At 54.9% G+C, this 133,545-nt stretch overlaps 12 protein-coding genes and 1 pseudogene across 25 annotated transcripts in view; 5 read left to right on the top strand and 8 right to left on the bottom strand.

The window, feature by feature from the left end:
* The first annotated feature begins 6,428 nt into the window (after window positions 1–6,428).
* Window positions 6,429–12,668, top strand: BICDL2 (BICD family like cargo adaptor 2). The gene is made up of 9 exons (XM_081089269.1): window positions 6,429–6,717; window positions 8,947–9,162; window positions 9,292–9,408; window positions 9,513–9,659; window positions 10,515–10,712; window positions 10,817–10,966; window positions 11,654–11,784; window positions 11,963–12,083; window positions 12,169–12,668. Exons 1-9 carry the CDS (start codon window positions 6,436–6,438, stop codon window positions 12,328–12,330), a joined length of 1,524 nt encoding a protein of 507 aa, XP_080945395.1. The 5' UTR covers window positions 6,429–6,435; the 3' UTR covers window positions 12,331–12,668.
* Window positions 12,669–12,696: 28 nt separating this feature from the next.
* Window positions 12,697–16,511, bottom strand: THOC6 (THO complex subunit 6). 2 transcript variants are annotated; one of them, XM_081089284.1, is made up of 14 exons: window positions 16,135–16,507; window positions 15,700–15,818; window positions 14,732–14,847; window positions 14,561–14,625; window positions 14,366–14,469; window positions 14,238–14,275; window positions 14,106–14,154; window positions 13,913–13,984; window positions 13,731–13,833; window positions 13,592–13,641; window positions 13,436–13,498; window positions 13,228–13,338; window positions 13,005–13,139; window positions 12,697–12,926 (listed from the first exon to the last, which is right to left on the bottom strand). In XM_081089284.1, the coding sequence occupies exons 2-14, from the start codon at window positions 15,796–15,798 to the stop codon at window positions 12,846–12,848; spliced, it is 1,086 nt and encodes a 361-aa protein (XP_080945410.1). In that variant the 5' UTR covers window positions 15,799–15,818; window positions 16,135–16,507; the 3' UTR covers window positions 12,697–12,845. The 2 variants fall into 2 exon arrangements, with proteins under 2 accessions (XP_080945410.1, XP_080945411.1); XM_081089285.1 differs by lacking the exon at window positions 15,700–15,818 and having other exon boundaries at window positions 16,135–16,511.
* Window positions 16,512–16,532: 21 nt separating this feature from the next.
* On the top strand, window positions 16,533–18,152 carry HCFC1R1 (host cell factor C1 regulator 1). Of its 2 annotated transcripts, XM_081089314.1 has the most exons (4): window positions 16,540–16,666; window positions 16,943–16,999; window positions 17,113–17,241; window positions 17,489–18,152. In XM_081089314.1, the coding sequence occupies exons 1-4, from the start codon at window positions 16,584–16,586 to the stop codon at window positions 17,622–17,624; spliced, it is 405 nt and encodes a 134-aa protein (XP_080945440.1). In that variant the 5' UTR covers window positions 16,540–16,583; the 3' UTR covers window positions 17,625–18,152. The 2 variants fall into 2 exon arrangements, with proteins under 2 accessions (XP_080945441.1, XP_080945440.1); XM_081089315.1 differs by lacking the exon at window positions 16,943–16,999 and having other exon boundaries at window positions 16,533–16,666.
* Window positions 18,092–20,087, bottom strand: TNFRSF12A (TNF receptor superfamily member 12A). Its single transcript, XM_081089318.1, has 4 exons — window positions 19,956–20,087; window positions 19,142–19,246; window positions 18,794–18,928; window positions 18,092–18,711 (listed from the first exon to the last, which is right to left on the bottom strand). Exons 1-4 carry the CDS (start codon window positions 20,047–20,049, stop codon window positions 18,656–18,658), a joined length of 390 nt encoding a protein of 129 aa, XP_080945444.1. The 5' UTR covers window positions 20,050–20,087; the 3' UTR covers window positions 18,092–18,655.
* On the top strand, window positions 19,385–23,620 carry CLDN6 (claudin 6). The gene is made up of 2 exons (XM_081089296.1): window positions 19,385–20,748; window positions 22,265–23,620. The coding sequence occupies exon 2, from the start codon at window positions 22,293–22,295 to the stop codon at window positions 22,956–22,958; it is 666 nt and encodes a 221-aa protein (XP_080945422.1). The 5' UTR covers window positions 19,385–20,748; window positions 22,265–22,292; the 3' UTR covers window positions 22,959–23,620.
* A 626-nt stretch (window positions 23,621–24,246) lies between these two features.
* On the bottom strand, window positions 24,247–24,959 carry CLDN9 (claudin 9; the record flags this gene model as incomplete). The annotated part of the gene is made up of 1 exon (XM_081089297.1): window positions 24,247–24,959. The coding sequence occupies one exon, from the start codon at window positions 24,957–24,959 to the stop codon at window positions 24,306–24,308; it is 654 nt and encodes a 217-aa protein (XP_080945423.1). The 3' UTR covers window positions 24,247–24,305.
* Window positions 24,960–39,656: 14,697 nt separating this feature from the next.
* GREP1 (glycine rich extracellular protein 1) lies at window positions 39,657–57,555 on the bottom strand. Of its 3 annotated transcripts, XM_081089250.1 has the most exons (49): window positions 57,346–57,555; window positions 56,813–56,845; window positions 55,985–56,014; window positions 55,416–55,451; window positions 55,030–55,062; window positions 54,878–54,937; window positions 54,569–54,601; window positions 54,411–54,464; window positions 54,242–54,274; window positions 53,945–53,977; window positions 53,729–53,761; window positions 53,597–53,629; window positions 53,450–53,491; window positions 52,356–52,388; window positions 52,227–52,268; window positions 52,067–52,096; window positions 51,521–51,550; window positions 51,412–51,444; window positions 50,762–50,900; window positions 50,381–50,410; window positions 50,268–50,300; window positions 49,851–49,886; window positions 49,422–49,451; window positions 49,312–49,344; window positions 48,943–48,972; window positions 48,830–48,862; window positions 47,108–47,143; window positions 46,557–46,621; window positions 46,189–46,218; window positions 46,077–46,109; window positions 45,661–45,696; window positions 45,225–45,254; window positions 45,115–45,147; window positions 44,279–44,311; window positions 43,014–43,046; window positions 42,898–42,927; window positions 42,775–42,807; window positions 42,638–42,673; window positions 42,283–42,387; window positions 41,972–42,016; window positions 41,674–41,715; window positions 41,517–41,549; window positions 41,033–41,095; window positions 40,922–40,951; window positions 40,772–40,831; window positions 40,514–40,627; window positions 40,191–40,235; window positions 40,047–40,100; window positions 39,657–39,815 (listed from the first exon to the last, which is right to left on the bottom strand). In XM_081089250.1, exons 9-49 carry the CDS (start codon window positions 54,258–54,260, stop codon window positions 39,790–39,792), a joined length of 1,737 nt encoding a protein of 578 aa, XP_080945376.1. In that variant the 5' UTR covers window positions 54,261–54,274; window positions 54,411–54,464; window positions 54,569–54,601; window positions 54,878–54,937; window positions 55,030–55,062; window positions 55,416–55,451; window positions 55,985–56,014; window positions 56,813–56,845; window positions 57,346–57,555; the 3' UTR covers window positions 39,657–39,789. The 3 variants fall into 3 exon arrangements, with proteins under 3 accessions (XP_080945376.1, XP_080945377.1, XP_080945378.1); XM_081089252.1 differs by lacking the exons at window positions 40,191–40,235; window positions 53,945–53,977; window positions 54,242–54,274; ... (6 more) ...; window positions 56,813–56,845; window positions 57,346–57,555 and adding exons at window positions 46,667–46,696; window positions 53,280–53,312 and having other exon boundaries at window positions 39,659–39,815; window positions 46,557–46,589; window positions 53,729–53,756; XM_081089251.1 differs by lacking the exons at window positions 53,450–53,491; window positions 53,597–53,629; window positions 53,729–53,761; ... (8 more) ...; window positions 56,813–56,845; window positions 57,346–57,555 and adding an exon at window positions 46,667–46,696 and having other exon boundaries at window positions 39,658–39,815; window positions 46,557–46,589.
* Window positions 57,556–63,324: 5,769 nt separating this feature from the next.
* On the top strand, window positions 63,325–74,650 carry PKMYT1 (protein kinase, membrane associated tyrosine/threonine 1). 4 transcript variants are annotated; one of them, XM_081089266.1, is made up of 8 exons: window positions 63,325–63,614; window positions 69,896–70,398; window positions 71,319–71,812; window positions 72,524–72,630; window positions 72,764–72,936; window positions 73,018–73,175; window positions 74,214–74,294; window positions 74,379–74,650. In XM_081089266.1, exons 2-8 carry the CDS (start codon window positions 70,051–70,053, stop codon window positions 74,488–74,490), a joined length of 1,473 nt encoding a protein of 490 aa, XP_080945392.1. In that variant the 5' UTR covers window positions 63,325–63,614; window positions 69,896–70,050; the 3' UTR covers window positions 74,491–74,650. The 4 variants fall into 4 exon arrangements, with proteins under 4 accessions (XP_080945392.1, XP_080945390.1, XP_080945391.1 ...); XM_081089264.1 differs by having other exon boundaries at window positions 72,764–73,175; XM_081089267.1 differs by lacking the exon at window positions 63,325–63,614 and having other exon boundaries at window positions 70,330–70,398; window positions 71,335–71,812.
* On the bottom strand, window positions 64,445–78,080 carry PAQR4 (progestin and adipoQ receptor family member 4). Of its 2 annotated transcripts, XM_081089293.1 has the most exons (5): window positions 77,608–77,909; window positions 76,032–76,253; window positions 75,808–75,891; window positions 65,189–65,315; window positions 64,445–64,626 (listed from the first exon to the last, which is right to left on the bottom strand). In XM_081089293.1, exons 1-5 carry the CDS (start codon window positions 77,771–77,773, stop codon window positions 64,455–64,457), a joined length of 771 nt encoding a protein of 256 aa, XP_080945419.1. In that variant the 5' UTR covers window positions 77,774–77,909; the 3' UTR covers window positions 64,445–64,454. The 2 variants fall into 2 exon arrangements, with proteins under 2 accessions (XP_080945419.1, XP_080945418.1); XM_081089292.1 differs by lacking the exons at window positions 64,445–64,626; window positions 65,189–65,315 and having other exon boundaries at window positions 74,616–75,891; window positions 77,608–78,080.
* Window positions 78,081–79,040: 960 nt separating this feature from the next.
* KREMEN2 (kringle containing transmembrane protein 2) lies at window positions 79,041–82,988 on the bottom strand (the record flags this gene model as incomplete). Its single annotated transcript, XM_081089321.1, has 9 exons — window positions 79,041–79,643; window positions 79,925–80,021; window positions 80,106–80,231; window positions 80,299–80,631; window positions 81,073–81,226; window positions 81,429–81,553; window positions 81,649–81,740; window positions 82,428–82,602; window positions 82,853–82,988. The coding sequence occupies 9 exons, from the start codon at window positions 82,986–82,988 to the stop codon at window positions 79,433–79,435; spliced, it is 1,449 nt and encodes a 482-aa protein (XP_080945447.1). The 3' UTR covers window positions 79,041–79,432.
* Window positions 82,989–86,347: 3,359 nt separating this feature from the next.
* Window positions 86,348–119,716, bottom strand: FLYWCH1 (FLYWCH-type zinc finger 1). 2 transcript variants are annotated; one of them, XM_081089242.1, is made up of 11 exons: window positions 119,525–119,716; window positions 117,234–117,349; window positions 100,941–101,042; window positions 99,755–100,189; window positions 99,056–99,505; window positions 97,624–98,052; window positions 97,229–97,492; window positions 93,565–93,828; window positions 92,384–92,656; window positions 91,430–91,502; window positions 86,348–88,118 (listed from the first exon to the last, which is right to left on the bottom strand). In XM_081089242.1, exons 4-11 carry the CDS (start codon window positions 100,086–100,088, stop codon window positions 88,106–88,108), a joined length of 2,100 nt encoding a protein of 699 aa, XP_080945368.1. In that variant the 5' UTR covers window positions 100,089–100,189; window positions 100,941–101,042; window positions 117,234–117,349; window positions 119,525–119,716; the 3' UTR covers window positions 86,348–88,105. The 2 variants fall into 2 exon arrangements, with proteins under 2 accessions (XP_080945368.1, XP_080945367.1); XM_081089241.1 differs by lacking the exons at window positions 100,941–101,042; window positions 117,234–117,349; window positions 119,525–119,716 and having other exon boundaries at window positions 99,056–99,502; window positions 99,755–100,139.
* On the top strand, window positions 108,772–109,882 carry LOC308517825 (actin-related protein 2/3 complex subunit 1A-like; annotated as a pseudogene). The gene has a single exon. The product of its transcript is annotated as an actin-related protein 2/3 complex subunit 1A-like (transcript).
* A 7,105-nt stretch (window positions 119,717–126,821) lies between the features above and the next one.
* Window positions 126,822–133,545, bottom strand: part of FLYWCH2 (FLYWCH family member 2) — an 11,301-nt gene continuing 4,577 nt past the window's right edge. For 3 of the 4 annotated variants that reach the window (XM_081089312.1, XM_081089311.1, XM_081089310.1), the window contains 2 exons: window positions 129,003–129,441; window positions 126,822–127,096 (listed from right to left, as the gene is read on the bottom strand). In XM_081089312.1, the coding sequence (XP_080945438.1) occupies window positions 127,002–127,096; window positions 129,003–129,339 (432 nt within the window). In that variant the 5' untranslated portion in view covers window positions 129,340–129,441 and the 3' untranslated portion in view covers window positions 126,822–127,001. Of the gene's footprint in view, window positions 127,097–129,002; window positions 130,285–133,545 lie in introns of all 4 variants that reach the window. The other variant, XM_081089313.1, reaches the window with a different exon arrangement.

Genomic DNA, 133,545 nt, shown 5'->3' on the forward strand with positions numbered 1-133,545 from the left:
CTGTGGTGATGAAAGCGCTCTGTATCTCTTTGAGGAAGACGCCGCGGCCACGGCAGCGAGCTGGGGTCCTCCGCCCACTCCCGTTCCTGACTCACCGCTGTTTGCTCTCACAGAACAAGTGGGTCAGCGAGCTGCACCGCAGCCACGGCTTTTAAAGAGGCTGAAAGACACCCACGGAACCAGAGGTGGCGATTCACCGAATTAGAATTACCCTCACCAGCCGCAGTGTACAATCTTGGGAGGGGTGTGCTGACTTGATCAGGGGCGAGAAGGAAAAGAATCTCAAACTGTAAGGACCAGTCCGGATGTCTGTCTGCCAAGACCCTGGGAATCACTACAAGAAAAACTCCCTGTGGGGAAGATTCTAACACTTGGGGTTGTTTTCAGATGAGGATCCACAAGTGGATCATTGACTGACAGTCCCTCTGAGATTGCTATCAGGTTACTTCCACCAGCATTCAGCCAGGAGGCAATCACCTTTGCAGATGTTCAAATCAACCTTTTAAATAAATTGACTATTAGCTGTTTTTTTAAAATATATATATATATATTTTTTATCCATTTCAGAGAAGAAGGGAGAGGGAAAGAGAGATAGAAACATCAATGATGAGAGAGAATCATTGATCGGCTGCTTCCTGCACACCCCCCACTGGGGATCGAGCCCGCAACTCGGGCATGTGCCCTTGACCAGAATCGAACCCAGGACCTTTCAGTCCACAGGCTGACGCTCTATCCACTAAGCCAAACCGACCAGGGCTATCAGGGCTGTTTTTTTAAAAAATGTGTTCCATATCATGATTGTGGTGGCAGTTACGTAACTGCATATACTTCTCAAAAGCTCAACAAACGAAACACTTAAAATTGCTTAACTTTATTATATAAAAATGATTCATTGGATTAGGTTGAATTGTGTCTCCAAAAAATACAAGTCCAAGTCCTAACCTCCAGTTCCCGAGAATGTGACGTTATTTAAAAAGAGGGTCTTTGTGCCGAAACCGGTTTGGCTCAGTGGATGGAGCGTCGGCCTGTGAACTGAGGGGTCCCGGGTTCGATTCCGGTCAAGGGCGTGTGCCTTGGTTGCGGGCACATCCCCAGTGGGAGATGTGCAGGAGGCAGCTGATCGATGTTTCTCTCTCATCGATGTTTCTGGCTCTCTGTCTCTCTCCCTTCCTCTCTGTGAAAAATCAATAAAATATATTTTTAAAAAAATAAAAAAATAAAAAATAAAAAGAGGGTCTTTGCCTTGGCGTCATCCCATGCACTGAAAGGTCGCCAGTTTGATTCTGGGTCAGGGCACATGCCAAGGTTGCAAGCTCGATCCCCAGTATGGGGCATGTAAGAGGCAGCCGATGGAAGTCTCACTCTCATATTGATGTTTCTCTTTCTCCCTCTCCCTTCCTCTCCCTCTAAAAAGAAAAAAAATCAATAAAAAATACTTTTTATAAAAGCAGTGGTCTTTCCCAGCCAGGTGTGGCTCAGGGGTTGAGTGTGGGCCCAGGAACTAGGAGGTCTCTGGTTCGATTCTGGTCAGGGCATATGCCCAGGTTGTGGTTGTGGGCTGGATCCCCAGTAGGGCCTGTGCGGGAGGCAGCCGATCAATGATTCTCTCTTATCATTGATGTTTCTGTTTCTCTCTCCCTCTCCCTTCTTCTCTGAAATCAATAAATATATTTTTTTTAAAAAGGGTGGGAGTGTCTTTGCAGATGTAAGTTAAGTCTCCAGATGACATCATCCTGGATTTAGGATGGGCCCTAAATCTAATCACTGTGTCCTTATAAGAGAAAGTAGGGAGCCATATGCGACCCAGGGACACCGAGAAGACCAAGGGGAAGTGAAAGCGGAGGCAGAGATTGGGGTGATGTGTCTACAAGCCAAGAAATGTCCGGGGTTGCTGGCAGCCCCAGGCACTGGGAGAGAGGCACAGAAAAGACTTCATCTGAGGAGCATCTGTAAGGAACCAACCCTGCCCACACCTTAATTTCGGTTTGGCCTCCGGAACGAAGAAACAGCAAATTTTTGTTGTTTACTAATTTGTTACAGCAGCTCTAGAAAACAAATACCCACCTTAATAAAGCTGATTTTTCTTTTTAAGTTGAGAAAAAACAACAACTTGGAAACATCAGGTTAAATGGATAAGGAGCCACGTAAGGGTCTACCATGTAGGCACAGGCCAACCACTCCACCTCCCCGAGCTGGTTTCCTGCTTGAAGGGTATGAACACATCAAAGTGTTATGAGGATAAAAGACATCATAATGTGCGTGGTGAGTCACCGTCGCGGCGAGGCTGAGGATCACTAGCACGGCCTAAGTGCTTGTACTTCAACCTCATTTAATCCTCACAACTCTACGAGGTGGAAGTTGTCACACCCATTTCACAGACGGTGAAACTGAGGGTTGCAGAGGTTAATCAGCTGAACGACACAGGCATGCGCAGCTGAGAAGTGGCCAAACTGGGATCTGGACTGAGGTTATAAGATGTAGCGCCCATGAGCCACGCTCCTTTGCTGTCCTGCTTTATTGGCTCATGTTTGGTTTATGGGTTGAGACCTGTTCCAGCTCCGGGGTGGGCTGTGAATCTCTTGGGAGGCAGGCCTTAACCATTTCATCTCCAGATGAACCCAGCCTCCTGCCTGACAGGAGGAGGACTCAGGGAAATGTGGGTGTGGGTGAGTATGGGTTGAACCCATGGTGACCCTGGCATTTAGACGGGGTCAGCCCTGCAAAGTCCACCAGGTTGTCACCACAGATGCCACGGGAGCACATGGCAGCTTTGCTAGGCAATAGAGCTCCCAGACCCTTTTGCAAAGAATTGGCCCTTCTACTCCATAGTGGCAGGAAACCTGTCCCAACACCAGGGCCCAGGAGTTCCGGCACCTAAACCACCCCTCCTCTTCTACCACTGGGACAAGGAGTCTTTGCACCCATTTTCCCACAAACCAATAGTCCCAGCTCCCATCTTCTTATGTTCTAGGATCCAGGAGGCAACTGATTGATGTTCCCCATGACTCAGGCATCCTCACCCCCAGCCAGAGGGACACAGGACCCACTGGTACTGACAGGCAGAGCTGGGTATGCACACCTCCACCCATCTTCACCTTCAACGGTGTCATGTTGGTAGCCTTGCCTGCAATCAGCTGGGGAGGGAGTATTTACACCACAGAAACTGGCAAATGCAACAAATCCAGGCTTTCTTTTCCCCCAGACGCCTGTTGTTAAATAGGTACCAGCACACCGCTGCTCCCAGCCCTCCGTTTGTCACTGCTCAGCAGGCCAGGAGTCCCCGTTACAGGAACTCAGGGAGCCTGGAAGTTTGAGGAGACTTGAGACGAGCCACCAGGCCACAGCTAGGACATCACCTGCATGCCCAGGCGGCACTGGGCTGGACTGTGGAACCCAGCCCCGGATCCTCCAGTCTCCATTCGAAGGCCTCTGTCCCTGACTAGAGAGCGCAGCGCCCAGCTCTACGCAGCCTGGGAACTGAGAGCACCAGCTGGGGACCACACAGGCAAGTCACTCTAGCTGTCCTCCCCTGCAGCACGGAAAGCAGTGTACGAGCACCCACCCTGAAGTCACACTGCTGCAGGTCACGTTCAAGGTCTGTCCATGGGACCCCAAGCAAGTCAGACCCTCCCTGCGCCTCAGCATCCTCATCAATAAGATGGAGGTAATAGCAGTTCCTGTTTCATTAGGATGTCACAAAAGTAAATAAGTTGTGCATTTGCGCCTATAAAAGAGCTGACTTCGCAGAGTGCTTAATGTGTGTTAGATTTGTTATTATAATTGTTAATGATTTCCCATCCCAAACCACAACGAGCTATCGACTCACACTTGTCAGAATGGCTATCATCAATAAATCAGAGAGCCCTGGCCGGTGTGGCTCAGTTGGTTGAGCATTGCCCCAGGAGGTCACCAATTCAATTCCCTGTCAGGGCACATGTCTGGCTTGCAGGATTGATTCTCAGTGGGAGGTGTACAGGAGGCAGCTGATTGATGTTTCTATCTCTCTTTCTCTCTTCTTTCTTCTCTCTCTAAAATCAATAAAAACATACTTTTAATAATTTAAAAAAATATGCCCAGCATGTGGCTCAGGGGTTGAGCATTAACCCATGCACCAAGAGGTCACAGGTTCAATTCCTGGTCAGGGCACGTGTCGGGGTTTTGAACTTGATCCCTGGCAGGGGGTGTGCAGGAGGTAACCAGTCAATCAACACTGATGTTTCTCCCTTTCCCTTCCTCTCTCTCTAAAATCAATGAAAACATTTATTTAAAAAATATTTTTCTTAATTTCAGAGAAGAAGGGAGGGGGGGGAGGAAGAGAGAGAAACATCTATAATGAGAGAGAATCATTGATGGGCCGCCTCCTGCATGCCCCACCCTGGGGATCGAGCCTAAAACCTGGGCATGTGCCCTGACTGGAAATCGAATCGTGACCTCCTGGCTCATAGGTCAACACTCAACCACTGAGCCACAACGGCTGGGCAAAAACACACACATTTGTTTTAAAAATAGTCGTGGGAGCCCTTGCCAGTTTGGCTCAGGGCACCAGCCTGTGGACTGAAGGGTCCTGAGTTCAATTCCTATATATATAGTCATGGGAGGCAACCAAATTTTTGGTGGCCTTGTTTAAAAAAATAATAATAATAAAGTAAAAATAGTCATGGAGATGTAAATAAAGTAGAGCGTAGGGAGCACAGTCAATAATATTGCAACTACTATGAATGTTGCCAGGTGGGGAATAGAATTACTGGAGGGAACACTTGGTAAGGTATCTAAATCACTATGTACAACTAATATAATAGTGCATGTCAACTGTAATTGAAAAATAAAGAAAAAATATATAAACAAATTCTTTTCTACCCCACAGGGCAGTTGAGGGGAAAGGAGCTGACACGGATGCTCAGCGCAGAGTCTGCACACAGTAGGTGCTCAGTTAAGGGGCCCTGTTGTTCCTGACAGGAGCAAGATGGTCAGTGCCTCTGACCTGGGTTGAGGTGACTTTCCTTGGGCGCCGCCTGACCAATCTGGTCACCAGGGGGCGCCCCAGCCCCGCCCACGGCACCGCCCCACACCTGTGCACCTGGCGCCGCCTCCGGAAGAAGGGATCGGACGGCAGGGGTCTCGGCGGGATCCGGGCATCATCGGGTGAGAGCCTAGGGGGCGCTGAGGACCGGGGGACCGGGGCCCTCCGAGCTTCAGGCTGGACAGCGCCGGGGCGGGCTGGTGTGGTTGGCTCGGGGCTGGAGGCACCGGCCGGACTCCTGGGGCCGGGAAGCACAGGGCGCAGGCTGCAAGGAAGGCGGTGGCTGGGCTTCCCACCCCTGACACCTGGGCTGGGGGTTCGAGGGACTATGGGCCCGGGTTGAGGTTCGGGGAGGGAAGAAGGGGCGCCCCGGAATCCCCAGAGCAGGCCGGGCTGCGGGGGCCATGCCAGGGAGACCCTGGGTGCAGCCTGAGGGCAGCTGGCCTGGGACTGCTGGGATCCCTGGGCTGGGACGCCTGGTGAGGGGAGTAGAGGGAGGGACAGGGGTGTGTGTTGGGGGTTACCCCAGGGAAGCCCCCTGTGCCCCCTCCCTCTGGAGCCCTGAACTGCTGGGCCCTGGGAGGCCCTAGGGGAGTGCCGCCAGCGCCTGTCCCCAGGGCGCGCTGGGGAGTAAACAGGAACCAGGATTGGCAGGGCAGTGTGGCTGGCACAACCTGTTACCTCGCCCTGCCCGGGCCTGGGGAACAGGGCTGGTGCCTACACTCCAGAGAGGACGGCTGAGCGTCTGGGCACCCGAGTTCTGAGGGGTGAGGAGCCAAACACCTGACTCCTGAGAAAATGGGAGAACGGGGCCAGGACACCTGGGCGGGCATCTGAGTCCCCCGGCGCTGGGTGGGCACCTGGGCTCCTGGAAGAGGAGGGGCTGGACTGCTGGGGGCTGAGGGTCAGGACACCTCCGTTCCGAAGGCTCTGTGTTCTTGGAAGGAAAAGGGTCTGGACTCGCCCCCGAGTCCTTCGTCCCTCGGAACCTGGCTGGGTTCTGGGAAGTCTCCCAGACGGTGAGAGGCTGGGAACCAGAATCCATCTGGAATCTAGAAAGAGGGAGGCAGGGAGTGTTGGCACTGGGACAAGTCGGGGGCAGAGAATGTCTGCTAGAGGCAGAAGGCAGCCCATTCATTTCCTGCTTCTCCCTGCCTCAGTTTACCCTGGGGACATTAACTGAGCTGAGTGGCCAAGACACGGATCATTAACCCTTCATGGTACAGGGAGGCCCTGCCTGAAAGGCGGGGAGGGCCGGTGGACAGGTGAAGAGTTAAGGGAGGGCCAGGTCCCGGCGGGGGGCGGGGCGGGGGCGGGGGGGGGGGGGAGAGCTGTCAAGCCCCAGGCTGCACAGTAGAGTGTCCTGCCGCCACCTGTGCCACAGACCTACCTGTCCCCCCAGACACTGCAGCACCATGAACTCCCCAGAAGGGCCAAGCTTCCCGGTGGGGCTGCTCTCTGGCGGCGCCTCCCCCAGCTGTGACGAGGGCTTCTTCCCCTTCGTGCTGGAGCGGCGGGACTCGTTCCTGGGAGGGGGCCCAGGGCCCCAGGAGCCCGAGGACCTGGCCCTGCAGCTGCAGCAGAAGGAGAAAGACTTGCTGTTGGCTGCAGAACTCGGCAAGATGCTTCTGGAGCGCAACGAGGAGCTGCAGCGGCAGCTGGAGACGCTCAGCGCCCAGCACTCTGAGCGTGAGGAAGTGAGCTGGCGGCAGGGGTGGCAGGCAGGGGCCAGGGGGGGCAGATGGAGGGCAGGTGAGCAGGGGTGGAAAGCCAGGCAGGGGGGTGCTTCTGGAATAATTCGGGGCTGGGCCCAGTCCCCCTGGCAGTGTCGTTTGAACATGGGCTCTGAGGACAAGTTAGGACCTGGAATCAGACCCCCGGCCTGACTGTGTGACCCTGGGCAAGCTGCTGGCACTCTCTGAATCTTGGGTCCATCTCCTCAGTAGTATAGTGCAACCCAGCCAAGTTCCTGGGAACCCCCTCCCCGCCTGGCTCTGGGCTAAGCACTTTCCATGCATCATCTCTGTCAATTCTCGCTCCACCTTTGCGGTAGGAACAATTCCTTCCTCTGCCCAGCTTCTGTTGTCAGCCACACTGTCTGTCACCTAGGGTGAACACCCTGGGCACCCCTGACTCTGGGATCATGTCATCAGCCCCAACTGCTGCCCTGAGCCCAACCTGAGTAGCTTACCTCCCTGCACCTCTCCACATAAGTGGCACTCTTCATTATGACCCATCACCCACTGTCCCCACCCCATCTTCCACCTCAGAACCAGACCCTGAGCAACTCCATGACCTCCTCTACCACGCCTGCAAGCCCTATTGATTCTTCTTCTAAACAGGATCCTGAGGCTGCCCCCTTACCATTTCTGCAGCCTCCCATCTGGTCACAGCCTCGATTGTCTCTGCCCCAGACACGGCAGCCACCTCTTCACCGGTCCCCAGCTTCTCCTCTTGCTCCCTGGAGCCCACTGCCTATGGGGCAGCCAGAGGGATCTTCAAAAATTACAAATCAGATCATTCCAGTCCTTGCTCAGATTCTCCCAGAGGTTCTTCATCACATTTAGACTGAAATCGAAACTCCTCACCAGAGCCTAAAAGTGCTCATGGGCGGCTTCCCCAACCTGAGCTCAGCTTACCACCCCTCCTACTGGTGGGGGCGGGGGTGGTGTTCTTTTCAGTTCCTTGAGTGGCCCAAGTTGGTTCCCTCAGGGCCTTTGCACTTACTGTTCCTTGCATTTAGCCCTCTTCCTTCTTGCCCTGCAGGAGTCCATTCAAACATCACTTCCTACCTAGGGAGCCTCCACCCTACCCTGCTCTTCATTACTTCCCAGGGTTTCTTTACAGCCTTTACTGTCCCTCCAAAACACCTAGTTCAAGCATGTGTCTGTTTGCCTAAGACCTCTGGACGCAAGCTGTTTGAGGCGGGGAACGCTGTGCTCTGGCTTGCTGCTGACAGCCAGACCCCAGAACAGGAGGAGCTCAGGCAATATTGGATGGATGGATGGATGGATGGATGGATGGATGAATGGATGGGACATGGTGATATTAAGGGACTTGCCTGACCACAAAGCAGCAGCAGAGCTGAGCACCAGCCAAGACCATTGGACCTCAATCCTGTGGGCTTAATCCTGGAGAAGTGTTGCCCCCACAGTGTTGGGTTAAAAACCCGGCTGCCTGGGCTGGGATCCCTGCTCCACTAATTCACTGTGTCCTTGGCAAGGCATCTTTCCCTCTCTGAGCCTGTGTTCTCCTTTGTAAAATGAGGACGTTAACGATTCTAACTCTAGTGGATTAAGTGAAGTCGCACACGGCCTGGCAGGAGCACTGCTAATAACTGTAGCAACTGTGGCTGGCAGCACTTTCCCGCTTCGATAATTAGAGCGTGGGGCTGACTTGCCGGCCTCCCCACGCTGGGTATCTGGGTGTGCCAGGCTTGCCCTCCCACTCGCTGGGCAGGTTTGGGAGAGGGCGGGCAGAGGCGTGGGGCCCAGGAGGGGCTGGCCAGGGTTAATTAGAGGGAGCTGGCTGGGAGGAGCTGGGGGAGAGGGGCTGAGCAGAGGCTGTGCAGAAGCTCAACCTCCAGAGCCCCTAGCTGTGTGAGACTATGGGTCGGGGCTTCAATTCTGCCAGACTCAGGCGCCAGAAACGGCGCCTGCAACATCGGGTCCAGAAGTCCAGGCAGCAGCCAGAGGTGAGTGGGCGTCAGGGAGCCCCACCTCATGGCCGGAGCGGGGTGGTCAGCCCCTCCTGTCGGGCCTGGAAACTTCTCTCTACTGTGCCCACCCTGCTCTCCTTTCTCTGAATCTGCCTTTTGCTCTCTGCCCGCTCCCTCCCTGTCTCAGACTCCCGCAAACTCTGTAGGTCTGTTTCTCCATCTGGGGCTCATCTCTCCCTCCCTCTGACCTTCTGTCCTGGCCCCACAGCGGCTGCAGCAGGAGAATCACGAGCTCCGCCGGGGCCTGGCAGCACGGGGCGCCGAGTGGGAGGCCAGGGCTGTGGAGCTGGAGGGGGATGTGGAGGCCCTGCGGGCCCAGCTTGGAGAGCAACGCTCAGAGCAGCAGGACAGTGGACGGGAACGAGCCCAGGCCCTCAGGGAACTCAGTGAGCAGAACCTGCGGCTCAGCCAGCAGTTGGCCCAGGTGGGACAGCCCTAACCCATCCAGGTTCCTGGGTCCCAGTTGGGGGGTGGGTGCCCTGGGATTGGTGTTGAGGCTTTGGCCACCTGAGGGCTCCACTGTTCCCCTCTCGCCCCCAACCACCACCACCAGGCCTCCCAGACTGAGCAGGAGCTTCAGAAGGAACTAGATGGCCTTCGGGGGCAGTGCCAGGCCCAGGCCCTGGCCAGGGCAGAGCTGAGGACACGACTGGAAAGTCTGCAGGGGGAGGTGAGTGCCAGCTAGGGCTGGGGGCCTGTGGAGCCAGGAAAGCTGGGCTGGGGGCAATCGGGAGCTAGCCCAGCACCTGCCCTCCAGCTGAGACCTTTCCCTAGAACCAGATGCTGCAGAGTCGCCGGCAGGACCTGGAGGCCCAGATCCGAGGACTGCGTGAGGAGGTGGAGAAGGGCCAGGGCAGGCTACAGGCAACCCACGAGGAGCTGTTGCTACTGCGGCGAGAGAGGCGGGAGCACAGCTTGGAGGTGACCAGTGGGGGTGGGGTGTGTGGGTGCATCCAGCTGGCCTTGGCCACTGTCTCAGGTCTTCCCGGGAGATGAGGCCAGAGCTGGGTCAATGGGAGCCCAGCAGCAGGGCCACGAGAGCATAAGCATTAGCCCAAGGACAAGTGGGGCCACGGAAGGGAATTAAGCAGGGGTGGCACACTCCTAGAATGCCAGGGTGGCACACTCCTAGAATGCATCAGAACCAAGCAGCTGGGAGGTCAGGAAGAGGCTGAGGCTAGAGCTCAGGCCAGAGATGATGGGGACATGGACCAGGTCTGAGGCGGTAGAGATGGCGAAAAGGGAATGAAAAGAGGCAGCGCTTCAGGGTCAGATTTTCTGGGTTCTTATCCCAGGATCTCTTCTAATATTGTGAAATACCCAGCCTGTTTCCCAAGTTGTGGGATGGGATAGTCATGGTGTACAGCTTTGTTGGGGGTGTGAGGCACTGAGCCCAGCACTGCTGGCTTAGCAGGAAGGCTCAGGAAATGCTGGATGATAGCAGTTAGAAGACTGACTGATCAAAGACAGGGCCGGGCTCTCTGAGAAGTTACTTTATGGGGTGTGGCTGGAGGGAAGGCGATGGAAAACTGTAAAACCCAGGCGCCTATCCGCACCCTGATTTATAGGGGAGGAAATTGGTAAGGGGAAGTGCACCACCCAATTGCCGCCTGGCGACCCAGGAGTGGGGGAGCAGGCACCTATAAATGGGATGCGCAGACACGCGGGGCTGCCTGGCCCTCCGCGGCACGCCAGCGCCCTCAATGGGCCAGCCGCGGGATGCCTGGCGGGTGCGCCTGGCAGACCGCCTTTGCTTGTCCGTCGGTGCGTGCACAGCTGGAATGCGCGCGCTCCGAGGCCAGGGAGGCCCTGAGTGCCCTGCGGAGGCTGCAGCGGCGGGTTTCGGAGCTGGAGGAGGAGTCACGCCTGCAGGACGCCGACACATCGGGGGCCTCGCTGCAGTCAGAGCTGGCCCACAGCCTGGACAGCGACCAGAACCAGAACCAGAACGCAGATGGACACAGAGACGCCCCGGTGAGCTCGATGCCCCGCAGCCATCCAGGAGGGCTGCAGACTCTACCCCGCTTCCTTTTCCCACGGGGTTCAACACCTCACTGACTAATTCCTTTGGTGAACAGACCACTCTGTCCACGGAGACCCAGGAGGCATCCAGTCAACAGCCTTCATCCCAGGAGGAGAGCTTGGAGCCTCCCATAAAGAGAGCGTCCCTGAGCCCAGGAGAGATGCTGGAGGAGAAGGAGATGGAAGTGGCCCAGCTGCAGGACGAGGTGGGGAGGAGAACATAGTGCTGGGTGTAGAGCCCTTCTCAATGTGTTTCTTTTTCCATCTATAACTCGGCCTTTTTCCACTAATGCCCCTCTACCTGGACAACCCTTCATCCCAACAAACTTGCAGTCATGCTTGAAGAGCCTGCCTGGCCCTGGCCAGTTTTGCTCAGTGATTACAGCGCTGGCCTGTGCACTAAAAGGTCGTGGGTTCGATTCCAGGTCAAAGGCACATTCCTGGGTTGCAGGTTCAATCCCTGGCCCCTATCAGTATGGGTATGGGAGGCAACCAGTCAATGTATCTCGCTCACACTGAAGTTTCTCTCTCTCCCCCTCTCCCTCCCTCCCTAAAAAAAGGGGGGGGGGATATACTTGGTGCGTATTTTAAAAAAAAGGTCAGCCTGTTTGCCACCTCCTCCAGGATGACTTCCTGGATGCACTGCCCCCTTAGTCCCACCTTCCAATGCTTCTCCATGCACCCTTCCTGCAGGTTTATACCATCCAAGTAGCCCCACACCAGCCTGGGGGCTCAGAAGATTCATCTCCAGCACAGGGCCACAGCTGCCTGGGGTGTTTGTGGAGCAGGCAAGGGAAGGGTGGTGGGAGAGCTGACGCCCAGGCTGCCAAGGAGAGCAAGGGCTTGGGGACTCAGAGGCCTACTTGCCTCTCTGCCTCCTTCCCTGCCTGCAGATCGAGCTTCAGCGGGCAGAGCTCCAGTTGCTGCGGGAGGAGCTGCAGAGGCAGAAGGAGCTGCGGGAACAGGAGGACCCCGAGGAGGCCCTGAGCTGCGCCCTCTCGGACAGGGAAACGGCTGTGAACAAGTGAGCCTGCCTCCGCCGTTCACCACCTCCCCAGCAGGGCACTCCGGTCCTGCTAGACCTCACCGGGGACATGGGTTCTAATTTCCCCACTCCGACCCAGGGGCCCTCTGACCTCCTTGGTTTCGGTGTTCCGGGTCCCACTCCCGCCCCCGCTCCCCTGCTTGCCCTCCGCTTGCAGGGCCCTGGAACTGTCCCTGGAGCTCAGCCGCGTCTCTCTGGAGCGGGACTCCCTCTCCCGGGAGCTGCTTCGCACCATCCGCCAGAAGGTGGCGCTGACGCAAGAGCTGGAGGCCTGGCAGGTAAGGGGCGGGGCCCGAGGGGGCGGGGCTTGGGGCGGGGCCCGCGCGCTGACCGGCTCCTCCCGCCCCGCTGACCTCCCCGCAGGACGACATGCAAGTGGTGATTGGGCAGCAGCTGCGCTCCCAGCGCCAGAAGGAGCTGAGCGCGGCCGGGTCCGCTCCAAGTCGCCCGGCACCGCGCTTCTCACTGCGCGGGCGGCCTGGGCATGCCGGCGGCTTCTTCAGCAACCTCTTCCGAAGGACCTGAGGGCCGTCCAAGGGGCCTGCCCTGCCATCTCTGGCTCACTTTCCTCTTCTGGGCGGCGGAGCGACAGGGCCCAGATTGTCTTCCAAAGGGGGCTGGTACCCTCCCAACCCAGGAAAGCTGGGCAGGGGCTCCCTGGGAGCAGGCCCCAGCTTTGAGGGTCAGAGGCCCCAGGTCGGTGGTGGGGGGCAGGTGGGGCAGAGCTGTCTATTTTTTGAATCTATATAGGTCTTTTCTAAGCACCAGGGCACCGGGCCCCCTGGCCCTGGCAAGCTCCGGGGAAGGGGTGGGGGTGGTTATTTATGTATCAGATCAGATAGTAATATATAATTCATTGCACCGACTTAGTCTTCATTCTTGAAAAGCAAGCACAGGGAAGAAAAGCCTGAAATTTTATTTTGTAAAATGAAAACAGTTCCGACCCCTGCTCGCTGAGGCCCCAGGCCTCTCCCTGCCTGAGAGGGTGGGCTTAGGGCCTCTTCCAGGTCCTCTGCTCCGGCCCTACCAGCCTCGGGAGGTCAGAAGGACAGGGAGAAGGCCCGATAGCCCAGATTGGTGAAAACATCCACCCGGCAGCTGTTGCCTGCAGCTGTCAGCACCTGGAGGCAAGAGGGGGGTGACTGAGCTACCCACACCCCTGGCCTCCCAGGACCCCCACAGCTCCTTGCAGGACCCACCTTGCACTCCGGTGCTGCTGGCTGCTGGTTCAGACTGAGGCTGAGCAGCCCTGGGGAGGAACCGGGCACCTGGGCCTTCAGCTCCCCACTCAGTTGCCACTGGTTGACGCAGGGGCCCTGGCCAGCTGACAGAATCTGTGGAGAGCAGGCAGAGGGTTTCAGGGTCAGGAACCAAGAGACAGGAACCAGGCAGGGGTCGTAAAGTCAAGGCAGCGCGCCTCACCAGGTCCTGGTAGAAGGTGACATGCTTCTGTGGTGCCCACATGGGGAAGATGGTGGTGGGTGTGGAGGATCGTAGGTGCCAGAGGGTGAGTGCTGGGCCTCCTCCACAAACCTGGCAGAGAGGTGAGGGTCCCCCACCACCATAAGCCACGGGCTCTCAGCTGGGAGGGCCCGGAGCTGCCACCCATCTTGCACTTTGCCTAGCTCACCATCCAGTCGGAGTCGGTTGCCAAGCATCCGATCCAGCGCCCATTGTGGGGCCTGGAGCACTCCTGGGAGGGAGGAGGGGAAGAGAGGAGGAGGTCAAGGCACAGGAGATGCCCAGGGAGAAGGGAGGACAGGGTGTGTGGGGGGCATGCCCTCACCTCATGCTTGTAGACCTCAATTGTCTGGACCTCCTTGGCCAAGCGCAGATCTGTGAGGGAAAACCATGAGAGGTACCCCACTCACCCCACCCCAGCCTTCCTCATTACCACCTTCCCCTCCAACTAGTCACTCCCTTACCCCAAAGCCGCACGGTCCCATCCTCGCCGCCAGACAGCACCTCAGGGTTCCGGTCCCTCAGCGCCAGGCAGTGGATGTAGTCTGTGTGGCCCCGGAGGGCCCGCTGCAGGGAGAGGGGCAGTGTCAGAATGAGATCCGGAAAGAATGCCTCCCCCTCCCACCCGGCTCCAGGGCCCTCTCACCGTGAAGGTCCCCGTCTCTAGGTCCATCGTATGCAGCTGGCAGTCCCCCCCTGCCAAGATGAGGGAATTCTCCTGCAGGGGGGAAGATGGGGTGGGGTCACCCGTCAGTGTCAAATAAGGACAGGGATCGGGGAAGTAGTCGTTTGGGCCAGAAACAGGGCAGGGTAGAGCCCGAGTCACAAAAGGCTCAGACCTTGGGGACGAGAAGCAAAGCGTTGATCTCAGGCACTTCCAGGCTGGTCCTGGAGGAGAGAAAGCAGGGTCAGCTCTGCTGAGGCAGCATCTGCACCCTCACGTGCCCTCTGCCCACGCGGCCCTGGCTTACCTGTACGGGGGCTGACGACACCATAGCTCCTTACAGCCCTTCAGGGAGAGAAGCACTGGGTGACCTCAAAGGTTCTCTCTGGGGCTGGGTGCCCGAGTGCCCCTGCCCCGCAGCTCCACACTCCTTACCTTCTTGAGGATCTCTGCCCAAAGCCAGGCCTTCACCTCCCCGTCCCCAGCGCTGAACAGATGTCGATCAGTGGAGACCATGCTATAGACAGGCCCATCGTGGGCTAAATGGAAATGCAGAACCTGAATGACCCTATCCTGCTCCCCTCCTTCACCTTGGGGTCCCCGAGGCCAAACTCAATGGCTGCCACCCACCTTGGAAGGTCACGATGGGCTTCTTACTTTCCTCTTTGGCCTCGGAGCTCAAAGCAGCAGACAAGCTGCAGGCGGAGGGGAGAGAGTGTCTGAGTCGGAAGCTGGGGGCATCATTCCTAGGAAGGCCACATACCAGAGCCAATGGGTGTTGGCGAGCAGAGGCCAGGGTACCTGAAGATGGCGATCTGCCCATAATTGTTCCCAGCCGCCAGGAACTTCCCGCAGGGTGAAAAACACTGGGAGAAGATGGTCATGTGCAACCGCTGCAGGGCCTGAAACACCTCCATCTGTGGGGAGAGGCGGGCGGAAGCTGTCTGGGAACTCCAATCCGAAGACTCCTTCCTGGTCCCCCTACCGCCAGTTCAGCTGCTGCCCATACTTCTCAGACCTCCATTGAGGCCCCCTAAGCAGGCATCTGCCCATAAAGTCCCAGGGGTGGCTCCAAGAAGAGGGTGAGGAAGGAAGGGGAGAGTTGATGCAAGGTGCCTAGAAAGACCTTGAGCAAGCACCCAGGCTCTCTTCCAAGTTTCCTTAATTGTTAAATGGAGCTCAGGGGAGATTCTGTCAAGATTGTATGAGCTGCCCTGGCTGGTTTGGCTCAGTGGATAGAGCGTCGGCCTGTGGACTGAAGGGTCACAGGTTCGATTCCGGCCAAGGGCACATGCCTGGGTTGCGGGTTTGATTCCCGGTGGGGGGCGTGCAGGAGGCAGCCAATCAATGATTCTCTCTCATCATTGATGTTTCTATCTCTCCTTCTCCCTTCCTCTCTAAAATCAATAAAATACATATTAAAAAAAAAAAGATTGCATGAGCTACTGTATATAAAGAGCTTCACAACGGGTTGCCTTGTTGAAAGTGCACAAAACGTGGCTCCATTACCCCAATAAAGAATAACGTACTACTTCCTAAGCCCTACCCTCTGGCTTTCATGTTAGGCCCACGAGGTATTTCTGGCTTACTCTTCTGCCCTGGGGTCAGAGTCCAAGTCCTACCACCAGCCCGCGCAAAACAGGGTTCAGGACAACAGTACAGTGAAGGCCTGGGGAAGGTGAGCAGGTGCAGGGTGGAGGGGGTCAATGGGGAGAAAAAGGGGACATCTGGAATACTTTCAACAATAAAGATAAAATTTTAAAACTTGCCCTGCCAGTGTGTTCAGTGGTTAGAGCGTCGGCCTGCGGACTAAAGGGTCCGGGGTTCAATTCCTGATCAAGGGCACATGCCTGGGTTACAGGTTCCATCCCTGGCCGAGTTGGGGCGCCTGCGGGAGGCAACCAATTGATGTGTCTCTCTCTCGCATGGGTGTTTGTTTCTCTCTCTACCCCCACCCTCCTTACCCCCTTCCATTCTCTCTAATCTATGGAAAAAATATCCTCATGTGAGGATGAACAACAACAATAAAATTGGGTTGTCTTGTTGAGTTCTAAGAGTCCTTTCTATATTCCTCATGACAGTACTTTAAGCAAAATAGTTTTTTTTAAAAGGAAAACGGTTCAGGGAAGGAGTCCTAGCTCTCCCCTTCTGAACTGGGCACAGACTACAAACCCCAGAATGCACCGCGCATCACGCCGCCTCACCTGACCCAGAGGCACCGTGGGCGGCACAGCTCGCTCCATCTCGAGAACTACAAATCCCAGAGTGCTCCTCGCGACACAGCCTCCCGGGTCCGGACGTGTTCTGGAGCGGTTTACCTTCCCGGCGTCCCACTGGTCCAGTACCGCCGGCAGGCTCGGCCGGCAGGCGGTCGCCGCGTGCCACCGGAGCCCCAGGAGCAGAGGTGAACGCCGCGAAGACCTCCCGGGCCCTCGACACTAAGAGGCGCCCACCGCCGCGCCGCTACGCCGGATCCCCTCCCCCACCCCGCCGAGCAGACCCGCCTTCCAGCCGCGCGCCACCAGTCTTCCGCGCCGCGCGGAATCTCGCTGCTGAGAGCGCCTAAAGCCACGCCTCCCGCGTGTGGCCACGCCCCCGGAGCTCCGCCTCTGCTCCCCGCATCCCACCCTCTGCCCCAGGACCCCAAACTCCAATGATCCTTCAGCAGCCCCTGGAGCGTGGCTCCCCGAGTCGGGCCCAACGCGACTCGGGGCTGTCTCGAAGCCTGGACGGGAGGTGTGTATGGGGGGTCCCAGGTGGGCCTCGCCCAGGGGCGCAAGAGCTTTGGCGGGGGGCTCAGGGCTCGTCTGCAAGATGACATACAGTGGGGGAAATCAGCAGGACTTGGGCAGGAGCTGAGTCAGGTTTGGAGACTTCCAGAGAATGGGGGTGACTTAGGCGTCAGCTGAGACATGGGCTGGGGGATTCCTGGCAGACGTTCCTGGCTCAGGCTGGCAGATCCTGGCATGGGGCCAAGAGGGTGGGGTGCACCTGGCTCTCTTTTCTCCCTAGCTCCCCTCTCCGAGGAGCTGTGCCCCTGAGCACCAAACGGCGCCTGAAGGAGGAGCAGTGAGTCTGGGGACAGGGAGGGACTCCCAACAAGACCTCTGGCAACTCAGGTCCCCATCAGCCAGCCTCCCCTCCGCATAGCCCAGCCTACCTGCCTCCTGGTCTCTCCCCAGGGAGCCCCAGCGCAAGCAGTTCCTGTCCGAGGAGAATATGGCCACCCACTTCTCTCAGCTCAGCCTGCATAATGACCACCCTTACTGCAGCCCCCCCCTGGCATTCTCCCCAGCTCTGCCCCGACTCAGGTAAGCCCCATCCACTGTCCGCTATCCGCTGACCAGGCCTTCTGGAGGATCACACCTCCTGGGAGCCAGCCTCCAGGCCTTGCCTCATCCTGCTATTTTTAGCTTCTAGCCAACCTCTGTCGTTTCTCCTCTTGGCTCCTTAGAAGGTAGAGGCAGCCCAGGAGCCCCGGGGGACCTGAACCTGGTAGGAGGCGGCTCTGCCAGGCCACCCTCAGCCCTCTGCCCTCGCTGTCACTTCCTCTTCCAGGAGCCCTTGCTCTGAACTGCTTCTCTGGCGCTACCCTGGAAACCTGATCCCTGAGGCTCTGAGGCTGCTGAGGCTGGGGGACACCCCTGCCTCCCACTACCCTGCAACCCCAGCTGGGGAAATAATGGAGCCCTGAGGGCCGGCAGACCGTGTACCTGCCCCGCTGCTTCTCCCCCACAACGGGGGAGATCAACACCCTCATGAAGGGAACAGCTGCCCTGCTTTTCCTCCAGACCAGGCCTGTGAGCATCAAGACCTTCCCCCAACAGAGAAAGACAGAGCCTGGGGTAGGAGGGACAGTAGCATGAAAAGGGAGGCATTCTCCCCCATCCCCCCCTCCCCAGAAGAAATGAATAAACATTGCTGAGCAGATGATGGCTTCAGTCTGGAACCTGGGGCCTTTGGGAAGAGAGGGCAAGACTGGGGCACAAGATGCTTCAGTTTCTCCTCAAGATCTTCCCCGGAAAGGGGTCAGGGTCTGCCCAGGTCCTGGCAGGCTGGGCTCAGGCATTGAGAATGTGTGAGTCAGAGCCTCACCCCCGCCCCCGAGGCTGACTCACTCCTCCCTCCAGCTCAGGCTGGGGAATCATGCCACTCTCCAATCCATTTAAAGTTAAAGATTCTTTTATTAATAAATTCTCCCGCCCCTCCAAACTTTCTACCCAAAATAAATATCTCCCCTCCTTTGAGGGTTGGTGGGGGCAGTGTCTCAAGGCCAGCCCCCCCTAGAGGGCCAGCCCCCTAGTGTTAGGAACAGATCCCTAACCCCCCAGGCTAAGACCCCAGTGCTGGGATTTCAGCACATAGCAGTGGGTGGGACCTGGTGTTCTGTCTGTGCCTCACTTCACCCTGACCCCCAAGCCATGGGGATAGGGGGCCTTTGTGCAAATGTTGCAGTTCCTAGTGTCAGCCATCTGGTGTGAGCCAGCCTGGGTCTCCTTTTCTGTCCCGGAGCCAGAGACAGCGCAGTCAGATACCTTGGAAGGTTCCTCTGAAACCTGGATCCAGGCCTCAGATAAGTGATTCACCTGTCATCCCCCCCCTGCACACCCCTGTGATGGGAGTAGCATGGCTCTAGTTGTCTGGGAGGCAGGGGCTGGCTCCACAATGAATGAATGAATGAATGGCGGGTGGGCACAGTTTCCTGATGACCAGGAAAGCTCGTGGTCACTGGATCAGCGCTGCGCCAGGACAGCCCTCCCCGCCGGTCTCCTCGATGGGGGCTGCAAAATAAGAAGAGGGGTCATCAAGAGCTGGGGACATGCTGAGGAGTGACGGCGGGGCAAGGGGGACAGGCACACTTACTGGTAAACTTCTCTCTCCTGCGGCACCGTCTCCAGACCAGGAAGCCAGAAAGCAGCCCCAGCACAAGGGCTAGGCTCAAGGCGCCCCCCAAGATGGGCCACAACAGCCCAAAGGAGGCTGAAGGAGCCCCAGCACCTGCAGGCAGGACTCAAAGTCAGACCTCACCCCTCTCCCGACCAGCCCCACCCCCTAGAGCTGAGCCTCAAGTCTTTCCCCTACCCGGACTGGCGCCCCTGCCCCATTCGCCTCCCACCTAATTCCCCCGATCTAAAGCCACCTGCTCCCCTCTCTACCCCAGCCACTCCCCTATGCTGGGGTCCGCTCGCCTCTGGCCCCGCCCCCACTCACATCCCCGGCAGAAGTCGCTGTGCGGTAGGGCTGGACATGACTCGCAGTTCATGCACTTGTCGAGGTCCTCGCTCCAGGAGCTGCCGCGGGAGCAGGGAGTGGTGCCTGGGGAAGGGGATCAGAGGCTGGGGGCGGGGCGCGGCTATTCTGGGGGCCGAGGTCTGGGTCGGCGGCTCGTATAACGTGAGTCACCGGCGCCCTCTTCGCGCATTCCTCACAGGTGACCGCACCGCCCGACCGGGATACGGCAGCGCGGGGTGGGGGAGCCGGCGGGCAGGAGGCTGGGGGGGTCAGGTCCCTCCTCGCCGCCGCCGCCGCCGGCGAGTGACTCATTCCTGGGCACCGGGCCCGACCCCGGTCCCTCCCCCCCCGCATAGCTGGGCACTGAAGTCACCGGATGGAAGGGAGCACCCCACATGGTATGGGGGACACAGACCCCCGTGCCTCTCGACACCCCACCCCGACTCCGGTCCCTGGGGCTGGGCAGGCCCGGTACTGACCAGGCTGACCAGGCTGGGGGCCTGCCCCCTCACCGGATGAGACATCCCGCCTTCAAACTTTCTCCACTTCCGAGTCCGAGTGGGACCGGCAGGAAACTGAGGCCGGGACTGGGAAGGAAGCTCGGAGCGAGACGGGACCTCCCCTGGCCAGGGAGCGCGGTGTCTGGGAACTACCTGACCCCCGATCCCATGCACGCCCCAGTTCTGCCCCCTCCTCTAGCTCCCCCAAACCGGCTCCCGCATCCCAGTCCGGGGTTCCCCGGTCCTCACGCCCTCCCGCCTCCCGCCCAGCCCCAGCTCGGCGCCCGGCGTACCTGACACCGGCTCCCCGGCCGCCGCGCACAGCAGCGCCAGCCCGAGCCCCAGCACCAGCAGCCGCGGCAGAGGGCGCAGCAGGGCCAGAGCCATCGTGCGCGTCCCGCGACCGCTACGGTCTGAGCCCGCCGCTAGTCGCCGGGACAGACAACCTCAGCCCGGTCCCCGCCCCCGCCTTCCGGGGCGGACCCCACGCCTCCGGCCCAGCGGCCCGCCCCCGGGCTCCGCCCCGCCCGGCCCGCTAATTCACCCCGTAGGTCTAACCCGCCTGCACGCGCGGGCTGCGGGCACCTCGCCGGGACAGTCCGGGTTGCCCTCGGGGCCCAGGTCCGGGAGGTGTGCGTGTCGGGGGAGGGGGCGGAGGGCAGACATGAAACCATCCCTCGCAGCGCGGAGGGCAGCATAAAAATGACGGTGTGTCCTCTGATGTTTACCTTAGGACACAGTCACCTAAGTAAAGTGTGGGCTTGTCTCCATTTTGCAGAGTGTGAAACTGAGGCTCCGGAAGGTGGAGGAGCCGAGGCCCGAGGTCCGTTTGGCTCCCCGGCCTGCGCCCTGACTCACTGCGGGCCCCCGTCAGTCGCTGATGTCCCCTCACCCCGGCCAGATGCGGGCGCTGCAGCGCGTCTCAAGCGCCCGGGACCGACCAAGTCGGAATCCGCGGGACGCAGTGGTCTCTGCCCCTCCCCGGGGCGGTGGTCCGGTGACGTCACTGCCTCTTTAAGACCCCCGCTCCGCCCCGTCCCCGCACTCGCGGCTCCTTCGGATCTCGGCAGAGCCCCACCTGCTCAGGTGAGCCTCGGGGCAGTGCGCGTGCTGGGGAGGAGATGGGTGCCTCGAGGAACGGGGTGCAGGGTGCGGGCAGCATGGAGAACTGGGCTGATCTTCTGCCGAGTCCCCGGCGGGGGCAGATCGGGTCCTTCGGCGGCTCGAACTGGCTAAACGCCCCTCCTCTCTTCCCCTGGGACAAAGGCCCCGACACCCGGGCGCCCTTCCCCCACCTGCATGCGCGCCTGGCCGGTCGCCCCTCCCCCTCACCTGCGGGAGCCGACCCTGGGCCCGCGCCGCCTTTAAACCACCCCGCGCGCGCGCTGCCCCCGGGAAGATGGGGGACTGAGGACACCCGCTTGTGGGCGGGACTCCGAAGGGGGCATCGGGAGCGGTAGGGAGCGTCCTCGGACAGAATCGAGCCGATAGTATGTGGGAAGGGGACGGAGTGGAGGGCAGGGGAGAAGCGCGAGGTGCCCTGGGCCAGAGGCCTGGAGGGGTAGACCCGGGACTGGGATGGAGGAGGGCTGGCCCACCCCATCCGGCCTCCCCCGCCCAGGTCTTCAGCTCCGGCCTAGCGGGTGCAAATAAAAGTGAGTGGAGGGTCTGCTCTCTGGTCACACTGCTGGGCTGGTGCTAGGTTCAGGTCCAGGCCGTGGCCCGGAACCTTTGGGCAATGGAGAGCCGTAACAAACACCTACACAGAACTGATCTGGATGGAGTCCTCCAACATGAAATGAGATGTGAGGGGAGACAGGCGGAGGGGCTGCTGCAGAGGAGCTGGTTCACTGGATAGACCCCAAGGATTTCAGCTCCTTTTCGAGAAGTTGTGTCTTGAGAGGATGGCATTATGGAAAAGAATACACAAGGAAAATGCCCCCGACCTTGGCAGTATGCCCTAGGGCCCCAAAGGGAGGGCAGGCGAGTGGGACCCGGGGAGACAGCCAGGGGCCGGAGGGAAGGAGGCTGTGCTGGGGCAGGCCAGGTGGGGACTGGTGGGGACACAGCACAGAAGATCTTTAAGATCAAACTGGTAGCCACCTGCCTGAGGAACCGAACCATGTTGGGGTGAGGGGTCTGGACTCTCCCGTTGGGTGGTGGGAAGGAGGTTGGATGGCTAATCTTGATGGCTTTGAGATTGAAACTCAATAGCTAGAGCCAACCTCCCATCTGTGCGCTCTGTGGAAACACCTGCAAACTTCGCTGTCACTCCATCCTCTTTTGTCACTTTGCTGTTTGATCAAATGTACCCATAGTGGCTGAGGCCAGGGACTAGCGCTGGCTTAGGCTTTATATTATCTTCCCTTTGTACTCAAAACAGACTGTCACATAACTAGGGGGAAAGAAATATATGCTAAGGCATTCATGCTCATTTTGCCCATGAGAAAATGAGGCTCGGGGCAAGACATGGCACCCCAACTCCCAAGGTTTATACTCATGGTGTTCTGTGTGGCCATGGCATCGGCCATGGGGATTAGCACTCGTTGGAGATGAGGGACCTTGGCCAGCTGGTCTTAATATTACTCTGTTCTGTCCCCAGGGCAGCTCCTTTCAACCTCAACCTCATCATGGCCTCTGCTGGTCTGCAAATCCTGGGGATCGTCCTGACGTTGCTGGGCTGGGTGAATGCTCTAGTGTCCTGCGCCCTGCCCCTGTGGAAGGTAACTGCCTTCATCGGCAACAGCATTGTGGTGGCCCAGGTGATGTGGGAGGGGCTGTGGATGTCCTGCGTGGTGCAGAGCACAGGCCAGATGCAGTGCAAGGTGTACGACTCGATGCTGGCGCTGCCCCAGGACCTGCAGGCCGCCCGAGCCCTCTGCATCATCACCCTCCTCATCACCCTGCTGGGTCTGCTGATCTACCTCGGTGGGGCCAAGTGTACCACCTGTGTGGAAGACAAGGACTCCAAGGCCCGTCTGGTGCTCACCTCTGGGATCATCTTTGTCATCTCAGGGGTCCTGACCCTGATCCCCATCTGCTGGACGGCCCACGCCATCATCCAGGACTTCTACAACCCCCTCGTGGCAGAGCCCCAAAAGCGGGAGCTGGGGGCCTCCCTCTACCTGGGCTGGGCGGCTTCTGGTCTTTTGTTGCTGGGTGGGGGGCTTCTGTGCTACACCTGCCCCTCTGGGGGGTCCCGGGGCTCCAGCCATTACCTGGCCCGATACTCAGCATCTGCCCCACGAGCCATCTCTCAGGGGCCCTCTGAATACCCCACCAAGAATTACGTCTGATGGGTAGGAGGACGGGGGCTCCCTTGACCATGGAGCTTAACCCCTGAGCTGGAGTCATCAGAACGCACGACAGTTTCTGGGTTGCTTTTATCTGGTTTTTCCTTTTAATTGGGCAAGGGGGTATTTTTCTTTTAAGCCATTTGTTAAACACCAAACCAAGAAGAAATTCAGTCTCACCTGGGCTCTGCTGCTGGCATTTCTCACTTTGGATGATGAGACCAAGGGGGCAACACTTCAGTTTCTCCATCTTTCTCCACCTTGGACATTCCCGCCTTGGAGGCCAGCCTGGAGCTGTGACCCCTGGGTGAAGGCTGTTTGCTGGCCAGGTACTTTGTGACAACCAGGTGCTTTGACAGTCTGTCCCCAAGAGTTCCTGCTCTGGTGGGGCAGGGCTTGCAGGGATGAGCTCCACCTTCTTGGTCAGGCCTCTGTGACCTGGAGCTCGAGCCTCAGTACCCTTGAGAAGAGCAGGTGATAAGTTACCCAGAACCACTTACCTCCAAGGATTCTGACCTCTGGCTCTTCCATGCTTGTCTCAGAGTTGCTTCCCAACCACGCTGTAGACCCCTGACCCTCTCATCTGCGGGCCCTGCACACTTCTGCCATGGCACACCCACCCACTAGTTTTTACTAAATAAAGAGTGTTTTGTTTTGTCACTTGCCATTGGAGTTGCTGGGAGGCTGTTGAGTTCCAGCCTGGAATAAGGTGAACGTGAGCGACTCACCTCTGCTGCTCACCTGCCTAGCACGGCCTGAGTGAGGTTACCCGCTCAGCAGGACCTGGAGCAGACCTTGGCCTGACAGCCGGGCCACCTGGTCTTCCCTGCCCAATCACAGGTCAAGGCAGCAGAGGTACAAATACTCTTTATTCTGGGAACGGGTGGGGGCAGGGAGTGGGTTGGGCCCTTCTGGCCTGGAGGAGATTGGCTTCTCCCAGAGGGCCTGGCCTGGGTCTCTGAATGAAGGTGGTGGCCAGACTGGAGGGGACCGGCTCCAGGGCCAGCAGAGCATAATCCTCTCCTTGTTTGAGCCAAGGAGTACGGCCCTTTGGGGGAGGCCCCGGTTCCAGGGGCAGGGGAGGCCTCAGGAAGGGGAGGAGAGCCAACGTAGGTCCAGGAAGCAGAAGACAGCAACTGGTTGGGGGAGTTGGGTGGCCAGGAGGTGGGGACCCCATGGAGGAGGATCTGGGCTCAGCCAAGCCATCTGAGACTAGCCCAGCAGCCAAACCTGGCTGGAACGCCTAGAAAGTAGGTTTCATGTGGGGAAGGGGTGGAGGGTAGAAGGCAGGAGTTGGAGAGGGCATCCAGCGCAAGCCAAGGCTCTGAGCAGTGGGCTTCTGCAGACACTTCACACATAGTCCCTCTTGTCCATTCCAGAGGTGCCAGAGCGGGAGGGGATGGAGTAGCCCAGCCTGGGTCCTCTGGGCCGGTCGATCTGGGGCGGGGGGCATGTGCAGCAGAGGAGGCCCCCGCCCAGCATGAGCAGGGCAGCTGCTGCCCAGCCCAGGTAAAGGGAGGCCCCCAGCTCCCGCTTGAGGGCCTCAGCCACCAGGGGGTTGTAGAAGTCCTGGATGATGGCGTGGGCCGTCCAGCAGATGGGGATGAGAACCAGGATGCCCGAGAGGACGAGGATGACTCCCGCGGTGAGCACAATTCGGGCTTTTGCAACTTCGTCCTCCACACAGGTGGTGCACTGGGCTCCCGTGATGGCCACCAGCAGACCCAGCAGGGAGAGCAGGAGGGCGATGACACAGAGGGCGCGGGCGGCCTGCAGGTCCTGGGGCAGCGCCAGCATCGAGTCGTACACCTTGCACTGCAGCTGGCCTGTGCTCTGCACCACGCAGGACATCCACAGCCCCTCCCACATCACCTGGGCCACCACAATGCTGTTGCCGATGAAGGCGGTCACCTTCCACAGCGGCAGGGCGCAGGACACCAGGGTCCCCAGCCAGCCCAGCACAGCCAGGGTCATGCCTAGGAGTTCGAGGCCAGCTGAAGCCATCTGTCCCCTCAGTTAGGTCTTCTCCGCTCTCGGTGGCCTGGTTAACAGGAGTGCGGCGTCCGACGCTGCCAAGCAGGGTCTTGGTGCCTGCCAGGAGTGGGCGGTCAGTGTCCTCAGGCCAAGACAGTCCTCACATTTGTGAGCCTCTTGCAAGGCACCTCCTCGCTCTGTGCCCCTGGCAGGTGTGCCCCTGGTCCCCAGCAAACAAAATCGCACAGTCCTGCTCAGTTGAATGGCTGGTGTCCCCTTGAGGCGCCTGGTGGCTGCTTCTTCTCCTGCCACTCTGCAGACACGTTCCTACCACCGCCTGTCTGACCAGCTACGCAGAACCTACCCTGCGACCCACCTTCAGGCTGGGGAGAGCCTCCTCCCTCTGGCTGGCGCAGGATCGCGAGGAGCAGTGCAGCCTTGCCCGGGGCACCTGAGGACTGCGCTCCTGGCCACAGACACGGGGTTTTAAGGCCGAGGCAGGGGAGGAGCCACCAGACCAAGGCTGGGAGGCTGGTGCTGTGGGAGGAGGCGGGGGCGGGGCAAGGGGGGACCCAGAGTGTCGGGGATGGGGAAAGAACACATACCATGACCGGGAAGAAACAGGGGGGGAAAGAAGAACATCCATGCCTGTGGGAACCCAGACACAAAGGAATGGTGAGGCTGTGGGAACCCAGACACAAAGGAATGGTGAGGCCAGGCCTGGTAGCTCACTTCGTTAGAGTGTCCTCCACGTATGCCAAGGCTTGGAGTTCCATCCCCGGTCAGGGTACATGCAAGAATCAACCAATGAATGCATAAATGAGTGGAACACAGACCTCTCTCCCATCCTCTCTAAAAAAAATAATAAAATAAAAAAAAATTTAAAAAAAGGAAGAAAGAAAGGAAGGAAGGAAGAAATGGTCTCAGGGAGAAGAAGTGCAGCTCACAAAGTAACAGTTGGCTCAGGACAAAGAAGTGGAGAGTTGGGGGCTCAGCCCGCCTCCTGAGCCTCCTCCACCCCCAGCCACCCCTCCCTCCCGTCTTCGCTCTTCCGGGCTGGTTCATTTCATGATGATGCAAGGGTACCCCAGCTTTTCCAGTATCGAGAACCCCCACCCGCCCCTACCCAGCGCTAGGACTCTCCGGAATTCGATCTGCCTCCTGTCTCAGCCCAGGGCCCTGGCGGCTCCCGGGGGAGGGGCCCCGCCCGCACCGTTTCCTAGGCGACAGGTGCCTGGCGCCCAGCTCAGGTGGCATCGTCCAGGCAACGGCCTAGAAAACCACCCCCTCGCTTCTACCTCAGCCCAGGTACGCCCTCTCCACCCCCTCCACTGAAACCGAGGGCCAGGCTGCAGTCTCTAGAGGCCCGGGATAAAGAGCCCGTTGTGGGCCTGGGGGAGGAGCACTCAGGGCCCGGAGTGAAAGGGGAGAGGCAGGGACAGAGCACCGGGCGGAGCTGACGCTCAGGACCCCTCCCATGCCCCTGGGAAGTGAGTGATTACTCTGGGTGAGATACCGCCAAGAAAGGCAGCAGGGGTTAGGCCCAGGTGACTCGGGTTTCTTTGAACCCAGCCTCATCATCCTCAAGAAAGACGCTCTTGATAGAAACATCAATGATGAGAATCATTGACCGGCTGCCTCCTGCATGCCCCCTACTGGAGATCCAGCCCACAACCCCGGCCTGCGCCCTGACGGGGAATCAAACCGTGACCTCCTGGTTCATGGGTCGACACTCAATCACTGAGCCATACCAGCCAGGCTGGAGGTAAATAAACACACACACACACACACACACACACACACACACACACAATACACAATAGCTCAACCTGCTATTTCTGCTGGCAAAGGAAAGACAAAAATTATAGCTCTTTACCTACAAATATTAAATTTTAGTATTTCTTTTTTAAAATATATTTTTATTGATTTCAGAGAGAAAGGGAGAGAGAGAAACATCAATGATGAAAGAGAACCATTGATTGGCTGGCTCCTGCATGCCCCCTACTGGGGATGGAGCCCACAACCTGGGTTTGACAGGAATCGAACCCAGGACCCTTCAGTTTGCAGGCTGACGCTCTATCCACTGAGCCAAACCGGCTAGGGCTGTTAGTATTTCTTTAAGCATGGTCAAATGATTTTTATATTAGTAGCTCTCATAATGTGTTATCGAGATTGATGACATGAAGAACTAACCAGTCAAAAGCTGAGTATATTGTCTTTCTAGATTTTATGGAAGTCATGAGGCCAGCTCTGTAGCACAAAGGGTACCATTATATGTCCACAAATAAACCAAAATATTGATGTACAATTGATTTTTGACAAGGATGCCAAGATCTTCCAATAGAAAAAGAAAAGTCTCTTCAACAAATGGTGCTGAGAAAATTGGAGAACCACATGCAAAAGAATGAAGTTGGAACCCTATCTAACTCCATATACAAAAATAAACTCAAGCCCTGACTGGTTTGGCTCAGCGGATAGATCGTCGGCCTGTGGACTCAAGGGTCCCAGGTTCGATTCTGGTCAAGGGCATGTACCTTGGTTGCGGGCACATCCCCAGTAGGGGGTGTGCAGGAGGCAGCTGATCGATGTTTCTCTCTCATCAATGTTTCTGGCTCTCTGTCCCTCTCCCTTCCTCTCTGTAAAAAAATCAATAAAATATATTTTTTTTAAAAAATGAACTCAAAATGGACCAACAACCTAAATGTAAGGTGTAAAACTATAACTTTCAGAAGATAATATGGGGGGATAATTCTTAATGTATTCAAATTTGGCAATGGATTTGTAGATTTGACTCCAAAAAAAAAGGAAAAAAAGAAAGAAAGACCCTCTTCCTCAAAACCCCTTGGAGCCCTGGTACTCCCCTTGTGGAGGGCAGCCTGGGAGTCACAGACCATGGCTCAAACCCTGCCCTACCCCACCTGGACAGATCTTGGAAAGTCAAGGTCCTTAACCTCCTTGGGTCAAATACTCGTTTGAGAAACCTCCTGAGATCCACAAACATGAGCCCCTCATTTGCAGGGAGGGGTCGTGAACTCTCTTAAGCCCCTCCCTGGGTGCTGAGAATTGAGAATTATTGTGTGAAGGGGTGGGGGAGGGGGGGAGGCTGATGAAAATTCCAACTTTCCAAGATGGTTGTGAGGACTCTCAAAGGCAGCCCACGCCTGGGGGAGCCTCTCGCTTCCATGCCTCCTGAGGAGGACCGGAGGCCTGACCACCTGGGAGGAAGTGCCCTTCAACAGGTGCCCCGGGGGCTGGGAGTACCCCACACACCTGGTCCCTGCACCACTTTACGACCCTGGGGGGGGGGGGGGGTGCTGGTGCTTCCTCCTCTGCTCAATGGGGCTCTATTTATAAATAATTATTTAAAAATGTTAAAATTGATTTTAGAGACAGGAAGAGAGAGAGAGAGAGAAACATCTACCACTGTCCCACCCATTCACGCATCATTAGCGACTCCTGTATGTGGTCTGACTAGATAGCAAACCCAAAACCCTGGCCCATCTGGACGGTGCTCCAACCAACTGAGCCACCCGGCCAGGGCTATAAATGATTCTAATTTCAGATTGGTGCATTGCTCTTTAGGATAGTTTAAGAGAGGTTTATACTTTCATCAGATTTGCAAAGGGATGGTTGACCCAAGAAAGCTTAAGAACCCCTAAAATGGGGAGACTGAGGCTAGAGCTCATCGGTGGGTCTGCAAGTGAGCGAGCTGCTGTGGTTGGGGCTTCCTCTACCCCTGGTACCTGTCTCATACCACCCCATAGGGCCGTGGGGAAGTGCTGTCCAGTAAGAGGGGCTGACTCTGGATGTCTGAGAACTGGGAGGGGGTGCTGACGACAGCAGAATGATGGACACAGGGAATCCTGGGGTGGGTTTGTCCAGCTCCTCCAGCTTCCCAGGCCCCACATTGCATGGGGAGAGGGGGTGTCTGAGAAGAAAGGCAAATAAAAGCAAGCTTTCAGTAGGCTCCCTCTAGGGCAGCGGTTCTCAACCTGTGGGTCGCGACCCCTTTGGGGGTCGAACGACCCTTTCACAGGGGTCGCCTAAGACCATCGGAAAACATATATAATTACATATTGTTTTGTGATGAATCACTGTGCTTTAATTATGTTCAATTTGTAACCATGAAATTGGGGGTCACCACAACATGAGGAGCTGTGTTAAAGGGTCGCGGCATTAGGAAGGTTGAGAACCACTGCTCTAGGGTTTCTGCAGGGCTGCCAGGAATCCAGCCCCACAGGTTTGGGCAGGTGTCAGGTGGACTCAGCAAGCAGGGGTCTCTGGAAGGGCCCACTGGCCTGCCCACAAGGCCTCCCATCCTGGGCAGCCAGCACAGGGCCTTTGTGGTCCCCACGCCCAGAGCAAGTCTGCCTCCTGCCTTGGCCATAAGGTGCCCAGCTCATCCTGATTTGCCTGGGACATTCTTTTTTGAGCACTGAGTGCTGCGTCCTGGGGATTCAGGGACAGTTGGTCAGCCTTGCTTCCAGGGCACACCAGTTCCACAGGCAGCTCTAAATCCTTAACGTTCCCCGGGCTGGTGTGGCTCAATGGATAGAGCGCCGGCCTGCAGACTGAAGGGTCCCAGGTTCTTTCCAGTCAAGAGCCAAGTGCACTGGTTGCAGGCTCGGTCCCCAGTAGGGGGCGGGCAGGAGGCAGCCAATCAATGGCTCTCTCATCATTGATGTTTCTATCTTTCGGTCTCCGCGTTTGACTTGGGGTCGTCGCCCCCTCCGTCGGACTCACCGGGGGTCTTGGGACCTTACAACTCTCCCTCTCCCTTCCTCTCCGAAATCAATAAAAATATATTAAAAACAAATAAATAAACGAACAAACAAGCAAACCCTTAACGTTGTCACGGGGCCTTGTGTGGTGCCGCGCACTCCAGGTAATGATAGTGCCCCAAGAAGGCAATAAGAGGACCCTAATTTTTGTATTTTATTTTAAATACATGTTATTGATTTTTTTACAGAGAAAGGGAGAGGGATAGAGAGTTAGAAATATCAATGAGACAGAAACATCAATCAGTTGCCTCCTGCACACTTCCCACTGGGGATGTGCCCCCAACCAAGGTACATGCCCTTGACCGGAATCGAATCTGGGACCCTTCAGTCCGCAGGCCGACGCTCTATCCACTGAGCCAAACCGGTTAGGGCAGGACCCTAATTTTTTTAGATCTTAGTTCTTTGGCCCAAAATCTCTACACTCAAGCAAGGGGAGACCCCACACTGCTAAGGACTGGCCAGCCACATGGGAGATGGGTTCTCAGAAGATAAAGATCCCCCCACTTTTATCCGCACCTCCAGAAACCAGTCCCTGCGGGAGGTACCTCCAGCCTGGCCTGGCCGCTTCAGCTTCCTCCCTGGACACGCCCATTCTTCCCCTCTTTGATAAGGCGCTTGCCTAGAGGGAGAGTAAAAGGGGGAAAATCTGTCGCGGAACTGGAGAGACCCGCAGGGGGGGTGGGTGTGGCAGAGGGCAGAGTCCTAGGGCACCTCGACAAGAATGCATTTCCCGCCCTCAGGCCTCCTTGGATAGAGGCCAGGAGGCCCCAGCCCCTCTCTTAGGTCCCCTGGTCCACCAGGATTTGTTTGGATCTGGGAACTGAAGGGTTAAAGTTGGAGCCTGAAGCAGGGACGGAGATGGGGCTGGAATGCCAGTGATATGGAGACTCCCACCCACCAAGGCTAGCATTTCAATGGCACTTTAACACTGCCTCTCGAATCCCTACCCCCATCGGCCTCTGCCTGGAAAGAGGTGGGGTAGAACTTTCCCCGCAGAGGGAGGAAACTCCGGAGGTGGCCTGGCCCTCCGCCGGCCCCTTCAGGGAGGGACAGAACCGGACTAGTCTTTGTTCTCGCTGGGCGGGCGCGGGGCTGGGGACGCTCTGGTGGGCAGAAGAATACAAAGCCCCATCTTCTCTCTCACTCTTTTTAAAATTTATTTTATTTTTCCTCACCTGAGAATATGCTTTTTATTGATTTTAAAAAGGGGAGCCCAAACCGGTTTGGCTCAGTGGATAGAGCATTGGCCTGCAGACTGAAAGGTCCCAGGTTCGATTCTGGTCAAGGGCATGTACCTGGGTTGCGGGCACATCCCCAGTGGGAGATGTGCAGGAGGCAGCTGATCGATGTTTCTCTCTCATCGATGTTTCTAACTCTCTATCTCTCTCCCTTCCTCTCTGTACAAAATCAATAAAATATATATTAAAAAAAGGGGGGGAGATATCGATGTGAGAGAGAAACTTCTTCGATTGCTTTCCATATGTGCCCCAACCAACCTGGGGATTGAACCTGAAACCCGGTTATGTGTCCTGATTGGGAATCGAACCCGCCACCTTTCAGTGTACGGGGTGAGCCACACCGGCCAGGTCATCTATCTCACTCTTAGAGAGGACGTGTGGGCCCACGATAATGGAGAATTAGTGGTTACCATAGCCACCATGGTGCTAGGAGTGGTCTGGGGTGGGCTTAGTGGCTGCACGGCCCCAAAGGCATCACATACTGCTCTGGGGAGGCGCCTGAGGCCCTGGTATTATAGGTAGAAGAGCAGGTCCAGGTTCCTGAACCAAAAGGTGTGGATCAAACTTTGAGGTCCCATAAGAATTCTCACCAGGCCCTGGCCAGTGTGGTGGGGTGACTGGAGCGCTGGCCTGCGCACTGAAGGATCTCGGGTTCAATTCCCGCTTTAAGGGCACGTACCTGGGTTGCAGGTTCGATCAGGCCTGGGCAATCAATGTGTTTCTCTTACATCCGATGTTTTTCTCTCTCCCTTTCCTTCCCTTCCACTCTCCCTAAAATCAATGGGAAAAAGTCCTCCGGTGAGGAATAAACATATAGTAAAGAATTCTCACTGGTTTTACCACCCCCATTTTACAGACATGGAAACAAGCTAAGGAAACATGGCCTAAGTGTATGTGAGTGAAACAGGACAAGCCTGAGGCAACCCCAGACCCTGAGCTGGCTTCAAAGCAGGCTCCTTGCCCAGCACAGAGGGGAATGCCGGGTAAGCTGGGCCTCCTGGCGCTTTCCTCTGCGGGCAGCACAGCAGGACAGCCCGGAGTCAGCTATCCTCTCCTTCCCCCCACTTCCTGTGCCGGGAAGTCTCTGCAGAGTCACGCCTGGATCTGAACCCACCCTCCACCTGGCTCACTTGCACCACGTCCGTGTCTGCGTCCGTGTCTGCGTACCTGATGCAGAGAGCACCTGTGTTTGCTCACCAGCTGCAGCAGGCAGCTTCCCGGACCCTGGGTCAGACCTGGTGTCACCCCCACCCTAGGGATTCACTGGACAAGACACAGCTACCCTAATCTCAGGTGCCTTGCCTCCTGGCTGTAAAATGAGGGAGAGGTCTGCCCTGCTCACCTCCACAGTCACCAAAGACACTTGCCTAGGCTGCCAGCCCCTCATACGCCTCGGGGATCACTGCAAGCATATTTTGTCAAGAGCATAATGGGGGTTTCACTTGTAAACCGAGGCAGACTCCATGGATTGATCTGACTTTATTGTCAGCTGAAATTGTCAGCTTTCAAGCAGCAGCAGTTATCCGGCTGGAGTTTTGAGGGTGGGGTTGCCCCCTCCTCAAAGTTGCCTTCTTGAAAGATACACATGGTCTTGTCCTCCCTGTTTACTGCCTGATCCTTAGCTGAGAGGAGAGGAAGAGGACGGGCCCTATAGAGCAGTGGTTCTCAACCCTGGCTGCACATTAGAATCACCTGGGAATCTTTTTAAACTCCTGGTTTCTGTTTCTTTGTTATGGGGTGAGGCCACAACATTAGTAACAAAGAAACAGAACTTCTGGAGGGTGAGGCCCAGAAATCAGGATTTTAAAAAGATTCCCAGGTGATTCTAATGTGCAGCTAAGGTTGAGAGCCACTGCTCTAGAGGGTGGAGGAAGCAGCAGGCCAGCAGGAGTGAGAACTCGGCCACAATCCAGCAAAAGGGGAAAGACCATCACTCTATTTCCTTCCTGTACCAGTGAGAGCTTCGTCAAGGTGCTAGTACCTTAGGCTCTTGCCTGGGGACTCCACGGGCACCCAAGGCTCCAGGTCAGCAAGGGACAGAGCCTAAAACCCAGTAAGGGAAGTGGGGAAGACAGCTCAGGAGGTGGGCCAGCCCCAAAGGGAAAGGACACGGCCTCTATGGATTGGGCGGCCCTAAACCCTGGGACCTGAGTATCGCCTTATTTGAAAAAAGGGTCTTTGCACGTGTAATTAGGTTAAGAATCTCAAGATGAGATCATTCTGGACTTAGGGTGGGCCCCCTACCCCATAACAGGTGTCTTAGAAGAAAAAAAAAAAGAAAAAACAGAGGGAGATTTGAGACACAGACACAGGGGAGAAGGCCATGTGAAAATGAAGGCAGAGGCTAGAGTGATTTCTTTTTATTTTTTAAAAATATTTTTTTATTGATTTTTTTACAGAGAGGAAGGGAGAGAGATAGTTAGAAACATCAGTCAGCTGCCTCCTGCACACCCCCTCCTGGGGATGTGCCCACAACCAAGGTACATGCCCTTGACTGGAATCGAACCCGGGACCCTTCAGTCTGCAGGCCAATACTCTATCCACTGAGCCAAACCGGTTAGGGCAAGGGTAGAGTGATTTAGCCGTAAGCCAAGGAAGGCCAGGAGCCACCAGAAGCTGAACGGGGCAAGGAAGGACCCTCCCCTAGAGCCTTGGTAGGGAGCACAGCCCCGATTTTGTACTTCTGGCTCCCAGAGCTGGGAAAGAATAAATTCCTGTTGTTTTGAGGCACCCAGCTTGTGGTGCGTTGCTACAGCAGTCACAGGGAACTCATGCACTGCCCTTCTTGCTGGTAGGTCCCAGGACCTCAGAGGTCTCCCAAGGTCAAGTTGGCTTCCTGATACTGCTCCTGCACTGCCACAGAAGAGCCCATTGAGATAGGATGTCTGCCTGGTTACCTGAGCCCCAGCTACCTGAGTAACAAAGAGAACTTTATTCTGAGTTGTAGCATGCTGGGCAGAAACTGGCAGGGCGGCTGAGGAGAGCAGGTGAAGACGGGAAAGGACAGGGGCTTCCTCTCATGACTCACCCTGGGAGCTTTCCTGTCCCGTGGGGATGACTTTACAGCCCTTGCCCCAGGGTCCAGTATCGACTGTCCAGTCAACACCGCTGTTTTCCTGGTGCACCCAGGCCCTTGGGACCCATGGATCTATTTCAGGTGAAAGTATGACTTAAGATGTGGAAGGCAAGATGTGAGTTTCCAAGAAGCCATACAAACCTGAGTAGAGGAAGGCCTGAACAGTAGCGTCCAAACCCTCTATTTTATAAAAGAAAATGAGGCCGAGCCGTTGGCAGTCCTCTTGTCTGTCTCTTGCTCCAACAGTGTTTGGACGGAACAGACCCAGGGATGCCTCTTCCAGCCTCCGACCACCCTCCAACCTCTTTTCTAGTCACCGCCTTCAGAACCACCTCAGACTTCCTCAGCGTCCCAGACCAGCCAACACCATTTTTGCCTTATTGCTGGACAACCGTGAGTTCCCATGGTCGGAATTATTCTACTGAGGTAAAGGCTGCCATCAACTGCCTGGTCAACTGCATCTGAGGGCCTCCCACACCTACCTCTCTCTGGGCTTCTGTTTCTACCATGAGTGTGGCTTTGGAAGGGGTGGGCACTTCCTCCTTGAGTTGAGTTGGCCAAAGAGAAGCTCAAGGGCACCTTTTAAAAAAAATAACTAATTAATTTTGCGTTGTTCCTCACCCAAGGACATTTTTTCATTGATTTTTTTAGAGAGAGAGGAATAGAGAGAGAGAAACATCAATGTGAGAGGCACATCGACTGGTGGCCTCCTACACGGAACGAAGCCTTGTGCAACTCAGGTACATGGCCTTGACCAGGATCAAACCTGGGGCCTTTCTTTTTTTTTTTTTTTTTAATATATTTTATTGATTTTTTACAGAGAGGAAGGAAGAGAGATAGTCAGAAACATCGATCAGCCGCCTCCTGCACATCTCCCACTGGGGATGTGCCCGCAACCCAGGTACATGCCCTTGACCGGAATCGAACCTGGGACCCCTCAGTCCGCAGGCCTACGCTCTATCCACCGAGCCAAACCGGTTTTGGCTGGGGCCTTTCTTTTTTTTTGTTTGTTTGTTTGTTTGTTTGTTAATCCTCACCCGAGGATATTTTTCCATTGATTTTCAGAATGGAAGGGGGGTGGGGGGGAGACAGAGAGAGAACCATCGATGTGAGAGAGACACATGGATTAGTTGCCTCTGGCACACACCCCAACCAAGGCCAGGGATCGGATCGAGCCTGCAACCAAGGTACATGCTCTTGACTGGAATCAAACCTGGGACCCTTCCATTCTCCGGCCTATGCTCTAGCCATTGAGCCAAACCGGCTAGGGTGCGAGGGTCTCTTAAAAGATCAAAACCAGTACAGTTGCCGTTATCTTCTAGGAGGTGATGCTTTCCCAAGATGATGGGCAAAACTCAGGATGCCATGGAAGCCGCCATGGTTTTGGAGAAGAAACCAAAACAAGCTCTTTGGCTCTGCATGTCCTGCATTTCACCTGCACAGACCCTTATCTCTGTGACTTCCTGGGGAACCGCCTCCTGGATGAGGAGGTGAAACTCACCAAGCAGATGGGTGACCACCCCACTAACTGCCCAGGCCTGCTGGCCCCCAGGCTGGGCTGGGGAAGCATCTCTTCAGAAGGCTCACCCTCAAGCACCACTAGGAGCTTTGGAAGCTGAAGCTTTGAGCGGCCCTTCTGCATTCATCCCCCTGCTGTCTTTTGCCTGAGCCACTCCCTGAAACCACCAAGCATCCTTTTAACCACCCTGGAGCCCTCTCCCATGCATCGGACCAAACGGAAACAAAAAAGCTTTTTGCAGCTTAAAAAGAAAGAAAAGGAGACATTTTGGGTACCTTACTAAAGCATTTTCAACTTTTGTTTCATTCCTCAAACCACGTGCTGTGGGCCCCGAGCCCCACGCGCCCTGATTCCCAGCCAGCTTATCAGCACAGGGAAGGAGTTACATTCTCAAATAACCAGGCAAGAGGCTTGCTATGGAGCAGGAAGAGAAAATGGAAAAAATGAGTTTATTTTCAGACATGCTGCTTTCTCCCCCAAACCTGGACTTCTCCCCTGGCCCTCCCCTCTCCTCCAGCCAGGGCGCTGACCCACGCATTCCGCATCTGCCCGTGGGGCAGGCGGCGAGGAGCACAGCCCGGGGTCCGGGGAGGGAGGTCTCCCCACGCGTCCGCGGGAGGGCCGGGCTGTCAATAGGGCGGCAACAGGAAGAAGTGCGGCGGCGGCAGCGGAGGCGGCAGGGGCGGGGGGAAGGGGGGCGGCGGCCAGGACTCGCGGGGCGCCGGCGGCGCCAGCAGGCTGAAGGGCGAGGGCCGCGCGGGCAGCGGCGGCAGCGGCTGCGGGGGCGCCTCGGCTATGAGCGGCGGGCGGCCGCGCGCGCCCACCGGCCCGGGGGTGGCGGCGATCGCGGTCTCCGGGAGCGGCGGCAGCGGCAGGTGCGTGGGTCGCGGCGCTGGCGCCGGCAGGCGCGGTAGGTGCTGCAGGGCAAGAGCGGATGCGGGCGGCGGGGGAACGCAAGCCTCGGGCGGCAGCTCGGGCAGCGCCAGGTGGGCGCCGGGGCCCCAGGGCGCCAGCGGCTCCGGCCGCAGCGGGAGCGAGGGCAGCGGAGGCAGCTCAGCCAGGGCGAGCGCCGAAGGCGGCGGCGGCCCGGGCCGGAGGTCGGGAGGGAGGCCGGGGAGCGGCGGGTGCGGCAGGGTCGGCGCGGGCGGCGGGGTCAGCGAGAGCGACGCGCGGGCCCGGCCCGGCCGTGAGCGGGCGCGGGCGAGCCGCGGGTGCGAGCGGGAGCGAGAGAACCGCGTCGCCAGCTTGAGTGTCGTCGCCGTCGCCCCTGCGCCCGGGCGCCGCTCGCGCCTCCCGTCCGCGCTTCTCCCCTCGGACTGGGGCCCGCGGAGTGTACGGCGGACCGCCCGGCCAATCGGAGCCGCGCACCGACGCGTTCCAGCCAATCCAGAGACAGTGTGCCGACGGTCTACGCATCTTCTCCCCGGAGGGCACTAGCGATCCCTGGCAGCCAATCAGAGGCGGCAGCGCTCTCTGTCTCGGGCCCAGCCTATCACCGCGTCCCCCGGCGCCGCACGCTCCACGGCCTGCTTGCCCCGACGGCAGGCGCTGCACGCGCACGAGGGGCGCGCCCCCCTGGCCCGAGGGACCCTGAGCCGCTGCAGGTCCCTGGACCGACACCGCCCACCCACCTGCGGCGGCCGCTGCGGAGCGTGTGTGGCTCTCCTCTTGGGTCATGTTCTTAGCAATTCCGGACTGAGGTGCCTGCGTGTGGGCAAGATCTACGCAGATTTCCACGTAGTCATCTTTTATTTTTTTAATATATTTTATTGATTTTTTTACAGAGAGGAAGGGAGAGGGAGAGGGATCGAGAGTTAGGAACATCGATGAGAGAGAAACATCGATCAGCTGCCTCTTGCACGCCCCCTACTGGGGATGTGCCTGCAACCAAGGTACATGCCCTTGACCGGAATCGAACCTGGGACCCTTCAGTCCGCAGGCCGACGCTCTATCCAGAGCCAAACCGGTTAGGGCTCCACGTAGTTATCTTATAGAAAAGATAAAAGCATATTAATTCTGCCCTGGCCGGTATGGCTCACTTGGAGCGCTTAGGAAGATGTTACTGATTAGATTCCGATAGAGCATGGGCCCCATAGGGTGGCCGGTTGGATTCCTGGTCTGGGCATACACCCAGGTTGTGGGTTCGATCCTAGTCAGATGCATATAGGAGGCAACCGAATTTTTCTCTCTCTCTTTCTTCCTTTCCTCTCTCGAATCAATGAAAAACATATCCGCTGGTGAGGACTTTTTAGTCCTGACTGGTTTGGCTCAGTGGACAGAGCGTCGGCCTGCGGACTGAAGGGTCCGAGGTTCGATTCCGGTCAAGGGCATGTACCTTGGTTGCGGGCACATCCCCAGTAGGGGGTGTACAGGAGGCAGCTGATCAATGTTTCTCTCTCATCAATGTTTCTAACTCTCTCTCCCTTCCTCTCTGTAAAAAATCAATAAAATATATATTTAAAATTATATTAATTCAATAGCAAAGCTTGACTGACATGTAGCATTTGTTAATATTGTTAAGAATAGTAAATGACATGGGTGAAAATCATTAAAAAAAAAAGAATGGTCAATTTATTTAGTCGGAATATAGAAACCTTTATAATATTAGAACATTTCTAGGTGGGTACTGCCCTCAGAGACAGCCTGCTCAGTGGTGCCTGTGCCCAGATGTTGGCTCCTAATCCTGTTCTCCAGTAAAGAGATGATGTGGTTTATTCCATACCTCAGGGAAAAGAAATACATGAGGAGACATTTTGGATATTTTAAAGAATCAGTGTGAAAAAGCAAAAGTCTATATGATTCTCAAATACAGCAAAATCAAATGAGGGAAGTTAGGCTGGAATTCCAATGATGTTTACAGAATCTCCCAAAGGTTGATCCCCAAAACATTGTGCATACTGCAGTAACATTTTGATCTCCACCCAAGTTATTGTAAACCAGGCCATAAAGATGAACTGAGTTCCTCATAGAGTGCCAAGTTCCATCAACTCTATTCAACTTGAATTCTTTTTTTTCTCTTTAAAAAAAAAATGTTATTAATTTCTAGAGAAAGAGGAAGGGACAGAGAGAGAAAGAACCATCAATATGAGAGCAGAAAGTGGATTGGCTGCCACTGGGGATTGAGCCCTCCATCTAGGCATGGCCTGTGACCTCCTGGTTCTTAGGTCGATGCTCACACACTGAGCCATGCTGGCCCAGCCAACTTGAATTCTTCAGCGAAAACTTCACCAGGTTGCAAGAAGGGGTGTGGGTTTGGAAAGACTCAGAACACACTGGTCCTTAACTGGGTCAAAGGTCAGACAGAATAGGGGGTCAATTCCCAACCTCCATTCCAGACCCAGACTAGGAGAGTAATTTGTACTGCATTTCTGGGTGAGTCAATTTGTAATCATGAGATGAGAAAATAAAGTGATCCAGTAGTACTGATACTGTAGAGTGGGTTAGTAACTGGTTTTTTAATCCAGTTACTAATGTTTTTTGAAAACATTCAGTAATCTGAGATAACAAATATCTCATTTATTCATTTCCAGGAGTGTTTAGGAAGATGTTACTGATTAGATTCGCCCACACTCTCCATCAAGTAGATTATGTGTATATAATAGTTTGAAATACCTAAGGGAATTGAATTAATCAGACTTGTAAGACAAGTAAAATGTTTAGGGAGGGGGCATCGATCTGTCAAATTTATAATCTAATGGAACATTAATCAAAGAATGTGAAAGTGAATTTTACATCCAAATTATAAGATTAATCAGTAAAATGATGTCCAGAAGCAAGTGTAAGGGCTTAAGGAAAATGAGAGTTTAATAACTCTAATAAATTGTCATAAATTAAGACACAAATAATACACAAGCTCCCTAACTTGGATGTGGCTCTCCCAATAGATTGTTGCCAAGCGATGCCCCCTCTCCAAGGGCAGGCCCAAATCTGTTCTGTTCTCATGGTCACTCCCATCAGAGCAAAGCCCGTAGCACACAGCCACACAGCTTGTTGAATGAATAAATGAATAAATGAATGAATGAATGAGGTGTAGAGTGGAGACTGTAGGCCCAGGGGGCTCTAACCCCAGGCAGCCCATCCCACCCCTCACCCCGCCACGGCACACAAAGGCAAACAGAGAAGCACATCGCCTTTATTAATACTTCCAGCCCGCAGGCGAGCCCAGGCCAGAGACCAAGCCCAAGGGTCTGGCCGTCCTTGCCAAGCAGACCAGGCTCTCAGGATGACAGTGGAGCAGCTCAGGGGCTCAGCATTTCCCAAAAGGGCAGTGGCCTGGGGAGAGGTAGAGCAGAGCTCTGGTGAGGTGCCCCCTCCCCGCCTCCTGGGGGAAACGAGCCCTCTCCCTCCTCTGGTCTCCGAGGTCAGTCACTCAGCAGGTGACTCCAGCTGGTCTGAGAGCCTGCCCTCCCTCCCAAGGGCTGGGGGCATCCCCAAGTGCGGCTTGAAAGGGTGACAATGGTGGCATGGGGAGAGTGGGGAACAGGGCCACGGGCTCCCCCTCACCTCCATAGCCATTTTCCAGCGGGCCACTGCTGCCTCGCTTCACCTCAGGGCCTCCTAAGGCACAAACAAGCCAGGGGACCCGGGTCACGGAACTTTTCAGTGCTCCCCCAGCTTCATCCCGGGCCCTGGGAGAACCCCACTCACCAAAGGGTCTGGGGCCCAGCTCTGGCCTCAGCTGCTCATAGGGCCCTGGAGATAGGGACGGGAGGTAGAGCACTGCGTCCCTGATGGCCCTTGATCTGGTCTGTCACCTCCTCACCTTAGTCCAGGTGCCAGGCTCGTGCTCAGGGCCCCCTGCTCTCCCTGTCCCTCCTCCAGTCCCATTCATTCCTGTCCCCCTCATACTTCCTCCACCATCAATGCCCCCTCCATCTCCGTAGGGCTATGGGGTGGGCCTGGGCCCAGGACCCAGCTCCCTAAAGCCACCCCTCGTCCCCCCCTCAAAGTTCTTCCACACACCCCATTACCTGGCTGGCTTTCGACCCCTGGATATGCACCTCCGGCCCCATATCCAGGCTTCCAGGCAGCCCCCCAAGGCTGGAGGGAGGGCCAAGGCGAGCCTCTCAAAGCCTCAGTCTGACCTGCAGGAGGAGAGCTTCTGTGGGAACCACTGCCCACTGGACCTGAACATCCAGAGGCCCCAGTCCTCCCTGGGCCTCAGAGCCCCCCAACCCCCAGGAGCCCTTGCCAGGGTCCACTCCGCTCCCTGAACTCTCATTTCTTACCATTTCCTTCAGAGGCCGGAGCTGCGGCTTTGGGGTACACCAGCGCTTCCTCGCCATACCCTGCGCGAGGTCCATGTGATTCATTCCTGACCAGACCTTGATGTCCCTTCCCCTCACCCCCTGCACTCTGTCCCCCGGGACCCAACTCACCGTTTCTAAAGCCATTGGCCCCAGAGAACCCTGAGGAGGAAAGAAGTCAGAGGCATGAACAGCCCCTGAGCCGGGAGCCCCTCCAACCTTCCCAACCCCACCCTTAGGCACCTGGCTGCAGGAGGGCCTCGGCGAAGACCCCGGCTCCCAGACCACCATTCCCGTAACTAAAACCTGCAGGAGACAGATTGGAGAGGGGCTGGGAGCGGGGCTGAGGGTGGACAGAAGTGGGGAAGCCAGGGTGACCAGCTCATGGAGAGGCAGACTGACTCACACAGGTCACCTGGAGAGGGCCTCTCACATCCCCCACCCTCAGCACGCTGACCCTGTCAACCTCCTGGAAGCCTTCCCCGGCTTCTCTCTGGGCAGCCTCCCTTCCCTCCTGGCCTCGGTCTGTCACTCCACCCTCGCCTGAAATAAGATGGCACCTGGTCTGGCCACCACTGTAGCCCAATGCATAGTAAATATGGGCTGGGTGAATAAGGAAAGAGACAGACATGACAAAGGTAGCAACAAGGGGGACTCATCATGAAGGAGGTGCCAGGCTGTGCCCAAGATGAGGGCCTGGGCGAAAGGGGGGGCGGGGGGGGCTCACCAACTTTCTGAGGTTTGAGGCCATCACCAAAGCCTAGAGTAGAGGAAACGGGGGTCAGAGGTGGGGGGCGGGGTCAGAGGTGGGGTTCGGGGTCAGAGATGGCCACAGGGTGGGGATGGGATGGGAGGAGGAAGAACTCAGACGAGGGCCTCCTCACCCAGTTCTGCTCCTGGTCCGTAGCCGTTTGAAGGGTGGAACCCTGTGAGGAGAACTGAGCTCAGGGGGGAGGACCACCCTTTCCCAAGGATGGACCTTAGGAACCCTGAGGAGGAAGGAGGGATTCTCTCTACCCACAGGGAAAGGGGTCAGAATAACCGAGTTTAGAAAGCAGCAAGAGAGAAGGAGGGCAGACTTGGGGGGGACCTCCCTGGCCTGAACAGCTGAGGCAGCCTGGGCATAGGGTGATGGGGGAGTGACCCTGATCTGGATGGGCACAGAGGCGAGCAGACTCACACCTGCTTTCTGAGGCTTCAGTCCCCACTGGATGGCTGGCGTCGGTGCTAGGAAGAAAACCAGGGGACAGGAGTGAGCCAGGGCCAGGCAGTTTGGGACTGCCACAGCCTGCCATGCGGGGGACCGGCGCTTGGGGGAGCTGCCATATTGGGGGTCACGTGGGTCTCCGAGCTTTTCCTCAGTTGGCTCACAACAAGCCTCACTCTCAGGTGAAGAATGGGCATGGGGGCTTCTGAGCAGCCCAGCCAGGCCCAGCCCCTTCTGGGACCTGGTACACCCCTCCCTCCCCCCATTGCCACCCACCCACACTGACCTGGGAACTTGCCGTTCTGCGCTGGGGCGGGGGGCTGGGCTTTGGAGCCCCAGCCCCCTGCTTTGTCCGAAGGGCCTCCGGGAGTGGGAAGCCCATTGCAGGGACCTAGATGGGAGGAGGGAGGGGGCCGTGAGCCCAGACGGGCCTGGGTCCGGCTAGTCCACCAGCCTGCAGTAGCTTCTAGGGCAGACATAGCTCCCAAGGGGGGGCATTGGCCAGGACAGGAAAGGCCCAGTTCCTCTGGGCCACAACTGCTCTGGGGACCAGGGGACCCAGCCACCTGACACGGTTTCTGCTAGTTGCCCACCCAGCCCCAAGGCCTGTCAGCCTACCCCCCTTGCCCCTGGGGCCTCACCTGCCTGGGCCCCCAGCCCATTTCTGCTGCCATATCCTGGAGAGGAAAAGCAGGGATGTTAGGGATACTGGGGGCGGGGGTCCTGGAAGGAGCCATAGGAGAAGGTACGGGACTGAGATAGGGGCTCTCGCACTTGCCTGGCTTCTGAGGTTTCACGCCCCCTTCCAGACCTGCAGGAGAAGCAGAGAGACAGCTTCGGAGGGGCAACCCTCCCCAGAGGGAGCCCTCTCTACCTGACACTGAGGCCCTCAGGGACTCACCAGGCGGGAGCCCGTTTCCTGGTGTGTATCCTGGGAGGGAGAGCAGGAATGAGGGCGGGGGCTGGGATGGGGGGAGACTTCAGGTGGAGGTGGGAGAGGGGCAGGGGTGGGCTCACCTGGCTTTGGAGGGCTCATGCCCCCTGCTAGGCCTGGGGAGAGACAGATGGAGGCTGAGTGACAGATGGACGCCATTCTGCCCCTTCTCTTTCCCAGGACCAAACTCTTTGCTCCACGGGACCCTGGGACACCTCTTCCCCTCCACCTTCCAGAGCTCCATGCCTGCCCTGCCTCCCCCATCTGGCTGGGCCCCTTCCCTCAGGAAGGCTCCATCCAGCTCCCAGCCCATTCCTGTAAACTGGGTGTGGGGGGGGACGGGGTGGGGGGGGACAGGCTGGGGGCTTTGAGGGGTCACAGATTAAGGGAATCGATCTTTTCTGGAGGTAGAGAGTAGGGGGTCCAGTTCTGACACTAGTTTCAATTCTGGGGTTTTTTCCAACATCACCGAGCAATTTTCGGGTACCAGCTGGGTGTCCTACAATTCTGACCCTACCTACCTGGAGGTGGCATCAGGTCCCACCGGTTAAGGGCTCAGTCCCACAATACTGTTCCCTCCTCCCACTTCTGCCCATTGCCAATCCAGGTTGTCATCTGTGCTTCTGACCAACCAGCTCTATAAATCAGAAGTTCCGATGACCCCCTCTTTGGGTTCAATTAATCTTCTAGAGCAGTGGTTCTCAACCTTCCTAATGCTGCGACCCTTTCATACAGTTCCTCATGTTGTGGTGACCCCCAATTTCATTGTTACAAATTGAACATAATGAAAGCATAGTGATTAATCACAAAAACAATATGTAATTATATATGTGTTTTCCGATGGTCTTAGGCGACCCCTGTGAAAGGGTCGTTTGACCCCCAAAGGGGTTGCGACCCACAGGTTGAGAACCGCTGTTCCAGCGTGGCTCCCAGAACTTAGGTATATTATGAAAGGATACAGCTCAGAAACAGATGAACAAAATGTATAGGATAAGGTTTGTATGTGAGAAGGCATTCGGAGCTTCCATGCTCCAGCCCATCACCCTTCTCTCCACCCCCCACCCCCTTCACCAACCCGAAAGGACGCTCTCCCAACCCTGTCCTTGGGGGTTTTTACAGAGGCTTCCTTACAAGCAAAGGGGTGGGATTAAAAGTTGCAACCCTCCAATCACAAGGTGGCAACCGGCCCCAGGGGCTTTCCAAAAGTCACCTCATTAACACAACAAAAGAACTTAGGAAATTCCAAGGCTTTTAGAGCCAGCTCTGTGCCAGGAATGGGAGAAGACCAAGTATATATTTCTTACCATAAATCACAGTATCACAGTGTGGATCAAAAAGAAGGGTTTACCTGGCTTCTGAGGCCTCATGCCCTCACCAATGCCTGGAGAAGAGAGGGGAGGGGGTGAGGTGCCCCTTACCCACCCACTGGGCCTCTCCTCTAGAACTCAGGCTCCCCAGGGCCCACTCCACTACCTGGTCCCTGGCTGATGGGAGCCACAGGCCTGTGCGGGCAGGAGAGGGAGAGGCAGGAGGCGGGCAGCTGGGCTGCCTTTCCTCCCAGCTTAGGAACCAGAAGCCCTGGGGTCTCTCCTGCCTCCTGCCACCCCCGTTCAATTCTCCAAGTCTGTGGGGCCCATGAGAGGACCATGAGACAGGATCTGGGTGAAGACACCAGCTCCCTCCAAGAGCCACCTCCTCTCCTCCTTCCGGCCTCTCTCAGCCCCTCAGTCCCGACCTGTTTTGTAGCCATCCTGAGCAGGGGCCAGGGGGACTGGATGGATTAACAGGAGACTTGGGGCCCTGGCTAAGGTGGGGTAAAGGCTGGCAGGCAGCCAAGCCAGAACCAGGGATCATGGAGGTTGCCCTGGGCCTCTTTTAATCATTTACCAATCCGGCCCCTCAAAGGCCTGGAGGGAGGTGGGAGAGGACACGCAGATGCGGATGCCCACCTCAGACCCCACCAGTCCCAGCAGGCTGGGCTCCCAGCCCATTCCCGAATCCCGTGTGTGTGTGTGTGTGTGTGTGTGTGTGTGTGTCTGTCTGTCTGTCTGTGTGTGTGTGTCTGTCTGTCTGTCTGTGTGTGTGTCTGTCTGGCAGTATCTCAGTGGGGTGTGAATAGGTGTCTGGAGCTAAGGGTTTGGGGGAGGTGGAGAAAGAAGAAAGCAAGGCAGGGGTGAGGCTCACCTGGCTTCTGGGGTTTCATAGCCGCTCCAAAGCCTGGTGGGGAGAGAGGCAGCAGGTGAGGAACCCTGGCCCCATCCCTGCGCCTCCCCAGAGCCCCGGCCCACCCCTACCTGGTCCATAGCCATTTTGAGCTGCAGGGCCTGTGGGGAGAAGGTGGGGGAACCATAAAGCTGGCGGTGGGCTGAGGGGCTGAGGCCAGCCCTGGGGGTCCCTTGGTCTTGCCTCCCACTTCTCTCCCATGGTCCTTGGCGCCCTGACACCCTTCACTCCTGAAGCAGGGAGGGTCCCCCTTGTTAGAGGTAAGCAGACCCCGCTCCATGCATTAGTGCTGAGGAAGGTGGTGCCAGAGAGAGAGGCCTGAGAGAAATGAGGACAGGATGGCTGTCCTCTCACCTGGCCCAGGGCTTTCCCACCCCTTCCCAGGCCTGGGAGGCAGAGAGGCTGACAGCCTCTGCCAGCCACCAGCCCGTGCTCCTGTCCCCCCACCCCCACCCCAACCCCCACCCCCACCCCCCACCCCTCAGGACCAAGCCCAGCTGCCCTCACCTGCTGGGGCTCCCAGTCCATTTCCATGACCATATCCTGGGGAGGAAAAACAGGGGTGGCATGAGGGGCAGTATGTGGAGGGGTTCAGTAGACGCAGGACAGAGTCAGGCAGCCTCACAGAAGAGGCGAGGGTGTGGGGGGTCTTTCCCTCACCTGGTTTCTGCGTGTTCACTCCCCCTCCCAGGCCACAGGCCAACCCTCCATCTCCCCACTACAGGGCACCTAGTTCTCTACCTCCCGCTCCCCAATGAGGCCCCTGCCCCAGTCCCTAACCCACCCCCTCCCTCTAAGAAGCCTGGGCTCCTGCCCCACAGAAGGCCCCGCTGGCTGCAGATCCTGGAGAGAGACAGGGTGTGAGTGGGGTGCTCTGGCTTCAGAGGGCACATGAACAGAGACACGACTACTGCAGGACTCACCTGGCTTCTGGGGCTTCATGCCTCCCCCAAAGCCTGAAAGGATTTGGGAGCAGGTGAGGGACTCAGGAGCCCCTCTCAGGCCTCCCCAGGCTCCTACCCGCTCTACTCCTACCTGCTCCAAATCCGTTCTGGGTTGCTGGGCCTGGGGGAAAGGGAGGGTGAGCTGAGGGCTGGGGGTCTGGCTGAGGTAGAGGTAAAGGTGCCCCCTCTTAGGCCAAGTCAGAAAGCTGGGATCCTAGAGGCTTCCAACTAAGTGCTCCCTCAATTATTCACCAGTCCTGCCCCTCTGAGGCCTGGGAGGGAGGCAGGAGAAGACACCCAGACATAGACCCCCTCTCAGTATCACCTGGCTGGGCTCCAAGCCTGTGCCCATTCCCATTCCCGAATCCTGGGGACACAGATCCAGGTGTGGGTGTGAATGAGGGGAGGGGATCTCAGGGTTTGGGGGAGGCGGAGGGAAAAGGCAGGGGTGAGGCTCACCTGGCTTCTGGGGTTTCATAGCCGCTCCAAAGCCTGGTGGAGAGACAGGCAGCAGGTGAGGGTCCCTGGCCCCATCCCTGCGCCTTCCCAGAGCCCAGGCCTACCCCTACCTGGTCCATAGCCATTCCGAGCTGCAGGGCCTGTGGGGAGAAGGTGGGGGAACCATAAAGCTGGCTGTGGGGCTGAGGGGCTGAGGCCAGGCCTGGGGGTCCCCTGGTCTTGCCTCCCACTTCTCTCCCCACGGTCCTTGGGGCTCTGGCACCCTTCACTCCTGAAGCAGGGAGTGTCCCTCTTGTTAGAGGTAAGCAGACCCCGCTCCAAGCATTAGTGCTGAGGAAGGTGGTGCCAGAGAGAGAGGCCTGAGAGAAATGAGGACAGGATGGCTGTCCTCTCACCTGGCCCAGGGCTTTCCCACCCCTTCCCAGGCCTGGGAGGCAGAGAGGCTGACAGCCTCTGCCAGGCCTCCAGCCCGTGCTCCTGTCCTCACTCACCCCCATCCCACCCTCCACCCCCACCCCCCACCCCTCAGGACCAAGCCCAGCTGCCCTCACCTGCTGGGGCTCCCAGTCCATTTCCATGACCATATCCTGGGGAGGAAAAACAGGGGTGGGCATGAGGGGCAGTATGTGGAGGGTTCAGTAGAAGCAGGACAGAGTCAGGCAGCCTCACAGAAGAGGCAGGGGTGTGGGGGGTCTTTCCCTCACCTGGTTTCTGCGAGTTCACTCCCCCTCCCAGGCCACAGGCCAACCCTCCATCTCCCCACTACAGGGCACCTAGTTCTCTGCCCTGACCTTCCGCTCCCCAGTCCCCTACTCCAGTCCCTAACTGCGGGAAGCTGTCTATTGTCTTCACTAGGGGAGAGGTGCGGACAAGGAGCCCGGAAGGCTGGTGACCCTTGAAGCCCTGGCAAAGGTCAGAGCTGTGCACCCGCTGTTAGTCCAGACAATGGTCGCTGAAGCAACTTCCCTATTTATTATTATATAAACTAGAGGCCCATCAGGGGGTTGAGGAGCTGCCCCCTGTCACTCACAGAGTAGGGCCGATAGGGGAGTTGGGGCACCACCCCCTTTCACACACAGAGCAGGGCGGATCAGGGGGTTGGGGCACCGCCACTGTCACACTCAGGGCAGGGCCGATGGGGAGGTTATGGCTCTACCCTGTCACACACAGAGCAGGGCCCGTGGCGGGGGGGGGTTGGGGTTGGGGCACTGCACCCTGTCACACACAGAGCCGCAGAGTGATCAGGGGGTTTGGGCGCTGCCCCCTGTCACACTGATCCCGGTGCTGGGAGGCCTCGCGGCTCCACTGATCCTGGTGCTGGGAGGCATATTACCCTTTTACTATATAGGGTAGAGGCCTGGTGCATGGGTGGGGCTGGCTGGTTTGCCCTGAAGGGTGTCCTGGACCAGAGTGGGGGTCCCCACTGGGGTGCCTGGCCAGCCTGGGTGAGGGGATGAGGGCTGTTTTCAGGCTCACAGGTGACAGAAGCTCCCAACTGCTCCTTTTTTTATTTTTTTATTTTTTTTATTCTGGGCCAGCTTTAGCTCTGGCTCCAGCTCTGAGGCCTCTGCTGGGTTCTATAGTCGAGACACTGTATCAACTCCAGCTCTGAGATCCCGGCTCACTGAAAGCTGGTTTCTGGGTTTTGTTTAGCTTCTATATTTGTTACAATGTTTCAGACTGCAGGCTCAGAGGCCGGCAAGGCAGGCGGGGAACGTTGGAGTCCCCTGTCACTGAAGTAAGCAAGCCTCGTGTTAGTTTCAAGCTGCCTGGCTGCCGGCCGCCATCTTGGCTGGCAGTTAATTTGCATATCTTGCTGATTAGCCAATGGGAAGGGTAGCGGTCCTACGCCAATTACCATGTTTCTCTTTTATTAGATAGGATCCTTGCTGATGGGCTAGTCTGCCTGTTACTGGAAATTGCCTGCCTAAGGGCTATGGGTGGATCCCAAACCAATAAAATGTTGGTGAGGCCTGAGGACCAGGGGAAGTCCTTCCCCTTCAGTTGGACTTGCCTGCCTGGCTCCCCAATATTTCCAAATTATCTCGTCTCATCTCTTTCATTTGTGTGCAGCTCCTCCTCCAGATCCTGAATCACGCGGGACGTGGGGGGAAACTTTAAACACCGAACCCACCCCCTCCCTCTAAGAAGCCTGGGCTCCTGCCCCACAGAAGGCCCCGCTGGCTGCAGATCCTGGAGAGAGACAGGGTGTGAGTGGGGTGCTCTGGCTTCAGAGGGCACATGAACAGAGACACGACTACTGCAGGACTCACCTGGCTTCTGGGGCTTCATGCCTCCCCCAAAGCCTGAAAAGGATTTGGGAGCAGGTGAGGGACTCGGGAGCCCCTCTCAGGCCTCCCCAGGCTCCTACCCGCTCTACTCCTACCTGCTCCAAATCCGTTCTGGGTTGCTGGGCCTGGGGGAAAGGGAGGGTGAGCTGAGGGCTGGGGGTCTGGCTGAGGTAGAGGTAAAGGTGCCCCCTCTTAGGCCAAGTCAGAAAGCTGGGATTCTAGAGGCTTCCAACTAAGTGCTCCCTCAATTATTCACCAGTCCTGCCCCTCTGAGGCCTAGGAGGGAGGCAGGAGAAGACACCCAGACATAGACGCTCCCCTCAGTATCACCTGGCTGGTCTCCAAGCCTATGCCCATTCCCATTCCCGAATCCTGGGGACACAGATCCGGGTGTGGGTGTAAATGAGGGGAGGGGAGCTCAGGGTTTCGGGGAGGCGGAGGGAAAAGGCTGGGGTGAGGCTCACCTAGCTTCTGGGGTTTCATAGCCGCTCCAAAGCCTGGTGGAGAGACAGGGAGCAGGTGAGGGTCCCTGGCCCCATCCCTGTGCCTCCCCAGAGCCTCGGCCCACCCCTACCTGGTCCATAGCCATTCTGAGCTGCAGGGCCTGTGGGGAGAAGGTGGGGGAACCATAAAGCTGGCTGTGGGGCTGAGGGGCTGAGACCAGCCCTGAGGGTCCCCTGGTCTTGCCTCCCGCTTCTCTCCCAAGGTCCTTGGGGCCCTGACACCCTTCACTCCTGAAGCAGGGAGGGTCCCTCTTGTTAGAGGTATGCAGACCCCGCTCCAAGCATTAGTGCTGAGGAAGGTGGTGCCAGAGAGAGAGGCCTGAGAGAAATGAGGACAGGATGGCTGTCCTCTCACCTGGCCCAGGGCTTTCCCACCCCTTCCCAGGCCTGGGAGGCAGAGAGGCTGACAGCCTCTGCCAGGCCTCCAGCCCGTGCCCCTGTCCTCACTCACCCCCATCCCACCCTCCACCCACCTCAGGACCAAGCCCAGCTGCCCTCACCTGCTGGGGCTCCCAGTCCATTTCCATGACCATATCCTGGGGAGGAAAAACAGGGGTGGGCGTGAGGGGCAGTATGTGGAGGGGTTCAGTAGAAGCAGGACAGAGTCAGGCAGCCTCAGAGAAGAGGCAGGGGTGTGGGGGGGTCTTTCCCTCACCTGGTTTCTGCGGGTTCACTCCCCCTCCCAGGCCACAGGCCAACCCTCCATCTCCCCACTACAGGGCACCTAGTTCTCTACCCCCCGCTCCCCATGAGGCCCCTGCCCCAGTCCCTAACCCACCCCCTCCCTCTAAGAAGCCTGGGCTCCTGCCCCACAGAAGACCCCGCTGGCTGCAGATCCTGGAGAGAGACAGGGTGTGAGTGGGGTGCTCTGGCTTCAGAGGGCACATGAACAGAGACACGACTACTGCAGGACTCACCTGGCTTCTGGGGCTTCATGCCTCCCCCAAAGCCTGAAAAGGATTTGGGAGCAGGTGAGGGACTCGGGAGCCCCTCTCAGGCCTCCCCAGGCTCCTACCCGCTCTACTCCTACCTGCTCCAAATCCGTTCTGGGTTGCTGGGCCTGGGGGAAAGGGAGGGTGAGCTGAGGGCTGGGGGTCTGGCTGAGGTAGAGGTAAATGTGCCCCCTCTTAGGCCAAGTCAGAAAGCTGGGATCCTAGAGGCTTCCAACTAAGTGCTCCCTCAATTATTCACCAGTCCTGCCCCTCTGAGGCCTGGGAGGGAGGCAGGAGAAGACACCCAGACATAGAAACACCCCTCCCCCCTCCCCCCAGTATCACCTGGCTGGGCCCCATGCCTGTGCCCATTCCCATTCCCAAATCCTGGGGACACAGATCCGGGTGTGGGTGTGAATGAGGGGAGGGGAGCTCAGGGTTTGGGGGAGGTGGAGAGAGAAGGCAGGGGTGAGGCTCACCTGGCTTCTGGGGTTTCATAGCCGCTCCAAAGCCTGGTGGAGAGACAGGCAGCACTGAGGGACCCTGGCCTCATCCCTGCACCTCCCCAGAGCCCCGGCCCACCCTTACCTGGTCCATAGCCATTCCGAGCTGCAGGGCCTGTGGGGAGAAGGTGGGGGAACCATAAAGCTGGCTGTGGGCTGAGGGGTTGAGGCCAGCCCTGGGGGTCCCCTGGTTGCCTCCCACTCCCCATGGTCCTTGGCGCCCTGACACCCTTCACTCCTGAAGCAGGAGCTCAGGTTTTGGGGGAGGTGGAGAGAAAAGACAGGGGTGAGGCTCACCTGGCTTCTGGGGTTTCATACCCGCTCCGAAGCCTGGTGGAGAGTCAGGGAGCAGGTGAGGGTCCCTGGCCCCATCCCTGTGCCTCCCCAGAGTCCTGGCCCACCCCTACCTGGTCCATAGCCATTCTGAGCTGCAGGGCCTGTGGGGAGAAGGTGGGGGAACCATAAAGCTGGCTGTGGGGCTATGGGGCTGAGGCCAGCCTTGAGGGTCCCCTGGTCTTGCCTTCCACTTCTCTCCCCATGGTCCTTGGCGCCCTGACACCCTTCACTCCTGAAGCACGAGCTCAGGTTTTGGGGAGGTGGAGAGAAAAGACAGGGGTGAGGCTCACCTGGCTTCTGGGGTTTCATAGCTGCTCCTAAGCCTGGTGGAGAGACAGGGAGCAGTGAGGGATCGGAGTCCCATCTCTGTGCCTCCCCAGAGCCCTAGGGTGCCCCTACCTGGTCCATAGCCGTTTTGAGCTGCAGGGCCTGGTGGAAGGAGAGAGGGGGCTCTGGCTACTCATCTCTCTCTGAGGCTCTACCCTAGGCCTGGCCCCTTTAGCTCTCACCCCTGACCTGGACCCGCCCAGCTGGGTCCTAGGCTTCCCCTTGGAGTCCGGCCTCCTAGAGCCTGAATGTCATACCCAGCTGCCTGGTCCATCTGGGTAGGCGTCACTGCCAGCAGCCATGTCTACCCGCCAGCAGGGTGAACCTGAGGCCTCCTTCTCTCCCCAGCCACGTGCCATCAGCATTGCCCCTGCCCCACGGCCTCCCAGCCTTTCCCGTGGGCACCCTCCCTGGTCCTCATTTATCAGCGGGCCACGCCCTCTAGCGGGCATTCCGGCCCCGGAGCGGCCTTCGCACTCCTCTCCTGTCTGCCTCTGCCTGCCCAGGTGCCCCCGGCTCTGGGAGGGCCTGTCTCCAGCCCTTGGCCGCCCCTGGATGTTTGTTCAATGAGTGTTTCTCGTGGGAAACCAAGTGGGAGAGGCGGAGGGCGGGTCTCACCTGGCTTCTGAGGTTTCAGTCCCCCGAGACCTGAGGAGGGAAGGCACTGCCCCTGAGTCTGTGAGTCCACCGCGCCCCTCCTCTCCCCTCAGAACCAGGGTCAGGCACCCACACCAGACCCCCCTCGGCAAACCCCTGCTCCGGAGCTCCAGGGCCTTGCCTGGCTGGGCGCCTGCTCCCGGGAGGGCCCCGTTCCCGAATCCTGGGGAGACAGAGCAGGAGGGAGTGAGGGGGGATCGGGGGCGTGGGTGGAGCAGACGGATAGGAGCCGTTACAGAGTGGGGCTCACCTGGCTTCTGGGGCTTTCCGTTCCCTCCATAGCCTGGGGAAGAGATGAGCAGGTGAGGGACCCAGAAACCCCACCCCTGGGCCTGCCCCAGAAACAGCTTCTGCCCTCGGGCCCCAGCGGCCCCTGCTCTACCTGGTCCAAAGCCATTCTGTGCTGTGCCACCTGGAGGGGGCGGGGGGGGGGGGCGGGCGGGGATGACACAGAAAAGCTGGGTGCTGCTGGCCGGGCAATGGCCCCCAGCCTCCCCTCCCCTGCCCCGCGCACCCCTGCCCTCCCCTCCACTCAGCCTGGCTGGATTCACAAAGCGGGTAGGTGACTGTGGGGGCTGTGCCCTGTGTCAGGGAGGGACTAGGGGGCCTGAGGCTGTGAGGAACCCGAGCCCCAGGCCCCTCCCCACCGCCGCCCTCCGGGTCTGGCCCGGGAGACCCAGGTGGTAAACTCCGCTGCGTCTTCCTTCGAGGCCAGCCATCCAGGGAGCCCAGCCCTGGGAACACCAGCCTCCAGGAGCTGGGTTCTCGCTCTGCTTCCAGCCCCAGGCCTCCAGCTCCCTTCCAGCCTCAGGGTCTGCCTTCTCACTTTCCAGCTCCCAGGGCTGTCCCCGCCCGGCCTTGAGAGGGCACTGGGCTGGTGTGGCTCGGGGCCTGTGGGCTGAGCCTAGGGAGTCGTCAGCTCCTTTCAGGCCGACCAGAGTGTCTGCTGTGCCAGCCACGGCCTCACTCAGGATGAATGAGGGGAATGGGCCCCTCTGCTGGGAGCAGGAGGCGGGGAGGGGTGCCCGGGATCCCGGGCTCTTTCTCTGACTCCCTCCCCCAGACGCGTTGCCAGTGTGCAGGTCCTGGCGGGAAGCAGCAGTGAGGAGGGGTCTGGGGATGGGTAGGGGTAGAATCGAGAAGGTGGGGCGGGAGGGCAGGCTCACGGGCTCACCTGGTTGCTGCTGCTTCAGGCCTCCGCCCAAGCCTGGGGAAGACCAGGTGCCACTGGGCCATGTGTGGCCCCCACCCCCACCCCACGGAAATCAGTTTCCCGCCCTCCTGATCACCCAGCTCCTCCCCCCTCTTCCTTCCCGGACCCCAGCTTGGCCCAGGTGTCCTCACCTGGCTGGGCTCCTGCTCCCGGGAGGGCCCCGTTCCCGAATCCTGGGGAGCCAGAGAGGAAGGAGGTCAGTGTCCGCCAGGGGGCAGGGGAGAAGGGGGCGGATGGAAGACGCGACCACAGGGACAGGGGGACTGGGTAGGGCTCACCTGGCTTCGGAGGTTTCACACCCCCTCCGACTCCTGAGAAAGAGACGGGGGACCAGGTAAAGGAGCCTGGCGCGCCCGCCCTCGACTCCCCAAACTGAAGCAGGTGCCCCCAGCTCTCACCCCATCGCCTACCTGGTGCCTGGCCACCATGTGGAGGGGCAGGGCCTGTGGCGAGAGGGAAGGCAGAGACTGCGGGTGGGCGAGAGTGGGCTCACACCTGTGCTGTCCTCGTCCCAGGACCTCGGTGCCCACCCTCCCTGGCAGCTCCTCTCAGGGAGCCAGTGTAAGAAGGGCCTGGGAGACCCTCCCCAAGGCCAGGGTGAGTGAGCGGGAGTGGCCTCCACTCACCTGGCTTCTGAGGTTTCATCCCCCCTCCCAGGCCTAGGAAGAGAGAGGGAAAGAGGTCGACACTGACCCCGCCCCCCAGGAATACGGACCGTGACCCTGAACCCCCTTTCCTCTGCCTGCCCGTCACCCCCACCTGGCCGGGGTCCTGCCCCCGGGAACGTGCTGGTTCCTACACCATTTGTGCTCCCGAATCCTGGGGACACAGAGGTGGGGGCTGCAGCCCTGAGGTGGGCGGGTTTGGGGCTCACGGAGGAACTGGGGGGAAACGGGTAGGGGTGAGGCTGGCTCTCCACTCACCGGGCTTCGGAGGTTTCATTCCCCCTCCCAGGCCTGGGGGGCGACAGAGGGGCTGAGCCTGCGGTCCTCCCCCAAGAACCCAACTCCCTCCCCTACTGGTTCCTGGGTCCCAGCTCTGCCCCCACCTCCTCCCTCCCTGAACCCCAGGGTGGAGCCCGGGTGCCCTCACCTGGCTGGGCTCCCGGCCCTGGGAAGGCACCCGCTCCCAGTCCATTTCCATATCCTGGGGAGACAGAGCCAAGAGGGAAGAGGAGGGAGGAGCAGCTCCAAAGGCATCCAGACAGATGTCAGGTGGACAGAGGGGCGGGCGTGGGGAGCGGGTCTCACCTGGCTTCTGGGGCTTCACCCCCCCTCCAAAGCCTGAGGACAGAGATGTGGCAGATGAGGGGACCCCAGGGGGCCAGCCTCTTCCTAGGGCTCCATAGCCATGCTGAGCTAAGGGGCAGGGGGCATTTGGGGTCCCAGCTGGGGTGAGGGTGAAGCAGGGGTACCCTGCTCTGCCGTCCTCAAACCAGATATCAGGAACCCTCAGGGTCCTTCCCTCTGCCTCCAGTGAGTCACCAGTTCTGCCCCGGGGGAGCCTGGGATAGGCACCCCCTAATGCCGACCCAGCCCTATCCCCCCGCCCCACCTCACCTGGTTGGGCTGCGGCACCTGGGAAGGCCCCTGCTCCATGCCCGTTCCCATTCCCAAACCCTGAGGAGACAGGGCAGGAGGGGTCAGCAAGGGGCAGAGAACAACGGGGCGTCAGGGCACACAGACGGGAGACAAGCAGCTGGAGGGCTCACCTGGCTTGTGGGGTTTTATCCCCCCTCCAATGCCTGAGAAGGAGATGGATCAGGTGAGGGTCTGAAGAGACCCCGTTTCAGGGATGCCCCTAGAGTACTGGTCCCAACTCCCCCCAAACACACTCTGGGCCCACCTCTCCCAGTGCTGTAGCCATTCGGAGCTGGAGGGCTATGGGGAGAGGGAGGAATCATCTGGGAGGTTTGGGGTCCTAGATGGGGTGGGTGTGCAGGATCCTTGGACCCAGCCAGAAACAGCAAACCTGAAGGCTCCCAATCTCTGCACCCCTTCCCCCCACCCCCCCTCAATCATTCACCAGCCCTCCCCCTCCCCTCTGAGGCTTGGGAGGGAGCAGGGAGAGGACCAACCCAGACCCCATCACTCTCACCTGGCTGGACTCCCAGGCCATTCCTGTCCCCAAATCCTGGGGGGACAGATAGAGGTGAGGGGTGTGAGAGGAAGATGGGGAGACACAGAGAGAGAGAGCAGGGGCTGGGCAGGGCTCTGAAGTTTAATACCCCAGGAGGCCTGGGGGAGACTCAGGGAGCAGGCGAGGGACCCACGTTCCCCCTTTCACCTCCCCCCACCCCCACAAAGCCTGCTCCCAACTGGCCTGGGGGCCATGCAGTGAGGGGCAGGGTACATGCGTTAGATGACACCACAACAGCTTTGATGGATTCCTGGGGGGGTGGGGGGCGGTGTGTGCAGGAGGGGAAGGAGAGGGCATGCTGGAAGGGGTCTCAGGTGGGCTTCTCCACCTGAGGGGTGTCAGGTACTTCCGAGTGGCTGCCCCCCAAATCCTATTTACCCACCCCTTACCTACTCCCCGGCCACTGGGAGGGGGTAGCCGGGGGGCGGGGAGGGAGTGTGTGGGGCCAAAGGGGGCAGGAGGGCCCAGGAGCCAGGGTGCTCTGCCCTCGTTTGGAGGGTAGGAGCTGCCCACCCCCTCAGCGTTACCTGGTCTGTAGCCATTCGGGCTCCCTAAGCCTGCAAGGTCAGGGAGAAGGGGTAACCGGGAGGGGCAAGGAGGGCCAAATCCGGGCCTCCCCTCCCACCCTGCAGAGCAAGAGTGCACCCCCTCCCCCCTGGGACTCGCTTTCTACTCTGGTCACTGGAGGAGTAAGGACAGAACCAGGTGAGCAGGCTGGTGGCCAAGAGGGGGCTGTCTGAGCTGTGCGGGGCCGGGGGGGGGGGGGCAGGCCCCCATGCCCTCTTCCTCAGGGGTGTGCACCTCTTCCCTCCATGCTCACTGGAGCATCTTTGGGACCCCCCTTTCCTGGAAATCTTATCCTCCTCACCCCAGTTCCTCAGCGTTCCTCTCCAGCAGCTTAGACACATTAGGTCTCCGGAGGGAACCCTTTCTCCCGCCTGCCCGTAAGATGCCCCCTACTCCCCTCCCCCCGCTCCAGCCTCCTCTCCTCCCATCCCGTCCCACCTCCAGGCCTTTGACCCTCTTGCTTCCAGCGATTTCCTTCCCTGTCCTGTCATAACCCAGTTCCCCGGCCCTTCCAGACCCAGCTCCAAGCCCCTCCTCTGGGTCCCGTATTCTCACCCCCAGAGCTGAAATTCTGCCCGATCTCACTCTGTTCTAAGGGTTCAGGCCTGTGCTTCCCACACTTGAGCTGACCCTGGACAAGACCGACTGCCAGGAAGACAGGGAGGGACCCTGCTCTCCTGGGATCCCAGAGCTGGGGGATATGTGGGGCTCGCCCCCAGAGAGCTCCCAGACCCCCGGGAGGAGAGACCAGGTCCTCTTGAACCCCAGTGCCTGGAGGGTCCACTCACCTTTTCCTAGGCCAGATGGCAATGAAGGCAGCCCTGGGGAGCAGGGAGTGCTGACTCAGAGTGGGGACCCAGAGGCAGAGAGGGGCAGGACCCATGCATATCTGCCCCAGCCCCCCAAAACCCAGACTTCTCACACCCACCCCTCCCCCTTGGAATCCCAGCCTCTGACCCAATGTTCTACCTATACACCCAGCTCCAACCCCAGCTGCCCAGACCCTGTAGCTGCCTGAGGCCTGCCCTCACCGCCTTGCAGGCTTTCAGAAGTCAGGCAGAGCAGGAAAAGGGCTGCGGGGAAGGCCCAGGTGCCCATGATTCCTGGCAGAGTGGGAGGGCACACACCCTTTGAGCCTTTAAACACCTCTGCTGGGTGGGGGCCCTTACCCAGGCCCCCCGCTGTGAGTGACAGAGGCTCTGTTGGCAGACCCCAGGGGGCCAACCCCCACCTCCCTCTGCAGCAGGCGCCCAGTCCTTGGCCTGCCCCCTGCCCCACTCCTCATCCATCATGGGTGCTGACAGCTGGGACAGGCCCCCACCTGGCGCCCGAGGATCCTCGACTCCTGTCAGGGCCGGGGACCCTGGCGCCAGGCCTGGCGGGCTCAGATGTTACCCCAGCAGCTGGTGAGGAGCAGGCAGGCACCGTGGGCACCCAGGTCCAGCCTAAACACAGCTGGGGAGAGGGGGGAGCCAGGCCCAGAAATGTGGGTGTGGCTGACAGGCGGGACTCAGAATGAGTTCCTGTGTTACTGGGAGAGAGAGAAAGAAGGAGGCAGAGGCTACAGTGTCACAAAGGCCTGTGGCCAGCTAACAATGAGGGGCACTGTATCTGGCGTGTGGACTTGCCCACCAGAAGAGGGGTAATATTACCCCATCCAACCCCGAGGACTGAAGGGTGGCCTGGGAGCTGGCCCTTGGTCCCCACCTGGGGCTGGGCTTGCAGAGTGAGCCTGAGCCCCCTTCCCACAGGGAATGGGATCACAGGGACCGGTTACCCCGTGCTCACCCTGTCCAAAGTCCAGGGTTTTCTTTGTTAAAAATATGTTTAGTCCTGGCCGGTTTGGCTCAGTGGATAGAGCATCGGCCTGTGGACTGAAGGGTCCTGGGTTCGGTTCCGGTCAAGGGCACATGACCAGGTTGCAGGCTCAGTCCCCAGCAGGGGGCGTGCAGGAGGCAGCCGATCAATGATTCTCTCTCATCATTGATGTTTCAATCTTTCTCTCCCTTCCCCTCCCTCTCTGAAATCAATACAAATATATTTTTAAAAAGACTCTAGGAAAATATTTTAAAATTTGATTTTAGCCGGAACTGGTTTGGCTCAGTGGATAGAGCGTTGGCCTGTGGACTGAAAGGTCCCAGGTTCGATTCCGGTCAAGGGCATGTACCTGGGTTGCAGGCACATCCCCAGTGGGAGATGTGCAGGAGGCAGCTGATCGATGTTTCTCTCTCATCGATGTTTTTAACTCTCTATCTCTCTCCCTTCCTCTCTGTAAAAAATCAATAAAATATATTTAAAAAAATTGATTTTAAAGAGAGAGGAAGGGAGGGGGAAAGAGAGAAACACTGACTGACCCATTGATGCCTCCTGCACGTTCCCTACTGGGGATTGGAGCCTGCACGCCGGGCATGTGCCCTAACTGGGAATGGAACCTACAGCCTTTTGGGGCATGGGCTGCGGCACAACCAACCGAGTCACACTGGCCAGGGCCTCACTGTTGAAGGCTCTGCAAGGCCCACCCACGGCAGGAGGTCCTCCCAGTTTCACCTCCATCTCTAGCCGAAATGCAGCAGCACTGACTCTAGTTTTGGGGGACAGACTCTCAGGGGGCCACTCTTAGGGTGTGGTGGGGGCAAGATTGCAAGAAGGGTACCTGGGGGGCTAGTGACACCCCATTCCTCTGGGGCGGGCAGATGGAATCGGGCCAGGTGAAGGGGCCTGGTGAGCATGAGCGGACAGGAGAGGCAGGCCTGGGAAATGTCGGGAGTCAAGGGTCTGGACACCAGCCCTCACCTCCTCCAGGGAGTCTGTGGACCCCCCTGGGCTGCTGGGGACAGCGGTGACTCCGACCCCAGGACCCTAGTCCAGAAGCCCCGCGCCCTGTCTATCTGCTGGCTTGCCCCCTGCCCCGTCAGCCCCTTCCTCCCCAGCACCTGTGGCTAAGGGGTGCAGTCTGCCAAACGAAGCAGGCTGGCACAGCGAGGGCCCGGAGAGGAGCTACAGTGAGGAGTGGGCAGCGGGTGATGGGTTTTGCTTCTTATGTGAGGCCTTTGAGCCCACAACACCTAACGGGACAGCTCCAGTCACCAGCGACTGCAGGGCTTTTCCAGGTATCCCTTTACCTGCAGTCCCCCCAGCACTGAGTTGTGCCTGCATCTCCCCTCCCACCCACCCTTGCTGCTCTCTCTCCCCACACCTGAGGGCCTGCACCCAGGGATCATGCTTACCTGAGCATGCCTGCGTATGTCCGCGCGCGGGCGCACACACACACACACACACACACACACACACACGCCTGTGGCACCCATCTCCCCCGACAGACCCACCTTTGCACAAGCCTCCTGCTGGGTCCCTTCAGTCCAGTGCCCTGGCACAGCATCCCACATGCCCACCTCCTGCCCTGCCTGGCAGAGGGCTGTGACCTGGAGTCCTGGAGGCTGGACCTTCCACTGGCTGCTGGGAGTGGCTCAGGGGTGGCCCCTGGCTCCAACCACCCAAAGGAGCCTGGGATAGCGGGGACGGTTCCCTCAGGCTCCCCGGGGAGGGCTCTCCTGCCTGCCCCCTGCTCCTCCCCGTGGCAACAAGCACTGGCTCCCTGGCCTCCTCATGGCGGGCAGCTGAGTGGCCTCCGGGGTAGCAGGCTGGGTGCTGGATTCAGATGCAGATTGGGTTAAGTGTCTGCTTTATCCAGCTGGGGAGCTGGGGCAGGTACCTGACCTCCCTGAGTCTGTCCACTCTCCTCTAAAATGAGGATGCCAGTGCTCGCTTCAGCAGCACGTGTACTAAAATGATGATGCCATAGTGTCGGGGCTATTGAGGGAGCTACTTCATACTCCGTTTTACAGATGGGGAAACAGAGGCAGAGCGGAGAAGGGACTTGGCTCAGATTGCACACCTCCTAAGCAGCGGGGCTGGAGTTTGAAGCCAGGCAGTCCACCCCCAGCCCTATCCCAGTCTGCAGTCCTCCACTCTCTGCTACTCCACATACTTTTGGCAGCGACAGGCCCAGTTATTTGAGACACAGCATTGCTCTTTGCCTGCCCCACGCCAGTCTGGACCCTGCCTTAGACCTGGGATAGCTGAGGGTCCCCTGTACAGACCCAGACACACAGACACTCAGCTCACCCCGAAGGGCGCCAGGGAAGCTTGGCCCAGGAGGAGGCAGGCGGGGAGACTAGCAGGGGCAACGCAGGAGGTAAAGGCCAGGTGCCTGCTTGGTCACTGCCGGAGGGAATGCCAATGTCCACCACCTCTGCCAGGCTGTCTGGGTGCTGGCATGGGCCTGTGGGAAATGCCAGCCAGCCAGGGGCCTCCGGCCAGCTTGATGCCACTCAGGACCAGGGCTGAGCCCGGTGGGGCACCCGCAGCCCCTGCATTGCCACCACCCCTACCCCCAGCACAGCTAGTCCCCTCAGCTCACCCCCAGCCCCAAACAGGCAGGGAGGGCCTGAGAGCACATGGATCACTTGGGGCTGACAGAGCTCTTGACGGAGCCCAGGCCTGGGCTACCCTTTGCTCCCAGGCTTGAGGGGACTCAGCCCAGCCTCTGAACAGAGAAGCATCTTCAGGGCCAGAGCTAGAAGCCCAGGGCAAGGAGACAGCTGGAGTGTTAAAAGCGGACGATGGAGGCCCAGGAAGTGCATCACCTAAAATGACCCCGCCTGTGCCAATAGACTCCCGGCCATCTGCTCACGGAAGCGCCACCTGCCAGGGGGGGAATGTGGGGAGAATAGCTTGAAGGGCGGCCAGGCGCCTGCAGGGCAGACACCTTCCGAACCTGCAGCTGTGCTAACGCCTCCTCAGGTCACCCTCTCCTCCCTCTTTGTGGCAGCTCTTTGGCCCCATCCCTGACTCGGAGCCTCTGGGAACCCCTCCCAGGCGTCCCCAGGCCCTTGCACTGCGCAAAGCTGAGCTGTAGCGACTCCCTCTCCTCACTCACCTGTCAGTTTATAAAAACCTCGTGCCAGTGTGAAATAGGGGGTACATTCCGAAGTGTGCATAAGACAGGAATGTACAATATAACAAATACCTGTAAAGCAAACACCTATGCAGCTGGCTCGGAGGCCAAGAAACAGAACCCAGCCAGCTCCCCAGCAGCGCCCCTCACACTCTCCTCCTTCCTGCCAGGGTAGCCACATTTGCATTGTGGCTGTTTCCTCGCCTTTTTACTTCATCTTATCCTGTATGTGGCCACATTGGAGAATTCCCAGAGGAAAATCTGGGTGGGCCTGGTACTGTGACACGATGACAACAACGGGGACACACCTAGATATTCGGCTGGGAATCCCACTATTGAGCAGGGCTTGGGGGCTTTCTCCTGGACCAAGCTACAGACAAGCGCTTTGGCCTCAAATCCTGTGGGCCCAGGGCTCTCCGTCCCTGTGACCCCGGGTGGGTGTGGAAGTCCTGACCCCTCACCTCCAGATTCCTCCTTTTGGCCCAGACGGCTGCTTTGAAAACGGCAAAACACTGTGCAAAGGAGGGAGTGTTACTGTTATTAAACGAGTAAGTTCCTACCATGTGCTAGGCCCTGTACTAAGCACTTCACATGCATTTGCTCATTTAATGCTCAGAACCCCCAAGGAGGTAGGAACCATTATTATTATCCCCATTTTACAAATGTGAGAACAGGCCCAGAGACATAAAGCAACTTGTGTGTGACAGAGAAAGAGCCTAAATTTCCCTGACTCTATGGCCCAGGCGCTTACCTGCTAGCTGTACCCAACTTTACATTATATCCCTTCCACACAGTGGAATGTATATTGGAAGAATGTTTTTATTATTTATTTACTTACTTATTTTTTTAAAAAAAATATTTTTTATTGATTTCAAAGAGGAAGAGAGAGGGAGAGAGAGGGAGAAACATCCATGATGAGAGAGAATCATCAATTGGTTGCCTCCTGCAGGCTCCACAATGGGGATCGAGCCCGCAACCCAGGCATGTGCCCCGACGGGGAATGGAACCGTGACCTCCCGGTTCATAGGTCGATGCTCAACCACTGAGCCATGCTGGCTGGGTGGAAGAATGTTTTTAAATTTTTAAAAAAATGTTTTAAGTCATTGCAAATTAGACTTTCAAGAATGAGCAGCTGGAAAGAGGCCTGAATCCAGGACTCCTGGAGATGGGATTGGCAGAGGGGATGACAGCTGGAGAGAGGCATGCCTGCTCCCCAGGCCTCCTGGGGACAAGCCTGGGGTCTTTAACGTGGATCCAGGGTGAGTCATGGATCCAGGGTGAGTCATGGGGGCCGTGGCTGCCAGAGATGCTAATGCAAAGGAAGAGCGCAAGGAGGCGGGAGGGGGCTGAATCCCCCAGAGGCGTTCCAGGCCTAACCTGGGGTGCGCTGGAGAATGTCCCCTGAAGGGCAAGCACTGCAATGGGTTGGGTGCCCTGAAGCCCATGACACCTTTCAGAGTCTTGGGAGATGGATGGTCAACAAGTAAACCAATAAACGGAGAGGATAGAATTTTAGATAGAGGTAAGTGCAATACGAAAGTGGGAAGGGATATGTGATGAGATGCAGAGCATTCTGGGGGGGCGGTTGGCCTGGAAGAGTGACTCCCCTCCACCCCGTGAAGGAGCCCCAGCCGCTCCTGCCAGGTATATGGTCAGGAGTCTGCACTTGCTTTGAGCCAGCCTCCTGCTAAGTACTTTAAGGGGATCATCTCCCTTCACACTCCAGCGCCGTGAGGAAGGCTTGGTCAGCTCAGTTTTTAGAGGAGAGGAGACTCAGAAAGGCCCAGGTGCGTCCCCAAGGTCGTTCAGCCCGGAAGGAGCTGAGGGCGCTGTGAGCCGAGCTCAGGTTTCCAATCCAATGAAGGTGGGTGGGGTGGTGGGGTTGCTGCCGTGGTGGCTGAGGCCCGGGGCTCCAGCCTCGGTGTCTGCAGGGAGTCAGCATTTTCTGGTCCCCCAAGCCAGAGCCAGGCGTCCCGCGGGTCTGAGGAAGGTGTGTCCGGCACCCGCCCCGTCGGGATCCCCGAGGACGCAGGGACTTCCTGCCCTGCCCAGAGGTGATCGCCTCCCGGGCCGACTCGTCTGCTCCCTTTATAGTCGCGAACACTAACTCAGCCTAGCGACGGTCCCGGGAGACGGGGCCGGGGTCCGGAGGTCGGCTGGTGTCTGGGAGAACGGGCGGGAGGGATCCCCGTCGGCTGCGGACCCGCGGCCACGCCGCAGCCCCGGGAGGCAGGGCGCAGACACCTCCGCCCCGGGCCGGCGCCGAGCGGCACTGCGCCTGCGCAGTGAGAACGCGGGGGGCGGGGCGGGCGGAGGCGGGGGCGGGGGCGGCGGCGCTTCCGCGGACGTGAGCGGCGGAGCCCGGAAGGCTGGGCGCCCGCGATGGGCTCCTCGGGGCGGGGGCGGGGGAAGAGGCGTTCCTGGGCGGGGACTCGAGGCCGGTTTGGAATTTTTGGCGCGAGTTGGCTCCGCGGGCGTTCACGGGCCGTTCCCCCGCCGGAGGGTCCTCTCGTCCCGGCGGGGAGAGCTGTCGACGGCGGCCCGGCCCGCCTGACCGCCCCGAGGGTGCCCCGCGGCCTCGGCGGACCCGGAGTCGGGACCTCGCGGAGCGGCGCCCCGCCCACCTGCGCCAGGTGAGCCGGCCGGGCCCTGAGCGCTCCTCGGCCGCCCCCCTCCCCTCCGCTCCCCTTGGCTCCGGCGCCCCCGCCCTCTGCGAGCTCCGGTCAGCCTCCCCCTCCTCCCCCGTCGCCCTCCGGCTTCCTCCCCTCCCCGTCGGGCTGGGTCCCGCCCTGTCCCTCTGCTCACCCCTCTTCCGTAGCCAGGCCCCGGGCGCCCCGCCCCGCCCCTCCCCTCCCGCCGCTCTGGGGACTGCCCGGCTGCCCCTGAGTCCTTCCTCGGCCTCCCCGTCCGCTTTCATGTGGGCACCACGCACCACGCGACCGCCCCGCCCCGCCCCGCGGCTGGTCCTTCCTCGGGAACAGCCCCACCCACGTCCCCGCTGCAGCCCCTGCAGCGTGACAGCCGGTCGGCTCGGCTCTGTGCGCCAGGGTCGCCCCGCGCGCACGGGGGTGGATCGCGGCTGCCCCGCCCGGTGGGAGGTCGCAGTCGAGCGCGGTAGACCGGGCAGCAGAGGTGTCCGGCCAACAGGGGGGTGGGGGGGTGGGGGGGTGGGGAGGCCTTTGGCTGGCGTCCTGGAAACCGGGCAGGGCCGCCCTGGATTCGTCTGGCTCCTTCTGCCAACCCTCCCCCGCCCCCAAAGCTGAGTGGCCAGGCCAGAGGTGCTGGACGTGGAGGACATTGGAGGGGCTGAGACAGGGGTGGGCAAACTTTTTGACTCAAGGGCCACAATGGGTTCTTAAACTGGACCGGAGGCCGGAACAAAAGCATGGATGGAGTGTTTGTGTGAACTAATATAAATTCAAAGTAAACATCATTACATAAAAGGGTACGGTCTTTTTTTTGAATAGTTTTATTCATTTCAAACGGGCCGGATCAGGCCCGCGGGCCGTAGTTTGCCCACGCCTGGGAGCTGCTGTAAGATGCGGCTGTCCGTGCCTCTGAGTGTGCCGGGACGGGGTCTGGAGGCCCAACTTCTCATCAGCGCCCCGGGGGGCCTGGCATCCCAGTTCCTCCCTTTGAGAACCCCTGGGAGTGGGATGTTTGGGGGAAAAGGCAGAGGAAGGGTTATCACAACATGTAGGGCGAGTCCTCTAGGGAGGCGCCCTGGGGGACCCTCCCGCAGGCCTCACTCTCCCAGGGCCTGGAGGGCACACTTCCGGTGACTGCCCCCTCTTCCCCCCCCCCCCCCCCCCGTTAGGTATGGCATCCTTTTTTTAAAAATATTTTTAATTGATTTTTTTTAGAGAGAGAGAGAGAGGAAGGGAGAGGGGGAGAGAGAGAAGAGAACACATGCATGTGACATGAAAGCTAAACACCCATTGGCCTCCTCCCGCCTGCCGCCTGCCTCCTGCCGCCTGCCTCCTACCGCCTGCCTCCTACCGGGGGTCAAACCCGCAGCCTTTCAGTGCAGGGGCGATGCCCAACCGACAGAGCCACACTGGCCGTGGTGGCATGGCATCTTTTGATACACTGTGGCTGCCTCTCAAAATTACATTCCTCTCCTTCTGTGTCCTTGTTCGTGTTTCAGTGACAACATTATAGCAACACAAAAAGCCTTCTCTGCCCCAGCACACAAAGCTACTGATACCTGTGGGGCCTCTGTGGCTTTGTGAGTCTTTTAACAGCCTTTATTAAGGAATCTGCATGCCAGACGCCAGGCCGAGCCTTCCCGGAGATGATTATTACAGGTCCACAAATCCTGAGGCCAGGAGTGCCTTGGAATTCAAAATGTGTCAGATTTTAGAAAGCTAATAGGGTGCATATAACATTTATATGTAACACCACCCATGGGTCTGGGACATCATTCAGTAATCAAGAACATTAATATTTTTGTCAAGAAATATATGCATAGTCACACTTAGAGGGGAAAAGTAGGTCAGACCATATTTTTCTGCCAAATGAGGTATTTATTTATTTATGTGTTTATGGCCAAATGAGTTTTATGTAAATTTCTAGTTGTCCCACTTGTTGAGAAAACTGTTTTTACCCACTGAATTGTTTTGGCACCCTGTCAAAATCAATTGATTATAAATGTGAGTGTTTATTTCTGAATTTTCAATTCTATTCCATTGATCTATATGTCTATCCTTATGAAAATACAATACTGTTTTGATTATTGTAACTTTGTAGTATTGTAAGTTTTGAAATTGGGAAGTATGAATCCTCCAACTTCATTTTGAATGTTTTGACTATTCTGGGTCTAGTGAATTTGCATATAAATTTTAGGATCAGCTTGTCAATTTCTACAAAGAATCCAGCTGGAATTCTAATAGGGATTGTGCTGAATCTGTAGATCAATTTGGGGACTATTGCCATTTTATCCGTATTAAATCTTTGGATCTATGAACATGTAATATCTTTTCATTTACAGGTGGGGCAAAAGTAGGATTATAGTTCGTATGGAAAATAATACAATAATTCATAAATAATAATATAAGAATAAACTTTGCATACTCACAACTGTAAACTTACTTTTGCCCCACTCTCTATTTGGGTTGTCTTTAATTTCCTAAAGAAGCTGAGGGGCCCTAGCTGGTTTTGCTCAGTGGATGGAGCGTCGGCCTGCGGACTGAAGGGTCCCAGGTTCGATTCCGGTCAAGGGCATGTACCTGGGTTGCGGGCACATCCCCAGTGGGGAGTGTGCAGGAGGCAGCTGATCAATGTTTCTAACTCTCTGTCCCTCTCCCTTCCTCTCTGTAAAAAATCAATAAAATATATTTTAAAAAAAAAAGAAGCTGAGGGAATGAAGGAAAGAAAGTATATATGCATGTTTGTTATATTGACATTCTTATTTACAATGTCTGGTTCTCTTCATTTGTTACCACTTGGTGTCATTTTCTTTTTTTTTAAAACATATTTTATTGATTTTTTTACAGAGAGGAAGGGAGAGAGATAGTTAGAAACATCGATGAGAGAGAAACATCGATCAGCCGCCTCCTGCACACCCCCCACTGGGGATGTGCCTGCAACCCAGGTACATGCCCTTGACCAGAATCGAACCTGGGACTTTTCAGTCCGCAGGCCGACGCTCTATCCACTGAGCCAAACCGGTTTCGGCTTGGTGTCATTTTCTAGTCCAGTATAGTTTTGTTCTCTCCCATCTCGTTTGTGCTGTTATTTGCAAGTATATCACATTTCTTTATGTTACATGCCTAAGAATGCATTTATACACATATTGTTTCATACAATTGCTTTTTAAAAAATATATATTTTTATTGATTTCAGAGAGGAAGAGAGAGGGAGAGAGAAATAGGAACATCAGTGATGGGAGAGAATCATTGATTGACTGCCTCCTGCAGGCCCCACACTGAGGATTGAGCCTGCAACCCGGGCATATGTCCTTGACTGGAATTGAACCCAGGACCCTTCAATCCAAGGCTGACACGCTTTATCCGCTGAGCCAAACTGAACTATTCGTTTAGTTCTTTGAGCATATTTATAGACTACTTTGAAGTCTTTCTTTGTTAAATCTGACACCTAGTCCTTCTTACAAGTAGTTTCTGTTGCCTGTTATTTTTATTTAAATTTTATTTAAGTTTTTACTTTTATTTTTTTAAACATTTTATTTATTGAGTTTAGAGAGAAAGACAGAGAGAGGAGGAGAAACATCAATTTGTTGTTCACTTACTTATGCGTTTATTGGTTTGTATGTTCCCTGATTGGGGATGTGCCCTGACTGGGGATGGAACTTGCAACCTTGGTGTCTCAGGATGAAGCTCTAAACCAACCAGCCAGCCAGGGCTGCCTTTTATTTTGTTTTATCTTTCCTGTGTGGGGGTCATACTTCCCTGTGTTTTGCACATCTTGTAATTTTTTGTTGAAAACTGGAGATTTTTTTAAAGATTGGTAAACTTTTAACAAATATGTTTTTATTGATTTCAGAAGGGAGAGGGAGATAGAAACATCAATGATGAGAGAGAATCATTGATTGGCTGCCTCCTGCAGGCCCCCTGCTGGGGATGGAGCCTGCAACCTGGACATGTGCCCTGAGGGGGAATCCAACTGAAACCTCCTGGATTGTGGGTTGAAGCTCAACCACTGAGCCACACCGGCCGGCAAAACCGGACATTTTACTTTTTATATGTTTTTATTGATTTCAGAGAGTAAGGGATAGTGAGAGAGAGATAGAAACATCAGTGATGAGAGAGAATCGTTGATTGGCTGCCTCCTGCATCCCCCTCCAACCCCCAGTTGGGGATCTAGCCTGCAACCATGATCTCCTGGTTCATAGGTCACTGAGCCACGCTGACTGGGCAAAAACTGGATGATGTTGTTGCTTTTTTTTTTTTTTTACATTTTAGCGACTGTGTGTACTGGCTCCTCAACCCCCCTGGGGCTTGTGATTTTTTTTTTTCTTATCTATTTGTTTAGTGACTGACTGGACCATTGCAGTGACATTTCTTTCTGCAGTATGAAGTCTCTGACATGGCTCCTCAGAGGACCCAGCCTGGAACATCTACAGTCCTGGGACCCCGGGTCTTTAAGGGGGGCTGTCTTTGACTGCTTTCCCTAATCATATCCACCTGTTGGGCTCCCCTAGTTGCTAGCTGTCTTCTCTATTGTTTTTGTTGTGGAGCATCAATTGCTCCATTGACTGGTCCAATTAAATTTAGGCTCCTTTAACGGGATAGCTTTTGAGTTCAGTGTTTGAGGTTTGTTTTGACCCCAGGAAGGCTCTTTTTATCTATCTCTTTACCTGGTTCTCTCTGGTAAATTACCTGGTTGTAATAATGGAGGCACCAGCCTCGGCCTATTTGTGTACCACCCATACCTTGATTGATTTTTAAATTAAATCTTTATTGTTGAAAGTATTGCATGTCTCCCCCCACCCATTGACCTCTTCTAGCCCACCCCTGCCCCCCACCCCAGACCTTCACCACCCTATCGTCTGTGTCCATGGGTTATGCATGTATGTATACAAGTTCCTTGGTTGATCTCTTCTCACCCACCCATCCTCCCCCACCTTCCCTCTGAGATTCTGCAGTGTGTTTTATGCTTCTATGTCTTTAGATCTATATTGTTCATCAGTTTATTTTGTTCATTAGATTTCACATATGAGTGAGATCGTGTAATACTTGTCTTTCTCTGACTGGCTTATTTTGCTTAGCATAATACTCTCCAGGTCCCTCCATGCTGTTTCAAAGGGTAAGAGATCCTTCTTTTTTTTACTGCTGCATAGTATTCCATGGTGTAGATGTACCACAGCTTTTTTATTCAATCATCTGCTGATAGGCACTTGGGCTATTTCCAGATCTTAGCTATTATAAATTGTGCTGTTATGAACATAGGGGTGCATACATTCTTTCTGATTGGTGTTTTGGGTTTCTTAGGATGTATTCCTAGAAGTGGGAATCACTGGATCAAAGTGCATATCCATATTTAACTTTTTGAGAAAACTTCATACTGTTTTCCATAATGGCTGCATGGCTGCACCAGTCTGCCTTCCCACCAGCAGTGTACTAGGGTTCCCTTTTCTCCACATTCTCACCAGCACTTGTCATTTGTTGATTTGTTGATGGTAGCCATTCTGTTACTGATTTTTTAGAGCACCTTTATACTTGAACTGCCCATATTCTGTTTCAAATAAAGTCTGTTTGTTTGTTTGTTTATAGGGAGAGCTTCAGAGCTGTCTGTTTTATAACTACCTCTCCCCCAGGCAGAATGTCTGAGCTGCCGCTCTGAGCTGCGGGCAGGGGCAGTTAAGCCCATCTCCCTGAGTGACACCGCTGCCTTAGATGGGGCTGCAGCCTGTGGTCTCAGCTTGCCCCGCCCAGCGTGGAACCTCCTTCTGAGGAATGAGCTGGGGCTTGAGCGATTGTGCTGTCTGTATTCCTGACCTGCTGGACCCAAGGCAGAGCTTGCGCCTTCCGGGTGGGGGCTGGTGAAAGGAGGGAGCCTGACCTCTCGGCTACATCCAGCTGGGACTTAGCCTCTGCAACATGGAACTCCACTACCCGAGCTTTAGAATCACAACTATGAAAAAGAGAGCAAGAAACTTGGGATCAGACCTTTTTATACTTTGAAATGGGAGATAAGGGAGTGTGGGCCTGTGTGAATATGTCCCCCTTACAGTCTTGGAAGAGATTGCATATCTTAAGGTCAAATAGCAGTTGTGACAAGGCAGGGATGTGTGCACAGAGTCTGGCTCCAGAACCTGCCTTGATTTAACCTCTGCTGAATGGTGGGAGCCTCTGGGACATGGTCCCATGCATTTCAGTTTGTGTTTCTAGGACCTCCAGGTACAGACGACTGTGTGCAGGTGTGTATATATTTGTTCTCTGCCGTTTCCCACCAGGTGCTCGTGTCTCCACAGCCTCCATGTTTAAAGGAGAACATGTGTGAGGAGTAGACGCGGCTTCTTCCACAGCCTCTCTGGGGCCACAGGACAAGGAACTGTTGGAGTGGACACGTTGTTCTGTACTCTGCCTCTCAGTGCCTCCTGTGCTGGCCATGCCTGTGCCCACAGAGGGCACCCCACCACCCCTGAGTGGCACCCCGACCCCAGTCCCAGCTTACTTCCGCCATGCAGAACCTGGCTTTTCCCTCAAGAGGCCCAGGGGGCTTAGTCAGAGCCTTCCGCCCCGGCCCCCTGCCAAGGGCAGCATCCCCATTAGTCGCCTCTTCCCTCGGACCCCAGGCTGGCACCAGCCCAAACCCCGGAAGGTGTCATTTCAAGGCAAAGCCTCTGGGCCCCTGCAGAGCCCCAGTTACGACCCAAGCCGGCCGGAGTCCTTCTTCCAACAGAGTTTCCAGAGGCTGGGCCGCCTGGGTCGTGGCTCCTATGGAGAGGTCTTCAAGGTGAGTGGAGTGACAGTGCTATGGGCCTGTCTGGGGGTGCCCCCTTGCCTCCCTCCCTCTGCCTGGATGGGATAGTATCCTGGGCAGCCTGCTCCCCTTCTCTCCTGACAGCCCACTTCTCCTGGGCTGACAGACACCCCTCCTCAGTGTTTGATTTGGCTGCTTTCTCATAAACCCCCACACAGGCCCCTTCGAGGGCCCCCTCAGTGCACACTCTCCCTTTGTCCAGAGCCTGGCAGTGGCTCCTGGCTACCATCTCCTCCCACCCTGGAGCCAGCTGTTCTTGGCAAGCTCTGCCTGGTCCCAGAGCCAGCCCTCAGAGTGCAGCGCACACCCTGCTCCCGCCACCCCCCAGGCCGCAGATACTTAGGCTATACTCTGTACACCACCTTTTTTTTTTCTTAAAATATATTTTCCAATAATTTATATTTCCTTTAAAATGGTAGTATTCCTTACACAAGTACTACAAACAACGTGGGCCCCTAGATTAGCTCTTCTTCCAGAGGAAACCGCTGGGCTTCTCAGGTGGGCACCCTCCCTTCCAGAACTCTCCCTATACATCTCTAGAATTGGCCATATAGAAACAAACCAATTAGTATTCTACACAGTGGATCACACTGCCTGTATTGTTCTGAAGCCAGCTTTTTTATTTCATAATAGTTTGAGAGACCCTCCAGATTAGTACTGTTTATTGTTGAAATAAACAGTAGAGGTCTGCCCTGTCTCTTCCTTGCTTGGGTCTCTAGTGAGCCAGTGCGTGGGGTGGAGGTCTGTCTGGTCTTGCTATTGCATGTGCAGGGGTCTCTAAGGTAGATGCCCTGCTGCACCTTCCACACATGTGAAATCTTAATAGAATCTGCTGTTCTGCTAAATGGTTGTGCTATTTCCCATCCCACCCTCAGGTACTATCTCCCTTGCAGGTGCGTTCCAAGGAAGATGGCCAGCTCTATGCCATAAAGCGTTCCATGTCACCATTCCGGGGCCCCAAGGACCGGGCCCGAAAGCTGGCTGAGGTCAGTGGCCATGAGAAGGTGGGGCAGCACCCATGCTGTGTGCGGCTGGAGCGAGCCTGGGAGGAGGGCGGCATCCTGTACCTGCAGACAGAGCTGTGTGGGCCCAGCCTGCAGCAGCACTGTGAGGCCTGGGGCACTGGCCTGCCTGAGGCCCAGGTCTGGGGCTACCTGCGGGATACCCTCCTCGCTCTGGCCCACCTGCATGGCCAAGGCCTGGTCCACCTTGACATCAAGCCTGCCAACATCTTCCTGGGGTCCCGGGGCCGCTGCAAAGTGGGTGACTTTGGGCTGCTGGTGGAGCTGGATGAATCTGGAGCTGGTGAGGCCCAGGAGGGAGACCCCCGCTACATGGCCCCCGAGCTGCTGCAGGGCTCCTATGGGACAGCAGCCGATGTGTTCAGGTAAGGGCTGGGCCATGGGAGGCCCTTCATGGCTGGGGTGCAGTCAGCAGAGGGAGGGAAATGCCATCCTAGCCCAAAGTCAGGAAGATCTGGCCTCAGGCTGGGAGACAGTGCCCTGAGGGGGTGAAGCTACCACCCTCTAGTTGAGGGTAGTCTACAGTCAGGCTGTCTAAGCAGCAAATCATCTGGAGTTACTTTACTAGATTCACCCATCTTTTTACCACATCTCCATGGAGGGACTATTATTACTCCATTTATAGGGGAATGGGCACAGTGGGGTTAAAGGACTTGCCCAGAGTCCACAGTTAGCAGTGGGTGAAGCTGGGACTAGACCAGGCACTGGGTTCCATGATGCATGTCAGTAACCATTGCTCTGCCTCTAACCGTCTATCCAGCCATATCTACAGAATCCTGATAGTAACACTAGCAACCATAGTGTCTATCTGGCAGGGGTGCCAGGAGGATTCATCGCAGTGGTTTGTGGGCTGCACTGAACACTGGGTCCATGCTTCATGAATGTGTTCCCCTCATTGGCTCTGCTGGGGCCTTCTCCGAGCCCCCAGCCACCCCTTCCCCACCTGCCTGGCTCATGGTAGAAGACAGCGGCTCTTTCCACCCTCTTCTGAGGGGCATCCTGGGGCTCTGGGATCTGTGGCCCAAGGCTAACCTTGTCTGTCTTCTGTCCCTGTCTCCACTCCCCTTCCCCCCCAGTCTGGGTCTCACCATCCTGGAAGTGGCGTGCAACATGGAGCTGCCCCATGGTGGAGAGGGCTGGCAGCAGCTGCGCCAGGGCTACTTGCCCCCTGAATTCACTGCCGGTGAGTGGTGGGGGGGGGGGTCGGGGGGGAGGGGACATGGTGCTACAGACTTGTGTGAGGAAATGGTTGGTTGTAAGGAGACTGCTGGGCTCAGAGCCCAGTCACCCTTGACATAGTTCTACCCTGTGGACAGGCCTGTCTTCTGAGCTGCGGTCTGTCCTCAGCATGATGCTGGAGCCTGACCCCAAGCTGCGGGCCACAGCTGAGACCCTGCTGGCCCTGCCTATGCTCAGGCAGCCACAGCCCTGGAGTGTCCTGTGGTGCATGGCTGCTGAAGCCCTGAGCCGAGGGTGGGCCCTTTGGCAGGTAAGACTGGTGAAGGTAACAGACTACCCTGCTTCTGGCCCTGGATTCTGTCCAGCCTCCCTTGGCCCCCTGTCCCCACAGGCCCTGCTTGCCCTGCTGTGCTGGCTCTGGCATGGGCTGGCTCACCCTGCCAGCTGGCTACAGCCCCTGAGGCCTCCAGCCACCCCGCCCAGCTCGCCGTCCTACAGCTTCCTCCTGGACAACAGCCACTCCAGCAACTGGGATGACGACAGCATAGGGTGGGTGAGAGCTCAGGACTGATGGGCAGGGGTGGGGAGACGGGCTGTCAGCTTGGCCAAACCCCATACAGAGGCCAGGCTCCATGGGGATTAGTGGTGAACAGGGACCCTCCCATAAACCTGGCCCCCATCATACCCTGGGAAGGGCACCAAGGCTGGTGGGAGTACAGCCCAGCCTGGTTTGAATGCAGTTGTTTCTTCTGAGCTCAGAGCACAGCAGAATGGCAACTTCACACTTAGGGCACTGCCACATAGGGAGAGGCAGGTGGTGCAGCTCCAGCCGCAGTTCAGGCTGCCAGTGCCCAAGGACAAGGCATTGTCCTTTTCAGGGGACAGAGTTCCCAGAGCCTGGTGAGCCCCCATCCTGGGAGGACTTCCTTCGTCCCAGATGCCTGGTGGCCAAGTGAGAGGCTATAATGAAGAAACTGTGGCAAAGGAAAACCACATGCTCAGGGCAGACAGTTCTCAGGAGAAATCACACCGTTAACCCTTCCTTATGAAAGTGTCATCACAGTGCAGTCCCGCTGGGCGGCTCCGTTAGTTGGATCATTGGCCTACACACCAAAAGGTCGTGGTTTTGATTTCCGGTCAAGGCATATACATAGGTTTCGGGTTCCATCCCTTGTCAGGGTGCCTATGGGAGGCAATCTGTTGGTGTTTCTCTCACATTGAAGTTTCTCTTTCCCTTTCTCTCTCAAAAAAAATCAATAAACAAAACATCCTTAGGTGAGAATTAAAATGTCACCCTGTTGTCATAGGGACACTTTATAGCAGAAGAGAAGTGCAAAATAAGCTTCATTTACCACAGGCTCATGTCAGAGCCAGCTCAATTGAAGCCATGTGTTCTGAAAAGGGACTAGGTGATCGGGGAGACTTTAAAAGTTGTGCGAATGATTCTTTCAAAGGGCACCACACTTCGTTGCCTGTGTCCCGTAGGAACCTACACAGGGACAGGGGTGACTGTGCTGTTCCCACAGCCTCCTCCCCATGCGCTCCCCACTGCTCTGACACCCTGCTTGTCTTGCCCGCCCCGTGCAGACCCTCATTCTCTCCAGAGGCCATCCTGGCCAGGACTGCCAGGAGCACCTCCTCCACTCCCCAGAGGAGGCAAACCCTGAGGTGGGTAGGCCCAGGGTCAGAGGTAGGGAGGTGGGAGGGTCCTTTCAAATCCTGAGTGTCATTTCTCTCTCTTCTATCCCCTAGGGATGACCTGGACCTCAGTGACATTGACTCAGAGTCCCCTCATGGCTCCTTCCCCTCCTTTGAGCCTCGGAACCTCCTCAGCCTGTTTGAGGACTCACTGGGCCCAACCTGAGCCCATTGCAGCCTTGGTGCTTTTAACCTTTTAGCTCCTTTCCCCATCCTGGAGGTTGGGGTCCCTGTGGGCACTCCCGTGGTCCCTTCTGCCTGGCCATGTCTAATAAAAGATACCTGAATCTTGGGAGCACCCAAGCTTGCTTGCATGGCAACACAGCACTTCCTGCCCATTTTATTGACATCGCCCAGGGTCTGAGGGCCCTGGGACAGGCTGAGGCTGAGGCTGAGGCTGGCTGCAGAGCCCCAGGCCAGCACATTGCAGCTGGGGCCCCATGCTGTGTGGACCAGAGGTTTCCTGAGCAGGCGTGTCCCCGGTGGGCAGGTTGAGCCTTCAGAACATGGCACTCAAGGTGGAGGGTGGGCCCTTAGCCCAGTGGTCCAGGGCCACTCAGCTCTTCACATCTGTGCCAGTTGCCTGGGAAAAGCAGCAGCAGTCTTCCTGCCCCTTGGTCCTGGGATCAATGGATAGTCCTGCTGTCCAAACCCCACTCCATTCTGGACAGAGGAAGAAGGGGTGGGTGAGCCTTAGGTTGCTGGATGGGCTGGCATGCAGGGCCAAAAGATGGAGGAATCGTGGACTGGTGGCTGGGCCAGCCACCCATGAGGTACCTTAGAAGGGGGAGGGTGGGGCTATGGCTCTGGGCTGGCAGGACTCCAGCCATCAGAGCTAGACGGACCCAAACATCCCTCTGGTCCAACCCTCACAGGTCATAGAGGGTAAACAGGCCCTTAGAAGGACCAGTTTCCTTCTAGCTGCACAGGAAGACACTGCCCTGGAAGAAGGCGGGGAAGGAAGCTGGAGCTCCAAGGTGTGGGTGGAGGAGAGGCTCGTCCACAGGGAAGAATGGGTGAACAGCTGGGAGGCATCCAAGGAGCCAGTCCCTTGCAGACCAGCAGGAGGAGGGAAGCCTGGTGGTGTTGGCCCTAGAAGACTGGACAGGCTGGCACTGTGTGTGGGCCATGGCTCAGTCTGGGGGACAGGCGTGGTGGGCGGCCCAGAGCAGGTCAGGCACGACGCCAGCGTGCAGCTGCAGGATGGAGCCCACACTGAGCAGGTGCATGATCTGGTGTGAATTGCCCCAGTAGTCGAAGCGGCCTGGTCCCCAGCGCTCTGGCAGACGGGCCACGTTCACTAGCCCCCCAAGCAGTGCTAGGGCATCCATGCGCAGGTAACAGGGCAGGGAGCCTGGAGCTCCAGAGCCCAGTCCCACTCCCCGGGCCCCAAACACCAGGAGGCGGGCACCAGCCTGCCAACCAAAAGCTCGAAGACGGGCACTGGTGGAGGGAGCGGTGAGGGCCCTCCAGCCAGCCACACCTGACAGCATGGTGTAGCCCACCAGGGCAGCTGGGCGCAGCCAGGGCCTGCAGGCCAGGGTGCAGTGGATGATAGGCAGGGCCCCTGCACAGAGGAGAGAGGCAGGAGAGGGCACATCAGTTTGGGGACTGCCTGCCCTTTCATGTGAGTGTCCCCTGCTCCCCCCTCCCCAGTTGCCCCCCAGCTTCCATTCTTCTAGCCCCCCACCCCATCGTTTGGCTCACCGAGGGTGTTGACGAGGCAGACCCCACACATATCCAGGGCAAGGAGCCGAGTGTACACAGGGCTGCCCCCTTGATGGCACATGAAGAGATGATAGAGCACAGAGCCTGCAGGTGGTGCCAGGCAGGCCACACAGTGTGTGCCCCCCAGCCAGCCATCCTTGCCCAGCTGACCCCAGGGCATGGTCATTGGCAGCAGCACCAGGAAGCCCAGCAGGGCCAGCCCTGGGGGAGGGAAACAGTTATCCATCACACAGCTTCAGCAGAGAGGACAGGTAATGTCCTCAGGGAGTCCACAGTCTAGAGACAACATGAAAGGAATGAGAGCAAGACAGGTCTTGACAACAGTGATAGACAACTACCGCCAGACCTGGGACAGAGGCAGGCCCTGGGTTTTCGGAACTTTACTTACTCAGCAGGCTCACAATAGTTCTGGAAGTAGAAGAGATTACGCCCACTTTGCAGCTGAGGAAACTGTCCCGGGTGAGTAGGAGAGAGCCCAGGCATTCTAACTCCCAGGCTGCTCTCACCCCTGCAGCCACATTACATCACCTCCCCAGAAAGCCACGGCCCCCAACCCCCAACCTGCCCTCTGTGTCAGCAGAGGCCAGAAGGAGGCGTGACTCAAGCTGAGTTCTGGAAAGAACACGTGGGCAATGATACCAGATCCCAGGACAACTTAGCTTGTTCCTCCCAACCCCATGTCCTCTCCATAAGTGACCAGGCAAATGAAGGCTTTGAGCCCTTATCTTTCAAAAGGGGCGAGGCAAGGCAGGGGAAGGGGGCAGAAAGGAGTTTGTTCCATCTCCCCAGCACCTCTCCTGGGTGCTCAATTCCTCCCAGCCCAGGCGTCCTACCTTTCCCTGCTGGCTCTCCAGCATTGCCCTCACAGGGGTCAAAGGTGGGCACTGCAGGCTGGGGCCACTGACTGCACTATCGGCAGGGTCTGGCCAGGCCACAGTCCCCCAGTGGGACAGGTACCAAGGCTGGGCCCAGCCTGCTCAGGGGCCCTCTCTGCTGGGACAGGCCAAGGACGTACAAGGCTGTGTCAGCACAGCTCCACGGGCCGCGGAGGAGGGGCCCCGACGCCTGTGGGGCGGGGTGGGTGGGGGGAGGTGTTCCACCAGGCGGAGCCCCAAAGACTGGGCTGCTCTGATGGGGTAACAGGGCGGCTACGCGGGGAGGGGCCGGGGCCTGGCTTTTGCTCCTGGATTACTTCTTGCCCAACTCAACACCCAGGTCCGGACGGGCGCAGGCAGGAGTGGGGAAGGGGGCGGGGAGATGCGCAGGGGGCCGGGATTACGAAGGGGCTGTACACCAGGCTGCTTCTCCCCGGGGCTCAGAGGGATTAAGTGGACTCGGTCCCCCACTCTGCTTCCCTTGCCTGCCCGGGGGCCCCGCCGGGGTAGCGGAAGCAGGTAGCGCCGTCCGGGACAATGGCAGCTTTGTCACCGCGGCTCCTGGCTGTGCCAGGGCCGGGGCAGCCCAGGATCGGGTCACTGGGGCGCTCCTCGGCCTTCCGGCCACCGGCCCGGCGCAGGCAGAGCTACCGCGGGTATGGGATGCGGGCGCAGCTCACCGTGCGTGTAGATGTTGCCCAGCTCGTTGTGCAGGTAGAAGAGGCTGCGCAGGCAGCCTGAGCCGCTACTGGCTGGCCGGTAGCCGGTCAACACGAACTTGTTGAACTGCAGGTGCGGCGGCGAGCTGGCCCAGTCCAGCAGGCGCGGCCCGGCCAGGAACGCCATGGCCTGGCCAAGCGCGGGCGGCCCGCGCAGCTCTGAGCCCGGGGCCTCTTCAGCGGGGCTGCAGCGGCGCGAGGCTCATCCCTGCGCCTGCCCACGGTCCGGGCTCGGTCCGCGCACGCGCCGGCCCGGGGGTCCCTGCTCGTGCCCCTCCTGCGCTGCGCAAGCGCGGGCCCTGCGCCCCCGCGTCAGGGCGGAGGCTGGGAACGCGCTGGCTTCCCGAGCGCAGTGCGGCCCGCTCCGCCCGTGCAGGCGCCAGCAGGGACAGCTCGCCGGCAGCTGCAGCAGCGACCAGAAGTCCTCTGAAGCCCTGAGGAAGGGTGCGGCCGGACGCGGGACGGGACGCCAGGCTCCGCCCCAACTAACCACCCCCTCCATCCCACCAACGTTTCGCGCGCTGAGCTCCAGACCTAGACGCTGTGAGAGCCAATAGGTACAGCTGGTGGGGGAGGCCCCGCCCCGAGGCTTCCCAGGCCATCACCCTCTTAGCATAATATATGCGGTGCCCGTCTCAACTGCATGGAGTGGCTGTTGGCTTGGGACCCAACGTTCTGGGTGCCGGTGGCTTTGCTGGAGTGGCCCCAGCACCTTGCGTCCTCCCGCAGTGCGCGCCCCGGCTTTCCGAACTACTCCCAGGTCAACGCACCCTTGGGCGGCCACCCTCCCCAGCACCGCCCCACACCCAACGCTACCCTCGCAGCCTGGGCTCTGTCCACGGTGCTGCCAGCCCGGGCCGTTCGGACAGGTCAGGTCTAGAGCCGGCACCCCCCACTCCAGGGATGATCTATCCACAGGCCTGGCTCCCCTGGAGCGCGGCAAGGCCCGCCGAGATGTCTCCTACAGTGTTCCTGACATTCCAGGCGCCATCGGGAGAGGCCCTGCCCTTTGGACCGTCTTGGAGCTCAACAAAACTCACTATTATCGCCCACAACGTACACTTTCCGCCCCGCCCAGGACAGGCAGGAAATGGAGGGGAAGAAAGAGGGCAACTGGCCAGGGAAGAAAGTTCATTCCCTGCCTGGGTTCATACTAAGGTGGGGCCCAGGAAGGCATCTCTTCTTCCGCTTAATCTGGCTCAGCCTCGCCAGCCAGCCTTTCCCCTCGCCGCCCTTCTCCAGGACCCCGCCCACCCATGCTTCTGCAGGCATTCCTCAGCCCTCTGCATTTCAGTTGGCTCCCAGGAACTGCGTGGAACGCCCTCAACTTGCATGGACACACCCAACCCTTCGCTTCAGTATCATCAACATAATTTCCCACCACTTAAGAATTTGCAGAGCCCTATACCAAAATAGGTCCTTTATTCAAAGTCTGTGTCTGGTCTTTTGACCACTTTTGTTGACCTCTCACATTTCACGTAAGGCAGCAGTCCAGGACTACCCCCAGAGGGGCTCAAAGACCCTGAAATCAGAGAGCTCCTTATCAAGGTCTATGAGGAGGGGAGCCGATTCCTCTTGCCATTTGGCCTGGACCATCTGGACACCCAGAGTTAGGCCAAGTTCCCAATAATAGTACCAGATGCTTCCAGTCCGACGACTGGCCTCTGAGAGATGAACAGAGGCAGAGCTGCCCTTAACAAACTGGAAGGCCAAGGCAGAGCGCGGCATGGAGTCTCTGGTGTCCATCACACTGTTGGAGGATCCAATGGACCCTGGGGGTCCTGAGTCAGAGAGCAGAGATGAGCGAACGCAGGGAACTCTGGCTGGAGGCGCTCAGGGGGCGGTAAGTGGAGGCTAGACCCTCAGCCTGGGAGTCCCCCGGGGGGCAGGGCAGTGCCACCCCTCCAGGTCGGCGGTACCACACAGCCCAACTTCTCCCAGAGCCCTGGGAAGGCCTCAAGGGTGGGGGCCCTTTTCCTGGAGCCAGTAGACAGCTCCTAGAGAGGGAGCAGACATCAGCCAAAGACCCAACCAGTCTCACCCCCAGCATCCTGCTTCGCCTGTGATCCCAGGCTCGATTTCCTGTGTAGACCCAAGGTCCCTCAAGAGCCTAGGAGTTTCAGCTCCATTCCTCTGGGTCCCAGCTTCCCACCAGACCGCCCCCCCCCCCCACCCGCCACTCCAGTCCCCCACCACGCGCCTGGGCACCGAGGCATCAAGTATCAGGTGCCCGACTGCCCAGCTGGGTCACCCTCAGGCCCTGCCCCAGCGTGCGCACCGTCGGCGCAGCAGGCGTAGCAGCGACAGCAGTAGCAGCAGCAGCAGCAGCAGCAGCAGCAACACTGAGATGGCCATCACTGTCGAGAAGACCCGGGCTGTGGGCACACAGGCGCGGTGAGGACAGGGCTCCAGAGAGCGCTGCTTCCCAAACTCCCGCCCTCCTCAAGCTCCTGCCTCACCCCCCATTGTGGCCTCCGGAGCCCCAAGCCGGGGGCTGCAGCTCACATTAGTCCCATCGGGGAGCACTGCAGGGGTCTGGGCCGAGCCCTTGGGGAGCACCGGGTTCTCCGAAGCATCCTGCACGCCTGTGGAGAGGGGTGTGAGGCAGCGTGGCTGTGGGGCAAGCCCCGGGGGGATGGGGCGGGGCCTCACCTCGGTAGGTGAGTGCGAAGCCCTGCGCGTGGCCACGCGCGTCGCTGCGGAAGGTGAGCAGCAGCGCAGCGGCGCGCAGGTGCAGCGTCCCAGTGGGCGGCGGGCGGGCGCCGTCGAAGGCGCGGAGCAGGCTGCCCGAGGCCGCGTCGCGCAGCTCCAGGCGGTCGCGCTGGTCTGCCAGCTCGAAGAGGCGGAAGGTGAGCTCCAGAGCTGCGCCCGGCGGGCCAAGAGCCCAGCTGCAGTTCTGGTCCGGCCCGTACTCATCCGGGAAGTCCGGGGAGTAGATGACGCCCTGCGGCGCAGTCCAGTTCCCCTGGCAGGAGCCCACCGACACTGTGGGCGGGGCCGGCGGTCAGAACCCGGAGACCCTGGGGCCACTTCACGGGGCGGAGCTCTACGCCAAAGCCCCGCCTCCTCCCAGCCCGGCCCCGCCCCCAGGCTGACCCCGGGCTTCCTCGGGGCCCCTTCCCTTGATCCCCCTCGGCAAATCCTGCTCCGTCCTAGACCCCGCCCTCGGCCCAGTCCCCTCTCCAGGACCCGCCTCCAGCCCAAGTCCCTTCTCAGGCCCCGCCCCCATCCCACTTCCCTTCTCAGGCCCCGCCCCCATCCCACTTCCCTTCTCAGGCCCCGCCCCCAGCCCAAGTCCCCTCTCCAGGCCCCGCCCCCAGCCCAAGTCCCTTCTCAGGCCCCGCCCCCAGCCCACTTCCCTTCTCAGGCCCCGCCCCCCGCCTCCCTTCCCTTTACCTTATTGTCCACGTTTCGCCCCGTCCTCACCTTCGTAGACTCCCAGGCGCCCATCGCCGCCGCACAGCTGGCCGGGGTGGCCGAAGCAGATCTGGTCACAGTCGGTGGCCGGTGCTGGGCGACCCCGAGCCAAGTCGCTCTCGGAGCCACAGAAGCAGGCGTAGCCAGCTTCCACTCCCGCCAGCTGGGGGCACAGAGTGGGTGACGCCAGGGGCAGGGCCTGGGGTACGGGCAGGGCAGTGGGCGCCTGGGGTCGGGCTCGGAAGTGGGAAGCGGCCCAGAGGCCCAGAGATGAGTATCAAGGTTTGGTGTCAGCGCTGGGAGTTGTTCTGGGCCCTGATTTCAGTCAAGGTCAGGGGCCACTGGCCGGGGCCGGTGGACAGTACCTGGTAGCCCTTCATGCGGCAGAAGCGGAGGCACACCTGGACCGTGAGCTTCGTAGAGGTGCCGCTGGGGCCGCTGAGGGCCGGGGGGGCTCCCGAGTCCACGAAGCAGCCCAGGTAGCCGGGCACTGCGGGGGCAGGGGACGCGGGGTCTGTCTGGCGCCTTCCCTCGGGAACTGCACGCAGGCAGCCCGCGCTCGCCCGTGTCCAGCTGCCCACTCACTGTGACAGGTGGGGATGTCGCAGTAGCGCCAGTAGATGCCCTCCTCGGTCTCGGCCACGTAGCACCACGGCTGCACGTCGCCATCTGGGTTCCTGCGGGCGGGGAGGTGGTCCAGACCCTGCTGCCCGCAAATCCCACACTCCATCCCCGCCCCCCGAGGTGCAGCAACTCCCTGTTCTGCGCGTAGACGTCCACGCGGACGGCGGGAAGTCATGAAGGGCCCCGAGGGCAGGTTTTAGGCATTCGGCTGCGGACTGTGCCTTTGCAGTGCTCCTCCCCCACCGCGCCGAGGGCCTCGGCCGCCGCCTGGCCTTCGAGCCCCGCTTCCCAGCAGAAGTGGTGGCTTCTACCCGCAGAGAAGTGTCCTCCCGCTCAGCTCGGTCCCTGCTGCTCCCGACAGCAGCTGTGTCTCTGAACCCCAAGTCCCTCGGTCACCACCGCCAGTGGGTGCCCCTCAAAGAAGCTGTAGGGCAAGGCCCGGCCCCTCACGCCGGAGATTGCTTCCTGGCCCCATCCACACGAGCTCTCCGGTACCCAGGCCTGCACAGAAGCTGGCACCTCAGGCCGGACCCGCGTCATAAAATGTGAGCGCCCAGCGCAGGCCGAGGCCTGTCCCATGCCCTTCCGCTGGGCCGGTCCAAGCGAGGCCTCTTCTCCCCGGTCCCCGGCCCGGGCCTCAGGCCCACGCCCGAAATAGTGGACTCAGTCCCGCCCCCAATAAGACCCCGCCCCTAAAGGCCCCGCCCCCAATAAGACCACGCCCCCGGCCCGCCCCTCACCGGCAGAAGTTGTGCGCTCCCAGCCCCCAGCGACCCTGGGGGTCTCTGGCGCTGCTGTAGCTGTGCTGCTGCGTCTGGTCCCAGAAGAGGCACGGGCGGCCGGTCCCGCGCGGGCCTGTGCGGTTCTGGCGGCCGCGGTAGTCGGCGCCATTCACCTGGAAGCACTCGGACAGGCCTGCACGGCGACGGCAGGGCCTTGGGAGGTTCGGAGCCTCGCCCGACATCCTAAGGGTCCCTCCCTCCCCACACGAGGCCAACTCCTGCCCGGCTCCGCAGCTAGCGCTCCTGGTGTCCCCGGGGCCCTGGGGCTGCTCGGCTGCTCCCGCCACCTGCTCTGACCCCTCCCCAGGCTCAGGACCCGGGTCCGAGGCGGGGAGGCGAAGGAGGGAGTGCGACCAAGGCGCAGTCATCCGGCCAAGACTCACCTGGGGTATGCAGGCTCCCCGCGGAGGCCCCGCGTGGCGACAGCATGGGGAGGAGAAGGAGGAGGAGAAGGAGGAGGCTCTGCGGGGCTCCTGTCCCCATCGCCCCCAACCTAGGAGAGGTCGCCCAGGCCTGCATACGACCTGTGCCACCCCCGGGGTCGCTTCGGGGTCTCCCAGGCGACCTGGGGGGAGGCGTTGTCCTCTGACCTTGAATCCTCGTCCCACTCTGGGCAGCACTCTCGTCTGGGGCGGGGAAGTGTCTCCCGGGGGATTTGCCTCCCAGGGTTTCTGCGCCTGCAGGCCCCTCTCTGCCCTGTCCCCCCTGGGGGTCTCCCGGGGGATCCCTGGCCAGGCTTCCTCCGTCTCCGCCTCTGGAGCTCAGGGTCTGGCCTGGGCCTCCACACCTTCCTCCTCCCGCTGCACCTCGCTCTCTGAGGTTCCCTAGCCCAGCATCTAATGCGCTGCTCCTGCCCCCCTCGTGTCCCTCCCTCCTGGGTCCCTCCCTCCCACCCCCCATCCCTGCGGCCGGGAAGCCCCGCCCGAGACTGGAGCGAAGACAGCAGGTCCGGACGCCTTCCTCACTTGCCCTGGGACCCTCGGCGTCCAGGAGCGCGCCTCCCCCCTCCCCTCCCAGGGTGAGTGCAGGCTCCCGTGGGAGTGTGTGGGGAGGACCCTAAGGGGGAGGTCCAGGACCCTCCCCCCAGACACACGCCCCGGGACACCGTTCACAAGCACCCTTAGAGGAAACGCACGCACCCCTCCCACTCGGTCACCCACTCGGTTGTCAGACACACACTTACCCTGTGTCAGATCCTCACGCCCTTCGCTCCCCAGGTCCCGACGCCTCTGGCCTGATGGAGGGAGTGCCCCTCCCGGCCCCTGCACCCTCCAGACAGGCGGGGCTGGTGGACACTCAGTCCTGGACAGGCAGGGGCAGCTGGTGTCTGGGGAAGAAGGCAGCTGCGCCCCTGGTCCCAGCCTGCCCCCTTCTCTCCCCCCCCTTCCTTCCGAGACCCCCCAGCCCAGGCTCGCCGGAGCCCTCGCAGCACGATGGAATTCCCCGGCTGTACCCCTGCCCCCGGCGCGGGAGGGGGAGGGTAACAGGCCCGGGCAGGCGTGGGGGGAAATTCCCCGCCCCCTCCCCCTGGGCCCCACTCCCCTGAGTTCTCTGATCTGCCAGCGCCGCCCGCCGGCTGCCCCCAGGGCTTGGGGGGAGGCCAGCGCAGGTGCGTCGGAGGGTGAGGGAGGGGACCGGGAGGAGACGGGTGGTGGCTGGAGGCTCAGAACGGATCCGTCCCTCCCAGAACCCTAGCCCTCAGTCTAGCTAGCCCCTCACCGGGTCCACACCCGGCTATCCATCCTGGGAGGACCTGTCTCCACTAGGTCAGTAGCCCCCCAAGATGGGGGGGGGGCGCAGGGAAGATTCTAGAAAGGCCAAGATGCAGCTGTGATGAGACAGAAGACTTCACAGTTTGTGCCTCACACGCAGACTCTTGGGTGGGTGGCACAGAGGGGAGCATTCAGAGGAGGGCTTGCTGAGGGTCAAGACTGGCACCGGAGTGCCTCCTGAGGGCACCCGGTCAGCAGCCAGGCTGGCCCGGGCTCGCTTCCCGCTTTCAGGCACTTGGCTAGGGGTTTGGTAACTGGTGACCCGTGGCCTGGTCCTCTTCTCCTTCCGGCCTGCGAGCACCCTCACTGCCAAGGCTCGGTGGCATCACAGAGCATCCCAGGGCCGCAAGCCTGGGCCAGGGTGAGGGCTGCACTGGGAGCCTCCCCGCCTGCTGTCACAGCCTGTCAAGGGAAGGGTGAGTGTGGGATGGGACAGCCCGGTCCCCATGTGAAGAATGGGGCCCAAGTGGGGGGTTAGAAGAGGAACTGGCCCCTTCCCTGAAGGGAGGTTGGACCAAAAAGGACTGTCCATTCGGTCCACAGCACTTCCATCGCCCACTCCACTCCCTACTGCCTCAGTCTCCTGCAGAGGGTGGGTGGGATGAGAGGAAGGGGGTGCTCAGTACCAGGACTCAGGCTCTGAAAGGAGGCTCATGGACCCTCCAAGGAAGGCCAGGGCCCTTGCCCCTGCTGAGGGGACCCACAGACCGGGGAATTAAACAATAGAAATGCATTGTGTCACAGTCTGGAGGCTACAAGTCTTCCGAGAGCTGTGAGGGAGAACCTGTTCCATTCCTCAGGATTGGATTAGGGCTCTTCCTACTCCAGGATGACCTCATCTTAACTAAATACAACTGCTACGGCCTAATAGCTGAGTTGTATGGTATGTGGACTATCTATCTAAAAGCCTAAATAACCGAGCGACCAAACGACTGGTCACTATGACGTGCACTGACCATCAGGGAGCAGACACTCAATGCAGCAGCTGCCCCTGGTGGTCAGTGCACTCCCACAGTGCGAGTGCCGCTCAGCTGACCTTCGGGTGCTAGGCGCTGGGCGGCAGGCACAGCTGGGTCTGGATGAGCGGGGAGGGCTCAGGCTTCTCAAAGGCCACCTGCTGCTTTGGTCACTACTACATCCTTCGAGGGATATCGGACTGCCGGTTTCAGCCGCTCCCCACAGGGCCTGGCCTGTGGGATTGGGCCTAAACCAGCAGTCCGACATCCCCCGAGGGATCTGGATTGCAAGAGGGCACAGGCCAGGCTGAGGGACCCTACGGGTGCATGAATCCATGCACTGGGCCTCTATATCTCAATAAAGCTTTTACTAAAAACAGAAACAAAAAGAACTAGGCAGGAGGGCTCTGGTGGACACAACTGATGGGGCATTTAGGGACAGGCAGGACCTTGTCGAGGATGGCTCTGCGTTCTACTTGTGTCCTGGGGCCTTCAGATGAGGACAACAGGTAGACACTCCCTTTCGCTGCCTGCCTCTGGTGCTCGCCGGACACCCAGGGCCAGGGCCCTGGAGGCAGCAGGACTCACAGCTTTGGTTGCAGAAAGGAGGGCCAAGCTGGTGCTGCAGGCTGACAAACCATGAACCTTGAAAGTGGTTGGGCCCAAAAGGACCGAGGTCCAGTTTCCAGAACACCAACCTCTGGGCTTACAGGTTGGGTGGAGGGGCAGAATCCCTTGAGGGAGACAGGGAGGGAATGCAGGGATGGGGTGGTGAGCCCAGAGGAGGGATCGAGGAGGAGGTGGTCAGTGCCAGAGGGCGAGCTCTGAGAAGCATCTGCTGACTTTAATGAAAAGGAGGTCCTTAGCGCCACCCTACAAGTCTTCCTGACAGAGGACATGGGGACAGGAGGCTGGGCTGGGGCCAGAAGGGGGAGGGGGGTTATGAGAAAGATTTCTATGATGCTCACCTTACAACCTCGGGGACAGGGACTGGGGACTGAGACTCCTACAGCCAGCCACTGTGCCCCACTTTTAAAATCTGAGTCCCTTGTTGATAATTTCACTAATCCTTGTGAACTTTTAATTTTATAATTGAGACATCGATGTGAACTGTCATGCAAAGGGGCACAGAGACACCACGCACACCACATGGTGCAGCCATAACAGAATAAGGTTTATTGGCGGAAACTAGCAGCAGAGTGGGAGCAGGGAAGGAAAGCACAACTCCTCTGAGATGACGCTGTCTGCAGAGGGCACACCAGCTTCCAAGAGAGGGATCCGCCCTATGCACTTTGCCGTGACAGTGATGGAGCAAGGGACATCTCTGTGGCTTTCGAACCATGGAGGAAGTGGACTTAGAAGACACTTCTGTAGTTCAGTAGCTAAGTGGCCATGGGGCCACCCAAGGTGATGGGAGTGTGCAAATTCATGTCCATCGGCATCCTTAGTGTGAGCAACACGGACCATCCATCTGTCCTCTAAGGTCAAAGCAGGTGCGGCGAAGAGTAAGAGTGTACCGGCTCCATCAATATGAACGTCCAGGAGGAAAGAGAGGCCTGCATCCTCTTTAGATTCTTCTCACACTGCACCCCAACTTCTGGGTGCCTAGAGCCCAGCCAAGGTGACACCCGGGGGACTTAGGACTAGGGAAGTCGCCGGCCTGCAGACCCCACGGGAGAGGCACAGAGCAGGCTCTGCAGGTGGCAATGGCTGTGGCTCAGTGCTTCTCACCAGGCGCCTCAGGCCTGTGTGATTCCAGTGAAACTCCATTTTCCGACCATGTGCCACCGAGATACGTGGACTGTGTGGCTTTGGTGGCCTCTGTTGTTGCCAAGGGGACGTGGATGTACACGCCAGCTCTGCATGGTGAGTTATTAAATAAGGTTTATTGAGGGACATGAACAAGCAGAGGGACGGTGGGGGACGCGGAGATGTCACTGTCCCATAGAAGGGTGGCAGGCTCCATGGCCAGCTTGCCAGGAGAGGGAGAGCCTGCCATCTGTGCTCCCTCTGCAATCACAGGATGAGGGCCAGGAGCCTTGCTGTCAAAGACAAGTCCTCATGAGCAGCCAGCAACCCCTGCCGCCCCTGGACCTGCTAGGCCAGCTCTGCTGTGACCAGGCTGGAGAAAGGAGCCCGTCTGCCGCCACCCAGGTCTGCCTCTCTTCCTGCCTCAGATGAACGTGGCTGACCCAGGACACTGCGGCCTCAGCCAGATGGAGTCTTCTCCATGCTGACTGGCTGTGGACATCCGGGCTGGCTCCCACGGCCAGAAACAACTCCTGCCATGGGATCATGGACACTGGGTTTAAATGGGAAAACAGTGAGGAAAAAAGTCTGACAGTGTGTAGTGGCGCCTCTGGTTGGCGGGCTCTGTAACTGAGGGATGGCTGCGCCCCAGCAGCAGGTGGCCAAGGGGCACAAAGGCCCACGTGGCACCTGCCCAGAAAACACCTGAGTGGCCGGAGCCCGGCAGGGCTGGTCAGCTGAGCTCCAGAAATCGACAAGTTCCCCACACGTGCCCTGGCCAGAGCAGGGCCACACCCAGCGGGAAAGTCCTTGGCAAGTCTCGTGCTCTGGAAACAGATAGGTGTTTGTGGCTTGGGGCGGCAGAACAGGGAAGACTTTGTAAAAAGATGCTTCTTCAGATCTTTCGGAGGTCAGGCCTTCCCCACATCACGCACACCTTCACGCTGCCAGCTCCTGGCACTCCTCCTCGTCTGCATGAAGACACCATCAGGTATTCCTCCTGGGAGGCCTCCTGAGGAGTGTGACGGCTGTTGATGCTTTGAAAGAGTGAGAAAGAGCTTTTGTCCAGCAGCAGCTAGTTTGGTGGGAAATGCCAGGGTCCTGTGTGGACATGAAGTATCCTTGATGCCGGCGACACCAGTGGGAACGGAGGCTGGCCTCACTGAGACTCGCTGTTGGGTTTATGTGATTACAAAGAAACACATATTCATTATAAAAACCCAAACATTGCAGAAATAGGTAACACAGAAAGTTAAGGATTCCTGTAATACCTTTCCTTAGAGAAAAACCATCCGCTAGATCATTTTTATACACACATATATGCATACATCATATCAATTCTTTTAAAACATGAGTTTGCTCCATTGCCATAAAACTTGGGAATCCTTAGCTTTCCACACTAGCAAGTCCTGGGAGGAAACACCAGCATGCCTACGAAGTCCCATGTCCTGCTCTGGACGTCTCTGGGCCTTTCCAAGATTCTGTCAGGAAAGACAGTTTTCCTCTGTTGCTGCGATAGGTTTAGAAAATGTTTACAAATTCCTTGATATTCCTCATTCCAAGTGGAAGAGCGTGATTCCTCTCCCTTGGGTGTGGTGACTGACTTCTAACGAACAGAGTAAAGCAGGAGTGACGGGATGTGACACTGGTTATAAAGCCCTGTGGCTTCCTTCCTTTTTTTTTTTTTTAAAGGGAAACAGCCTGCCTAGCTGGCTTGGCTCAGTGGATACAGCGTCAGCCTGAGGACCCTAAAGTTCAGGGTTCGATTCCGGTCAAGGGCACATGCACAGGTTGTGGGCTCGATCCCTAGCAAGGGGTGTGCAGGAGGCAGCCAATCAATGATTCTCTCTCATCATTGATGTTTCTTCTGTCTAACTCTCCTCTCCCTTCCTCTCTGAAGTCAATAAAAATATTCAATAAATAAGTAAATAAATAAAAATAAAGGAAAACAGCCTATTGGAAATATAATTAACTGGTCAAATTTTTATTTATTTATTTCGAGAGAGAAGGGGGGGTGGTGGAGAGAGAGATTTATTTGTTGTTCCACTTATTTATGCATTCATTGATTGATTCTTATATGTATGTGCCCTGACTGGGGATCAAACTCGCAACCTTGGCGTATCAGGACAATGCTCTAACCCACTGAGCTACTTGGCCAGGGCTTCCTTTTTTCTTTTTCTTTTTTTCCTTCTTCTTCTTTTTTTTTTTTATGTGACCTACCAGTTTTGGCTTTTTAAAATGTTTTGTTTTTTTTAAATTGATTGCAAAGAGAGGGAGAGGGAGAGAGAGATACAAACATCCATGATGAGAATCATTGATTGGCTGCCTCCTGCATGCCCCCTACTGGGGATCGAGCCTGCAGCCAGGGCACGTGCCTTGATTGAGAATGGAACCATGACCTCCTGGTTCATAAGTTGATGCTCAACCACTGAGCCACACCAGCTGGGCTTTTTTTTTTTTTCCCAAACAGCTTTATTGAGTTATAATCACATACCATATAGTTCACCCATTTTAAGTACAGAATCTGATAGTTTTTAGTATATTCACAGAGTTGTGCAGCCATTATCATAATTACTTTTAGAACATTTTCACTACCCCAAAGTCCTCTCCCTCCTCTTCTATTTTTGGGGAGAGTTTGTGAAGGATTGGTGTTAATTCTTTGAATTTTTTTTTAAATTATTTTTTTATTGATTTTTTTAGAGAGAAGAAGGGAAAGTGGAACATCAATCAGCTGGCTGGCTGCCTCCTGATGCCCCTGAGCAGGGACAGCTCAGGCCCGTGCCCTGGCAGGGAACTGACCCAGCAGCCTCTGGACGACTGGCCAGGACTTTAAATGTTATTTATTTACTTATTTATTTGAGGCAATTTTATTTCTTCAAATATGTTTTTATTTTAGAGAGAGAAAGGGAGAGGAAGAGAGAAACAATCTCCCACAAGCCCACAACCCCGGCATATGCCCTGACCAGGAACGGAACTGGCGACCTTTTGGTGCATGGAACAATGGTCAACCAACTGAGCCCCACTGGCCAGCGCTCTTTAAATGTTTAGAAGTCACCAATGAAGTCATGCATCTGAGTCTGGGCTTTTCTTTGTGGAAAGTTTTGAAATTATGAATTCATTCTCTTATTGTAGGCCTATTTAGATTTCCTTGAGTCAGTTTTGATAGCCTGTCTTTATAGGAATTTTTTCATTTCATTTGTTATCTAATTGGTTGGCACACCATTGTTCATAGTATTCCCTTAAAATCCTTTTTCTTTGAGCTAGATAGTAATGTCCCATCTTTCATTCATAATTTTAAGAATTTTAATTTTCTCTACCTTTAAAAAATATTTTTGGGTCAATTTAACTAAAGATTTGTCAATTTTGTTGATCCTTTCAAAGAACCAAGTTTTGATTTAGTTAATTTTCTCTTCTCTATTTAATTTCTATTCTTATCTTTACTATTTCATTCCTTCTACTTTCTTTAGTTTACTTATCCTTTTTTGTTTTTTTAATATATTTTTATTGATTTCAGAGAGGAAGGGAGAGGGAGAGAGAGATAGAAACATCAATGATGAGAGAGAATCATCGATCCTGCATGCCCCACAATGGGGATGGAGCCCGTAACTGGGGCATGTGCCCTGACCAGGAATCAAACTGTGACCTCCTGGTTTGTAGGTTGATGCTCAACTACTGACTGACCCAAGCTGGCCAGGCTACTTTGCTCTTTTTCTAGTGTTTTAACATGTAAGTTTAAGTTATAGAGTTGAGATCTTTCCTTTTTTAATATAAGTTTTATAGCTATAAATTTCCCTCTAAGCATTACTTGGTTGTATCCCATAAGTTTTGGTATGCTGTGTCTACATTTTGTTCATTTCAAAGTATTTCCTAATTTCCCTTGTGATTCTTCTTGGAATCATTGGTTATTTGGGAGTGTATTGTTTAATTTTCACATATTTGTGAGTTTCCCACATTTCTTTCTAGTTACTGGTTTCTGGTTTCATTCCACTGTGGTCAGATAATACACTTTGTATGATTTCAATCCTTTTAAATTTATGGAGTCTTGTTATATGACCCAGGTACGGTCTATCCTGGAGAATGTTCTATATGAGTTTGAGAAGAACTCTGCTATTGTTGGCAGTTTTCTTCTTGTTCTGCTCTCTCACTCATTTTGGGGGAAGATAGCTGACATGTTTGAGGACATTCAAGCAGCCCCCAGAGGACTCCATATGGTGAGAAACATTCCTCCAGCCCATAGCCATTTAAGTGAACAGGCCATGCTGGAGCTATTTCCTACCGCCCCACTCGAGCCTTCGGAGGACTGCAGCCCTGGCTGACATCGCTTCTTCAGCCTGTGAGAGACCCTGATCCAGAACCACCCAGCCCAACCACTCCTGAAATCCTGACCCACAGAAATGGGGGGGAGATAGTAAATATTTGTCATTTTAAGCCTCTAAGTTTGGGGTTCATTTGTGACACAGGATTAGATAACTAGTATAATTACCCATTAATCTGCTGGCTTTCAGGAGAATAACTCTTGAAGCACAGTTGAACTTTAGTCAGCAGTTTTATCTTTTCTAAGGAAAAAAAAATTGAAAAGCTAGATTAATAATTTTTTTCTTGTGGAAGCTGCTAGAGCCAATGATACACACGTTGTAATGATGACATCAAAGCCTTGAGGATAATGAAAATCAGGTAAAATGATGCTGACTTGGGGAGTCATTGGGAAGCCCCAAATGACCTGGGTGCCTGGTAAAATATGCTATTTGAGATTCTGAGTCAATCTGCAGCCCTTGTCAACAGAAAGATTGGTAATCAACCAGATATCAGAGATGATCCACCCTTTACCATGCCAAAGGCACGCCGTAATGTCTACTTCCTGTTTAAACCCAACAGTGGCTTTCTCTTAGAAATCTCCTTTTTTGTTTTAGGTAGAAATCAAGTTTCTTTTGGTTATTTTATAGAACTTGGATTCGTTTCAGTATTTTATAAGATGTGGCCATAATGTTTACATGAATTAATAGCAGGCACACACTGCTTTCCAGAGACCGAGTTTATATGCTGTTTATGAATAGAGAACCCACTTGGTTCACACAGTTCATTATTTGCAGAACTTTACATGCGTGTGTGTTCATGTGTGCACGCATTAGTACATTCTTCTGGGTAGTCTCTATTTTTTCACCAGATTTTTAATCAGTAAAAAATTAAGACCTCTTACAATAAAAGAAAGAGAAAATTGTAGTTTGTAAGGATGGGACAGATTTAGGTGTATTTTCAGGTTCAGGAGAAGAAGCCAATAGAGAGTACAGAGAGAAAATTCTGGAAAGGCAGAAATGCCCTGGCAGATAGTGCCTATCCCCCGAGGTGTCTGAACTTTGGGCTGGCAGAGACCAAGATCCCACAGGTCTTTTTAATCCCTTCTGCACCCCCCCTCCCCCGCCACCCTCCCCGTTGGTACCTGGATCCTCCTGCTGGGCTGCAATGGGAAGCCGCTCCCGCCGCCTCAGGGCCTCCAGGCCAACCAGATCGGGCATGTGGCAGTGGGCGCGCATCACTGTCACCTGCTGGCCCTGGGTGATGGCCCGGCTGCGGCAGCCCAGCCGGGCCTGGTCCCGGCACATCCAGTACACCTTCTCACCGGCAGCCTTCTCCTTCCTGTAGAGGAAGCACTCGTGCACCAGGAACCTGCCCCCGAGGGAAGTCTTCAGGAACTCCAGCGGCTGGGGGGGTCCTAGAAGGAACATCATGCTGTGAGTGGGGTGCCTGGCCGGGCCTTGGAAACGGGAAGGAGCATGGGTGCCAGAGACGGAAGCTGTTTCCTTCTTCCCACCAGCCCGCGCCAACCGGGAAACTCACCCCCCCGGCAGGACCACTCTGGTCCCTGCCCTCTACCCCTGTCTGTGCCGCAGGGACCTGGGCTGAAGCTCAGGTCACCAGCCCTGACAGCTTCAAGTGGAGACTAGGTGCCTAAGGGCTCTGGTGCTGCCTGGGGAGGTTGGTTCTGCAGCCACCCGAACCCCGAGTTTCCTGCAAGCCTCTCCGGACTTGGCTTGGACCCCACACTTGATGGCAAGTGCCCCGGGACAGGGCCTGAGCTGGAACATTCTGGGAGGCCCATGGCTGGTCTGAACCTTTGGCCAGCCATGTCAACCAGTCAACTCTCGCTCTCTTAAGACTTTTCAGAACCTTAACTGAAAGGTCATGCATGTTGAGGTTGGGGTGGACGAAGAGAACTGGGTGGGGAGGTGGGGGAAAGGAGAGACAGAGGAAACCAGAAACAAGAGAGGCCCAGAGAGCGGAGACAAAGGGTCCCCAAGGTGCAGGCACACTGCCCCATACATGGGTGCCGAGCACAATCATGCCACCCTGGCCCACCCCATTCCTCCAGTGGTCTGAGCTGGTTTCTCTTACTGACAACCCATCCCGGACTGGGCCCCAACAACATGAGTGGGGAACCCAGAGGTAGCCTCTGCCCTCAGGGAGCTCAGCCAGGTGGACAGACTGACAGGCATGGTTGGACCCCATTCGACATGGGCGATGGATGGGAGGTTCTAGCAGGCAGCTCCAGTCTGTGTTTTGGGGTTGGCCCCGGGGGCTGCCAGGCCAGCAGGGAGACCAGGGCCCAGTGCCCGCCCACACCTGAACCTTCCCTCAGGACTTGGGTGGGGAACGGCTCGCGCTGCTTCAGGGCCTCCAGGCCCCCCAGGTCCGGCGGGTGGCAGTGCCTGCGCATTACCATCACCCGCTGGCCCTGGGTGATGGCCCGGCTGCGGCAGCCCATGCGGGCCTGGTCCCGGCACGTCCAGTACACCTTGTCGCCAGTGGCTTTCTCCCGCCTGTAGATGAAGGACTCGTGCACCAGGAAGCTGCCGCCCAGAGGGGTCCTCAGGAACTCAGGGTCTCCTGGGGAGAAATGGGGGAAGCAGTCAGGGGAGGGAGAGCCCGGAGCCCAGGCCTTGGAACAGAGCAATGAGGTGGGCAGGGGCCCTGTTCTCAGACCCAGGGCAACATGGTTCGAGGAGTGACCTCCACAAGCTCCACCCCAAGCTGTACCCACTTCCTCCCAGCTAGAGGGCCCTGGAGCCCAGGACACAGACACCCACCCCACCAGCTTCCAACCCAGCCTCGCCTTAGCTCCCGGGGGCTCCTTTCCCAAGCCTGGCAGGGAGGGGAGATGAGAGGCTGGTGAGGTGGAGGCCCCTGAAGGCAGAGGGCCATCCCTCCATCTCATGGTGCCGACAGGAAGGGGGTGTCTTTGCTACATCTCCTAGCTTACCCCAGGTGGCTGCAATGGGGTGCACACTGGCCATGCAGTCCCTGCTGAGTGGGAGGGTAAGTGGAGGGCCACTCCGGGGGACAAGTAATCAGCAGTACAATAGGCACAGTGTGGAACGCACAGCCGACTCTCCAGGGAGCCAGGCTGGGTGGGGATTTGACGCTAGGGCAGCAGGAGGAGGCAAGCAATGGTGTGAATGCGTTGGATGTGTCGAGACGGAGGCAGTTAAATGCTTCTGCCCAAAGAACTCCCTTCCCTCTGTCCAGGTACAGGGACCACACAGAGGAGCTGGAGAAAAACCGGGGAGTCTGTTTCCCCACAGCAGAGGACGGCAGAAGTCAAGGGGGCGAGAACGCCCTGGAGAGGTGGGGGTGCCTGGATGTGGCATGGAGCTAGGTGACCTCAGGGCATGTTTCTGTTCCTCTGGCACCCGATGAAAATGTCCCCTGAGGAAGGAAGGCACAGAGCACAAGGACAGAGATCGGGAGAGGGGAGGAGCGGGCCACAGAGCAGAGATGCTGACAGAATGGTCGAGGCTGGGGGTGAGGGGTGGGGTGTGATCACAGACTTGGCAAACCAGCCTGTAGCGCAGCGGTTCTCAACCTTCCTGACGCCGCGACCCTTTAATACAGTTCCTCATGTTGTGGTGACCCCCAACCATAAAATTATTTTCGTTGCTACTTCATAACTGTAATTTTGCTACTGTTATGAATCGTCATGTAAATATCTGATATGCAGGATGTATTTTCATTGTTCGTGACCCACAGGTTGAGAACCGCTGTTAGGGGAAGCCACTGACAACAGTGGAGTCCAGTGGCCAAGTCTGGAAGGCCTGAGGTCCCTCTGAAGGTGGGTCCAGGGCAGCGCCACGCAGGGCCTGGGTGTGGGTTGTTTGAAGAACAACCATGTAAGGGTGTCTGCGCCTGGGGAGGAAGAATCTTCGGGTGGGGAACAAGGAAGTGGAATCGGACTGTGACACTTCTTGCCCGTTTTCCATGCCCCAGGCCCAGAACGGGGCAGCCAGTCTTAGACCCCTGTGGGAGGGTCCCCCTGTGGGCACTGGCCCATCCCTTGCATAGGATCACTTCAGAAAGCTGTGGTCATTCAATAACAGAGACCATATAACCAAGGAAGGATTTATAACCTGGAGCTCTGCAAACAGCCACACTCTCCATCGAGATACCTTCAGACACACATGGTCTCAAAGTGCGGCCTCCAGGCGCCCTTGCCAGGCTGGTAACTAGAGGAGGGACTTCAAAACACAAGGAGGTAAACCAAGCAAGAGAAAGAGAGACCTAGAGATGAGGTCCAGCTAGGGGACCCCAGTCAGACTGGAGCAAAAAGCCGGGCGAGCTGTCCGCTGCTGGGTGAGGAAGGAGTGATGGGCACGCAGAACAAATGGTGGACAAATGAAGCAGCTGCTCAACTGCCCGGAAAACGAAGAGCTGTGTGAGGGAGAAGCCATCGCAATGCACTCCCAGCTCGCTCAGCGAACCGATTTATATAACAAAGCGAAAACAAAACCTGCAGTAACTGCACTGAAAGGATGGGGGCAGCAGGTAACAGCTGAATCCTCTATCTTTACCAACACTTCCTCTCATTAGAAATCAACAAGAGATTCAGGTGATGATGGTAGAAGCACGTTTCAAGAAATAGGGTAACCCCGGCTGGTGTGGTTCAGTGGTTGGAGTGTTGTCCAATACACCAAGGGTGGCAGATTGGATTCCCGGTCAGGGCGCCAACCCAGGTCGCAGGTTTGATCCCTAGTCAGGCACAAGTGGGAGGCAGCCAACTGATGTTTCTCTCTTTCTCACTCTAAAAAATCAATAAAAAAATAAAAGAAACAAGGGAAAGAGCTCAGAATTATTATTTGGGGTGGGAATTGGGAGTGAGGATGGGGCAGGGCTGCCGTGTGCCTTGTAGCTTCATCTCCAGGTACACGGAAGTTACATGGAAATGGAATAAAAAGAGTCAGAAAGAAATACAATCAGAAATCTCAACTGCCCAGAAAACCTGAGAGAACTTTAGGGTCAAAAAGTTCCTAATTTAGAAATTATACAACTGATAACTTCTGAAAGAGAGGCAGGTGTCTCTCAGACATGAGTGAAAAGCCGGGTAAGTAAGAGAAGGCAGGGCCAAAGCTGCTCTTCTTAGCAAGACAAGGACAAGAACATTTACGTTATTTACATCTTATGCCTGTGAGAGTCCAAAAACCAGGCCCTCTGGGGCTGACCAAGTGGACAACGATGGAAAAAGAGGGGCTGTGACCCTCGTCAATGGCTCCCTTAGGGCAGATGATAGATATTTATGGAGCAGAGCAGAGGAGAGAAGTAGTTGGTTAATTACATGAAAATACCACCTTCTGTCTTTAATCACGTGGTCTGTAGGGTGTGCCTGTTAATCAATTCTGTATTATCCAATCACACTGTAAAAGTGAGAAACTGGCTGTGTGCAATTAGCTTCCTCTATGAATTCTTAAGAAAGAAAAGGGAGGAGGAAGAGGAAAGGAAGCCTGGGTTGACCACGTGCTGTGGAGATTTGGGGGCAGCTTGGGGCTGATCTACCACCTGAGTGAGTGGGACTACCTAGATCAGGGGTGGGCAGACTTTTTGACTCGAGGGCCACAATGGGTTCTTAAACTGGACCGGAGGGCCGGAACAAAAGCATGGATGGAGTGTTTGTGTGAACTAATATAAATTCAAAGTAAACATCATTCCATAAAAGGGTACGGTCTTTTTTTTTTTTTTTTTTTAGTTTTATTCATTTCAAACGGGCCGGATCCGGCCCGCGGGCCGTAGTTTGCCCTCGGCTGACCTAGAGTCACCCCGAGTCTGGTCAGGGAATGTGGAGAGGTGGCGGTGGAGGAGTGGAGGCAAGGAAAGGGAAAGGCGAGAGGAGAGGGCCGTAACTCCTTCCAGAGAGCTCCTGGTAAGGTACGGGAGGTGCCTGCTAAGGGACATGGGGGTCAAAAAGGAAAGGCTGGCTGATCTCCTGCCTGTCCCCAGACCTGCTCCCCATCTGTCTTACCTGAACTCCCCCTCTGGCCGACACCAGGGCGTTTCTCCCGCTGCCTCAGGGTCTCCAGGCCCATCAGATCAGGAGGGTGGCAGTGGCCTCGCATCACGGTCACCTGCTGGCCCTGGGTGATGGCCCGGCTGCGGCAGCGCATGCGGGCCTGGTCCCGGCAGGTCCAGTACACCTTGTTGCCAGCGGCCTTCTCCCGCCTGTAGAGGAAGGACTCGTGCACCAGGAAGCTGCCCCCCAAAGGGGTCCTCAAGAACTCAGGGCCTCCTTATGAGAAATGGGGTAGGTGGTCAGCAAAGGCTGAGCCAGGCCTGATGCCACCCCCTCCCGCTCCCAGGCCCTCAGGATGGAAGACTTGAGGGGCCCCCGGCTCTGGCCAGTGGGCTTGAAGGACTCACCCAGGCCCTTTTCCTGGTCCCTGGCGGGAGATTCCTGCAGGGCCTGTGGCCTCGTGTGCTTTCTGGGCCGGGGCCTGGTGAGGGTCAGGGTGCCAGGCCCCCTGTGGTACAGCAGGCTGTCCACACCTTGGAGCAGCTTGTCCACTTGGCCCCCAGGGCCGCCCGGCCTGGCCTTCTGTGTCGCCATGGTCTTCTCCTGCTGCCGCCGGGCCTGCAGGCCCTCCATGTCGGGCGGATGGCAGTGGCCGCGCATCACGGTCACACGCTGGCCCTGGGTGATGGCCCGGCTGCGGCAGCCGTGGAGTACGTGGTCTCGGCACGTCCAGTACACCTTGTCTCCCACGGCCTTCTCTCGCTTGTACAGGAATGACTTGTGCACCAGAAAGCTGCCCCCATAACAGGTCTTCAAGAACTCGAAGGGCGGGCGCTCTGTTGGGGAAGGAACCAGCAGTCACAGTGGTCAGGGGGGTGGCGGTCAGGCAGTGCTGCTAGTGGAATGTGTGGCCAGGCGTGCTCTGTCCAAATGCAGCCACTGCACCCCCGCCCAGCAGCTCAAGGGGGAGTTGCAGTTCCTCTTCTGGTGGTCAGAGAGGTGGCCATGCCCAAGATCACAGGCCCAGGTGGTCCAAGCTGGCTCTGACTCCACAGCCTATGCCCTCACGCACTCCAGGCCATACTTTTTTTTAGGGTTTACTTGAAAATGTTATCTAATTTTTGATTTATACTTGCACGCGCCATAAAATACAGATGGCACCAAAAGATACACAGTGTAAAACAAGCCCCTCTCTCCCGCCCTGCCCCGGCACTCAGAACAGCAGTTGTTTTAACAGCGGTTGACTCCTTTCCAACCAGCCTTTGGGGCCAAGCCCACCACCCAGTTGTGGGTAATAAAAACGGCGCAAAAATTCCGCCTGCAAGTTACTCAGAGCCACCACATGCTGGGCCGGTGCTGAGCACTGCCCACATGTCCAACACCCAATCTCCCTGGCATTTGGACTCTGATCCACCTAGGACAAAGCCCCCAAAACTGCAGAAATTTAGCAGATGTTCTGAGGCTACCCAGCTTCATGAGATGGGGCTGGAACGTGAACCTGGGACCCACAGCTCAAAGATCTCCCACCAGGCTGACCTTCCCAAACTGCCCAGGTCGCCAGAATCACATGGAGCCCATTAAAACTCATGATTCTGGGCCCCACACCAGACCCTGCGGTGTCAGAAAATTCCACACGCACTTGGGACGCCTTGGTTTAGGAGCTCTGGTTCTATCCTATGGGCTTAATGACCAAGGGGACACGTTCATATTTTTAAAAGCCGTTTTAACTTTGAACACATTTTATAACGTGTGTGGAACCCCACATTTCTATTTGGGCAGAAGAAAGGGCCCACGGGGTCATGCCTGTCCCAGAGGGGAGCTGGGTGGGGCGACACTCACCAAACATCAGTAATCGGCGTTTCTTGAGAGGCAAGCTCCGGAGAGGCAAGGTCAGCATGGACAGGCTTCTCCGGAAGTTCTGCTCTGGGGCGGGCTCTGGCTCCTCAGGGCACAGCCTTGGGCCTGCCCCCTTGAGTGGCTCCTCCACCTGGCCTCCGGGGATCTGGGGGCTCCCCAAGCCCTCCGGCAGGGCTGGGCTGCGCAGCAGCTTCTGTTTCCGGCGCCGGGCCTCCAGGCCTTCCTCGTCAGGGGGGTGACAGTGGCCCCGCATCACGGTGGCCCGCGGGCCTCGGGTGATGGCCCGGCCGCGGCAGCCCAGCTCAGTGTGCTCTCGGCACTTCCAGTACACTTTGTCCCCCACGGCCTTCTCCTGCTTGTACAAGAAGGACTCCAGCACCAGGAGGCGGCCCCCGAACGGGGTCCTCAGGAACTCCAGGGGCTTGGGGGCTGCTAAGGGCAAGGAGAGGGCTGGGTTAGCGGACATGGAGTAAACACGGCACCAGGGACATGGATGGGAGGGTTGGGGGGAGCGTGGTTGGACAGGGATGAAGAACATACCAGCCTGGCTCAGATTTGTACTTAGAGATAAGGAGGCTTGGAGCAGGGATGGGACAGCCAAAGTCACCCCACTGGAAAGGGGGGTGCACGGAGGCCCAGGTGTGAGCATGCAGGGTCAGGGTTAGCAGGCCGGGAGCTCACCTGTGTCTGGCTGGCTGCATTTCTGCTCAAGGGCCTGGGGGCTTGGCTGGACTGGCCCTCCCTGCTCCTCTGCTGGCAGGGTCTGGAGGGTTCTGCCCAGGGTGTCGGGGCCAGTCATCTCCAGGGACATGGCGCAGTGCACTTCTTTGGGCAGGGAGTCCACGCCATCCCCGTCCCCAGTGCAGACTGTTACCAGGACCAGATTGAAGTATTCGTTGGGGTCTGCGGGGTCTGTGGGGGCTGCGGGGACGACATCTGTGCCAGTCTCAGGGGACGGCTCCTGGCCAGTCTTCATACTCGCGCTCTCCTGCTCGCTGGGTTCAGGCAGGGGCATTCCGGAACCAACGGCCTGTCCCCTAGACCACACTCAGGCCCCAGCTGTTGGATTTCCCCTCCTCCTCCCAGGAAGGAACCTGGCAGTCCAGGGTGTCTGTCCTAAGGGAGGAGGCAAAGCCCCATCAGTGGAGAAGCCTGGGGCTCAGGAGGATGGATCTGGGTGCAGGTAGGGAGACGAGGCACTAGGCTAGGCAAGGACCTGACGGAGCTGCAGAAGCCCAGGCTGGTGCTTCTGCTTGGCCAGTTCCTCTCTTGGCGACAGTGAGTATGTCACCTCCCTCACCCAAACCTCACTTTCTCCACGTGTGAATGTACCAAACACAAGGCTCTTGGCGGGGGGGTGGGGGGACTGTCAGGGCCTAAGATACTGGTAACTGTGAGTTACTATGAATTGAGGCCCACAGGGAGACGTGTTTCATGGCTTTTTCCATTTAACCTTCCAGCCCCATGTTATGAAAGTCCGCCATTCTCACTGACCCAGGTTACAGATGAGGACACTGAGCCTCCCAGGGCGACCAGCACGGCCACGAAGCGGCAGAGGTGGGAGGGCAGCTGAGGCCGAGCTGGAGCCCACCCCACACGGCGCCTGGCGTGCCTTGTCCAGGATAACAGTCACTGGCGTTCCTGGGCACCAAGCATCAGAGACAAGCACTGGGGACATGAGCTCAGGTCACTGACCTTCCCAGAATCCCCAGCGCCCTCTCACCCTGACACTCTGCAGACCACAGAGTCCATGGCCCTGAGCGGTGTGACTCTCTGGACTCACAACTAGATCCTGTGCCCACCCTAGGCGGGAGGCCTGGGGCCACCCAGAGCTCAGGAGGTGCCAGGGCCCCATGAAGGCAGTGACCTTGTGCTTGAGCTGGTGCTGGCGCTGCCTCAGCTGGGCGGGGACGGGGCTGTGAAGCTGTCCAGAGGATCCGCGGTCACTGACGGCTCCCTGGCTTCTGGCCTGGAGAAGCAGAAAGAATGGACTATGGGGACCAGGGTGTCCTGGAGACCGGGGTAGGGACACCAGTGTGGGGTCTTCTTGGGGGACTGGGGTGGTGGGCACATTGTGGGTCTGTTTCTCAGTCCAAAAACAAGACTGTTGCCTCCCCTCACATTTCCGTTTCCCCACGGTGAGCTGTCATCCCATCCCAAGTTCTGTGGTTCCAATTCCTCCTGGTCCCCTTTCCTACTAGGAAGTTCCTTGGGCTGGTGCCCGCATTTAGCTCCCCAAGCCCCGGTCAACCTAAGTGCGGGGGCCCAGAGCCCCTGATTCCCCAGGCTTCCCTCAAAGTCCCTGTGCTGCATGCTTGCCCAGCCGCGGGCAGCAGCAAAGCCCGGTCCGGATGGGCGAGACCCAGGAAAACAATTCCTCCAGGTACCAGGACAAATGGTAGGCGTCCCTGCCTAACCTGCGTCATCCTCCCCCTCCCCTCTCCCCCGTCCAGCTCCTCCCAGACAAGCCAATCTCTGGCTCTCCCGTGTGGTCCTTCTCCGCCCTGTCCATCCTGCCCCACAAAGCGCTGGAGGGGTGGGGGGACGGACCGGGAACACGGCCTGGCAGCAGCAAGACGCACCTGCGCCCCCCTGGGCAGGGCAGCTCTGGGCAGGAAAGGGTAGCAGTTGAGGCCCCGCCTACAGGCCGCCCGCTGCGTGTGATCAGCTCCTCGAGTCCCTCCACCCGCAGTCCGCCCCTATGGCCCGCAAGCTCCGGGGTCTCTGAATGGTCCCTGAACGCAAGCGGCAGGTCCCCAGCGCCAAGTCCTCCCTCCCGTGCTGTGCCCGAGAGCTGCCCGCGCTCCCGCCTTCCCTATGGCCTCCACCGACAGGATGAAACGGCGCAGAGCAGCTGGAACCCTTTCACAGGCCTTTCAGACACGCAGGCCACCCAAATCGGTGCGGTCACTGCCCGGCCAGCGTGCACATTCCTACAGTCGGTCCCGCCACGCAGCTGGACCGGAGTGAAGGCTGCAGGGACCCACCCACACCAACCGCCCTGGCCTCAGGATCAGGCGCCGGAGCCCCGCCGCCTCCAGGTCAGCTGGGTGGACATGACCAACAAAGACCAACAGGGGTCAGCTGGCAAAGGCCCCGCGTTCCCGGGGAACTGTGCGCGTTGTCATGGAGCCCGAGACAGGAGACACTGCAATCCTCTCAACTCAAACTGCTGTTTAAATTCAGGACCCTTGCGTCTCAAAGGAAATGGAAAACAAAAGACCTTGAACTATGGCTGACCATGGGCTGTGGAAAGCCCTCAATGGACTAGAATTTAGATTTGATTGATAGACGGTTCCCATTCTCAACCATTAAAGGCCCTTAAATTGTAGACTGTTTAATGACCACAAATTCTCCTGCAAAGTTATGCAGGCCCTTTGCACTGTGGTCTTGAATCTGGACTGGCCTGCAGCCCAGATTGATCCTCCCTGTGTAACCTGAGTGCGCCAGGAGCTCACAGTGGGGGGTGGAGAGCCTTGCCCGCCAGGGCCATAGCCCTGAGGCCAGTGGGGAAGGAAGCTGTGGGAGAGGCCACATGCAGGGGGCAGGGGCACTGCCAGGAATGGAGGAAGACCATCTGGCACCGTCCAGCCTAGCCCTCCCTCCAGCTGGGTGTAGTCACATGAGGTGCCTGAGAAAACCAGTAGAGGCCCAGCCCAGCCACCCCATGATTCAGAATTTTACAGTTTGATCTGGTACCTGATCAACAATAAACTACTGCTATTTCAGCTAGTAAGATCAGAGATCATTTATTACACAGCAGTTCTTGGCAATGACTGAATCGCATGGGTTTTGGCTTTTTGATGAATGGAATAATACTAATGGCTCTGAAATATCTAACATCAAAGTGCTTTTGAACTCCAGGTGCCATGCTACACAAATGTTAAATCCCTCAGATGATTGCATTAAAGGGCTGGTAATCCCGTGAAAGGAACAAAAATATTAAGTATAAAGGATAGCAAATGAGAATTACATATTGAAAAAATCTAACATGAAATAAGCCAGTCAAAAAAGAAAAGTATTATATGATTCCACTTACTGGTATATGATGAAGCTAGAGTGATCAAATTTTATAGAGACAGAAAGTAAAATGCTGATCTGTTATCTGTGGTGGAATCCTCTCCAATATGCAGATTTTTGTGAAAATCCTAACAGGTAAGACCATTACTTTCGAGGTTGAACCCTTGGCTACAACAGAAAATGTAAGACCAAGAACTAGGATGAGGAAGGAATTCCTCCTGGTCAGCAAAGACTGATCTTTGCTGGCAAGCGACTGGAAGACGGGCGTTCTTTGACTACAACATTCAAAGAGAGTCCACTCTTCACCTTGTGTTGAGACTTTATGGTGCTGCTTAGAAAAGGAAGAAGAAGTCTTACCCACCCCCAGGAAGAGTAAGCGTAAGAAAAAGAAGGTTAAGCTGGCTGCCCTGAAATACTACACAGTGGACACGAATGGCAACATCAGACACTTCTGCTAGGAGTGTTTATGGCCAGCCACTCTGACAGACATTATCGTGGCAAATGCTGTCTGACCTATTGCTTCAACAAACCAGGAGACAAATAATTATATTTAGGTAAATTAACTACATCAACTAAAAGAGAGAGAGAGAGAGAGAGAGAGAGAGAGAGAGAGAGAGAGAGAGAAATTCAAATGGTGGTTGACAGGGGTTGGGGGGTAGGGGATGGGAGTGTTGTGTTGTGTAATGGATACCGGATGATGTTTGGGATGATAAAAAGATAGATGGTGGCTATAGTTGCACAACACTGTGAAAGTACTTAATGCCACTGAACTGTACACTTTAAAATGATTTAAGTTGTAATATTTTTTGTGTATATTTTACCACACACGCCCCCCCCCCAAATCTGTAACAAATTATATGTAGTGATGCCCCATTTACCTAACATCTGATTAAATAAAGGTATCCCTCCATGATTCAGAATTTTACAACTTTATCTGTTTCACAATTTATCCATTTGGGATAGATATCTTCACAAGCTCTTGTCACTCCTCACTTTCTGGATAAAGAGGATATCCAGATATCCTCTTTTATGTGTAATATTTTACACATAATATTTTATCCTGATTTAGAAAAGGTAGTGTCTCTATCCATTTCCTTGGGCACATCTCCCTTCCCCCCAGGAGGCCCTTTCTCCACCATTCATGCCCTGCTCTCTCTGGTCACCAAATCTGTGTGTCTCTGCTGGTTCTTTGCATTTGGATGATCAAGGTTTTTAGGGTTCCTGTGTCCTAAAACAAAACCCCCTCCTTAAAACATTAATCAAAATTAATGATTTAATTTTGCAAGAACAGCACATACCCCTTCCTTTTCACCCTGGTCATCTGGCAGCTGCGCCTTAACTCTGCAGACACCATTCTCCCCTTTGGTCGCCATGCAGGATCAGCACTGGCTCGCTCCATCCATGAACCATGTTCTCTCTGAAACACTTCCTCACGCCTGTATGTGGCCTATCGGTACGATGGAATTCATTCAGCAATAAAGGAATACAGTTCTGACACGCATTACCATGTGGATGAACTTTGAAAACATGATGCTCAATGAAAAAAGCCAGACATAGAAGGTCACATATTGGATGGTTCATTCATATGAAATGTCCAGAAGAGGCAAATCCATAGAGACAGAAAGCAGATTAGTGGTTTCATAGAACATAGGGCAGGAATCAGGGAGTGATGCTAAAGAGTGTGGGGGTTCTTTTGTGGGGAATGAAAATGTAAAATGGATTGTGGTGATGGTTGTACTCCACACCACTGTGAACACACTCAAAACATTGAATTGCACACTTTAGATGGGGGAGCCGTACGGTATATAAATCATATCCAAATAAAGTTATTTAAAAAATCCTTATAGCTCTGACTCAGGTCCCCAGAGTCACTTGAATAAAAACCAGTTTTATACATCACAGACAGATTTCTCTCTCCTGGGCTTGGTTTCTTCATCAAAGGAGAGGGACAGTGGATTACGAATTGAGATATTTTGTACGTTGCTAATATCTGAACAAAATAGTAGTAAATCACCCATAATCCTGCCACTTGAATGCACGGCTATTTACACTCTTGTATTTGTACCTTTAACACTTTATTTTCTGTTGCACACACATTGTGTTCTACATGTTGTTTGCTATTTTACTCCACATTAGAGTGGGAAGCCCTCACCTGCAGACCAGATGGAACCCTAAAGTATTATGTAACCTAGGCCCATAACAGTTATGAAAACAAAATCTAAATCCTCAACAACAATACTCTGGAAAACCACAAGATGGCGATGTTACTTCTTAAAAATGAAAGTACAGTGGGGCCTTGACTTATGAGTGTCCCGACTAACAAGTTTTTTTGAGATACAAGCCGTCTCTCGGCCAATTTTTTGCTTTGAGTTGCAAGCTCAAAAAAATTCAGGTTATGAGCCAGCTTCAGATACCCCACCGCTAGTTGGCGCAGCGAACGTCACAGTGATTTGACATACGAGTAATTTGAGTTATGAGCTCCGTCACGGAACGAATTAAACTCGTAAGTCAAGGCCCCACTGTCCTATACCACATTCTTGATAAAAATTAGATGCATAGCACAGCGTTTCCAAAACAAAAATTTGGGAGTTTCAATGTGTTACAAAAATAATTCAAGAATTTCTAAAATGTTTATTTGAAAAACTTATTAGTTAGAAAGCAAAACCCAATTAACAAGTTCAACAAAAACTATTTTTTCCAAGCTAAGGGTTTTTTGGTGTTTTTTATTTTGTGTGTTTTTTTTTTTTAAAGACCACAGTATTATTTGGACAATAACATTACATCTAGCTTTCAATCCACTTTTCTTCCCTCTCTTCTTAACTCCAGTCATATTTTTTATTTATTGACTAATTTTAGTCAATAAATCATAACTTAAAACAAACAAACACCTTAAATAACTGGAAAAAATATCTCAAAATGTTAAAAGTAGTAAGAATAGCGATTTATTTTTCCTTACATTTCAAAATTGTTTACAATGTACATGAACTCTTTTTACAGTGGAAAAATATTAAATGCTCTAAAGATAAGCTGTATTTCCTTGCTTGGTAATTTTTCTATAACTCCATAACTCACAGGGAACATTCCTATGTCATATAAGAAAATAAAGACTGCCCAGCCGATGTGGCTCAGGGGTTGAGCATCGACCTATGAACCAGGAGGTCACAGTTCAATTTCCAGTCAGGGCACATGCCTGGGCTGCTGACTCAAACCCCAGTGTAGGGAATGCAGGAGGCAGCTGATCAATGACTCTATGTTTCTATCTCTCTCTCTCCCTCTCCCTTCCTCTCTGAAATCAATAAGAATATACATTTTTAAAAATAAATAAATAAATAAATGAAATAGATGTCTTAAAAGTGGCGGTGGAGTAAGTGGAAGCTATACTGACACTCCTAGAAATACAACTAAAATACAGAAAAACCACCCTGAAAAATCAACTGAAGACGAGCTGGAGAGAATCCTGACAACCAAGGGTGCAAAGTGGAAACCGCATAGAGACTGGTAGGGAGTGCAGAGCTGCAAAAGGGCTGGCTAGGCTTCCACAGACAGCAGCTGGAGGTCTGGGGGGATATCTCAGCTGTGGGGGGTTCCCATAGAAAACTCTGGGGTCTAAACCCCAAGCTGGACTTCCCAGCCCAGAGCGCCAGAACTTAGAAAGGTGCCCCAGAACATCTGGTTGTGAAAAACAGCAGGGTTGCTGCTCACCATCCAGAGATAGCTAGAAATGCAGGCACCCCCTTAAGGGCCAATGCACAAGGTTTCCTGTGCAGGCACTCACCTTTGGCAGGGCTTTGGCAGAGGGAGGGCAGAGCGGACTGGAGCTGTGTGAGGAGAGTCCATGTTGGGGGCTCTGGGGCTGGAGCTTATAAGGCAGCCACCCCGATTTCTTGCACTGAGTCATTCCCTCACCACCACGATTTCTTGCGCTGAGTCAGTCCCTCACGCTGCAGAGGACATCTTTTCCCACAGACCTTTGCTATCCAGGCAGTTTTTGTCTGGGGGGGAAGGTAGTTGCCCCATCCTGTTGGAAGATCTCTTGACCCACCCTTCAATCAATATGGCCTGAAGCTAATCAAACCTGAATACAAGCAGACTACAGGCAGAGGCAGGTCTCTGGAAGCTTTGAGTCTTTGCCTGATCTCCTTCTGGGCCCGGGGCTAGGAAAAGCAGACCCTGGTGCACATCTTGGTCCTTTCCAAAGACAACCAGACCCAGCAGAGCAAGCCACAAGCTGTGGATTGCTGTACTCTAAACAGGGGATTCAGGGCCAGTCAGAAATAGCATCTGACATTGTCCTGCACTAGAGATGAGGAGTCATAACAGATATATCTAATATATAAACACAAACACAAACAGGCAGCCAAAATGGGGAGACAAAAAACAACAACTCCCAAATGAAAGAACAAGAGAATTCTCCAGAAGAAGAGCTAAACAAAATGGAGTTAAGAAATTTATCAGATATAGTGTTCAGAATAATGATGGAAAAGATGCTCAAAAGCATGAGAAAAGATATAATAACTATGAAAGAAAGACAAGTTGGAAATAAAGAATGACACGGCACTAATAAAGAACACATTGGAAGGAATGCACAGCAAATTAGGGGAAGCTGAGGATCAGATCGGTGAATCAGAAGACAGGGTAGAAAAAAATTACTCAATCAGAGAAACCAAAAAGAAAAAAATGAAAAAATAGGACAGCTTAAGGGAGCTGTGGGACAACATGAAACCTAACAATAGTCTCATAATGAGAGTGCCACAAGGAGAACAAAGTGAGCATGTTTGAAGAAATAAGGCAGAAAAGTTCCCTAACCTGGTGAAGGAAAAAGAATCACACAAGTCCAATGAGACACAGAGAGTCCCAAGCAAGAAGAACCCAAACAGCCCTAGCCAATTTGGCTCAGTGGATAGAGCATCAGCCTGCGGACTAAAGGGTCCCAGGTTCGATTCCAGACAAGGGCACATGCTCGGGTTGCAGGCTTGATCCCCAGTAGGGGCGTGCAAGAGTCAGCTAATCAATGATTCTCTCTCATCATTGATGTTTCTATCTCTCTCTCTCCCTCTCCCTTCCTCTCTGCAAGCAATAAAATATATGTAAAAGAAGAAGAACCCAAACAGGCCCATGCCCAGATATATTATAATTAAAATGCCAAAAATTAGACAAAGAGAGAATCTTAAAGGCAGCAAGAGAAAAGCAATTTGTTACCTACAAAGGAGTTCCCATAAGGCTGTCAGCTGATTTCTCATCAGAAAACCTACAGGCCAGAGGGAACAGCATGAGGTATTCAAAGTAATGAAAAGCAAGGACCTGAAACCAAGATTACTAAGAGTTTATCACCACCAAACCAGCACTTCAAGAAATGCTAAAGGGGCCTGTTCGCGTCGACTGACCAGAGTCCACGAATTCTCTGCTCCGAGCCGGTCCGGACCGCCCTGACCCCAGGAAAACCTTTCCCTGAGTTCCTTAGGCTCCCCCTCTTGGGTGCCGTTGCCCCCGAAGTCGGAATTACACATACCGGCTCCACGTAGCCTTTGATGCAGCAGCACCTGCCACAGCCACACCCTCCGGTCCGACTGTCAGAATTCTCATCCCGACTCCCCGTTTCCTCGGCTGCACTTTCTATCCTTTGAAACCACTAAGAATAATGTCCCTGCATCAATTTTTACTAGAGCCAATCACCTGTCATGCCTGGAAAAGGGATCGTACCCAGATTGCCCTTAGCCCCAATAATCATGAAGTCCACATCTATTAAAAGAACGGGAGCCAGTGGGTGAAAGCTCATGAACTCAAGGAGCACAATGGACATATCACAGGTATCAACTGGGCTCCCAAGGCGACCGCATCGTCACTTGCGGGGCAGACCGCAATGCCTATGTCTGGAGTCAGAAAGATGGTGTCTGGAAGCCAACCCTGGTGATCCTGAGAATTAACCGTGCAGCCACTTTTGTCAAGTGGTCCCCACTAGAGAACAAATTTGCTGTGGGAAGTGGAGCAAGACTCATTTCTGTTTGTTACTTTGAGTCTGAAAATGACTGGTGGGTAAGCAAGCACATTAAAAAGCCAATTCGCTCCACCGTCCTCGGCTTGGACAGGGATCCCAACAATGTTTTGCTGGCAGCAGGATCATGTGATCTCAAATGCAGGCTGTTTTCTGCATACATTAAAGAAGTGGATGAAAAGCCAGCCAGTACACCCTGGGGCAGCAAGATGCCTTTTGGTCAGCTGATGTCAGAGTTTGGTGGCAGTGGTACTGGTGGCTGGGTGCATGGCGTCAGCTTCTCCGCCAGTGGGAGTCGACTGGCCTGGGTCAGCCACGACAGCACCGTGTCCGTTGCCGATGCCTCAAAAAGCGTGCAGGTCTCAACTCTGAAAACAGAATTCCTGCCTCTGCTGAGTGTGTCATTTGTTTCAGAGAATAGCGTTGTAGCCGCTGGCCATGACTGCTGCCCAATGCTCTTTAACTATGATGACCGTGGCAGCTTGACTTGCGTCTCCAAGCTAGACATTCCAAAACAGAGCATCCAGCGCAACATGTCTGCCATGGAACGCTTCCGCAACATGGACAAGAGGGCCACAACCGAGGACCGCAATACAGCCTCGGAGACGCTGCACCAGAATAGCATCACTCAAGTATCTGTTTATGAGGTGGACAAGCAAGATTGTCGCAAATTTTGCACTACTGGCATCGATGGAGCCATGACAATTTGGGATTTCAAGACCTTAGAGTCTTCCATCCAGGGCCTCCGGATAATGTGAAGCTGAGTGAGCCTCCCAGATCCAGCATGACAAACTGACAAACTGACAAACTGACAAACTGCCCCACGGCAGCTCCACCATGTGCATGATGGTGAGGAGAGCCAGCCGTAAGGAAACACTGAAGACACATATCGCGCAAATGTTGTTTATGTGGTTTTGTTTGAATATAATTGGTGAAAGTGTTGGATTTTTAAAAGCAGCAGTGATTGAGTTTTGTTTGTATTTTGGTTTTTTGTTTGTTTGTTTTTTTGGTTTTTGTTTTTGCTATTTCATTCCATTTTTGACCAAAGCTTCTCTTTCAGTAGTTTATTATGGAAATTGTCACACTAACTTAAAGGGTGGAGAGATATGTAAATTGCTAAAAATTTAAATAAAAATACTGAATATGTAAAAAAAAAAAAAAGAAATGCTAAAGGGACTGCTGTAATGAGAAAAAAACAGGAAGAGAGAGAAACATGGACATACAGAATTAAAATGGCAATAAATAATTACCTTTTAATAATAACCTGAAAGGTAAATAAATGGATTAAATGCTCCAATCAAAAGACATAGGGTAGCTGAATGAATACAAAAACATGACTCAATTATACGCTGTCTACAAGAGACCCACCTCAAAACAAAAGACTCACACAGGATGAGAGTGAAAGGATGGAAAAGATTTTCCATGTAAATGGAAACCAAAAAAGCTGTGGTAGCTATACTCAGATCTGACAAAACAGACTTCAAAATGAAGGCCAACAAGAGACAACAAAGGTCACTACATAATACCAAAGGGATCGATCCAACAAGAGGATATAACCCAGGTAAACATATATGCACCCAACATAGGAGCACCTAAATATATTTTAAAAACTTCTAGAGGACTTTAAGGGAGAGAAAGACAACAATACAGTCATAGTAGGGGACTTTAAACACCCCGCTGACATCACTGGATAGATATTCCGGAGAAAAAATTAACAAGCAAACAGTGACTCTAAATGACACACTGGATTAGATGGATATTTAATTGATATCTATAGAACATTTCACCACAAAGCTGTAGAATATACCTATTTCTCTAGTGCACATAGGTCATTCTCAAAGATAGACCACATGTGAGGACACAAAACAAGTCTCTCCAAGTTCAAGAAGATTGAAATCATATCAAGCATCTTCTCAGATCACAGTGGAATGAAATTAGAAATCAACTACAGTAAAAACACTCAAAAACATTCAAACACATGGAGGCTAAATAGCATGTTATTTAACAATGAATGGGTTACCAATGAGCGCAAGAAATAAATAAAAAACTTCCTGGAAACAAGTGAAAATGAACACACACAGTCCAGAATCTCTGGGACACAGCAAAGCAGTCCTGAGAGGGAAGTTTACAGCGCTACAGGCATAGCTCAAAAAATAAGAAAAATTAATAATAAACGATTTAACCTACGACTCAATGAATTAGAAAGAGAAAAATAAGAAAAGACTAGAGTAAGTAGAAAGAAGGAAATAATAAAGATTAGAGCAGAAATAAATTACATAGAGACTAAAAACAAACCAATGAAACCAAGAGCTGATTCTTTGAAAAGATAAAGAAGATTGATGAACCATTAGCCAGACTCATCCAGTAACAAAGAGAGAGGACCCAAATGAATAAAATCAGACACAAAAGTGGAGAAGTAATCACTGACACCACAGAAATACAAAGGATTGTAAGAAAATACTATGAACAACTAACTAAATGCCAACAGCTGGACAACATGAATGAAATGAACAAATTCCTAGAAAAATACAATCTCCCAGAACTGAATCAGGAAGAATCAGAAAACCTGAATAGGCTAATAACGACTGATGAAATGGATGCAGTAAAAAAAAAAAAAAAAAAAAAAAAAAAAAATCCCAGCAAACAAAAGCCATGGTCCGGACAGCTTCACAGGGAAGTTCTACCAAACATTCAAAGAAGAGCTAACACCTATACTCCTCAAACTATTCCAAAAAATCCAAGAGGAAAGAACACTTCCAAGCTCTTTCTATGAGGTCAGGATTATCCTAATTCCAAAACCAGATAAAGACATTACAAAGCCCTAGCCATTTGGCTCAGTGGATAGAGAGTTGGCCTGTGGACTGAAGGGTCCTGGGTTCAATTCTAGTCAAGGGCACATGCCCAGGTTGTGGGCTCGATCCCCGGTAGGGGGCGTGCAGGAGGCAGCTGATCAATGATTCTTTCTCATCATTGATGTTTCTATCTCTCTCTCCCTCTCCCTTCCTCTCTGAAATCAATAAAAATATATTTTTTAAAAAGACACTAAAAAGAAAGAGAACTACAGGCTCATATATCTGATGAACATAGATGCTAAAATCCTCAGCAAAATATTAGCAAATTGGATCCAGCAATATATTAAAAAGATCATACACCATTGCCAAGTGGAATTTATTCCAGGGATGCAAGGCTGGTACAATATTTGCAAATCAATAAATGTGATATATCACTTAAACAAACTGGAAAAAAAAAATCACATGATCATGTCAATAGACGCAGAAAAAGCATTAGACAAAATCCAGCATCCATTTTTGATAAAAACTCTCAGCAAAGTGGAAATAGAGGGATCATATCTCAACATGATAAAGGCCATATATGACAAACCTACAGTGAACATCATACTCAGTGGGCAAAAACTAAAACCATTTTCCCTAAGAACAGGAACAAGACAGGGATGCCTACTTTCACCACTCTTAGTCAATATAGTACTGGAAGTCCTAACCACAGCGATCAGATAAGAAGAAGAAATAAAAGGCATCCAAATTAGATGTAAAGGAGGAAGTAAAACTGTCATTATTCGCAGATGACATGATATTGTATATAGAAAATCCTAAAGACTCCACCAAAAAAGTACTAGATTTAGTAAAGGAATTCAGCAATGTAGCAGGATACAAAATTAACACCCAGAAATCGATGGCATTTTTATACACCAATAATGAATTCTCAGAAAAAGAAACTAAGCAAACAATCCCATTTACCAATGTAATAAAAAAATTAAGATACTTAGAAATAAACTTAACCAAGGAAGTAAAAGACTTGTACTTGGAAAACTACAGGACGTTGAAAAAAGAGATAGAGGAAGACATAAACAAATGGAAGAATATACCGTGTTCGTGGACCAGTAGAATTAACATTAAAATGTTCATACTACCCAAGGCATGTACAGATTCAGTGCAATCCCTATTAAAATACCAACAGCATATTTCAGAGATCTAGAATACTCCAAAAATTTATATGGAACCAAAAAATCCCCTAATAGCCACAGCAATCTTGAGAAAGAACAAAGTTGGAGGGATCACAATCCAGATATCAAGTTACACTACAAAGCCACTGATACTGGCACAAGACCAGGCATATAAATCAATGGAAAATAACAGAGACCCCAGAAATTGACCCAAGCCATCATGCTCAATTAATATTTGACAAAGGAGGCAAGAACATACAATGGAGTCAAGATAGTCTCTTCAATAAATGGTGTTGGAAAAACTGGACAGGTACACGCCAAAAAAAGAAAGAAACTAGACCACCAACTTAACACCATACACAAGAATAAACTCAAAATGGATAAAAGACTTAAATGTACACTGTGAAACCATAAAAATCCCAGAAGAAACCATAGGCAGTAAAATCTCAGACATCTCTTGTAGCAATATATTTACAGATACATCTCCTAGGGCAATGGAAACTATGGAGAAAATAAATAAACAGGACTACATAAAAATAAAAAGCTTCTGAGCAACGAAACGAAAAGGGAGCCCACTGTATGGGAGAACATATTTGGCAATGATACATCTATAAAGGTTTAATATCCAAATTATGTAAGAACTCATACAACTTAACAAAAGAAAGACAAACAATCTGATTAAAAAATGGGCAGCCTTAGCTGGTTTGGCTCAGTGGATAGAGCATCAACCTGTGGACTGAAGGGTCACAGGTTCAATTCTGGTCAAGGGCACATGCCTGGGTTGTGGGCTGGAACCCCAGTAGGGGGGGTATGCATCATCTCATCACTGATGTTTCTAAATCTCTCTCCCTCTCCCTTCCTCTTTGAATTCAAATATATATATATATATATATTTTTTTAAATGGGCAAAAAACCTATATAGACACTTCTCCAAAGTAGACATATAGATGGCCAAGAGGCATATGGAAAAATGCTCAAAGTCACTGATCATCAGAGAGATGCAAATTAAAATGACAATGAGGTATCACCTCACACCAGTCAGAATGGCTACCATCAACAAATGACAAGTACTGGCAAGAATGTGGAGAAAAGGGAACCCTAGTACACTGCTGGTGGAAAGGCAGACTAGTGCAGCCATTATGGAAAACAGTATGGAGTTTTCTGAAAAAAATCACTGTCATTTGATCCAGTGATCCCACTTCTAGAAATATATCCTAAGAAACCCAAAATACCAATAAGAAAGAATGTATGCACCCCTATGTTTATAGGGATGCAATTTATAATAGCTAAGATCTGGAAACTGCCCACCTGCCCATCAGTAGCTGAGTGGATAAAAAAGCTGTGGTACATTTACACCATGGAATACTATGCAGCAGTGAAAAAAAAAAAAGGAAAAAGGATCTCTTACCCTTTGAGACTGTATGGAGGGACCTGGAAAGTATTATGCTAAGCAAAATAAGCCAGTCAGAGAAAGACAAGTATCACATGATCTCACTCATATGTGGCATCTAATGAACAAAATAAACTGATGAACAAAATAGATCCAGAGACATAGAAGCAGAGAACAGACTGTGGGATCTCAGAGGGAAGGCAGTGGGTGGTTGGGAAGAGATCAACCAAAGAACTTGTATGCACCACCCCATGGACAGACAATAGGGTGGTGAAGGCCTGGGGTGGGAACAGGCTAGAAGGGGTCAATGGAGGAAAAAGGGGGCATATTAGTACTTTCAACAATAAAGATTTAATTTTTAAAAAATGAAATAGAATAGAAAGAGAACATCCACATTATGAAGCTAAGTATAGTTTACATAAAACTTTTTTTAATTATTTGTACGTGTAATTCTCGTCTCCATAAGAATTACTCAGAGCTCTTGATCACAATGCAGGTGGTCAGTGTGGCTCAGTTGGTTGAAGCATCTTCCCATACACCCAAAGGTCCCAGGTTCAATTCCTGGTCCAGGCATATACCCAGGTTGTGGATTCAATCCCAGGTTGTGAAGAGTGCGGGAGGCAACTACCTGATGTTTCTCTCTCTCTCCCCCTCCTCTCAAAAAGAAAAAAAAAATGCAGGTGCTTAGATTCCACACCCAAAATTTTGGAGAGGGGTTCAAGAATCTGGATTTTTAACAAGAATCTGGATTTTGAACAAGTACTAGTAGATTGTAGACTGTGCTTTCAGACACAATGGCATAGATGCCCTTGAGAAGTAAGTGGTCTACAGCTAATTGACCAACTTAAGAAAGACCTGAGGTTTTTTTCCTGCTGGGCACCACAGGAAATGTTTTACGTATATTACCTCATTTAAATGTCACACTGGCCCAGCCAGTGTGGCTAAGTGGTTGAGTGTCGACCTATGAACCAAGAGATCAGTGGTTCGATTCCCAGTCAGGGCACATGCCCAGGTTGAGGGCTCAATTCCCCAGTGGGGGGGCGGGGGGGGGGGGTTGTGCAGGCAGCAGCCAATCGATGTTTCTCTCATTAGTTTTTCTATCTCTAATCCTCTCCCTTGCTCTCTCTCTAAAATCAATAAAAAACATTAAAAAAATATGTCATACTATACAGGTTTCCTCATTAATGTGTTAAATAAAATCATTAATATCTGTTTACTTTATATCAATGGGAGAGCCATGATTTTATTTTTTAAGAAATGATCCTTTAACAATTTAACAAGTTTCAGATACTTTGGGGTATTGTGGGGACCTCAAGAGGAGAGGAACTTGAGCAAATTTATAAGTAGTTCAGGTAAAACCTACTGTGGAGAGAGCTTCCTGGCTGCCATACCTCAGGAGAGCAAATACCAGATTTTTAAAAAAATTCAATCTGAGGTCCCTTATGAAGATTTCCAGCAAACTCAAGAAAGCCTATATAATAAATTAACTCCCTTACTGCACTTAGGCAAATAATCAAGCCAAAGCTAACGAGACCAGCCTTATTTCATTATCAAAAATATCTTTCATTGAGGTTATGAGACTGTAGGGAAAATTTGTTCTTCAATAGGAAACTATGCATTGTCTGGAACACACCCTTCCAGGTTATATAAATCTAGCCTTTCAGTACCTTTGAGCTATTTTTACAACTCTATACATTATAGAGAATAATGAGAACTAGGAACTGATAGTCTATAAACAATAAATCCCCTCTCTCCATGTAAATAAATATGGACATGTAAATGATTCTTCCAACTGTGGAAGAAACCAGTTTTGCCTCCATCTGCACATTCATTTCAATATTCCTGATCTGTAGTCTTCTAGAATCTTCCTTGGGTTCTCTTGCAAACTGGCTGTAAGATCTTACTGGTTCCTTGATTCATGAGTTGAGTAAAAGCTTTCACATGTGTTCATTTCATATCTGTATGAAATCATGAGTTTTATTTCCTTTGTTTTGGTCTAAGGCTCTGCTTTTTAGATTGCCCTGGTCATTGGTCCTAACATCTTTGAGTTCCAATCAGCAATTTAAAAAATTACATCGGCTATATCAGTCTCTACTGCATGTAATAAAAGTGAGTATTATCATATAAAACTTTTATTTGTTATACATATGTATATTTATTTATCCTAGTAGACTCACATTTTTTAAAATACATTTTATTGATTTTTTATAGAGAGGAAGGGAGAGGGATAGAGAGTTAGAAACATCGATGAGAGAAAAACATCGATCAGCTGCCTCCTGCACACTCCCTACTGGGTATATGCCCGCAACCAAGGTACATGCCCTTGACTGGAATCGAACATGGGACCCTTGAGTCCGAAGGCCGATGCTCTATCCACTGAGCCAAACTGGTCAGGGCTGGACTCACATTTTTTTTTAACTTTGGATGGTCATTGTTTTGAGGTAAATACTTGGGTCCTAATGATTATTTTGTAGTATTTAATTTTTACTCAATAAGGATTTCTTGAGTGTCTGGGATGTTTTTAAGTCAGGCAGATGAAAATGGAAAGTTCAAGAGCTTCACAATTTATGGTTGATCACTCTCTTATCCTCTCTCCCCTTCCCCCAAAACTGAGGTACAGAGCAATCTGAGGGCAGTATTCCGACTGCTGGCTTTGATAATGCTGTCCTGCTGGTGGTTACGAAGGGCTCAGTGTAAACCCAACACCGTGGAGACATCCCTGGGTCCAAGCCCTAATCAGTAAGATCTGGAAAGGCAGAGCTGGGCTCAGCAGTTGATGGTGGATCAACAGAATTACCTTCATACAAGAGAGCGACAACCACCATCCTCAGGTGCCAACACCCAGGTCCTTGGCGCTGGCTTGCTGGGTGGGAGACCTGGGGCAAATCCCACCAATTCTCTGAGCTGGTTTACCTGTGAAACAGGAAAAGTGGCAGATGAGATATGTTATGTCAAATTCTTCTATAAACTGTAAATCACCGCACAAGAACAAGGAATTCTTTGTACAGGCCCCAGTAGGGGTCCTGAAGAGTAGAAAGGGAAGAGAGAAGTTCATGATGTTTGAAAAAGCTCCTGAATGAGCCCTGGCAAGGTAGCTCAGTTGGACAGAGCATCATCCTGATAGGCCAAGGTTTTGGGTTCGATCCCAGGTCAGGACACATACTAGAATCAACCAGTGAATACATAAGTGGGACAATGAATCGATGTTTCTCTCTCTTTCCTTTCCTCTCTCTGAAATCAATTGTTTTAAAAAGCTCCTGGGTGATTCCAATTGCTGTCCTCCCACCTTCCGCTACTAATGAGCTATGTAGGTTACAGGTGCACGCTGGCTGGCCCAAGAACCCTCCCATGACTACATGCACCACTCTTGGTATACACAGGCGCTATACTTGGGAGAGCTGGAAGGTGGCAGTGATCAAGATTAAGAACTGTTGCCCTGACCGGTTTGGCTCAGTGGACAGAGCGTCGGCCTGCGGACTGAAGGGTCCCAGGTTCGATTCCAGTCGAGAGCATGTACCTTGGTTGCGGGCACATCCCCAGTAGGGGGTGTTCAGGAGGCAGCTGATGGATGTTTCTCTCTCATCAAAGTTTCTAATTCTCTATCCCTCTCCCTTCCTCTCTGTAAAAAATCAATAAAATATATTTTTAAAAAATACTAGAGGAAAAAATAGACTACTAATAAAAATAAAAAAAGATTAAGAACTGCTATTCTAAGGCAGGGCTTCTCAAACTCAGCACCACTGGTATTTTGCACCAGATAATTCTTTGTGGTGGGAGCTCTCCTGTGCAATGAAGGATATTTAACAAGCATCCAGGCCTCTGCCTGCTAGATGCCAGGAGCATCTCCCAAGTCCCCACAACCAGCATTGTAAATGTCCCCTGGGAACCACTGCTCCAAAACAACTTAGAGCTGCCCTATAGAAAGAGAGATTACAGCCAACAGTACTCCCTACCCCGAACCCCCATCAGAATCTTAGTATTATTCCTCCCTTACCAGGCCCAACCTGTCCTCAAATCTCATTCTCTCTACACCGGAGCCTGCCACCTTCCGTGCCTTCTCAGGACTTCAATCCCCACCACTGCCCTAATGGTCTTTCCCTCTAGCTCCTCCCGGTCCTTCCAATTCTCCCTACGCAATGCAGTGCTGACTGGTTAATCTTGCTAAATTTCAACTTTAATAATTTCTCTCTCCAGTAAAAACCATCTGTCTCTGTTACAAAAGCCCCACAATCTAGCACCAACCTCACACACGATCTCTGCCCCCCATCTGACTAAGGGCTTTTGGAAGAGGAACAAGAGAAACCTGATTGAATCAAGCCAGAAAATTCAAATCAAGTCCTGGAAACGGTTTTGGCCTTGAGAACCAGAAATGTCAAAATAATAAGGTTTCACGTGATTCTCTATTGGAGCTCAGCATCCTCCAAAGGCAAGGAGTAACGGAAGCGAAAGACCGATGGTGAGGGCAAGCATTTTGAACTATGGTCACACGGATTAGGTCCTGAAATCAATTTCATGGGTTAGCAATAGTTTTCTGGAATGGAAAGAACAGAACAGAATAGAACAGAACGGAATGGAATGTGCAGTGACGGTAATATCTCCCTTTAAAGTAATCTTTCATTAATCTACATCTACAGGCACAGGGTCTGCATGTAAAATATATTTCTCGGTGTCAGTTGAAAAGAAGTTGAAAGCCACAGTGGACAATCGACATAACCAGACGTGGACGGAGGAATGCAACAACAGCAAAAGTGCAAGGTCACTCACTGGTACCTCCAGAGCCGCAGAGATGGGTGCCAGGATGGAGGCAGTGTGCGGTGGGGTGGACACCGCTGGGGGCGACGGGCAAATGTGGGGCTCTCTGGTTTGGGGTGTCAGGGCTCAGCCCCAGGGTGGGGTGTGTTGGGGGAGGAGGGGCGAGGAGAAAAGAGGTGAATCCCGGGGGAAGGACAAGGAGGCGGCCTAGGCGCCGGTACCCAAAGCCTGGGGACCCCCCTCCTCCCAGCAGCAGCAACCCCTAGGGACGGCCGGGAGAGGCGCGCCCGCGCCTGGGACCGGGGACCCTCCCGACCCGCTGGTACCCGTCCTCACCGGGCACCGGCCGGGTGGCGACGGCAGCAGGGCCCTCCTTCTCCGGGACCGAGCCGCGGCAGGTCCTCTGGCCTCGGCCGCTGCAGTCACGGCGTCCACCTTGCGGCCCAGGCCCCTCCGGCCAGCGCAACACGAGCTCCGGGTCCCCGCCCCCACATGCCCTCTCGGGGGCGAGCCCCGCGCCCGCGCGCCGTCCCGCGGGTGGTGGGGAGCGCGCGTCACCCCGTCGCGGGGCTGGGGGGGCCGGCCTCGGAGAACGCCTAGGCGAGCTCCCGGGGAGCCCGCGCAGCAGAGCCCATCGGGGCACAAGAATTCCGCTTCTCCGGGTCTTCCGTGCGCTGCGCGGAGCCGGCAGCCCAACCAATCGGCGCGGGGGGCGGGGCCAGGGCTCGCAAAGGAGGCGGGGAAAGCCCGGGATTGGGTGGCGGCGTCGGGGCGGAGCCTCGGTAGGACTTGCGGCTCCGACTGGGGGTCGGGGTCCTGAGCCGGCAGGTCTCAGACTAGAGCAGTGGTTCTCAACCTTCCTAATGCCGGGACCCTTTAATACAGTTCCTCATGTTGTGGTGACCCCCAACCATAAAATTATTTTCGTTGCTACTTCATAACTGTAATGTTGCTACTGTTATGAATCGTAATGTAAATATCTGATATGCAGGATGTATTTTCATTGTTACAAATTGAACATAATTCAAGCACAGTGACGAATCACAAAAACAATATGTAATTATATGTGTGTTTTCCCATGGTCTTAGGCGACCCCTGTGAAAGGGTCGTTGGACCCCCAAAGGGGTCGCGACCCACAGGTTGAGAACCGCTGGACTAGAGGGTGCAGGGTTTCATTGGGAACCCCGGACCTCCCCCTGGACTTGACTTCGAGCTTACAAAGGGGGAACAGAAGGAAGTTTCTTATGCTCCTCATTGAAACCTTCAAATGACCCCGCCCCAAACTGGGCCAATTTGAGATTCAAAATGAATAATAATAATAATAATGGATTATAACCTTGAATAAAGTAAGAATCTATGAGTCAACACTGATGTAAACAAGTAAATGGGAGAGAAGGGAAGCTCTTTCTTATAGTAGGTAGCCAACTAAAATATATATTACAACCTTATTTTACATGTGATTGCCTACATAATTTATTTTCCCATTGGACATTTCGTTTCTAAACCTATTATAAATATTGCTGCTGTGGCTGGCATCATTCCTAACAGTCGGGGAATCTGGTGGAGAATACATGGGAATCCTTTGTACACTTCTTGACATTTTTCTATAGGTGTGGAATTAGGTCAAATAAAACGTCAGACAAACCGAACTATCCACCCCTTTGACATTCCGGGGAGGGAAGCGCCTATTCCGCTTGGTCCCTCTCTCGCCCATCGGTCCAGCCTTGGCCCTTTGGTCCCCACCTTGTCCGTCTGTCCAGCGGTCTCCCTTCGCACAGCCACTGGACACTTGTCATTCTCCGACCACCCTGTGCTGTGGGGACCGGGCGTGGGGAGCTGTGGGGCCCCGCACTGCTTTCCGGGACACCTGGCGAGTGGCCGCAGACTCGAAGCTCCTGCGTGTCGACCCAACGCCCCTCGCCTCCCCTCCCGCTCGGTGTCCCGGACCTTCGTTCGCCGCAACCCTCCCCAGCCCCCTCTGCTCCCCCTCGCCCGCCAGGGCCCCCAGTCCCGGCCTCGGAGTTTGCAGAGTGAAGACGCTGCTTCTCGCTAGGAAATGCCTCGCGCTTCAGACCCCCTTCCCTCCGCCTCTACCGTCGCTGGAAGCGGCGGCCGGAAGCGCCCCCTGGCGGCAGGCAGGTGGAGGTCCAGGGCCCACGGGGCCCTCCAACCCGGGGTCTCCTGCCGGCTCCGGTTTCCACGGTCTCCGCAACCTCCGCGAGCTCCAGGCGTCTCTTTCTCCCCCGCGCCCTCCCGCACCCTTTCCTGCCCGCGACACGTTCGGCCCTCCGCCTCCCGCCCGCACCGCCAGGTCTTCCTCTCACCCCTGTGCGCCGCCCGCCTCCGCCCTCCGCCCGCCGCCTGTCCTCCGCGCCCCGCGCCCCTCCCCACCGCCCTGTTCTCCACACCCGGCACCTCGGAGACCAGTATCCACAAGGCTCCCCTCCTGGGAGACGTCGAGCTTCTGTTATGGGGGCAGGAAGCAGTAGATACAAACACTGGGTTAATGGTCTGTCTTAGAGGTAGTACGTGCTTATTGAATGTAAACTGTAATTGAAAGATAAATTTTAAATTTTAAAAATTTTTAAAAATTGCTATGGGGAAATAAAACGGGGAGGAGGGGTGGCTGCAATGTGTGCTAGACTTTAGGTCGGAAAATGACAAGGAGTTAGGATTTCGCTCGCGTTCTCCCGGTATCTGGCCATCTGCCGGTCAATCGCCCACCCGCTCCCCCTGCAGAAGGCGCCTTAGGGCCGCTGCCCGCTCCTCAAGGTGCGGGTGGGCGTCTTGGGCGTCTTGGGTCCGTAGGGATAGACTGAGACTGCAGAAGAACAGCGGTCCTTCCGACCCGGTATTGGGGAGGCGCCTGGATCTCCTCCCTCCCCCTCTTCCCCCCTCCCCCCCTCCCCCCACTCCGGGCTGCCCTGCAAAGTCGCGGCGGATTGGGAACCTGGGGTCCCACGACAGCTCTGGAAAGCAACCAAGGGGAATACGACCCCAAGGAGAAAACAGGCTTAAGTTGTACACACAAGAAGAGGGTACTATTATTTCCTTTTTTCTAATCCTCACCCGAGAAAAAGTGGATATATATGTCCAAAACTTAGCCCTAGCCGGTTTGCTCAGTGAGTAGAGCTTGGGCCTGCGGACCTAAGGGTCCCGGGTTCTATTCCGATTGGGGACGAAAGGGGCCATGTGCTAACCTTGACTAGCTCAGGGAAGGCCTGCATGGCGGTTGTGCAAACTCAAGACCTAAAATAACCACAAAGGATGGTCTGAAAATTAAATATTTAACTACAAGCAGGTTATGGTGGGTAGTCATGTCCTAGGCCAGTATTTTCCCTGACAGAGATCAACTCTGATCTTTACTGGCCTTTTGTCTTTTTGCGTCTAAAATAACATACCTGTGAAATGTCTGGGTAACTTGTAACTTCCCTTTTTCCGGACCCTTCCGGGCACAAGACATGGCACTCCCTCATTGTTATTATCGTGTTAATCGTCACCTGTTAACTATGTTAACTATCCTGTATCCATCTGTGTAAAAGAAGCACATGTCCATCATTTCACTTTTTATCCAATCCCAGAGGTTCCCCCCTCCTTTGCTTTCTCCCACCTCCCTAATCTATCACCAATGAATTTCATGTAACTCACGTATTTTCCTTTTGATGGTAATTTATGAAAACAAGGAATGAACTCCCCATTCTCTGGAGCATAACCTAATCTGTTGAGAGTCTGCTTCCTGGCAATGGTCAACAGATTGGCTCAAATAAACTCACAAAATTCTTTACAGGTTTGAATGGTTTTTACGTTAACACAGTCAAAGGCCCATTGGGGCCAGTGCAGGAGGCAACCCATGGATGTGTTTCTCTCACATTGATGTTTCTCTCTGTCTTTCCCTCTCTTTTCACTCTCTCTAAAAGTCAATGGAAAAATGTCCTTGGGTGAGGATTTTAAAAAAAAATAGATAGATATAGACAGAGAGGAAGGGGAAATATCCCTGTAAGAAACATCCATGGGTTGCCTCCCATATGACCAGAATGGGTCACTTTCCCCTGACCCTTCTCCTGGATTACCCTCCTGGTAGGTGGCACTGTCACCCCTCGCTGGGAAGGCTGCTACTCTCTCTCCCTCATGCCCTGTCCCCCAAGCAAGACAACCTATCAGGGCCTCCTCAGTGGCTCTCCAGCCCCCACTTTGGACCCTACCAGTCCATCCTCATGGCCCTGGGGGGAGTTTTGTGTAATGATGCTGACCACGTCCCTCCTCTTCCTGGATCCATTCCTGACCTCCCAACCTGTGATGAATCTGAAACCCTCACTGTGGCCTCCAGGCCCTGAGCCACCCACATCTGCTCACCGTTCCTGCCACTGGTCTTCCTGACCGGCTCCATCCGGGCCCTGGGCTCAATCCTCTCACCCACTATCCTCACCCTTCAACTCCCTCTAGGGCAGCGGTTCTCAACCTGTGGGTCGCGACCCCTTTGGGGGTCGAACGACCCTTTCACAGGGGTCGCCTGAGACCATCGGAAAACACATATATAATTACATATTGTTTTTGTGATTAATCACTGTGCTTTCATTATGTTCAATTTGTAACTATGAAAATACATCCTGCATATCAGATATTTACATTACGATTCATCACAGTAGCAACATTACAGTTATGAAGCAGCCACGAAAATAGTTTTATGGTTGGGGGTCACCACTGTTAGGTCGGAGAGAGCCCAGGATCGGATACATGCAGACATGTGACAAGATAATGGACTCCCCCTGGCATTTCTAACAGATCAGCGTGCCAGACACAGATACAGGCTTCTCCCTGAATCCACAACGACCCCGACACAGATACTGACTCATTCCTGAATACCTGGCTGACCCCTGCAGCTGAAACTTCCTCAACTGAATACCTCAGCTCATGTCCCCGCCCCTCACCCAACCGCAGTATAAAAAAAGCGCCCCCCTCCCAGTTGGCGTGAATCCACGTGCCCTGTCCTTGGGGTACGTGGGTCTCCCGGGGACGCAGAAATAAACCTTTTCCTTTCCTTTCTTTTCTGATTCACTGGACTATTTCTTGCGCCGCCTCCTGAGCCACCTAACCTAACAACCACAACATGAGGAACTGTATTAAAGGGTCGCGGCATCAGGAAGGTTGAGAACCACTGCTCTAGGGGCTTTCTCAGGCTGCCCTCCGTGAGCCAGGCCCCTGTCAGACACTGTGGGCAGCCCTTTGCCCCAGCTTTCATGGACTTACCAGTCAGGAAGTTCCGTGTTTCCTGTCTAGCCCTGGGAGGCCAGCGCTGTGACTTGTTTATCACTAGATCCCAGGCACCCTGCTCTGGACAGACTTGAAGGTCTTCAAGAAGTGAAGGGGCCGGCAAGTGGCAGGAGAGAGGAGAAGGGGTAGAAATGGGGGTGAACCTAGGTGAGAATTATACCATGTCCTCTACACCGCTCCTTTAACTTTTATACGAACTTGAACTGTTTCAAAATAAAGAAAATCTTGGACACTGCTGGCCCTTGCGTGTGTTCCCGGCGTGGCTAGCAGGGGCTTCCTGACCCGCGGTCCTGAACACCTTCCAGGCAGATGACGGCCACTCAGGAGGGAGATGGGCCTTTGCTGTGCCCTCAAGCAGCCAACAGGGGCCACCAAGTCAGCCAGGCCCCTCACTGGGGTCATGAGTGCCCACGCAGCCTGCAGCTTCCCTGGCAGCAGCAGGAGGGGTAATGCCACACTGAAGTTCAGGGAGTGGGCAGGCCCGTCATTCCTCTCTGACCCGCCCAGGCTGGGGCTGCCTGGATGCCAGGCTGAGTGGGATGAAGTCACGCCTGGCCTGCCCCCTCTCCTCTCCTCCCCTTCTTCACCCCTGCTTCCCGGGTGGCACTCCGCCATCACACGCTAGAGCCTGAGCAACTCCTCCTACGTTCTTACCGTCAGACAAAACCTGCCCCGCTAAAGGATGACTCAGAACAGAGGAAAGCAGGAATTGGTGGGTAAAGGGAACCTATTTAAATCTGGAATTAAGACAAAAGAACATCTCAAATTATGGTTGCAGAATATAAACGTTACAGACAAACATGCTGTAAAAATAAAATAGCGAAATGGAGAGCTGGCAAGGAAAACGTGCTGGGCAACTACCTCTCCTGAGACGGTGTCAAGAGATACCTGGCCGGTGATTGAGCATCGACCTATGAAGCAGGTCACAGTTGGATTCCTGGTCAGGACACATGCCCGGGTTGTGGGCTCAATCCCCAGTGTGGGGCAGGCAGCTGATCAATGATTCTCTCTCACCATTGATGTTTCTATCTTTCTCTCCCCTTTTCCTTCCTCTCTGAAATTGAAGCAGGGATTTGGGGGGAACACAGGCAGGCTTAGGGTTTTTTTTAGAATTGGGGTCCATGGAAAAGCTCGGGGCTGAAGACTGGGAGAAAGTACATTTCCATAACACAAGGAAGCCAGGTGCACTTACATCTCCATAAGACAGGGGAGCAGCAATAGTTGCATTTCCATAAGACAAGGGAACTGGAAGTAGCCAGGAAAGGTCTACATTTACAAAATAAAGAGAAGGAAGTCCTTCATCCAGATGGAAAAGAAAGCCCAGAGGAATGGAAGGAGATGAGGGAGGAGGGCCTTAGGAATCACTATAGTAACCAATTTGAAGGGGAATATTGACCAATCAGAAGGGATATCAAGGCACCAGGATCTGTAGCTTTATAAGCCATAGGGAAAAGGAACTCAGTGGGGCCCTTTTCCCCTCCCTACGTGGTAGTCAGTTCTGTGGGACTCTTTCCCTCTCCCCATGTGGGAGTCTGTACTTGTTCTTCAATAAATCTTCACCTTTGCTATACCACTTTCTGTCCGTGGATTCATTCTTCGATTCGGGTGGACAAAGAATCTGGGTTCCAGTCCAAAAATTTGGTATCAAAATCAATAAAAATGTATTTTTTAAAAATAAGCCATTTCCTTGTGCCCAGTGGCCGTTTACAAATAATGAGGGCCACTGTAGTGAGGCAACTGAGGCTGGGGGCCTCTGGGGGACCTGGACTTCTGGTTGGAGGAGAGCTGTGGAGTTCCTCCACTTCCTCCTCCAGCAGTGGCAGCACCCAGGGGCTAGAGAGGGGTTCAGGCTCCTGGTCATCTCAGCCCCAACCCACCTGGAAGGAACACCACACACTTGTCAGGGGGCCCGCCCCCAGACTGCAGCCCCCCGCTCAGCAGAACCCTGGGCCGCAGTGATGGCAGAGCCCTGTGCAGGGGGCTATCAGTCCCATGTGGCTGCCTGGAGGAGGTGAGCCTCCTGAGGCTCCAGCAAGGGGACAGGCCCTGGAGGGAGCCAGGGAGGTGGCTGGATCAGCTTCCTAGGGGATCAGGGCTGGAGGTCCCACTGTCCCTTTTCAGACCAGGGCAGAAGGAAGGGAACCTCAGAGACCCACCTAGTCTCTTGCCAGGGGCTGGATTTCCAGATCGAAGGAGCCCTCGGGGTGTGAGGTTCTGGGGGATGAAGGCCCTCGAGAGCCCTCCTGAATCGGAAATAGAGCCCAGTCCAGGCAGCCTGGGGAAGGACCATGTGAGGGCTGGTGGGGTTGGAGTTGGGCCACAAAGGACCCAGAATCCTGGAATTTTTACAACCTGTTCATGATAGGATTTAGCATTTATTTTATTTTAATCTTTTGTTCTGCTTACAAAAGTAACTTGAGCTTGAGCTGAAAAACATTACACAATGTTGTGAGTGAAAATCATTGGGGACTGGCCCCAGGCAGAAGAAGTCACAGCCAAGTTCACTGAGCCATCAAGGACACCGTGCCTGCAGTCGTCAGGGTTACGGAGCCTCGCTGGGCCCCACAGAGGCCTCCTCCCCGCCCACTGTGGGACTGGGAACTGGCCCCTCTGCCAACCTTCCGTCTTCTTTTCCTTCTGGAAGAGAATGGGGTGGGTCAGGAGGGTTCAGAGGAAAAGGGAGGGGTGAGGGTGTGGCACAGGCCTGAATCCCTGAGCTCTCAGCCCACCAGGGGATGACCTGGGCACCACTGACCGACTTCGAAGATTGCCAACTCCAGAGATACGCTCCCAAAGGCCACAGAGGCTGCTACAGTCATTTCCAGGAAACTTTGGGCCAAATCTGGGCTGAGGACTAGGAAGCTGCTGCTGTCCCAGTGCCTGGCCAGGGATGGAGCAAGGGGTGTGTGTGTGTGTGTGTGTGTGTGTGAAGGTGGGATGGCAGCTGAGGGGGTTGGTGACTGCTGGAGTACCTGCCTAAGGGAGCCTGTGGGGCAGAGAGACAGCCTGGCTCTGCCCTCCATCTCTCCACCTGAGGAAGGCTGGCTTTTGTTCGAATCCTCACAATAGCGTGTATGGGGTAGAGCCTATCTGGCCCAAGAACCTGGGCAGATGCCCAAGCTGAGGTCTCAGAGAGGGTGGGAAAGGCCATGGAGCTGACCCAACCCACTGAGTTGAGCGGGAAGACGGTCTCTGAGCCAGATGTCCCCCCTAACCCTCTGCAGGGACGAGCTGGTGGCCTCAGGGTATAACTTGGCCTCTCTGAACCCTGCTTCCCAACAGGTCACAGGACAGCACCCTCCACCCCCTGGGCTGGCAGGAGGAAGCAGGTATACACACGGAGGCCCTGAGCCAGAACTGGCTGGTGGAAGCGCTCACAGGGTACACTGGGCACACTGCAGGTTCTGGGGAGAAGGGGTCCCCAACTCCCTGATTACAGCTCCTATCCAACAGGGGATGGAGGGTGAGGGGTCCCTCAGGCCTGTAGCTGGGGTGTCCTGTCTCAGGAGCCTTAATGTCTCAACCTTGGGGAAGTAGGAGGGGCCCTCCACCCCTGACTTCACAGCACTCACCACTGTTTCCATCAGTGCGGAGGGGTCCCTTGTACTGCCCAGCTACCTGGTGGAAGCCAAGAAGCTTTGGTTTCCCTTTCCCGGGACTGGCTACCAAACCGAGTGCCCTGACTGACTCCAAGGAGGCCCCTGTTCATACGCAGCAAATAGGGCCAACTGCTGTGGCTTTATTTTCTCTATCTTCTCAGGGCTCAGCAGACCCTGTTTCTGGTTGGGAAGAAACCTCAGCTCATCTCCTTCCCAGCTACTAGGCATCCCCCCCGCCCAGGCGTCCCTCAGGTTTCCAAGTTCCACTGTCACCTGCACCAAGCCTGGGGCTCCAAATAGACTTTGGCACAGAAATATGCACACACGCACCCCCTGAACACATAAATACAGAAATACACAAGAGCAGGCAATGGACAGCCCTCGCTAGTTGCTCAGTGGTTAGATCATCAGCACTCAGACTGAAGGGCTGTGGGTTCGATCCCCTGTCAAGTACACATACTTCGGTTGCAGGCTTGATCCCTAATCCGGGTCATGGTGTGTGCAGGAGGCAACCAATCAATGTATCTCTCTTACATCAATGTTTCTCTCTCTCTCTCTCTCTCTCTCTTTCTCCCTCCCTCTCTCCTCCCTCCCTTCTATTCTCTAAAAATCAGTGGAAAGGGTGAGGATTTAAAAAAAAAAAAAGAGCAGACATGGACAGAAATAGGCCCAGGGACGTGGACACACATACAGACATACCTTTCCAGGCAAATCCACATGTAGACACAGAACCCTAGACACACATGCATCGAGGCTACAGACACGCAGAGATTTACACTCATATGTAACGTGGAGAGAGAGAAACATGCAGACACGCTCACAGCACGGGCATGCTCTTTCTAGAGCCAGCCAAGCCTGTCTGCCCCTCGGCTGTGCGGGTGTCAGGGGACTTGCAGCCCCAGGGACGTCTTGCTCAGTTTGGCTCGCTGGAATGAGGGCCTCACCTGTGTCCAGCTTCCTGCGTTTCTGCTCAGGCTCCGGGGGGGCTGCCTCAATGGCACGCTGGGCCTCGGGATGGATCTTGAGGAGGGCCTTGGCCAGGGTGGTGGGGCCGGGCACCCCCAGGGACATGATGCAGTGCACTCCCTTGCGCTTGGCGGCAGCCACTTTGTCACTGTCTTTGGATGCTGTCAGCAGGACTAGTTTGGAGAACTTCCTGGGATTGGGCTTCCTGGGAGCTGAAGGGACGACATCTGTGCCCGGCTCAGGGGCCTGTGGGGACGGCTCCTGGCCGGCCGTCACACTCTCGCCTTCCTGCTCGCTGGGCTCAGGCAGGGGCATTCTGGGACCAACGGCCTGTCCCCCAGGCCACACTCAAGCTCCAGGAGATGGATTTCTCCTTCTGATTCCTGGCAAGCAACCTGGCAGTCCAGGGACTCTGTCCTAAGGGAGAAAGCAAACCCCCACAGTGAAGCCTGGGCTCAAGGAGAATGGATCTGGGGCGCAGTGTGAACAGAGCTGGAGAAGCCTGGGCCGGTGCTTCTGCTTGGCCAGCTCCTCTCTCCGCCGCAGTGAGCATGTCACCTCCTCCATCCAAACCTCACTTCCCCACGTGTAAACGTGCTTTTACAATTAAGCCCTGCCCTTGGGGGCGGGGGGGGGGGGGGGGGAGGCTGCTGGGGATTAAGATACTGATAACTGAGTTACTACAAATCCAGGTGCTTGGGTGCTGAGCCTAAAGTGAAGTGTCTCATGGGTTTTCCATTTAACCTTCCAGCCCCATGTTATGAAAGTCCGCCATTCTCACTGACCCAGGTTACAGATGAGGACACTGAGCCTCCCAGGGCGACCAGCACAGCCACGAAGCGGCAGAGCTGGGAGGCCAGCTGAGGCCGAGCTGGAGCCCACCCCACACGGCGCCTGGCGTGCCTTGTCCAGGATAACAGTCACTGAGCACCAAGCATCAGAGACAAGCACTGGGGACATGAGCTCAGGTCACTGACCTTCCCAGATCCCCAGCGCCCTCTCACCCTGACACTCTGCAGACCACAGAGTCCCTGGCTCTGAGAGGCGTGACTCTCTGGACTCACAACTAGATCTGGCCCTCACCCCAGGCGGGAGGCCTGGGGCCACCCAGAGCTCAGGAGGTGCCAAGGGTGCTTTCATAGTCCATGAAGGCAGCGATCTTGTGCTTGAGCTGGTGCTCCACTGCCTCAGCTGGGCAGGGACAGGGCTGTGAAGCTGTCCAGAGAATCTGTGGTCACTGAGGGCTCCCTGGCTTCTGGCCTGGAGAAGCAGAAAGGAAGATTACGGGGCCGGGCTGGTCTGAAGACCATGGCCCTGGGGCATAAGCATGGGGTGGCCTTTTTTGTTTTGGGGGCAAGTAGGTGATGAGCGGATGGCAGGTCTTCCCAGTTTACCATGTTAGCCCAGAAATAACGCTGCAGCCTGGGGAGACATCTTGCCTGCCCTGCCCAGGACCAGGCTGCGGCAAAGCCCACACAGGCCTACTTGCACCCTCGGTTCTCACTGTTTCCTTTTCCTGTGTCCTCACATGGTCTTCCCTGTGTGTGTCTATATCCTAAAGGCCCTTTCTCTAACACAGCCACATTCTGAGGTCCTGAGGGTTAGAGCTTCAACACATGGGTCTGGGGGCAGGCACAATTCAGTCCATAGCAACACAGAACAAGGTAAGTGCCTAATAAATCATAGCGTGTGGTGTCTCTATATCTTGACCCCAAACTTCCATGCACGTTCAAACCGAGAGCATGTTCCGGAAGGCAGGAGTGCGCAGGGCCTGCACATGACACTAGGACAGCGGTTCTCAACCTGTGGGTCGCGACCCCTTTGGGACGAACGGCCCTTTCACAGGGGTCGCCTAAGACCATCCTGCATATCAGATATTTACGATTCATAACAGTAGCAACATTACAGTTATGAAGTAGCAACGAAAATAATTGTACGGTTGGGTCACAACATGAGGAACTGTATTTAAAGGGCCAGAAGGTTGAGAACCACTGCACTAGGGGCTATTTACTCGGTTAGGAGCCCTCAAACCAGCTGGATCTTCACACAAATGCCACCACAGTTCCAAAAGCTCTGCCTGTCACCCAGGGGAGCCAGACTACGCTTAAATGGATTTTTTTTCATCATCCAAATTTTAGGGCATCATCCAAATTTTAAAAATATGAAAAATGCTTGTAGAAACCACCTTTATCCAAGATCTACCCATTTGAAAACATTCCTGCATAATAAACAGCTCCTCTACTCGGCTGACATCACTCTTAATTTATCCGGATTTAGTTTTCTAACCAAAGGAAAGCAATGAGATAGGTTATATTGAGGTTATTTTGAAAGTTTTAAATATTTAATTGAAAAAATAATATTGAATTCATTAAACAGTAATAGTAAATCTGCATAATCCCCACCTCCTATCACAAACTGCTTTCATTTCTGCATTGTTTTCTACATACATCTTTTTTCAGAGCTACAAGCAAAGCTTTCAAATAATCCTATTTCCTGTTTTCTTTCCATTTATTAGGGTAGAAACCACCTGTCTAGAGACCCCTAGAAAGGGCCGGAACACAATTTAACTTACCCTGTAATTGTAGAAAATTCAATTTAAACTTTAAGCAGCAGTATTCTAGAAGGCCACAAGATAGTGATGTTGCTCCTTAAAATGAGCCATTTTTCCAAGATGAAAAAAAGAGGACACAAGGGGTAAAAAAGGATATAAGGTTTTAAAGTGTTTATATTTGTGCCCTCGTTGGTTTGGCTCAGTGGCTAGAGCGTCGGCCTGCAAACTGAAGGGTCCCAGGTTCGATTCCGGCCAAGGGCACATGCCTGGGTTGCAGCCTTGATCCCCAGTAGGGGGTGTGCAGGAGGCAGCCAATCAGTGATTCTTTCTTATCATTGACGTTTCTATCTCTCTCTCCCTTCCTCTCTAAAATCAATAAAATATACTTTTAAAAAAGGTATCTAACTATAAATAAAAATAAAGTGTTTATATTTGGTTTACAAAAAAGCGTTGTTAGAAAGTCCAGTAAACACATTTAGCAAAGATGATCTTTTCTAGGCTAAACAACTGTGCATTTAAAAAAAAAAAAAAAGACCAAGAACCTTTTTTTTTTTTTAAATATGTTTTTTTATTGATTTCAGGGAGAAAGGGAGAAGGAGAGAGAGATAGAAACATCAATGATGAGCCGAAACCGGTTTCGCTCAGTAGACAGAGCGTCGGCCTGCGGACTGAAGGGTCCCAGGTTCAATTCCGGTCAAGGGCATGTACCTTGGTTGCGGGCACATCCCCAGTAGGAGATGTGCAGAAGGCGGCTGATCGATGTTTCTCTCTCATCGATGTTTCTAACTCTCTATCTCTCTCCCTTCCTCTCTGTAAAAAATCAATAAAAAATATATTAAAAAAAAAAAAAGAAACATCAATGATGAGAGAGAATCATCACGCTGGCTAGGGCAAGACCAAGAACTTTAATCCCTGTCCTGTGTCTTTCTCTCTCAATCCAATTGTCTTTTATTTATTCTCCATTCCAGTTATATTTCTCATGTATTTACCAATTTTATTTGACCCATTCTTTTTTTTTTTTTAAATATATTTTATTGATTTTTTACAGAGAGGAAGGGAGAGAGACAGAGAGTTAGAAACATCGATGAGAGAGAAACATCGATCAGCTGCCTCCTGCACACCTCCCACTGGGGATGTGCCCTCAACCCAGGTACATGCCCCTGACCGGAATCGAACCTGGGCACCTTCAGTCCGCAGGCCAATGCTCTATCCACTGAGCCAAACCGGTTTCGGCAACCCATTCTTAACTTAAGAAGCAGGTGCTTTCTAGTCTGTTTTCAAAGAATTATACTAAAATGCACTAAAGCTAACTAAGAAGTATTCATTAAAATGTTAGCAGTGGTGGGAATGAGGGATTTCATTTTTGCTCGTTTTCTATTTTTTTATAATTTCCCCCAAATTGTAACATGCATGAACTAATTTTACAAGGGAAAATATTTAACATTTAAAACATAAGATACATATACTGAGATGGTAATTTTCCTTTTAATCTACTACTTTAGAAAAAAAAAGGTCTCCATTCCTATGCCACATAATGTCATATAAGAAAATAAAGATTAATATAAACAACTAGAATTTAAAATGAATAAAATTAAACTCGAGAGAGAGAGAGAGAGAGAGAGAGAGAGCGAGCGCACACACCCGGCCCCTTCAGCACGCCTGTCCATGTCCAACGTTAAAGTGACCTGCCCAGAGCCATGTGGTTGGTCCTCAAGTTGAGATCTGAGCCAGGAACAAAAATCCTATGACATCAGCCCATATCTCTGAACAATCTTCCTTCTAAATGTCACCATCATCCCCCCTGCCCTGGGAAGACTGAGACTCCAGGACTTAGGTAAGTGGCTCCAGATAGCAGAGCTACCAGGAGCCAAAATTTGAACCCAGGCCTGGCTGGTCTGCCCTGAGCATCTGTGGCTTAAAGTGAAAAATGCCAGTTACAGAGGAAACTGCATGCAGGACTTTAGAGTAAG

Source organism: Myotis nattereri, assembly GCF_964212035.1.
Source record: "Myotis nattereri genome assembly, chromosome: 4".
Lineage (NCBI taxonomy): Eukaryota > Metazoa > Chordata > Mammalia > Chiroptera > Vespertilionidae > Myotis > Myotis nattereri.

What these genes read in the sequence shown, in the direction of transcription:
- BICDL2 (XM_081089269.1), top strand. Translation starts at nt 6,436, where the DNA reads ATGAACTCCCCAGAAGGGCCAAGCTTCCCGGTGGGGCTGCTCTCTGGC. An exon ending in AGGGAAACGGCTGTGAACAA is followed by an intron (nt 11,785 to 11,962) that starts GTGAGCCTGCCT and finishes CTCCGCTTGCAG; the next exon opens with GGCCCTGGAACTGTCCCTGG. An exon ending in AAGAGCTGGAGGCCTGGCAG is followed by an intron (nt 12,084 to 12,168) that starts GTAAGGGGCGGG and finishes ACCTCCCCGCAG; the next exon opens with GACGACATGCAAGTGGTGAT.
- THOC6 (XM_081089284.1), bottom strand. Translation starts at nt 15,798, where the DNA reads ATGGAACCTGTAACCCAGGCATGTGCCCTTGATCAGGAATTGAACCCC. An exon ending in GGGCAGAGATCCTCAAGAAG is followed by an intron (nt 14,276 to 14,365) that starts GTAAGGAGTGTG and finishes CTCTCCCTGAAG; the next exon opens with GGCTGTAAGGAGCTATGGTG. An exon ending in TTGAGGTCTACAAGCATGAG is followed by an intron (nt 13,499 to 13,591) that starts GTGAGGGCATGC and finishes CCTCCCTCCCAG; the next exon opens with GAGTGCTCCAGGCCCCACAA.
- HCFC1R1 (XM_081089314.1), top strand. Translation starts at nt 16,584, where the DNA reads ATGATCCTTCAGCAGCCCCTGGAGCGTGGCTCCCCGAGTCGGGCCCAA. An exon ending in CGGCGCCTGAAGGAGGAGCA is followed by an intron (nt 17,000 to 17,112) that starts GTGAGTCTGGGG and finishes GTCTCTCCCCAG; the next exon opens with GGAGCCCCAGCGCAAGCAGT. An exon ending in CCAGCTCTGCCCCGACTCAG is followed by an intron (nt 17,242 to 17,488) that starts GTAAGCCCCATC and finishes TTCCTCTTCCAG; the next exon opens with GAGCCCTTGCTCTGAACTGC.
- TNFRSF12A (XM_081089318.1), bottom strand. Translation starts at nt 20,049, where the DNA reads ATGGCTCTGGCCCTGCTGCGCCCTCTGCCGCGGCTGCTGGTGCTGGGG. An exon ending in CAGCGACTTCTGCCGGGGAT is followed by an intron (nt 18,929 to 19,141) that starts GTGAGTGGGGGC and finishes TCCTGCCTGCAG; the next exon opens with GTGCTGGGGCTCCTTCAGCC. An exon ending in CAGGAGAGAGAAGTTTACCA is followed by an intron (nt 18,712 to 18,793) that starts GTAAGTGTGCCT and finishes CTTATTTTGCAG; the next exon opens with CCCCCATCGAGGAGACCGGC.
- CLDN6 (XM_081089296.1), top strand. Translation starts at nt 22,293, where the DNA reads ATGGCCTCTGCTGGTCTGCAAATCCTGGGGATCGTCCTGACGTTGCTG.
- GREP1 (XM_081089250.1), bottom strand. An exon ending in CGGAAAGCCCCAGAAGCCAG is followed by an intron (nt 52,269 to 52,355) that starts GTGAGCCCCACT and finishes CTGTCTCCCCAG; the next exon opens with GATTCGGGAACGGGGCCCTC. An exon ending in CCAGAACGGATTTGGAGCAG is followed by an intron (nt 46,110 to 46,188) that starts GTAGGAGTAGAG and finishes AAATCCTTTCAG; the next exon opens with GCTTTGGGGGAGGCATGAAG.
- PKMYT1 (XM_081089264.1), top strand. Translation starts at nt 70,051, where the DNA reads ATGCCTGTGCCCACAGAGGGCACCCCACCACCCCTGAGTGGCACCCCG. An exon ending in ACAGCAGCCGATGTGTTCAG is followed by an intron (nt 71,813 to 72,523) that starts GTAAGGGCTGGG and finishes CTTCCCCCCCAG; the next exon opens with TCTGGGTCTCACCATCCTGG. An exon ending in TGGGATGACGACAGCATAGG is followed by an intron (nt 73,176 to 74,213) that starts GTGGGTGAGAGC and finishes CGCCCCGTGCAG; the next exon opens with ACCCTCATTCTCTCCAGAGG.
- PAQR4 (XM_081089292.1), bottom strand. Translation starts at nt 77,773, where the DNA reads ATGGCGTTCCTGGCCGGGCCGCGCCTGCTGGACTGGGCCAGCTCGCCG. An exon ending in GGGCAACATCTACACGCACG is followed by an intron (nt 76,254 to 77,607) that starts GTGAGCTGCGCC and finishes TCCCTCCCCCAG; the next exon opens with GGCTGGCCCTGCTGGGCTTC. An exon ending in CTGCCTCGTCAACACCCTCG is followed by an intron (nt 75,892 to 76,031) that starts GTGAGCCAAACG and finishes TCCTCTGTGCAG; the next exon opens with GGGCCCTGCCTATCATCCAC.
- FLYWCH1 (XM_081089242.1), bottom strand. Translation starts at nt 100,088, where the DNA reads ATGCCCCTGCCTGAACCCAGCGAGCAGGAGAGCGCGAGTATGAAGACT. An exon ending in CGGCCAGAGGGGGAGTTCAG is followed by an intron (nt 93,829 to 97,228) that starts GTAAGACAGATG and finishes ATTTCTCCCCAG; the next exon opens with GAGACCCTGAGTTCCTGAGG. An exon ending in AGTCCTGAGGGAAGGTTCAG is followed by an intron (nt 92,657 to 93,564) that starts GTGTGGGCGGGC and finishes TGTTCCTTCTAG; the next exon opens with GACCCCCCCAGCCGCTGGAG.